Source organism: Ursus arctos, unplaced genomic scaffold, assembly GCF_023065955.2.
Source record: "Ursus arctos isolate Adak ecotype North America unplaced genomic scaffold, UrsArc2.0 scaffold_14, whole genome shotgun sequence".
In the NCBI taxonomy this organism is placed as follows: Eukaryota; Metazoa; Chordata; class Mammalia; order Carnivora; family Ursidae; genus Ursus; species Ursus arctos.
In genome coordinates this window covers 7,492,227-7,633,044 of record NW_026622808.1, presented here as the reverse complement: position 1 = coordinate 7,633,044, position 140,818 = coordinate 7,492,227, and the positions used below count along the sequence as shown (strand labels likewise).

General features: G+C 46.9%; 4 protein-coding genes and 2 long non-coding RNA genes across 12 annotated transcripts; 3 read left to right on the top strand and 3 right to left on the bottom strand.

Annotated features, from left to right (window-relative positions):
- Nucleotides 1-29,502: 29,502 nt before the first annotated feature.
- LOC123002212 (uncharacterized) lies at nucleotides 29,503-92,803 on the top strand. The gene is made up of 4 exons (XR_006411892.3): nucleotides 29,503-29,538; nucleotides 30,634-30,737; nucleotides 87,776-87,977; nucleotides 92,643-92,803. It is a non-coding gene; the product is annotated as an uncharacterized LOC123002212 (long non-coding RNA).
- On the bottom strand, nucleotides 47,405-68,295 carry LOC113271211 (myosin-3). Its single transcript, XM_048227114.2, has 41 exons — nucleotides 68,272-68,295; nucleotides 67,430-67,487; nucleotides 66,593-66,803; nucleotides 65,347-65,490; nucleotides 64,803-64,959; nucleotides 64,306-64,333; nucleotides 63,640-63,748; nucleotides 62,975-63,067; nucleotides 62,206-62,269; nucleotides 62,029-62,127; nucleotides 61,184-61,287; nucleotides 60,960-61,098; nucleotides 60,470-60,588; nucleotides 60,237-60,386; nucleotides 59,339-59,509; nucleotides 58,933-59,239; nucleotides 58,752-58,822; nucleotides 58,071-58,158; nucleotides 57,865-57,982; nucleotides 57,340-57,463; nucleotides 57,114-57,250; nucleotides 56,774-57,029; nucleotides 56,347-56,589; nucleotides 56,080-56,256; nucleotides 55,824-55,969; nucleotides 55,653-55,743; nucleotides 54,833-55,222; nucleotides 54,604-54,730; nucleotides 53,422-53,540; nucleotides 53,053-53,249; nucleotides 52,486-52,669; nucleotides 51,644-51,809; nucleotides 51,236-51,360; nucleotides 50,374-50,682; nucleotides 50,050-50,253; nucleotides 49,842-49,967; nucleotides 48,786-48,956; nucleotides 48,589-48,693; nucleotides 48,330-48,425; nucleotides 48,084-48,221; nucleotides 47,405-47,552 (listed from the first exon to the last, which is right to left on the bottom strand). The coding sequence occupies exons 3-41, from the start codon at nucleotides 66,794-66,796 to the stop codon at nucleotides 47,526-47,528; spliced, it is 5,823 nt and encodes a 1,940-aa protein (XP_048083071.1). The 5' UTR covers nucleotides 66,797-66,803; nucleotides 67,430-67,487; nucleotides 68,272-68,295; the 3' UTR covers nucleotides 47,405-47,525.
- Nucleotides 48,906-53,372, top strand: LOC123002211 (uncharacterized). Its single transcript, XR_008959025.1, has 2 exons — nucleotides 48,906-49,094; nucleotides 50,464-53,372. It is a non-coding gene; the product is annotated as an uncharacterized LOC123002211 (long non-coding RNA).
- On the bottom strand, nucleotides 86,655-100,998 carry LOC113271216 (protein SCO1 homolog, mitochondrial). The gene is made up of 6 exons (XM_026521012.4): nucleotides 100,654-100,998; nucleotides 99,522-99,612; nucleotides 96,538-96,735; nucleotides 95,680-95,772; nucleotides 91,688-91,803; nucleotides 86,655-87,580 (listed from the first exon to the last, which is right to left on the bottom strand). Exons 1-6 carry the CDS (start codon nucleotides 100,936-100,938, stop codon nucleotides 87,446-87,448), a joined length of 918 nt encoding a protein of 305 aa, XP_026376797.1. The 5' UTR covers nucleotides 100,939-100,998; the 3' UTR covers nucleotides 86,655-87,445.
- Nucleotides 100,999-101,019: 21 nt separating this feature from the next.
- On the top strand, nucleotides 101,020-113,472 carry ADPRM (ADP-ribose/CDP-alcohol diphosphatase, manganese dependent). Of its 6 annotated transcripts, XM_057311316.1 has the most exons (6): nucleotides 101,020-101,098; nucleotides 101,822-102,011; nucleotides 107,824-108,441; nucleotides 109,328-109,444; nucleotides 110,041-110,200; nucleotides 112,770-112,857. In XM_057311316.1, exons 3-5 carry the CDS (start codon nucleotides 107,841-107,843, stop codon nucleotides 110,169-110,171), a joined length of 849 nt encoding a protein of 282 aa, XP_057167299.1. In that variant the 5' UTR covers nucleotides 101,020-101,098; nucleotides 101,822-102,011; nucleotides 107,824-107,840; the 3' UTR covers nucleotides 110,172-110,200; nucleotides 112,770-112,857. The 6 variants fall into 6 exon arrangements, with proteins under 6 accessions (XP_057167299.1, XP_057167298.1, XP_048083067.1 ...); XM_057311315.1 differs by lacking the exon at nucleotides 110,041-110,200 and having other exon boundaries at nucleotides 101,822-101,912; nucleotides 112,770-113,472; XM_048227110.2 differs by lacking the exon at nucleotides 110,041-110,200 and having other exon boundaries at nucleotides 109,328-109,440; nucleotides 112,770-113,472.
- Nucleotides 113,473-115,858: 2,386 nt separating this feature from the next.
- TMEM220 (transmembrane protein 220) lies at nucleotides 115,859-128,066 on the bottom strand. Of its 2 annotated transcripts, XM_026521013.4 has the most exons (6): nucleotides 127,897-128,066; nucleotides 127,227-127,256; nucleotides 123,206-123,266; nucleotides 121,128-121,251; nucleotides 119,755-119,814; nucleotides 115,859-117,245 (listed from the first exon to the last, which is right to left on the bottom strand). In XM_026521013.4, exons 1-6 carry the CDS (start codon nucleotides 127,987-127,989, stop codon nucleotides 117,110-117,112), a joined length of 504 nt encoding a protein of 167 aa, XP_026376798.1. In that variant the 5' UTR covers nucleotides 127,990-128,066; the 3' UTR covers nucleotides 115,859-117,109. The 2 variants fall into 2 exon arrangements, with proteins under 2 accessions (XP_026376798.1, XP_026376800.1); XM_026521015.3 differs by lacking the exons at nucleotides 115,859-117,245; nucleotides 119,755-119,814; nucleotides 121,128-121,251; nucleotides 123,206-123,266 and adding an exon at nucleotides 124,410-125,257 and having other exon boundaries at nucleotides 127,897-128,029.
- Nucleotides 128,067-140,818: the final 12,752 nt, after the last annotated feature.

Below are 140,818 nucleotides of genomic sequence, written 5' to 3'. Positions count from 1 at the left end.
GAAACCATGCAAAAGGTCAATAAAGTCAAGATAATATTTTCCTCCCCCTCCCCCTCCTCCCCCTCCTCCTCCTCCTCCTCCTCCTTCTTCTTCAATATGGTGTTTATGTGCTTGCTCGAAGGCAGAAAGGAGGAACCACTGGTGATGGGGTCTACAGGTCCAGTGCAGAGATCCTGGGGGAGGAGGGGAAGAAAAGGGATTGAGGCAGACAGTGGGTGTGTGGCTTTGTAAATAGGTTGTGGCAACTGGATCTGACATCCTTGAACTTGAACTGCCTGACAGACAGGCACAGCTGTTTGCTGCTGAGTGGAGTCTCGTGGGGTTGCTGTGGTCACAGAGCAGTTTTTTCTGTGGAGTCTAGCCACAGCTTTACCCCAAGCTACCTGAGCACAAGACCCATCTGTTTAATCATTTTTAAAAGGATATTGTTTAAAGGGTACAAACTTGCAGTTTTAGGAGCAATCAGTTCTGGGGATCTCGTAGAGTACAGCATGGTGATTGTAGCTAATACTGAATTATTTACTTGGAAGTTGCTAAGAGAACAGATCTTCCGTGTTGTCACCACAAAGAAGAAATGGTAATTGGGGGACGTGATGGAAGTGTTGGTTCATGCTATGGTGGGTAATCATAGTGTAGTACATAAGTGTGTCAAATCAACACATTGCGTGCTTTAAACTTACACAGTGTTATGTACTAATTGTATCTCAGTAAAGCTGGAGGGGGAAAAAAAAGAGAGAATTGTTGGACATGCCGCCACAAATAAAAAATGCAGTTTCAGGGCATAAGATTGGGTCCCTGAATTTACCCATCTTGGCTTCAAGCACCAACTGTTACAGTAGTGTTTTTTGTTTTTTAAGATTTTATTTATTTACAAGCAGGGGTTAGTGGCAGAGGGACAGGGAGAAGCAGCAGGGAGCCCGTCACAGAACTCAAGCCCAGGACTCTGGGATCATGACCTGAGCCAAAGGCAAGACGCTTAACCAATTGAGCCACCCAGGCGCCCCCCCACCCTGTTAGAGTAGTTTAAACAGAGAGACTGTTGGTAAATCCATGGAGATGTCCACTATGATAGCATGTTTATTTTTTTAACTATTTATTGAATCATAATAATAAATACAAAAACAAGTTGTTGAAAAACAAAATTCAACTGAGTCAATTTAAAGATCTAATTGGCTTCATTCAAAAATTTATGAGCATTCCATGGAGCAAGTTGTGAGGAGTGCTGAGGAGCTCTACAAAGTGGAAGGCTTTCGTAGATAGAAGGGGTGGGGACAAGGACATCATAAATAAAAGACGAGATGATTTCAGGCAGGGTCACCTCACTTAGGGGGAGAGGCAGGGCTCTATCAACAGATCACCCCCCTAGTGATGACCAGGAAATTCCAGACTGATTGGTTTAAAGCTCTGCTCCTGGGAGAGACTGAAATTGCAGTTCAGTTAGCTATGAAGTCCTGGTTTGCCGACCTGCGGCTTAGCACAAGTGACTCCATTTTGGGCCTGTTATTTCTTTCTTTCTTTCTTTCTTTCTTTCTTTCTTTCTTTCTTTCTTTCTTTCTTTCTTTCTTTCTTTCTTTCTTTCTTTCTTTCTTTCTTTCTTTCTTTCTTTCTTCCTTCCTTCCTTCCTTCCTTCCTTCCTTCCTTCCTTCCTTCCTTCCTTTCTTTCTTTCTTTCTTTCTTTCTTTCCTTTTTCTTTTAACAATTCCCCATTTTTGATCAGACTCTCAGCCAAGAAATGGTATCAAAATTTAAGAAATTAGCACTGCTCTCAGCTACTCTTTTATTCTCACAGCTTTTACTGATTCTCTGGGTGACATTCATGATTTGTGTTGTTTTCTTTTTGTGTTTTTATTTTGTTTTGCTTTTGCTGAATCTTTGTGGTATTCCCAGGTCATACTCAACAAGTTTTTGGTTGGCCATCTTCTTCTTCTTCTTTTTTTTTTTTTTTCTTTCCGATGTTCTAGCCTTAGGGAGATCATTTGCCTAGTGGTTAGAAGTTGCTGATACACATTTAAAAGCTCTGAGAGAATACAATGCACCAGGGAGATTACTATGACCATTATAAACAGGATAATCCCTGATATCTGTAGTATACTTTGGAGCCAAGACCCAAACCAAAATCAAATAAGTAAGAGACCCAGTTGAAGGAGTCACCTCTTAAAGCCAAGTGACTTGCTCAGTGATTTTGTGTCCTTGAGTTTCAACTTCCCCAGAAGTGTTAATCTAGGTGCAGAATGTGATGTGGGCCACAGCACCTCCCTACTCAGCTAAAAGATAATCAGGGGCTATCCTATTGTTAAGAACAACTTTGGCCAGAGAGTCTGAGGATTTTTGTTGGGGCACTATGACTTTAGCAACAGATTCGGCAATATTTTCAAGAGTTAAGGAGAGGTTCCTGAGTATAAACTCATTTACATTTATTCTGAACTGAGGAAGCAGGGCCGTGCCAAAAGAAGCAAAGCCTGAATCGTGAATGCTTCCTGGTAATTCCCGTTTAAATCTGTGGCTCTGGACTAGAAAGGTGACAGCCATGGAGGCCAGTAAAATTGTAAAGGTCTGTAAAGCACAATGCAGTTTTATTATTAACCCTTGTCTTGTGCCCCCTTCTTTGCATAGAGCCTGGGTGCAAAATCCCCCACTTTGGGGGTTGCTAACTGGAGACAGGAAATTGGACCAGGGGGTCTCTAGCATCATGGACAGATGAGAGTTTGATGACAAATCCAGCCGTCTGAAAGGTTACCTAGCAGTAGCCTAGGAGATACGGATGATGGTGTTATCTTTCCACACCAATGTCAGGGTAAAGGAAAGAAAGAAAAGAAGAAAGGGTTTCGTGTTCAGTTAGAGTATAAAGTCTTGATGTGGCATCTTGGGTGGAAACAGTCTATATCAATGTCTGCTACTTCTCCTCTGAGTCAGTTGGATATGGAGGTTTCCAGAGTTTGTGTAGGACCAGATGCCAAGTGGAGCCCTTTTCAGTTGTGAGATGTGTATCCAAGGTTCAGGTCTCTGAGGTTGGGCTGTCATATGGGTAGTGAGAGGACCCGGTGCAGTCCCTTCTGAGGAGATTTAAGGTCAGTCTTTGTTCTTAGTGATTCCAAACCAGGAGGGTGGGAGACAATTGGAAACATTAGTTTGTTGATTCATAGTCAGATATTTGCAGAAGCCAGAATTCAGGATCCAGCCCAATTGACAGATATGTCATAAAGATTATAACGATCCTCATCGCTTCACTCAGTCCCATGTTACAAATTCTTGTTCTGCTTAAAGCCAGTTTTTCCATTAGTTCTGGAAATTCTTACCCAGTTCAGTTTTATGATCTTAAAGTTATCAGAAACCTGTATTCTAGAGTACTTTCCATGAGCCTCCTTGAAGATGAAGCACTTTTGCAGAAACAGTTTTGTAAAAGCATCAAAGTAAAATAATTACTCGCTGTAAATGACAGACTTGAAAATGTCCATTGTTAAAGATCTGATGAGAGTTTACTATAATTATAATAGAACTGACAAGGAAATTTGGTTATTTCTGTAAGGCACAATATTTTAAAATAATAACTGGAATTATGATGATAACATAATACCAGGAAAATCAGACTTTAAGAATTTCATGCAGTTCCTGGAACACTTATAACATGTACCTATACAAATACAACATAAAGAAGCCTTAATATTACTTCTTGATAATGCCTCCAATGTAATTTACATACCAAATTAGCATAAAAGTATAAATTCTTTCTTTTTATAAGGAGAGACAACAAATAGATGTTCCAGGGACCCCCTGAAAAATCCCAAATATGTTTGATGTCAGAAAGACTTTATTTAGAATTTGATTTTGGGAAGTTTGTTAAAAATATCAAGAGGTGTTAAAGCACTTGGTCAACTAGGATCTCAGATCACTGTGAAACAGTAGTTATCTGTTTAACCAAAGTGACAAAGAGCATAGGCAATTATGGAAGGTTATAGAAGAAAAACTTAACTCTTGTAATATTGAGAGTACTAGATCTGAGTAATCAAAGACCAGCTGAAGTCAGTGAACACAGAAAATTATTTTGATGAAAAGATCATTTAAAAGATAGAGAAATACTTATTTCTTATTAAGAGTGGACCAACACGGCACCCGGGTGGTCAGTCGGTTGTGTCCAACTCTTGGTTTTGGCTCAGGTCATGATCTCAAGGTCGTGGGATTGAACCCCATGGAGTCTGCTTCAGATTCTCTCTCCCTCTCCTTCCCACTTGTGCTCTCTCTCTCTCAAATAAATAATCTTAAAAAAAAAAGAAAAAGAAAAAGAGTGGACCAACCAACCCAAGAAAACGTGTCCATTCAGCAGATGAAAGCACATTAAGGTTTAGTTTTACATAAGTACACAATAGATATCAAAGCTCATTAAAATATTTTTTAAAGATTTTGTTTATTTATTTGACATGGAGAGACAGCCAGCAAGAGACGGAACACAAGCAGGGGGAGTGGGAGAGGAAGAAGCAGGCTCCCAGCGGAGGAGCCTGATGTGGGGCTCGATCCCAGAACGCAGGGATCACGCCCTGAGCCCAAGGCAGATGCTTAACGACTGCGCCACCCAGGCGACCCTAAAATATTTTTTAATTCACATAGCTTGATCATATGTAAAATTCCTTTCCCAAGATAACCTTTCCACAAACCTTCTACAACTTTCTTTTTTACATTTAGATATTGTCCTATGTTTTTCCTCTTTAAACAACACAACTTACTTTAGGACAAAGTTACATTCTTTTTTCTCAACCAAAAATGCATCTCTGTTCCTCCTCATTCCTTCTCTTGCTGAAAACACGCATCCCACTTTCCTTGCCTACAGAGATATTTCCCTTATTATTTCTAGTAGTTTACATATATATTGAATTTTCAGGCTTTAACAACTGTAATTCCTAATGAAAATAAAGAAGCAAGCTATTGTGAACCATTATCCTAGTGTTCTATAGATTGGCAAATTTATGAATACATTTAGACATCAGACAAAGTCGGCCACTACTACAGCTGTTTTCCTGCTGACATATTTTGTAAGAGAAAACATGAAGTTTTTGGCCTTTGGTAAACCCAGGTAGAATGAAAAGTATTACATTGAATGCTCGTAACTCTGAAGTCATGTCTTTTTAATTATACTGATGAACTTAAACTAGCTTTAATACCAAATATTTTTCTAGATCACATGAATCTGCAATTTAGTTGGATTAAATCTCTATTACATTTCTGAGAATTTAATTTATATAAGCACTCAATTTTTTCTTAGCCAGTCAAATAGAGCTCTTTCACAAATTGATTTTGCCAGTATCATCCCGGGGTAGTGAATACCACACATCTACAACACCTGTATGTAGACACATTTGAATATAGACACAGAGGCCTCCTAGCTTCCATTCTAAAATTTTAGCCATGAGATGGGTTTTAGTGGAGGAGACACTCGAGGTTTTTTTTTTTTTCCACTTAAGTTTCAAATAACTTTTTCACCCTTTGTTTTTCTTCTGACAAGAATTACCTCCCTGAAGTAGGTATTTTAAAGAGATGACCTAGGTAAGAATTCCTGAAGACCAGATAGAACATTTACATCTCAAGGCACAGGGGCAGACTTTTGAGATAAATAGGGGAAATTTTAGGATTGGTAAAAAAGATTGGTGGGCTTTGAGTTACCTCTGGAGCCATACCTTTGGTCCTATAAAGACTAAATTTGTAAAACAAGAACAGCTGTTTTTAATTCCTCAAAGAATTGGCTGATCCCTAAAGGGTACTAAAGGACTGACACATCCATTCACTTATGTTGGAATGCTTTTCTTTCTCCCTGGGTACATTTAGCTGAGGGGAGAAAGCCTAAAACAAAGTTCTTATCAAGCTCTAAATGTCATCCTCCAGCCTAGCCCACCTCCACCATAGAGCTAATTCTTTCAAATATCTTGTCCATTTTCACCTGGAACATGCAATAAATATTTCTGACGGTATTAAAGCACCCCGTGGATCCAAGAGGTGTCCTCAAGGAGGGTACAGAAGGCATTATCTTCATAAGATGTAGAGTCACTCCCAAAGATCAGTGACCCATGGCCTGGACTTGGAAAGCAAGGGACACAGTGACCAAGGCCCTTAGATTTGGCTTTGACCTGAGAGTGAAAGACACCTGTAGCCTTGGGTGGTGTTATTTCAAAGTTTGTTTATTTTTAAGTAATCTCTACACCCAAAGTGTGGCTTAAACTCACAACCCTGAGATCAAGAGTCACATGCTGCACCAACCGAGCCAGTCAGGTGCCCTGAGTGGTCTTAATTCAAAGGTAACTGTTTAATACTCTCTTCAGAGTGGAAAGGCAGCTCAGACACAGGAATTCTAGAATGAGTGCTCAAATCAAGGAGGGGAGAAGGGGCACAGTAGGCATTAAGTCATTCTTAAAGTCTTTTGTTTTAGGTTTTATTATATATTATTTTTCATCAGCCTTTTGCAATGAATCTTTCAATGAAGCTGTTTTGGAACTTTGAAACTTCTGGTGGGCTTCTGCATGCCAATTAAAGTAGGTATCCCATTCTGTTTGTTTAATTTGGGGACCCTTACTTTCAACTGCGCTTCTTAAATGAATGGTCTCATCTAATCAAAACGTTCCCCGTAACAGCCATTGTGATTCTAGCTTGTCGTTAGTAAGATTTTGCCATTTTTGTAGATATCTACAAGGACCACAGTTCTTAGATATTAAGTAAGCACCTGTGCTGGAAGGTGGCACACTCAACTCTTTGTAATTAGAGAATCCCATTTATAATTCTTTTACCTTATTATTATTATTATTATTATTATTATTATTTAGCTTAGACTTTGAGTCTCTCAGAGTTGAACAAATACGTAAAAGGGACATGTGCTGGGTTGGAAATTGTGTGATGTTTTACGATATACCTCACTGCACAGAAATTTTCTTGAAGTTGGTAGGTGATCTGTGGGGTGTCCTGATTGGATAGGGGGGCCACCAAATGTGGGTGTGCTCTGATCGGGTGGAGGATGGTGGTGAGAGCGGTGAAAGAATTCACCCAAGACAGAACAGAAGAGATAGAAGTTTACTGACTACACTTCAAGGGAGCAGCAGGCAGGACAGCAAAGGAGAGACTGTCTGTCATGAGGTGGTGGAGGGGTCACAGTTATAGGGAGGAGTGAGGGAACATGGGAACAGATGGAATTTTCCCTTTTTTGGTAATCTTAGGAACTGTACCTGATTGTAATTGGTCAGTTAGGGCCTATGGTTGTTTCAAGGTGAGTCACTTAATGAGCCTGTCTGCATCAGCTCTGGGGTCACCGTGGGCCTTTTTGCTTATTCAGGGTTCCAGTGCTCAACCTTTTGCCTAAAAGCGGCGTCTACATGACCTAGTGTCAGTCTAACCTGTTCTGTGACCAATTTGTCCCTACTTGGGAGTCTTTGGGTTAGGTGGTGAGCATTCTAGCAGCTTTTAAATGCTTGATCCATGCCCACAAATTATTGCGGCTTTGCTTGTTTCTGAGATTCCCATTAGCAATTAGCCTTTATCTACACAAAAGGCAAACATGTGCACCTTAAAATACTAGCAGTAATCAAGAGGTATTACTGTGTCCTGGCCAGGAGAATGGCCTGCATGCATCAACACCCGTTCCTGTGGAACCTTGGGTAGGGATAGTGTTGAACCAGCAGCCAACAATGGGGGACTGCGGACTCTGTGCTCCACGTGGATGGGGAACTGCATATGGCCATTAACAGTTCCCAGGTGGATCTTGAGGCAGAATTATGGGCTGGGGGCTTTCCGCTCAAAAACCTGGTCATTGCCGTCTGAAAGGCACTTGGCTCCAGGCAAAACTGTCTCCAAGCTCACCTGGGCTCCGAGGAGACTCTGCCAGCTCAAGCTGACCTGCCCTGTGTTGGAAAGCCAGTTAGATCGGGAGCTCGATACAGAGAGCAGAATTCACAGCTGATCTTATCCACAGCCCTTAGAAAGTGGGGAGGAGAACTCAAAAAGGAGTTCACACGTTCCATGCCTGTGTTTCTCATTGCCCCTGAACACCATTAGAAGTTTGCTTTGGATACCATTGCTGCCACCAAATCTGTTAAAAAACAAAAACAAAAACAAAAACAATTCGTTTGAAGATCTAAATTTGAAGTTTATTTGAAGATCTAATTGGCTTAATTCAATGATTCTTTTATTCGGTGGCATCCCGTCTAGCAAGTAGAAAGGAGCCATGGGAAGTGGAAGGCTTTATAGACAGAAGGGGGTGGGGAAGGACGTCATAAACAAAAGACGGGATTTCTTCAGGCAGGGTCACCTCACTTTGTGGCAGGGGCAGGGCTCTATCAACAGATCACCCCCCTAGTGCTGACCAGGAAATTCCAGACTGATTGGTTTAAGATTCCGCTCCTGGGAGAGGCTGACACTGCAGTTAGGTTAGGTATGAAGTCCTGGTTTGCTGAGGAGGGGCTTAGCACAAGTGACTCCATTTTTGGGCCTATTATTTCTTCTTTTTTTTTTTTTACCCCCAAAGTAAACATATCATAAGATTACAGCTTGAAGAATCTTTAGAACTGAACACACCAGATGGTCAAGCATCCAGGTCAAAACCTGAACGTCAACAGTACTCCCAGCAGCCCCCTTCTAGATGTTAATCTGATAATGTTCACATTTAGTCCAATTTAGGCCTGAGGCTACCAAAAAAATATAGTCTGCCTTTGAAATATGATGGCAGTTTTAGAGTAAACTGTTAACTTGGTTATGTGAGTATTTCACTACTGGAAAACTGATTTCAGAAATATTTTGCTCTTAAAAACCACATCTTTAAGCAAAAATCTGAATTGCTCACAGCAATAATTTTCATCTTTTGGTGCATCAGCAGAATCTGTCAAACGAAATGGTAAATTGGTGAGAAATAGAAGATGAATAGAATAGAAGCAGTGATGAATGAGCAAAGAGCAAAATATTAGGAAACAAAACAGGGGTGACTGTACCTTAGTAGTTTGATTCAGGGTACTGCTCTAGAATCACATTCTGTGAGTGTTATGAACCTAATAATGGGTCTTGAAGGTGTTTTGCTTTGTAAAAGTGGTTATTATTGGAGAAAAAACTGGTTTTTAACTTCCTTTTATGCTAGTAATAATGTCAGTATCTTGTTTTATTATTTATTTATTTATTTATTTATTTATTTATTTATTTATTTGAAAAAGAGAGAGAGAGAGCACAAGTGGGAGAGAGGGAGAAGGAGAGAATCTCGAGTAGACTCCTCACCAAGTGTGGAGCCCACTGTGGGGCTCCATCTCACAACCCTGAGATCATGACCTGAGCCAAAATCAAGAGTCGGCCGCTTAACCGACTGAGCCACCCGGGCGCCCATCTTGTTTTATATTTTTATAGAGCATTGATATATTCATTTTAATTATTCAAATCCTTCCCTTTTAAATTTGTATATTGATGCAAATCTGACATCTGTCTTCATCCAATCCACACAGGTCTGTTTATGTAAACGGAGTGTTGAACGTGGCACCTGTGTTCCAGAACACGAGTGGTTAGCTACAGTTTTATAGTTGTTTTTTTTTCCTGGGGTAAGGTAGCAGAAGCGGTTGAGGATTGGAAGGGGAAAGACAGGAGGCCAAGAGGTCATGGGGGTTACTCTGCTGAAGTGGATCGTAAAACCAGGGGACCATACGGCCAAGCTGAGGTGTAGGGGACACTCCTCCAGTGTCCCTGGCTCCCTTAACCTTGCGTCGTCTCTGCTGGGACTGCGGTCTGGGAGGGTGGTTGCCATCGGCTTGCTTACTCCCGGGTGATTCACTGCTTCCCTTTCCCTGCCTCCAGCAATGCTGTGGTTCCTGGGGCCAGGCCGCGTGTGTGTGTGTGTGTGTGTGTGCGCGCGCGCGTATCATCATCCTGTCACACACTGTTTACTGGAAAAACAGGAAACACTGACATTTGTTAGGCTGAATATCAACAGTAGCCGAAGAAATCTGGTGAATGTCAGTTCTTTAAAAAAAAATTGTAAGAACATTTAACATGAGATCTACCCTCTTAATAACAAATTTTCAGCGTACAGTGCAGTATTACAATTAAAGGCATGATAGTGTACAGAAGCTCTCTAGAACTTACGCATTTTCCAAAATGGAAACTTAATATCTGTCAAGTAGCAGCTCCCTATTTCCCCCTCTCCGCAGCCCCTGGCCACCACCATTTTACTCCCTGCTTCTCTGAGTTTGACTATTTTAGATCTTTTCTGTAAGTGCAATCAGGCGGTATTTGTCCTTTTGTGATGGGCTTATTTCACTTAGCGTGATGTCCCGGAGGCTCATCTGTGTTGTTGCATGGGGCAGGGTTTCCTTCCTTTTAAAGGTTGAATGATATTCCATTGTCTGTATAAAGCACATTTTCTTGATCTAGCCATCCGTCAATGGACATTTAGGTTGTTTCCACATCTTGGCTGTTGTGAATAATGGTGTAACGAACATGGAAGTGCAGATACCTCATTGAGAGGTATTTTGGTTCTTTTGGATAGATACCCAGAAGTGGGCTTGCTGGATCATATGGTAGTTCTATTTTTAATTTCTTGAGGAACCACCAGACTGTTTTCCATAGTGGCTGCACCATTTGTGAGTATGTGATATGTTTACTTAAGTTTTTTAGGTAACACTCTCACTGCAATATGGTCGTGGGTAGAATTTCTACTTCTCAAGACATATCCACACCAGTAGTTGTGACATTTTAAGTGTTTAGCTTTTGATAAGAAAGGAACTGGACTATAGGAAAGGAACTTGAATATTGGGAGGAGCATACTCTTTGATTCTCAAAAAAGGATTTCTTTTTCTATCAGAGATACTTTAAATCTACCTTTTTTCTTTTTCCTTCCTTCCCGTGTGTTTTAAATTCAACACTTTAGGCTTATTACTTTTTGCTTTCATTTAAATTTTCATTCAAGGTAATTAAAATGTAATGGATGGTCCTTAACAGTCTGCCACCCTTTATCAAAATGGACTGTTGGATATACAGTCTTTCAAGGGGAAGAGTTTATGCCCACCGTTTTAAGGGTGGGATTGGGCTAGCACTGGGCAAAATGGAAATGGTGATTTGGAAACTCAGAATTGTAGGTTCCTGACATGTAGACATCAAGAAAGTTACACATGTGTTTCTGTCCATGGAAAACTGTGAGGGTGACTGATGATTGGAGACCAAGTCAAATACGGAGGGAGGAGTTAAAGGCAGCAGAGTGGAGAAAGTAGAAGGAAGGGGCCAGAGTGGATTTGAGGAGAGAGGACACTGTGGTGGGAGCGCAAGGCTTGGAGATTGCAAGGGGGGAAGAGGAGGCAGGCAGGAAGAAAACAGAGAGAGAGAGAGAAATAGGATGAGAGGTTGCTCTCTGGAATATGAGGGGGGAGGACCTCATGATCCTGGAGTATGCAGGATGGAAGGGGGAGCTGAGGCCAAGGTGGCAGGGCAGGTGGAAGAGGGGCAGGGGGCAGAGACTTTAGTTTCCAGAAAGCCCACCAGCATTCTACCTGCCTGTAGGATTATGGCCTTGAAATAGCTCCCATGGAAAGCTAGCACGTCTAGAAAAGTAATTGGATACAGAGCATCTGTCAGTTTACTGAGACTCCGAAAGGCAAGAGCTTGATTTCCTGACTTGTGAATAAACATTTACTCTACTAAGAAAAATTAAGGGACTCCACCTCATCCACTTAAGTCTAAGTCAGAGAACTGAAGGCATGGTTCTGCTCCAAAGCAAAGTGAGTCCATTTTTTGATCAGCTTAAAGGAATATTTTAATGTGTCAAGCGTTCCAGAAGTAGTACATGAGAATATTGGTACTGTGTATCTTGCTAACAGCTAGTAATACTTAGAGTAGACAACCATCTTAACAGAATAACATGTCTCGTGCCGGGATTTCTTCTTTATTAATCAATTCATCAAAATACAAGGGTCTTAGCCAAAGCCTTAAAATATCCTAGCTGAAATGTCCCCACTGTTAACCTTCCCGAAAGAGTGAAATAGATTCATATGAAGGAGAAATGCCTCAGTTTAAGAAACGAAATGTATCTGCTACTAATGAAAGGAAAATGGCCTTATTTCTTCTGGGGCTCCAGAGCGCCCAGGAATGTCCTGAGCAGAGAAGTGTTAAGTACAGTGTTGCCCTTGGGAGTCTCACTATCGACCTGCTGAAAGACGGCTTGTGTTGAAAGACAGTCGCCTTCATCTGGAACTTGTAAATCTGAGCTGGGGACACATTTGTCACATAGCAACCTTGAGATAAACAAGGTGGCTGCTCCCCCAGAAATAGGATTTTTATTTGCCGAGGGGGTTGGATAGATACTCCCTCTGGTGTGGTGCGGCTCCAGGGCTCTGCGGCCCTTTCTCTGCCTTTTCCATATGCTTGTGATGAGGGATTCTCAACTCGTCTTGGTGGTAGTGTAAACCAAAGCAGTATCTTTCAGGGGGGCAATCGGGGGGTATGTATCAACAACTGACACGGGTAAATCGTTTGGCCAAGCAGTTCTACTTCTAGAAATTTAACTTGTCCACTTAGTTGCACAGGTGCCCCAATATACACACACAAGATTCATCGTAGCGATGTTTGTAAGAAAAAAAAAAAGCAGGAAAAAACTTACATACCCATCCGTGGTAGACAAAAGAATACATTATGATTACTTATTCAATGGAATACTGATCGATATTTTCAAATATTAGCCAATTCTGTATGTGTTCATATATTTGTATTCTTATCTCCGTGAGAGCTTATATTTTTTGTCTTTCTTCCCTCCAGCACTTAAAACAGTACCTGGCACATAATAGGGGCTAATAAATTTAAAAAATGAGTTTAAAGATGTCTATCTCAATGCCCAAAAAGCACTCTGTCTTTCCCAGGGCACTTCATAATTGGATCCTCGGTCGTTCCCAGTTGCAACTGTAGGAGATATGAATATTTTATGCCACGCTGCCCTTGAAAAGTAGATGGTTTTGTTGAGAAGCAGTAAGGCTTACTCCCCAGTCCAGATGACATCCCTGGGTTGCAGGGGTGCAGGTGGGAAAAGCCAGCACAAGCACTGTTCCCCATTCAGAGCACTGCACGAACCGTGTTCATGGCTGCAGGCAGCTTCGACCGGGCTTGAAAACTGAATAGGAAAGAAATTGCCAGCTGCTCCATCTGAAAACACTTTAGATTCCTTCTTCGTTTTACCACAAACTCTTTAGCTCAGCAAAGTTTACCCCTTAAATGAGACAAAATATTTCAAAAGAACGTGTGTTTGCAATGAGCGTGATGGAGTTACACTTTTTCATATCAAGGAGTTTGAAGATATATACTTGGTGAAATGAGAGTAACTTTGAAAATGTTCTTTTCCTGAACTGATAACGTAAGAGACAAAATCTGAACATTAACCTAATGGTTACTTGTATTTTGATCGGTTAGAAAGCATGGATTTTACTTCCCCTTTGCTATTTTATTTCTTTGCCTCATGGTTTTTTGTTTTTTTATTTTTTTTAATTTCCACTCTGTCCATTTCATTCAAACACCTGGGGATGTGCTCTTAAAGAACACGTCCTAGTCCTCACACCCTCTAGTCCTTTATGGAAGAAATCAGAAAGCCTAATAAATATAAACACACCTGTTGGTTAAAGATATACGTTACAGAAAGTAAAACTGCCACTCCTTTTCTTTTCCGTGTTCACAAGAGTATTCAAGGATTTGTTTTCAAAAGAACTGCTGAAAATACGGAAACCTGACATCATCATAAAACTGGCTGAGGTGCTAGGTGCTGGATTTACAAGCACACCCCCTCAGCACCGGCGTTGCCGTGGATAAGACAGGTCTTGACAGCCCGTGTGTAGCCACTGAAATGCGTACGACTCTCGTGTTGTCAGAAACTCAGTATAGCTTCTGACGGACAGCCATACGGCTTTCAGAACCACGGGATGATGCCGCACAGCTTTCTTATTTGGGGCCTAGGATTGAAGACCGGCCACTTCGTTGCATATCATTAGCAAGATCCTGCTTCTGTCTCGATACTGTCTTAATAGATTCCAGAAAGAACATGAAGAAACGTATTGAAAATTTGGGCTTTCTCACATAAATGGAGCCAAAGGGCCTATTTGTCAGTTCATTCTAGGCAACAGTTCTTCTCTCTCTCTCTTTTTGGCTTTCAATCTGACACATTTTATTCTTTCATTTTTTAAACGTTTTATTCTTTTTAAATTTCATTTTTTAAAAGCTTTACATCTACAGAAAAACTGAGAAGAGAGAGTTCCCATATACCCACGCCCAGTTTCTCTGTTATTAACATCTTATGTAGTATAAAACATTTGTCACAATTAGGGGCGCCTGGGTGGCACAGCGGTTAAGCGTCTGCCTTCGGCTCAGGGCGTGATCCTGGAGTTCTGGGATCGAGCCCCACGTCGGGCTCTTCCTCTGGGAGCCTGCTTCTTCCTCTCCCATTCCCCCTGCTTGTGCTCCCTCTCTCGCTGGCTGTCTCTCTGTGTCAAATAAATAAATAAAATCTTAAAAAAAACCACAAAAAAACATTTGTCACAATTAATAAAGCAATATGGATACGTTATTATTCAGTAAAGCCCATCGGTTTTTCAGATTTCCTGTTTTTACCTAATATTCATTTTCTGTGCCAGGATCCCATCCAGGACACCCCCCACATGACACTGAGTTGCCATTTCTCCTTACGCTCCTTTTGGCTGTGGCAGTTTATCAGGTGTCCTTTGCTTTTGATGACCTTGACAGTTTTCTTTTTAAGATTTTATTTATTTATTTGTCACACACAGAGAGAGAGGGAGACAGCGAGCATGAGCACGGGGAGCGGCAGGCAGAGGGAGAAGCAGGCTTCCCCATTGAGCAAGAATCCCGATGTAGGACTCAATCCCAGGACCCTGGGATCATGACCTGAGCCAAAGGCAGACGCTTAACTGACTGAGCCCCCCAGGCGGCCCAGCCTTGACAGTTTTGAGGAGTACTGCTCTGGTACCTACTAGGATGCCCCTCTATGGTCTGATGTTTTCCTTATGATTGGACTGGGGTTACTGGTTTGGGGGATTGAGATCACAGAGGTAAAACGCAACTTCCTGTTAATGTTGAGTTTGATCACCTGGCGGAGGTTGTATTTGTCAGGGTCTCTAGTTACTCTTTTCTCCCCCTTCCCACCTTGTATTTTTAAGGAAGTTATTAAGGCAGCCCACGCTCAAGGAGTGGGGAGTTACGTTCCCCCTTCTCAAGGGCCCAGTATCTACATCAGTTACTTGGAATTCTTCTGCATGAGAAATTTACCTTTTCTCCCCACATATTAATTTCACCAAGTATTTATGTCAGTAGGGGGTTTATTTTATACTTTGTTTTGTACTTTGAGTTATAATACTGCTTTATTTATTTTGTGGCTCAAATCATTCTAATTATGGCCATTGGGAACTATTTTAGTTGGCTCCTATGTCCCTTTGACATACTCCTGTTACTGTGTGTGCAGGTATTTTGTTTGTTTTGTGTTAACACTGCCTTACTTTCTGACACTACAAGATTCTCCAGGCTCATCTTCTATATTTCTCTCCCTTATTCTTCATTCAGCTCTTGCTTCAAGGAACCCTACTTCCTTTTATTGGGGAATGGTATTAGAAACCAGTATCTGGGCTTGAAGTGTGCTTGTTGCTTGTGGGGTGTCATTACTTTAAGGCCTTTTCAGCAGACAAAGAAATACATGTGTGAATCTTCACCTGTGTATATATACATGTCAGTATATAACCATCTGTCTATTAAGCTAAACAGGAGTTAATCATGGTGAACTTTCATCTATTACCACAATGATCATTCTAGCTTCCTTCCTTTGCTTAGCTGTAAACTCCCACTCTAGGAGTGAGAAACCTGGAACCCAACATTGGCCATTCACTTAATTGTCCAATTTCAGTGTATATGTACAGCAGTATCGGACCTATTACCCTGTTCCCCCATGGGAAACAACTTCATCAACTAGGCTACAGAATGTATGTGTAGCCCTTTAGCTTTTAATCTTTTAGATTCTATTCATTCCTAAAGTTACTTAGGTCGCCACCTCTTCTCCCCTGCCCCCTTCAGGGTGATTGTTTCATACATTTGCAATATGGTTATATTCCCTTATTATAGTCTGTATTCCTTACTGGATCCTCTGGCCTCCTAAAAGATTTTTTTCAATTTGCATACCTTAAGGTTCACTCTTTTTGCTGTAAGTTCTCTGGGTTTTGACAAAGCCATATGTCATTTATCTACCATTGGAATATCACACAAAATAGTTTCACTGGCCTCAAAATCCCCTGTGCTTTACCCATTCATGCTGCCCCTTCTCTGTAAATAAGTTAACCTAGAAATAGAATATCTATCTCTAACTTCCTGGCGAGGACACCAGTTAACTTCTTAAATAATTGTTAGTATTATGAAATAGACTTACAATAGAGCATATCCAAGATGTACATGTGGTTTAACTGATAGTAATAAAAGTTTTCCCCACCTTACAGTCGTGGTCTTTCAGAATGTAAAGGGACCTCATTCCCTTTCACATCGGGGCTATGGAAGCGGAAGCTTCCTGGCTCTCTAAGGTGACCCCTTGGCAGGATTGGTACCTGGTTCTACTGATTCTCGATCCAGTGGGCTTTACGTTGTTCAGCTGTGAAATGCTGCTATGTCTTTAAAAGCCAATATTTGACATTCATTTTGAACAAGGACCATCTTTCAAGTAAAAATAGATACCTAATGATTATTACATCCATCCATTCTCTATTACTTTCTGGTTGATACAAATACTCCTTTTTTCTAGCCTCAGTGGAGCAAAGGCCCAAAGATTTCTATTAAAGATTTCTATTTCATTACATAATGAAGGAAGTGAGGGAATAGAAATGATTTCTAAGTACTGGCTATTATGGCCTGTGGCTTTTAAATAGCAGCAGATCATAACAAAGGGCCACCTCATATCCTCTACATCCTGGTGCTCCTTGAAATGGTCCACAGGCCAGCAGCCTAAGCATCACCTGGGAGCTTGTTAGAAATCCAGAATCTCTGGCTCTGCTACAAGATGCTGGATCAGAACCTGCATTTGACGAGATTCTCTGGTGATTCATGTGCGTCCTTCATAGTCCGGTGTCCAGGATGCATGATTAGATGTCCACCTAGCTCACATTTAGGGCACACAAGATCATTTTCCAAATTCTAGAGTTTCATAAAGGAAGAAAAATAGAGTTTCCTAGAATGCTTTTTTAATCTCTTAAAATACTGTTTCTTGTATACACACAATTAATGTGTCTCTTAAAGGGATCAGTCAAGATATATGTCTGTATATCTTTGTCACCCTTTTGCTTACCACTGGAAGCTGACCCGAGGTGAATGCCCCAGAACGGGAGCCGGTCCTGTCTCTCACCCCGGCAGGATCTGGAGGAATCAACAGCCTATGAAATTGCAGATTACACCAAATGAGCTCGAGTCGACTTCATTCGGTGTCGTTGTTAAATGACAGTTTTGAGACACAGTGAATAAAATAAGGAAATCTATTGAGTCAGCAGTGCCAGTCTCAAAAATGAAATGCTGTAGGGTAACCAAAAGTATGGATCTCAAATTAATTCCTGTGTCTGGGTTTTTGATTGCCAATTATATGTCAACTCCTACAAGCTGTAAATTCTGAATTTGATGGATAATGGCCTGTCAGCAGATGGACTTGAAGTAACAATTGAAATACATTTCAATCTATTTTAAATACATTTTGAACAAGATGCTACAGCAGGATAAAATCCCTGTTCTGGGGTTTCTCACCTTCCACACTGACAAGGTGATTCTTCGTTGTGGGGGTAGACCTCTGCATTGTGGGGTGTTCAGCCTTTTCCCACTAGATACCAGGAGCATGTATGTCCCCTCCCCTGAGATGTGATTGTCATCAAAAATCTCCCTAGACATCTCCAAATGTCACCGCGAGGGGCAAAAATAGCCCCCAGCTGAGAACCACTGCCCTATGCCAATGTAAATATTCACATCCCCAAAAATGTCTGTTCCTTGACAGTAAGCTGAGATCATAGCCACAATGTGTCAGACAATGAGCTTCTCCACGCTGGCTGGAACTATCTAGAAGGTTGAATTTTGAGGATGAGGTCACTCAGTTAATAGGCTTGGTGTCTGATAACATCAGCAGTCACGGGTGTTCTACCTCTGACATGCGGTTATGGTTTATAGAACAGTTTCTTGCAGAAGGCCTGTGGTAGCGTCTACTGCCCTTGGAATTAGGAGATCCTGGGAAAGATGGTCATGAGCCAAGCCAGAGCACTGTTGGGATACGCTGAGCAACCAGTTCTCAAGAACAAAATGGTGACTTTTTCAGAGCTTCACAAGCCTGGTGACTCTTGGTCTTGGTCTCCTTGACCTGAACTCCTGGGACCCTCATAGGGAGTGTCTTAGTCAGTTCTCTCTGCTGTAACAAAACACCATAGACAGGTAGAAAACAGAAATTTATTTCTCCAGTTCTGGCAGCTGGGATATCCAAGATCAAGGCATCAGCAGAGTCAGGGTGTGATGAAAGCCTACTTCCTGTTCTATAGACAACCATCTTTTTCTGTGTCCTCACATGGTGGAAGGGCATGGAAGCCCTCTGGGGGCTCTTCTATAAGGGCACTAATCTCGTTCATGAGGACCCCACCCTCATGACCTCCTTACCTTTCAAAGCCTCCGCCTCCAAATGCCATTACATTGGGGATAGGTTTCAACATAAGAATTTGGGGGAAACATAAACATTTTGTGTATAGCAGGGAGGTAGAGTCAGAAAGCTAACTCCTTCCCAGCTGTGTTTAAACAAAGCCCTCCTAGCAGGTGCTCCAAGAAGAGGACAGTGTTCGATTAGAATCAAATCCAATCATTATTCTAAAATCCTCCAGACTCTAAGATTTTACCTCTAACCCAGGTGCCCTCCCTTTCTCAGAGCTAGGTTGACTGAAAATAGCAGCACCCCTAAAATGGCCTCTGGGAATTTTGCCCTTCTTAAACGAGGGCTGCCGTGGCCCCTGGCATTCATGTAAGCCTCAGCTCGGACAGGGTTCCTCCTGTCCTCTCATCAGCCCAGGCTTTGAATGTTTTTGCATGACAGATGTCTAAACTTCAAGTTTTTTTTTTTTTTTTTTACAGACATTAGTTAGATCATGAAGGCCATCCCTTTCTAATCCCTCTGCTCCACCATGGACCCCTCCAGTTCTTCCGAGTTCATAGCTACGCCTTCCTTCATTTCCCTGCCTGCTGCTTCTGCCCAAGACCAGTCCTGGTCTTTGTTTGCCAGACTGCTCTCCCTTTGACATCTAAGGCCCACTCCTTCCCAAGCTACTGGGAGGACGGAGACACTAGGACCACCACTGCCCCATCCTCCCATCCTGACAGTGTAGCCGAGCTTCCTGGTGGTCCACCTGTGAACACTGATGTCCTCTCCCTGGAACTCTGTGCCTCAGGGTGGGGACTGCTCCTCACTGCATCTCTTCCCCCTCACGCCACTTATCCACCTTACCATGGCTCCCATCATTAGTGTGAAAATCGGGGAAAATTGTATCTTCTAATGTCTGATCTATGCAGTCAATCCTCATTACTCAGTGGTTCCATATTTGCTAACTTGCCTTGTTGCTAAAATGTATTTGTAACCCCCAAATCAGTCCTCATGAACTTTTGTGGTCACTGTGGACATGCTCAGCATGGTGAAAAATCTGTGTTCCTAGCTGAGGGAGAACAAGGTGACACTCTGCTTTCAGCTCTCATACAGTAAGCAATGCCCTTTTCCTGGTCTATTAGGTGTCCCATTTTTTGCATTTCTGTGCTTTTTCTTGGTGAAATCATTGTTTCACGCCCAAGAGTAATGATAACCTTCTGTTTAGTGTCCCAGACTGCAAGAAGGCCACGATGTGCCCTATGGAGAAGATGTTCATATTCACTAAGTTTCGTTCAGGCAAGAGTTGTGCTGTTGGCCATGAGTTCAATGCTAATGAGTCAACCAAATTTATTAAATAAGGTATTTTTAAACAAAATGACACATAAAACAAGATTATATATTGATCAATTAATGCGAATGTCGTGACCTGAGGCTCCCAGGAACTGAACCCTGTGTTTCCCCTAGTTGCAATCATTCACTATGCGCTCATTTATTTATAATTATGTGTAATTATATATATATAGGTGCTCCCTTGAAGATATACTGAAAACTGGTAACACTGATTCCTCCAGAGGGCACAACTAGGTGGCTGAGCAACAGGTGTGGGAGGGGACTTTTTACTGTAATACCTTCTGTGTTTTGTGCCATACAATCATACCCCATCAAAAAATTAAATTTAATTATTTAAAAGCAAATAACAAAATGAAAAAAAATACAGTTAAATCATATCCCTCTTCAGTTTCAGCAAAACAAAGCAACTGCTGGTAAAGATCCAGTCTCTCAGGTGACACCCAAACTTGCCCCCTGGTCTTTAACTTCCTGCGCCAGCTCCCCCAGGCTCTGCCTCCTCAGGCCTGCTTCTCAGCATCCCTTCGTGAAGGAGTCCGGTCTACTCATTGCTCCTGCAAGTGCCTTCAGTGATTTTGCTGTCACTTACTCCACATTCCTTATGAGAAACACTCCTCTCCTCTCTACCTGCAGTCTGCTTTTCCTTCCAAGTCCTTGAAGATTTCCCTGACCGCTTTCGCCGTTCTCTGTTGGAACTACTTAGAAGAGTTCACTGTCGCTCAGCAGCCCCACCTAATTTCGTCAGTTGCCTTTAAGTTTCAGTTCTCCCCAAACCCGTTACCAGTTCTTGAGGATGGGACTGGGATCTTACTAACCTTTGAACTCCTTCAGTGCCTGACATGTAACAGACAATAATATTGATGGATTGATTGTCCTTTATCATTCAGTACCAAAGACATTTTTTGAAGCCTTTATTTCTAAGTAAATTGATACCCGATTGCATAAAATTGAAGCAGGCTTTGGGAGTAGCATGAGGATTTTGTTTGGAGCCCTGGGAATGACTTGGGATTGCTCTATGAAGTGCATGGAAGCAGGATTGTTCCATCTGTAAGGAGGGAATCTGGAAACCAGATTTTTATCTCAAACAAGTCACAAAGTGGGAAGGAATCTGAGTGTGGTTTTGTTGAGTTCTTACTGTGCTGGGCACCGTCCTGGCACCTAACATACCTCATTTTATTTATGTAAGCCTATCAGGCAGCTATTATGAAGCCTGTTTCATCAGTGAGTGAACAGAAGCTTAGTACTAATCTAAGTATTATGTAGCTGGTGAACTGCAGAACTGAGATAAGAGCTCGGGTCTGAATGTCTACCACCTTGGGTTGCCCCCAAACAGAGCAAGCAAGCAATAGTTTGAACAAATATGAGTGAAAGTGTAATTGTTGCTGTAAATTCACAATATGGTGCCTTTGGGTAAAACACAGGGTGAGAGCATCTGAGATGGTCCCAAGCAAAGCACTGAATAACTATGCTATATGCTCTAAAGGGATGAGGGAGAGCCAGGATGAAGGATTTTGCCCTCCTTCAAAGTACTGGTATCAGCTGACAAAAGTTGTCAATCCTGGCTGAACATCAGACTCACCTGGTGACTTAAAAAAAATACAAATAAGAAATAAAAAAAAATACAGACAGGGAGGGCATTCTGTCCTAATTAATCTGGGTGGGACTCAGGCACCTGTACTTTTATAAGGCTCTCCAGATGATTCCATTGTGCAACCAGGGGTAAGAACCACTGAGATGGAACAATAGAGAGGAACAGGAACCAGGAGATTTCTCTAGTGTAGTGGCTTTAAAATCTGGTCCCCTAGAGCCACTTGGGTGGCTCAGTTGGTTAAGCGTCTGCCTTCAGCTCAGGTCATGATCCCAGGGTCCTGGGATCGAGCCCCACATCGGGCTCCCTGCTCAGTGGGGAGCCTGCTTCTCCCTCTCCCCCTGCTTCTCCCCCTGCTCCTGCTCTCTCTCACTCTCTCAAATAAATAAATAAATAAAATCTTTAGAAAAATAAAAATAAAATACAGTCTGGTCCCCAGCTCAGCAGCATTAACATCCCCCTGGGACAATGTCAGACATGCATATTCACATTCACTCGCTGAATCAGAAACCCTGGGGATGGGACCCCACAATCGGATTTGAAGTCTTCAGGATGGTTCTGATGTGTGGTAAAGTGTAAGAAGCCCTTCTCTTCAAACACGCAATTCACTGGAAAGGGAATACAGAAAGTCAACAAACATATGGAAAGATATTCAACCTCACAACTAGGGAAATACACATGAAAATACCAAGGAGGAATACTTTTTAATCTTTCAGACTGTTAACAATTTAAAGGATGGATAGTATCTAGTGTGGCAGTTGGATACAAGAAACAGATAGTCTCAGATATGACTAGTGGAAGGTAAACCAATGGAACACCTTCTACTAGAGCAGAGTTTGTCAGATTAATTTAAAATTAAAAGTAAGCCTATCTCATGACCAAACAATTTCCCCCTCTTAGCCTCTCTGCTAGAGAAGCACGTGCACCAGGGCATAAACAGACACATACGAAGATATTCATAGTGCTGTCGTTGGCGATGAAGGGAAACTGGAAACAACCTAAATGTTCATCAGTAGAGAAATGGCTAAGCAGACTGAGTAGCCTTCCTGTGGAATACTATGCAGCAGGTGAAAAGGAAGAGGCAGCTCCAAATGTATACATGTGGAGCTCTTCCCGAGACATTGTGGAATGCAGAGGCAAGTTGCAGAAATACATATAAAACATGGTACCGTTGAAGTTTGGTAAATCACACCCAAATGCTCTAGATTTTCTCTGTGACTGCAAAATTATGAAAACTCGTAGAAGGACCATCATCTCTGTAGGGGGCAACAGTAAGGGGAACAGATAGAAGGCAGGTGTGGAAGAGGCTTCAGACTTATCTATAATTTCTGAATTTCTTGTAAGATTTATGTAATCAAGTAATTCTTGTGCAGTGAAAAACAATTTTTGAGAGTGCACAAAATACCCATGGAAATGTTGTCCTAGCCTGATGGTTCTTAGTCACGTTCTGGTCATGACTTCTGGGAATTTGATGAAAATTCCGCCCCCCCCAGCCCCCAATCCCACAAAGACATGAAAGTTTTTGTTCAATTTCAGGGAATTTCTAGATACCCTAATGCCTCTTAGGGCTTTTGGACCCTGGGTCAAGAGTTTCTGGCCTGCCTGATCTTTGAGGATCCCAAATAGCTTTGCTTTTCCACCCTGGGCTCCGTGACCCCTTCTTCACCATACGTGTCCCCAAGGAGTCATAATGTCTGACAGCTATTTTTATGAGCGTCAGCAGCTCTTCTCCAGCAGATTAAATTTCCCCAGAAGGTAGATTTTCGCTGACATCTTAATACTTGGAAAGGAGCGGATGATCCTTGAGGAGTGAGTGAGTATAGCATATGGTTTGCTGAGCTACAAACAGAAGCTGATCTGTGTCAAGGAAGCTTCAAGTGTTATGCATTTGCTTTTAGACATCATCAGGTTCTTTTTTTAAGTTTTGCAGTGTCATTCTCCCTTCACATGCACACAGACCCTTTATCAGACCCCTTCGGCTGTAAGAAGAGATTTTTTTCCTTTTATGTTTTTAAAGAAGAAAGGGGCAAGGAAACGGTATCTTTTCACTCGTGAAATTTTAATCAAATTCCCTTCTGCCATCCCAAAATGGTTTTGCAAGAAAGAAGGCTTTTAATGGTCCTTTTTAGGTCTACTTTAAACTGTCTTAAATGGCAAAGTCAGTCCTCGCAAATGTGAAACTCCTTGGTAACCTACTTCTTATTAAGTCCCTGTGCTGCCAATAGATTTATGGTCCTTGTGCACTGAGTCTCATCTTCAATGTGCTGTGTGTGCCTTTGCCGTGAGTGCCTTCCACACTGTCTCCTGGGGGTGGGGGGAGCACTTTGGACCCTCCCGCTGTACCTACCTCAGTTTCCCAGCACTTTTCACACCATGTCAGGTTTGGGAGAGCCCTGAAGAGGTTGGCTATGAATGGATTTATTTATCCTTCCTCTAGCTTCTCATTGACTTACTTACATTCTAAGTAGGAGATGAGAGGTCTGAGTATTGGATGGCATTGAACTGGTGCAGCCAATGTGGAGAAGAGTATGGAGGTTCCTCAAAAATGTAAAAATAGAACTACCTTATGACCAGCAATCGCACTACTCGGTATTTGCCCAAAGGATACAGGAACACTAATTCAAAGAGATACATGCACCCCAATGTTTATAGCAGTGTTATTTATAATAGCCAAGATACAGAAGCAGCCCAAGTGTCCATCAACTGATGAATGAATAAAGAAGATGTTGTATATCGATACAATGGACTATTATTCAGTCCTATAAAAGGATAAAATCTTGCCATTTGCAATGACAGGGATGGAGTTAGTATAATGCTAAGTGAATTAAGCCAGAGAAAGACAAACACCATGTGGCTTCACTCTTGTGGAATTTAAGAAACAAAAGGAAGAAGTAAAGGGGAAAATAAGAAGGAGAGGCATGGACAAAGCAAGAAACAGACTCTTAATTATAGAGAACAAACTGATGGTTACCAGAGAGGAGGGGAGTTGGGGGGTTGGGAATTAAGGAATGCACTTGTGGAGATGAGCACAGGATGGTGTATGGAAATGTCGAATCACTCTATTGTACACCTGAAACCAACATAACACTGTGTGTTAACTAACTGGAATTAAAAATGAAAACTTGAAAAGAACTACTGTATGGCATTTTCTAAGGAACATCAGTGATCATTCTTTCAAAACAATAACAAACTATGGGCTTTATTCGTAGGGATGCAACCGAATATTCTTGAGTCCTTTCTCCTCTTGGAGACTACTTTCTGAGGCTGGCATTGGAGCCTGTCCGCGGGCTGGTCCAGCCTGTCTTTTCAGGCTCACTGCTTGCTTCCATGAACCCTTGGGTTCAGCCACTGTAACGACCCCTTCCTGCTTCCGGGTCCTTTGCTCATGCCCTTCTGGCCCACCCTCCCATGGCCCCAGCCACATTCATATTTTCTTTTTTCATCACGATCTAGATTCTGATCTAAATTTTGCAGATAGCATTTGCTGATCAACCCAGTTGACCATACTCATTGCTCTTACATTGTACACAACTTTGTCTCTTCTACTCATAAGGTACTTCCCTGTGGAAAACCGTACTGACCCTGCCCTCAACAAATGTGTGTTGAGTGCTCACTACATTCCAGGTGGTCTGTAGGTTCTGCGGATGCAAATGAGATCCTGTTGCCATGGAGCTATGTTCAAGCATGTGAAATGGAATCAAGAGGCATACAGATGAATGCAGTTATTTAAAGGGTGAAGAAAATGAAGCAATGATATAATAAAGTGAATAAGAGAGAGGGATACCACTAGATGAGAGGCTTCGGGAAGGTTTCTGTGAGGAGAAAGGATTTGAGTTGAAATCTGTCTGGTCAGAAAAAGCATTAGGCAGAAGGATCAGTACATGCAAAGGCCTTGAGGCAGGAAGGAGCTTGGCATGTGGGCGATCATGGGTTTCTATTTATTTATTTATTTATTTATTTATTTATTTATTTATTTTTAAAGATTTTATTAATTTATTCGACAGAGAGAGAGACAGCCAGCCAGAGAGGGAACACAAGCAGGGGGAGTGGGAGAGGAAGAAGCAGGCTCCTAGCGGAGGAGCCTGATGTGGGGCTCGATCCCATAACGCCGGGATCACGCCCTGAGCCGAAGGCAGACGCTTAACCGCTGTGCCACCCAGGCGCCCCCATGGGTTTCCTTTTAAAAAGGGATTTTATAAGATGACTGTGTCTCCCCTGCAGCATCTATTCCATAATAAGGCAATCAGACACTAGACTGTACTCTCCATAAGGGTCAATTCCATGCCCATCTCGCTTTCCGTGGCTACTAGCACAGTGATTGGCAGATACTAGACACTCAAATTGATGAACGAATGCTCATCGAGTAACTGAATGACTCCTGTCCGGTCCGAGAGCAATTTTGCAGCAGAGCCAGAATGGACAAAAGAGTTCCTTCATTTCCTAAATATTAGTTCTTGCCGAAGCCAGCTTCAAATCTCTGTTACTATTCATGCAATGAAGTAAGAACAGAGCAGCACTCAACTTCCTTTTTGGAGGAACACTGTACTCATGACAGATCTTCTATATAAAATGTTTGGAACTTTTGGAAGCTGCTCAATAAATTCAGGCAATTCCTGCAGCATGGCTCAGCAGGTGGGAAGCCGGAAGTCATTGTATATTGAATTTTCCCCGAGCAGCCGTAGTAGGAATGCAGTGTGACCAGTCCTTGCCCTTACTGCTGTAGGATTCCAAAGCTGGCACCTCTTTTAAGCTTTTGGAATGTGGATAAAGCATTCCATCATGTTAGCAAGACACTATTTTACCTTCCCTGCTGCTGAGTTTATTGTTGTAGTAATCCCAGGGCACCCGTCTGGCCCTTCTCGTGCATTCTCTCATGGAGAAGGCTGTGCTACAATCATTCAGAGTAATCCCTACTGGACTGGTGGTGTTTTTAGCGTATCAAGGAGCCTGTCCATTCATAAAAGCAATAATGTAGTAAGATCAGCTTTCAGGAGCATCAAGTCTAATAAAGAATATAATGAAGATCTTTATTAAAATCGTGAACCTCCATGAAGCCTCCCCCCTCCAAACAACAGTAGTTGAATCTAGGCCTGCTTCAGCTTTCAGTGGAAGTATAAGAAACATAAACTGCTTTGAACATCTTTGAAATGCCTAAGGATAATTTACTCTTTCGGTGTGACGCTTCTTTATAGCATTACTATTTAGGATTATAAAATGGTAGAGAAGAGCGCCTGGGTGGCTCAGTCAGTTGAGTGGCTGACTCTTGATTTTGGCTCAGGTCATGATCTCAGGGTCCTGGGTGGGATCAAGTCCCACATCAGGCCCCCTGCTCAGTGGGGAGTTTGCTTAAGGATTCTTTCTCTCCTTCTCCCTCTGCCCCTCCCGCCCCCGCTCATGCACTTGCTCTCTCTCAAATAAATGAATAAGTCTTAAATAAAATAAAATAAAATAAAATAAAATAAAATAAAATAAAATAAAACAAAATAATAGACATAGTGGCTATTAGGTCAAATAGGGAAGTGAATGAAGCACTCCGGGGCTCTTCCTCCAGTGAAACCAAGACACATCCTAGGTCACTCTACCAAGGGGTCAAATTTTTTCTAAACAATAAAAAGCAAGTACTTTAGGAGTGATATTTCCTAGAAAGAATTGTCAGCCCACACCTATTTCCAAACCCACTCCGCTGCTAAGCATGACTGCTGCTGATAGCCGTCCACACCTGAGCACAGGTGCAGAGAACACCTGTATGCTAACCACCTGTCATGTGACTCAAGAGTCAAGCCGAGCTTATAGCTAAGCTTTATTTTTGCACAGCAACAGAGAACCTGGGCTGAGTATTTCTTAGCACACGACCTAGTTGTTCTCACCGCTCAACTTGAAATGTCAAGTCTGACAGTGACTTGTTGTAGTGGCCAGAGTTCACTATCGTGTGTGTAATAATAATGTGTGACAGACGAGGGTGGGAAGAGGAGAGAGAGGATGAAACCATAGAGTCCATCCTCTTAGCCCCTTTTTACCACTTCACAGTTCCTCTTGGAGAGGGCAGTGCCTGGGCTACAGCGTGAGCTTACACGCAGACACGTTAGGACCGGTCCTAATCATTTGATTGATTGACTGATGGGTTGAATTGAGTTGGGGGCCAGTTTGGCAGCTGAGTTCCCTAAGTATTCTCTGCTGTACCAGTTACATCTCCAAAGCACGGTCCAGCCTCTAACATAAGAGGGCCTCTCACCTCCCAGGACCCATAGTCCAGGTGGATTCTAGGCCAGGCCACCAAGGCGTCCTGGTGTAAGCACACTCTGGTCTCTCTGATTGATGTTGATGCCAGTTTGGAATGAACTCAAAAGTCCCCCTAACAGCATGGAGGCACATCATGAAGGATTATTATTTGGCACACAGTTGCAATAAAACTTTTTTCTAGTTGGTGTCTACTTATTTCCAGAAGAAGTAATTTCCCCTCTTTTCCAGAGGTCTCAGGAAGGAGGTTTGACCCTTAGAAGTCAATAGATGAGGAAGATCTCCTTGAATCTTTCTGAATAAAAAATCTTCCCATTAGAACCTTATGCGTCATCAAATAAGTCCAGTTTTCAGAACATACTTTCCATCTTGGACTACTTTTCATAAAAACAAAATGTACAACTAGCAGGTTACCAGCTAAGACGGAGGGTTTGCTCAGTGGACTGACACTGGTTCTGATTTAGCTCTTGGCTTTAATTCTTTTGTAATTTGGGTAATATGACTTTGACCCAATCATTGTGAGCCCCAGTGTCTGCACACACAAATGCAAAACAGTGACCTCTAAAGTCCTAATTATGTTTTCTAATTAAACTTGCTTTTTTTTTTCCAATTTAACTCGCTTTATGCATTCACTTGTACTACAAATATTTTAAGTACCCAGCATGCACTTGGTACCATAGCACTAGTGTTTACTATAAAGGCCACCCAGCGTGCCTTGGGTACAATAATACTAATACGGACTCACTATGAAGATGACTAAGATAAGGCGAGAGATGAACGACTTTGCCTGCACAGAGTCTAGTGGAAAAGACAGGCGTGCACACAAATCATGAAGAGCCATGTGCTAGAGGCTGGATTTGAGGGTGACACAATGTGGAGAACACAGTGAGGGGAGGAAAAGTAACCTCTCAAGGCTAGGAAAGGTTTCACTGAGGAGGGGACAACATTGGCATTTATTCTTTTCAAAAAGATTTTAAATTATATTTAATTTAATTTTTAAGTAAGCTCCATACCCAGCATGGGGCTTGAACTCATGACCCTGAGATTAAGATTAAGTCCTCTCCATGGACTGAGCCAGCCCAGGCACCCCAACATTGGCATTTAATTCTTAAATTATTAACCCTCTCCAAACCTCAGTTGTATCACCAGTAAAATAGCTCCAAGAGTAGTACTTTCTTCGTAACTAGGAACATAAGGAACAAGTGAGAGAATGGACGTGACACACTCAACATATGTTGACTGGTCCACGGGAAGTACTCAGCAAATGTTGAGCTCATAATAGTACACGATTCCTACTAATATCTGATGAATAACATATGATTGATACTAAGGTATCCTTGGTCAGGGTCAGTAGAGAAGCCCAGGGTCCAGTAGATCAGTTGAGGTCAGATAATCCCATCACTTGGTTTCTGAGAACAGTCCTGGTGGGATTTACAGCTTGGGCCCCATCTCTCAGCCAGATTTGCAGTGTTGGGAGGACATGCCCAGCAGGCTCATTCTGTCCTCAGATTTCTTTACCCCTAGGGATCAAGGAGGGGGAGCCCAAGCCTTGGATTATGAAGACTTGCATCTCCCTGTGTAAAATGATAATGCCAAAGGTTCTTGGCACCAAGCAGGGGAATGTGTCCCCCATCCAAGGCTCCTTGTCCCCACATGGTTACTAGGTGCCTGCTGATATTAGGCCCTAGGGACTATCTGTAAAGTTCTTGTTTCTTTCCCCTTTTGTCTTTGTGTCATCAACAGTTGCCTTATACAGGTGAGTACCGAGTGTGTCTCTACTTCCTGGCAGTGTTTGTTGCCTTTTTTTTTTTTTGAAGATTTTATTTATTTATTTATTTGACAGAGAGAGAGAGAGACAGCCAGCGAGAGAGGGAACACGAGCAGGGGGAGTGGGAGAGGAAGAAGCAGGCTCCCAGCGGAGGAGCCTGATGTGGGGCTCGATCCCACAACGCCGGGATCACGCCCTGAGCCGAAGGCAGACGCTTAACCACTGTGCCACCCAGGCGCCCCTGTTTGTTGCCTTTAAAAGAGATTCTCTACAGATTTTATTTTTTAAGACCAATATCAGGTTCACTGTAGAACTGAACAGAAAATCATAGAGTTTCCATACTCCCTACCTCTCTGCCGTGCCACACACAGCCTCCCCAACTAACAGCGTCCCCCAGCAGAATGGTATATTAGTTACACTCCGACAAACCTACATTGATGCATTATCTCACCCAAATTCCATAATTCCACATGAGGGTTCACTCTTGGTGGTGTACCTTCTATGGGAGTTGTTAACTTTTTAGACCAGCAACTGTTTCAGGAAGGCCTATCCAAATAATTTGGGGTAATGTTGGTGATGCTATTTTCCAGTAACCTGTTTTGGAGAAGGACATTTAAGATTGAGTTGAAGTACAAAAGAAAGGGGGAAAGGCATGAAGGAAGGAAGGAAAGAGAGAGAGAGAGGAGACAAAGGACCATCCACTCAACCAGACAAGTCCCACCCTCAATCTCAGAAGCTCTTAGGAAATGTTAGTGATAGTTCTTGCCTAAAATGTCCCTACTCTTCTTCTGTTTCCTAAATCTGCTTCAACCGTCCTGCACCTGCCTCTGGGCCTTCCTCTTCCTGGAGAGATAACTCTGCATTTGAGGTTTTTCCTTGCAGCTTTTTTCCCCACATAGTTTCCAGGGCTACCTGATGGGGTCTCCAAACCGTGATAGGGGCACATTTTTTGAACCAGAAGTCTCAGAAAGGGACAATGGGAGCAACTCTGGAGAGATTTCTCTCAGCACCTAAGATAACTTATTTTAACTGCTCTTGCAAAGTTCTTATAAGGAAACCTAAGTCAGCCTCTTGCTCTGACAGATGAAGCCTTGTGGGAAGTTGGCTGCTTCAGGAGCCCTAGGCAATGCTGAGATGTCCTTCCAAACAGGGACCCAAGCAGCTGAAGGGCTCCAGTTACCCAAGAGGTGAGTGACATGGACACTTTGCCAGTTGGAGAAAGGGAAGAAGTGGGGTGAGGGAGGTGGTGGAGAGTAAGACAGAGGAGAAAGGAAGGACAAGGTGGCAGGGAGTGAAGCAGGACGCCATGAGCCACAGCCAGCAGGCAGCCTGGGGAAGGGAGTGGGGTGTCCCGTCCCCACCATACTTCTCACTGCACTTTCGGGGGACAGAGGTGGTGCCCCGCCTTGAACCTCAGGTGTGATCAGTGATTTACCAACCCAAATTACACCCTGCCTCAAGTGGAAACCATTCTGGGTGACTCACCCGGGGTCGTTAATGTCCTCTCATGGCAAGTGACGTTTGCAAATCACAAAGCCAGCCATCTGCGAGCTGGCTAGCGGAGTGCATCCTGAATTTTGGATTCAGGATTTAAATGTGTATTAGGCTTTTTTGAAACAGCAAATTAAAATGCCCACTCATTTAAATGCTTTTAGTTTACCTTGTTTTGACTCATGGGCATATTTGATATTTCTCTACCATGAGTATGGGTTGTGTTAAGCAATGATAAAAATAAATTATCTTCAATTGTAAAAATCAAATTGGTTTGAAAAGATTTGAAAACAGTTTTGTAAAATTTTGTAAATTTTGTAAAGTTTTACAGGGAATAGAGTAAAGGGATACATCTCAAATCGTTGGCCTTGTTTAACTTGTGAGATGGAGGTAGAACTGGAAGAAGAGATAGGAGTTTGCCAAATTTTTAACTCTCTCTATATTGCTTAGATCATTCAAATGAGTATATGTTACTTTTGTCATTTTTTAAGGAAATTCAAGAAAGAAAGAAAAATAAAAAAAGATTTTTTTTTGCCATGTGTTTTTCAAAAGCAAATCTGTCTCATTAAGTGCAGCTCTTAATTCACTTTTTTAAATTGTATAAAATGTTGTGAATTAAATGTTATTTTCTTAACTCTTCATCAGATCCTTTCTGCCAATATTACATGTGTCAGCCCACCTGGCAAAAGTTGAGTTTTGCATTCTTCCCTCAATATGGACCGTGCAGGCCTTTCTGCCGCAAGCAAATGTTTCCGCCAAATGGATTCAATATGTGCATTTAATTCAGAGCTTCAATAGCTCAAGGGATGTTTTTTTGACTATGAAGTTTCAAGCTGACAAAAAAGTCTGGGAAATCATTTAACAAATATCCATGACTCACCACCTTGGTTTAACAACTGTCACTTTCCCATATTTGCTTTAGAGCTTTAAAAATCATTGCAATTAATAATAACAATAGTAATAGTAAGAGTAGTTATTTATCTCCTGCATTTATTGCAGTGGCAACTGTGTCCCTGAAAGTGATGGGTATCTTACTGTCCAGTGTTCTAGACTTTCGTTTTATGTGTGTATCCATGAACAATACACACCGTTATTTTATATTTTACCCAAACTATACCAAAATAGTATGGCTCTGTATATGATTACTTTTTGTTGTTTTTCATCAACTTTTTTTTAGAGAGGTGTGGGGAGGAACAGAGGGAGAGAGAGAATCTCTAGCAGACTCCCCGCTGAGCGTGGAGCCCAATGTGGGGCTTGATCTCACGACCCTGAGATCATGACCTGAGCCAAAATTAAGAGTCAGATGCTTAACTGACTGAGCCACTCAGGTGCCCCATCAACTTTCTTTTCTTTTGAGGCTTATCTATGTTGATATCTGTAGCTCTGGTTCGTTGTTTTCAGTGTGTATACATCTCACTGTATAGCTCTCTGTGGTTTATTTATCCATTCTTTTTCTCATGGACACCCAAGACATGTCTGGTTTTCTCTATTATAACAACTGCTGCACTGAACATCCTTGTCTGTGTGGTCTAATGCACTTGAACCACAGCCCATCCCAGGGGTTGTCCTCTCGGGGGAACCACTGGGCCATTGAAAGCTCTGCTGAATTTTAAGAGAAAGGGAGACGCGCACACAAACTCTTGGTCGTCTTCGGGAAGCAGGGTTAGTTAGGACCCTAGGTCATTTCATTCTGTGCAAGAGTGTGCTCCCCACTTCGTGTCACTACATTTTTCTCAAATTTGAGAACTCAGATTGTGAAGAATTTGTTGGTCAGAACTCAGAGAACTGACTCTTCCTGAAGCCGAGCTTTCTTTACTTTCTCTTGGAATATTGCATATTGATTTAGAACATGTTAAACTAAGATATCAAGCTCAATGAGCTTATTCAAGAAAGAAAATATCTTGCTAAGAGGAATGATAAATTCAAGATCCTGAATCGTTATGAGCCAGACTGAAGGATGTCCCTGGGCTGTTACTTGGTGAGCATGCTGTGATGGTAATTTTCCCTCCTTCTAGATCAATTTCAGCATGTTTCCATCAGCAGATTCCAGGTGATGGATAGGCAGCTTCATTTTAAGATTCTGTTGGTTATAGGAATGAACTGTGGCCTTTCCAGAAGAGGTAAAATAAATCCTCCTGACATTGCCCCCTCCTGCCTCACTCCAACCTTGTGGTCAGTCAGTCCTCCCAACCTGAGGACTTCCCAGACCTGACAGACCCCATGAGGATCAGTTGCTGCCTAGTACCTGGGGTCACCTGAAGTTTCTTCAGCCCCACATGTGGGCACCTGCTGCAAAGGGGTGCAACACCTGTCCCAGACCTTCCCAAGCTTCCCACTGCTGTCAGGTCCCAGGCCCTGCGGCTGCAAAGTGTGCCACATGCACCAGGCGTGATAGGCAGCATGAACTAAGGTGGCTTCCTGCTAAATCTGTTGCATTTTAACTGTTGTTAAGTTTTAAGTGTATTTCACACACGTTATTGCAGAGGGCAAGGCTAAGATAAGCATTGAAATTCAATCATTAAGTCATTAGTTTTAAAGGAAAAATATTAAATACATAAAGATGCATGTGTCTATGGCAAATATTATGAAGGTATTATACAAATGACTACATTTAGGAGACATTGCCTCAACCAGAGCGTAGTCTGGGTCAGTGTATGGTAAGTCGCTGAGCTCACTGAGCATTACACCTAGTGAGTGTTGCTTTGGGCACACCTCTTCAGTTCAGTTCAGAGTCTCAGCTTACCTACCTGGAAAATACAGAGGTTGGACTAGGTCAGTGATTCTTGGCCCCGCCTTCATCTTTGAGTCACTTGGGCAAATTTTAAAATTACTGAGGCCTGGCATTCTGCAGACCAACTCAGTGAATGTCTCTGGGGGTTGGGCCAGACATCAGAATTTTTAAAAATCTGCTTCAGGTGATTATGTGCAGGCAGGATTGAGAACCAGCAGGTATAATGATGTCTGAACTTCCTTGCAGATCTAGGATGAATTGATTTTCTGATCCCATGGGTAGAGTATCAAGTACTGATTCAGTGATGGCGGAGAAGGCTCATTGTGCACTCCGGGCTCAGCCATAACGAATGTGTTGTTTAACCACTGTGCAGGCCTGGTCAGCACTGGTGTCTGGAAGCTCCCGGAGGAGCTTTATGTGGGTCTTACCTGTTCCTATCATGGTGCGTGGTATACAGAAGGTGCTTAATAAATGTTGGATGAAATAATGTTAGATTGAAGTTCAAGCACATGTTTTCTGAAGACATCTAGGATTAATTAGGTCATCAGAAATTAGTAACCAAACTCACAAGAGACTGTTTGCATGCCTGAATTCCAGTTTATTTGTTTCTAAAAGGAGCTCTCAGGGTCCAAGGAGTGAAACCAGTCTTTGTCCTGGTGTAGTCTCTTCCTGGCAAATGAGATCAAAGGTTAGTCGGTGAGCACCAAACAGATGTCGGATCTTCTTATGTGCCACTGTTACCAAGTTCTGGTGAGCTGATGGCCTGGTCTCCATTTTTTTAAGGCTCTTTCAATGTAAAGGGTGAGAATCAACCATCCAAAACCAGAGTGCCTTTCAGACCTCCCAGTGACGCACCGACAGATGCTCATTGTGCCATTTTCCCTTTTCTGATATTCATGCAGACCCCCCCCCCACCCCGTGCCCTTCACACTTGTTACAACTGTCTCCCAAGTGTTGGACTGGCTCACGTTGAGTTTGGCTGCCGGCTAACGACATACTCAGGCCAGGCACTTTAATCTCCTCGGTAAGGTCACTCCAAGTCACTCTGCAAGATGGGTTACTTCTGGAAAGCTGTCCTGTAAACAGCTAATCCCATCCTTCTTGCAGCTTGACTTACAGAGATGGCATCTGCTGACCTTTCGTTCTGGGAGCCGTCTTATTTTGAGGGCAGCAGCGCTTTGTCCACCGTCTACAATTACCTCAACTAAAAATACTTTGGAGGGTGAACAGTCCTCAAGGGGACTTTGCAGCCTGGGCTCTATTGCTCATCGTTTGCTACCATATTGCAAGGCAGGAGCCTTTTTACCGTAACAAGCCGCACGCGACCTGCGAGACCGGTATTTCATGTTGCAGTTGTTTAGAAGGCAGTCTTTATGCTGAGCCTTGCGTTGACGTTGCCTTTCCCCCGTGAATACACCCAATAATCATGTTGCCTCTGATTTCCCTGATAACACCATCACCACTTAGCCTCAACATACAGACGTAGCCCCCTTCCACGGGCGCCACGCCACTGCTTCACTTTCCTCCTGCCAATGGAAGTTTCCATCCTTCTGCGTCAGCCATAATCCTCCTACGTGCCACCACCACCCCCCGACCCATTTGTCTGGCTGGTGAGCTGCCACATACACCTACGGTCAGAGGAACAGAGATGTGCTTGCGTGGTGCAGCTGCTGGTGTTCGTCTGAAGAAAAACGTGGAACGTGAGGCTGAGGGTCCAAACTGAGCGGTGGATATAGTTCTACAGCTTTATACATTTTTGACTCAATGAGCTGCATGAGTGTCACTCAGATTCAGTCCTGATTTGGGGGATGAATTTTGTAGACTCCAGCACTTGCTGCCCCATTTCTCAGCGTGCTTAGATAATGCAGGACAGTGCTTCCTCCACGTGGAAATGCTAGAGTAACGCTGAGGACTTGCTCTTATGTTAAGGAAACCGTTCCTTAAAACGAATGTGCATTTTTCCTCCTTTTAGTCTAGTTGGACAAGGGGAGGTGTGTGTATGTCCTCACACACCAATAGAACATTTACGGAAGGATATTCAAGAAACTGGAAACGGTGATTACTTTAGGGAAGGTGACTTGATGAACTGAGGTGGGAAAGAGACATTTTTTATTTTAGAACCTTTTGTGCTGTTTTGGACTGCTTCTTCTTCCATCAAATAAGGGATTATATCTGAAGGATCATATGGTCTTCTGAGACCCTTTTCTGAGAGTCTATAATTCTCTTGAATTGAAGGTATATGTTGTATTTCCTTCTCTAATCTTTTTAACAGAATTCAGCTCTGCTGCCTATATTAGAAACACCTCCTTTTTTCCAGCATTGCCCGAGAATGGTATTTTCCGCACTGTGAGTTCTCTAGGTAAAGGAGTCTAGCTGAAGCTTGGAATAACTTCTAATGGAATATTTATAAGCTATTTATATTTATCACACGCCTTCCTCTCTCCCTTGTTTCTTCACAGCTTTATTGAGCTATAGTTCCCATATCACAACATTCACCTATCCAAAGTTCAGAAGCAGCTAATATATTCGCCGAGATGTGCAAACATCACCACAGCCTAATATTAGGACATTTCAACACCCCAGAAGGAGCTCCATCCCATGAAGCAGTCACTCACTAACCTATTTCTGCCTCTACGGATTTGCCTATTCTGGATATTTCACACAAACGGAGTCGTGTAACATGTGGTCTTTTGTTTCTGTCCTCTCACACAGAGTAAACAGTATTTTACCATTTCCTGAGAGTTCAGGCTTCTTATCACTGACAGTGTGCTCACGAGAACCTCAAGACTGCTGAGGCAGGGAGACCGTCGGCCTCTAGATTCCGTGGTCCACTGCATGAATGGGACTTTGTCAACGCTCTGCAACCCAGGCTGTCAGGTGACCTCTCAAACATGTTGTCGTATGACCTTTGACTCTTATTTTAACAATCATGTCCTTTCTGATCCTCGCACTTGTGCAAATTAGTCCTCCATTAGTGCATAAACTGGATGAGACCCCAGGTCCCCATGGCTTCTCTTGCCCCAGGCTCCATGGAGCTCAACTGTGAACCTCTTTGGTGCATTTCTGTCCTTCTCCTGGAATGACTAAAAGGCCTGAAATCTTCCCTTCTTTTATTGCTGTCTTGAGTATCTCGTATCATTCCGTCAGCTAAATTCCATCTTAGAGATAAATCCCCCACAAGTATTTTATGATCTCTCTGGTTTAAGTGGCACTAAACCCTTTGATTCCTTGTATCCTTCCTCTCCCCTTTCTTAAAATAGTCTGCAGTTCTCAAGTCAAGGATTCTACTGACTCCCCTTTTCCTGAAGTCGTATAATTGTGAAAGAACACTTTCTCTTATTTCCCTCGAAGAGCAGTGAATAATCAAAGCATTCCCTAATGCAAACCTCCAGGCAGGGTGGGGCAGGGCAGCCCCTAAGTCAACAGGGCAGATGTCTGCCAAGTCCAAGAGCATTTGAATGTCTGGCTCAGAGAGAGGCTATTTGACATCTGAACTGTCCTGGAAAGTAGAGTCTCTGTAAGTGTTTCCTTTACCTTTTGGTAGGAATGGAGTGAAGGGGGAAGAGCCTCACGTCTGGGTGAGACTCTCATAAGGTTGTTTGAGGTTTGAGTCTGTTTGCAGGGAGGGAATGGTCGCCATTCTGAATTTAGCTAGAGGAACATGGCAGGGTCTGACCAGGAGTGTGTCCTGCAATTTAAGATTTTGGAGCTTGTCTTATGCTCAGTGTCAGGATAAGCCCAGAAGTTTGGGGCACCCTTGCCATGAGCAGCTCTGAGACGTTGTGGATCTGGAGACCCAAGAAAATTCATTCCATGTCAGGCAAACCACCCCTTCTTGGCCTGCCTTGGGGAGGGAAAGGTGGCAGGGAGGAGGGTGCCTGACACAGAGCAGATGGTAAATATCTGCTGAGTGACCAGATCTCTGGTGTGGAGCCTGAGCCGTTGGTAGCGACTCTTCCACGAGTTGCTGAGAAAGAGCTTCAGCGTAGGCTCGGCAGGAAATGCTGTAACTTAGGATTGATGGCCGCAGGTGCAGGTGAGCGAGTGGAGAGGAACAAAATGGACAAACAGAAGGGCAAGTCCTGCTAGGAGTGAGAACAGAGTCTGAACTCGAAGGCATTGAAGATGGCCCCAAATTGCCATTGGGCACCAGAGAAGAGCTTGGGTGCACCCTGTTCTGGATGCCCTGGTACCAGGGGGCTCGGCTGAGCGCAGATCTGGGCAGACTAGCAGACGGGGTACCCCAGCCTCACCTGGAGGCGGCCAGAATTGAGGCGGCCTCCCCAGCTGCTCTGCTCTGGGGTCAGCCTCTGACTGACCAGGAGCAAGCCCTCCATACATGGCCCGGCATTGCCCTCTGGTGGTCAAGTCGGTCAAATGCTGGCTGGCTTAGACGGAGCCTCCTTTGCTTACAACTTAGCAGATGCCCTGGGCATTTGGGCTTTGGGACTAATTTAACTAATCTACACGAGCCCAATCCTGCTGTGATGTGAGCATAATAAGCAGGGAAAAAACATACTTGGTGCATCTGTCTGGTTCCAGACAGTTCAGTTAGCCTTTCGGAACTACCGCACTAACACAGCGTGTGACAGGCGTTGTGCGAGGCCCTGTATTCGTGTCTTACTACTGATCTCTAGGCCAGGTGCTGTATTACTCAGGTTACAGATGAAGACTCTGGCTCAGAGAGGAAGTTGCCCTCTTGCTGCAAGAATATGACATTCGGTTCTAGGTGCAACTAACCTGTTAAAAATGGTGTCGCCTCCCCCAGACCCCTGCCTCAGACCAGGGGAGTCAGAAGGGAGTGGAGGGAGCAGGGGCACTTCTGTTTTATTTTATGTTTTACAAATATATTTTAATAATGAATATGTATTATTGAGAGAGACAGAGAGACTGCCAGCAGGGAGGGGCAGAGGGAGAGGAAGAGAGAGAATCCCAAGCAGACTCCCCACTGAGCACAGAGCCTGACCTGGGGTCCCATCTCACGACCCGGACCTGGACCCGGCTCATGACTCCAGCCAAAATCAAGAGTCAGACGCCCACCCAACTGAGTCACCCTGGCACTCCCCCCCTTTTAAATTTAGACTAAGTTCTGGATGATGCAGGTGATGAAGGGATATCACCAGTCAAGCATATTTGGAAGAGGGTAACCGGGAAGGAAGGGCAGGGAACAGGAACTGGGGCTCTTCTCCCTCGGTAGACATGGTGTTATAGGAAAATGGTAGCTGCTTTATGACCCCCACAGAACCAGGGGAGCAGGGTTATGCTGCCTGTTTCTCCAGCGTGCAGACCCAGAGCCAGGGGAGCGGGTTTCTCGAGGTGGATTTCAGCTCCACGTCAAAGCATATTGCTAGCCACTGGGGGCTGCCCCACCCCTGAAAATGGTGACTTGGCGGTGCAGCTTCTGGAAGGGCTTAGGCTGGAGGTCACTGGGAAGTTTGTACGGGGGAACCACTGCTGGGTAGAAGATGGGCTCTAAGTCCTTAAAGCCTCTGATGTCCGCTGCTCCCCCACCCTGTCATCTGACTCTCGCCTACAGGTGGCAGCCCTCGCTCAGTTGGGTCCCAGCCTGGTTGGGGCCTGGGTTCCCACCCTTGGCCAGCTGTCTTTGCACCTGAGGGGACTTAGGAGCTACTGAGGACTGAGGGGAGGGGGCAGGAGTGCTCCCCCAGCCGTTTGTTCTCGGGTGTCATTGGTCGTGGGTGTGGCCCGGGCCTGGGGAGGTTTGAGCTCCCAGTGCTTCTGGAGGGAGTGGCTGGCAAGTGGGCAGCTTGTTTCATGTTTTTTTTTTCTCTGAACCCTGCAGGGGGAGCTTGGGGACGGGGGTTGCCCCCAGATGCTGTAAAGAACACTGGCTTACCTGAGGGAGGGGAATGAAAAGGTTGCTCCCAAAACAAAAGGGAGAGAAGGCACAAGAGCCCAGCCAGCGCCCAGGAGTGGTAGGCCCTGATTCCCTCAGGAAACAAATTAAATCAAGCCATGCAGGGGGCAGGGGAATATTCTAGAAGGCAGGGTGATACCCAGGGTTGCTGTTCCATAAGGGCAGAAATGGCTATTTCCATAGGCCTAGGACACTGGGGCACAAACCACGTTGCTGTGGCCTCGGGCGAAGTGAGCCCAGAATTTGAGGGAACAACAAAATACTTGGTAATGAATAAAATTAGCGATATTTCAACGCAATATATTTTCAACCCAAATGAAGGCACAAGAATCCATGATGAACAGAATATCAACATTTTAAATTAAGACTGGATTGGTATTGGCGTGTTCTCCTTTTGCCTCGGCTTCCATATGCAGCACGGGGCCCTGCTCTGGACTCCTCGAGCAAAGTTCAGGCAAAGGACAGAGGGGGGTCCTCTCCCCCTCCCCCCAGCGCTCCGCCCGAGCCACCCAGGGTCTCCGGGGCACCTCGAGAGCGGTGGTCCCTTCCTCCCGCCAGGGCCTGAGGCGTCTGGTGGAGCAGTGGTGCCACCTAGTGGAGACTCTGGCACTAACGGGTGAAGGGTGAAGCCGGCCGCCGTGCAGGGGAGATCTGGGGCTTTGCATGGGCGGCGGTTGAGGCGGGGCAGCCAGGGACCGTGTGAACAGATGGGCCAGGAGATAGGGAAGTGTGAGGTAGTGTCACTGGGAGGGACCGGTACCCCCAGGGCAGAAAGTTCCCATGACACAGTCAGCCTGTGGGGGGGCCTCGAAGCACTCACATGCCCTGCCATTGTTCACGATTATGAAGGAAACGGAGCAAAGCTCACACCAGAACTCAGATTTCGTCACTGCTGGTCTGGCGTTCCTGCAATGACCAGGCTCTGCGTGTGCGTGTGCGTGCGTGTGTAAGTTAGAAAACGCAGGGTATTGGGGTAGGAACTGAGGTACGAAGGTAAGCAAGGCAGTTAACTCACAACTCCTACTTAGAGGGGGTCAAAGGAATAAGAACATGTCCCCAGAGATGTGTACAAGGGTCAGGGGGTGACCAGTGGTGGGTGTGGAGGACCAGCTCAGGCGTGTGGGGTGTCGGGTGGTTATCAGTCTGGGGCCTGTGGGCTCAGCCCAGGGGCAGAGGGGGCCATGGGTGGTGTCTGGGCAGAGCAGGGACAGATCGGAGTCGTGTTTCACATTGGCCTAAGGAGGACTAAGTTGTACGACCCAATTTGAATGGACTTGGCTGTGACGTTCATTGCCTCGAACCCTATACTCCTGGCCGAATGGCTTATGACCTGCGTGTACCCCAGATCACCACGTCCTCAAATCAGTAACCTTAAATGTCCAAAAAGGTCAAACCACACAAGGCAGGAAGAGCCTGGCAAATTCGCTTCTTCCTTTTGCTGTGGAGCAGTGAGGGACATCCACACTGTCTTTATCTCAGGAGCTCAGAATGATTGAAAACACGGAACTATCGCTATTTCCTGACAGAGATGGCTAGAGCCGCACACAGACACAGAGCCCGTGTTCATCTTCAGCCCCAAATTTCAGGCAAGGAATCAAAGGCAGTAGATCACTCAGGATTACAAGGCAAAATGGAGCTTCAGGGAAGAAGGGTGGGCGGGAGCCAGGCCAAGGGAGCCCTGACTGTGTGCCCAGCACCAGGTCCCTCGGGCAGCAGAAATGCTCCCGGACCATAGTCAGGAATTCGAATCCCAGCCTGTGGAGCTGTCTGGGGTTCCGAAGTTTGGGGGCCCCTCATCGCTGACAGGACTGAGGGCAGCCCTGCTGGCGCTGCCGCTCTGATTCCTCCCTAAGTGGGCAGAGAGGAAGGGGGAAGAAGGAGGTGGCAGGAGACACTCTATTTAAGGCTCCCCCTGAGTACAGAGGACCTGCTGAGGTCACAGCTGACACTCTGCTCTTCCCGGAGGGGATGGCCTTCTTCTGCCATGTCCCACAGAACCCATTTCTCAGAAGGTGAGAATGAGCCTCATGGGGCTGCACACTTCTGGCCGTGGGAGATTATTGGTGGCCACAGATCTTATCAGGTGCATTTATTGATCATCCGTTACACTACACGTAAGACCCTGTTACAGTCTGTATTTACTGTGGGACTGAAAGCAAGTCACTTATTAGGTAAAAACTCGTGTCATTTTAACTTTCCAACAGCGATCATCCTGTATGCCTGCAGGCTGATGGTCTTTGCTGCCTCCTGGGGCAGCGGTGGAAACGATCTGGGTAGTGTATGTCATCGGGAACAGCGCCTCACACAGTGCCTGGCAGTTCTCCTGTCAGTCCTTCATCAACCTGGTCAGGCACCAGGTGCCAAGTCTCAGCGTGGGGGACGAGCGGGGCGCCCACTTCTGTCTGCCTCCTGACTTGACTCTGCTTGGTGGGCTTCCCCTGGAGCTGCTTGTCACTGTGAGCAGAGCGTGTACCCCACCCTCCACAGCCCAGAGAGGGGCGCACATCCCAAACCTACCCCCCTCCCAGAAACCTGCAGGCCCTCCGGGCAAGGTCACAACCTGGCGGGCCCACGAGGAAACAAAAAAGGAGGAAATCTGAAGTTCCTAGCTGAGGGTGATTATTTGACAAGCTGGCATTTGCCCCGCGAATGGTGCCAGGATGCCCTCAAAATGGGCGCTCACGTGGCATGCCTTGCTCTTCAGGCCTCAACACCTGTTGCCCACGGGACAGAGACCCCAGGCCCAAAATAGACACAGCTGCTGCGGAGGCTAATGGCATCCAGAGCTGAGGCTGAGCCATATTTGGAAATGTATGCCCCTGCCCCCCGCCCCCGCGCTCCCCTGTCCTCCCCACTCTGAGCCTTGAGGCCTTAGAGGAGTTCTCCCTCCTGGTCCTGGTCTAGCCTTCTTGGGAACTGCTGCTTCTCCCTTTCCCGGTCCCTGGGCCCCCTGGAAGAAACTTCTAGCAGCAAAGTGTGGGGCTGATGGAGGCTCTGGCCCTAGGGCTCAGGAGCTGCCAGTCTCCAGCCTTCACACGGCAACACCTCACCCTCAAGGGCGTCCTCTTGGATACTTGATTCTCTCTGTAGGCTTAGGAGCTAGTGTGAACAGCAAACACCCATTGTTTCCGAAGGCCGAGAAAATCAGGTTCATGGTTAGGATGGCTCACAGATTTGTAAAGAGCCCCCCGCTGGGGAATCACCCTTTATTCCTGGTACTGGGAGGCAGAGAGTCAGTACAGAAGGAACGCTTTCCCCAAGGGCACACAGATTCCCAGCACTTTATTTTTCCTGCTGGGAACTCAGTTCAGCAGAGGCACTGAGCTCCTGCTGCGTACAGAGCTCTGCGCTCACGGCTAATGGGGTGGACTTTCTTACGATCCGTAAAAGCATGTCACTGCCTCATCTTCCTCCGTGTCCCATTACCCTGGGTTTTGTGTTGTTTCTCATCATTATTGCTTGAGTACTTCTACTTGCTTTCCTGTCCTCGGTCCGAGGTTCTGTCTTACTTTTATCTTTCTGTGCGAAGCTCACTGGGTAACCCGTGTTGGTGACAACTGTCCACTTTCTGTAAGCTGCCCCTACTCTCGGCAAGCTAGTGTCAGGTTTCTGGATGAAGGTGGTCTACGGGTGTCTGTCTCCTGCTCCCCTGACTCTCCTTAGGGCTCCTGAGCAAGGGCCATGTCTAATTTGGTAAAATACCGAGAAGGCCCACAAATGCCCGGGTGGTGGGGCTTCTTGCTCCTCGCTGCCATGGAAAGCCTGAAACATCTTAACTAAAAATAATCCATGCCACCCTGGGCCCCTGGCTGCTAGAGGCCTGCCTCCAGGGGCAGGAGAGCCTCCGGAATGTCTCAGCATTGCTCAGGGTAACTGGATCCCGGCTGGGCACCAGCAGGCAGCCTTAGACGCTCTCGGCCTCAGCTGTCTTAACAGTGGGATTATTGGTAGGGGCAGAAATAGACTGCCGTGTTCTGGTGGCTTCCTCACCCCACATTCCTAGGCGCACCTTGCTTTATTAAGGCTCTCAGCTGTCGCGGTGATCCAGGCGTGGAGAAAGGAAAAGCAGCCCTCACCAGCTGCCAGCAGGCTGCAAAGCAACCAGTGTGCCCCCATAAGGACATGTTACTCTTATTAGAAGCTGTGTCCCTCGCATGTCCTTAAGAAGGGGGCCACCTGCCAATCATAAATCAAGAGCTCATCTGTTCCAAATAAAGAAGGAGTCTACCGTCTTAGCCGGCAGTCCCTTTAGAGTTGACGGAGATTTATTTTTTAGTCCTGTGCTCAAGCATGTATTTCTTGTGTAATTAAAAATTATAAAAGGTAACGAGAAAGAGAAATCTGCTAAGAGATTTGAGGCTCAGTAAAGAATCCAGAGAGTCCGAGGTTTCTGGATAGTGTAAGGATTACAGGGCTGGGGGACATAAATAAATTCTAAGCCCAGAGCCCAGAAGAAAAATAATGAAAGCGTGAGGCCATTTAGCAAAAGGAAAAGTAATTTGCAATGGCCTTTAATTTGGAGGTGGCAGGGTTCCTCCTAAAGAACTGAGCCAGAAGCGGAGGGACCCGTGCACCCTCTGTGGTCGTCTGGGTAGGGGGCTCCTGTGCAGAAGAACCAGGAGATATCGCGAACGACTGAAGATCACCCGGGTTCCTGCTGGACGGTCGCATGGCCCGAGGGAAGGCTATCTGAGGACGGGGCGGGCTGAGTTGGTGGGCAAGAGAAGGGTTGTGGGGCAACGCCCCCACACGGTCAACAGTCAGGAACACAAAAAAATGCACCCTTTGGGTTTTATCTGCCCAGTCCTAACACCCCTCTGCCCCGAGCCCCATCCCCCCAGTGTTTCTCAAGTGTGTTTTGCCAGATAGGTAGGCAGTGCTTTGTGGTCTAAGAGTCTTGGGATCTAGAGAGCTTCCCAGCCCTGCCATTTTGACCTCGAGCAAGTCACTCTGCTTGGGTGTCTTCATCTGTCAAGCAGGGGGCATGGCCTGGCTTGTCCTCACTGCGCTGTTCCGCTGAGGATGACATGGGGTGGTGCGTGCTGAGAGCCCATGGTGAGATTCAGTAAATAGCGCCTGAGATCATCTTCCTCCTCTCCATCCCCGGGCAAGGCTTCCCCTCTCCTGCGGGTGCGGCGGTCAGGTCCTTACTCGGAATTTGGAAGGAGCTCGTGTTTCATTTTCTAGAGTAACAAGGCTTATGTTTTCTATGGTCATGACTGTCCCTCGCTTCATGGGGCAGATAACATGAACTCTTAGAAAATGGTTTTTCCATTTTATCCTTCACAAAATGGGAGCCTGCTAGAGACAGTCATGGATAGCTTCCAGAACCAACCGCTCACCTTCCCCTTTGTGAGAAACACCACGCTTTGCTGGTAGGAGGACATTATCGGGTCCCACAGCCCCAGAAGTTTTCATGTGTGTAGCCCCTGGTCTGCGTAAAATACATCAGGGCCTCGTCTATCAATTCTTTAAGTCTGGAGTTCTATAGAATAAGTTTACCTCAAAGACGGCCCTTCCTTCCTGTCTTCTCCCTTTATCTGTATTTGAGTATGTATTTTATAAGGACTATTTCAGACAACATAATCATAATATCACACAATGACTTGAAAATGAACAAGAACCCTATAGTGCTATCAAATATTGAGTCAGTATTCAAATTTCACCAGCTGGGTGTGTGTGTGTGTGTGTGTGTGTGTGTGTGTGTGTGAGCGCACCTGTGCCCTCGTAAGGCCCATGTAGAGCAGTTGTGGGCAGGTCTGTTAAATATCTTTTAATCTATAGTTCCTCCTTCCATTTCTTTTGTATATTTTTCCTTGCAATTTATTTATTGAGAAAACTGGATTCTTTCTTTCTTTCTTTCTTTCTTTCTTTCTTTCTTTCTTTCTTTCTTTTCTTTCTTTCTTTTTTTTACTTCCCCACATCCTGGAGTTTATTGGTTGACTCTTGGGCCCCTGTCCCCTGCCTTTCCTCTAAGTGGTCACCAGATCACGAGGTCAGGCTGAGGCAGGAATTCTTTGCGGACAACAGTGCATACTTCCGTCAGGAGGCATATGATGTCCAGTGGTCTATATTTTTGTGATCCTAGGAGCCAGAATTCATCAGGGGCTTGTAATTCATACCCCAATTGTGATGTTCCAGTTTCTTTCATTTCTTTATTTACCAGCTTGAGGACCCCTGTAACAAGAAACCGTTTGCTTTCTGTGTCTCCCACTTCCCACGGAAGGCAGCCCGTAGCAGTCCTTGTCATTCTGAGCGGCACTGAGCCACCGCCGCCCTTTTGGTCCAGCCTCAGGCCTGGGTCCTGGTCAGAATGTTCTCACCATGACTCGTCTCAGCAGCAGCTGCCCCAGAGAGACATGCCACTGTTTAGTCCCGTGTGGCCAGGAAGTACTGAGAGCAGGTCAAAGAGACGTGGTCTTGGAAACAGAATTCTCTGAAACCATTGACAGGCCAAATCTGACATTGATGTTGGCCTCCTTTCTAGTGACAGATCCCAGGAGGTGCTAAACTCCACACTGGGTGCTGAGGAGAACTCCCCCTCCCCGGGTCCTGGATGCCCACTGAGTGTCTCCTCATCTCCTAAAATCGGACAAAGAAGGGAACCTGGCAACTATTTCTGATAAGTTTAATTATGACAAGAAAGGGATGATTCCAGATTAGCAGATGCTCTTTCCAATAGCCCATCGGCCAGAGAGTTACTGTGACTTCCTGCTATTTTTTTCTCTCCTAAGGTAAAGACAGGTTTACCCTGAGTGAAGGGTAAGGTTTTCTGTTGTGGGGCTTGGAAATAGTGCAGACTGAGCCCGGGACTCACTAGTAGATTTTTTTTTTAAAAGATTTTATTTATTTATTTGTCAGAGATAGAGACAGCCAGCGCGAGAGGGAACACAAGCAGGGGGAGTGGGAGAGGAAGAAGCAGGCTCCTAGCGGAGGAGCCTGATGTGGGGCTCGATCCCGTAACGCCGGGATCACGCCCTGAGCCGAAGGCAGATGCTTTAACCGCTGTGCCACCCAGGCACCCCTCACTAGTAGATTTTGACACACTCTTGGAGGTACCTGATGCTACCTCATTTATTTGGGTATTTTTAATAGTTACCATGGCACTTGCATGGAGAGCTGCCCGACAAACATTTGCTGGACCCCAGGGGTCCTTCCTGATAGAGTGTGGAGGAGGGGAACCTGTCCCTTGCCCTATCACCCTGTTCAACTTGACGCACAGTTTTCCCGACCTGAGCCTTTGTGTTCCTTCACATCACACTGAGAGGCAACTCTTCCGACAAACTCCCCTACCCTCCTCCCCCTGCCAAAGCAGTGGTTCATCTAAAAGTATTTTTCCTTTATGATCTAATCCCACATTTAAAAGCCATCCCTCGGGGTGCCTGGGTGGCACAGTCGGTTAAGCGTTCAACTCTTGCTTTTGGCTCAGGTCATGATCTCAGGATCATGAGATCGAGCCCCGCATTGGGCTCTGCGCTGAATGTGGCACCCGCTTAAGATTCTTTCTCTCCCTTTCCCTCTGCTCCTTCCTGCTTGTGCTCTCTCTCTAACAACAACAACAACAACAACAACAACAACAAATTTTTAAAACTAAATACAATAAAAGCAATCTCTCCCTGTCCTCAAATACACTCATCAGAGGAATTTATCAAGCCATCTGCCGACGGAGATTTCAACATTAGGCACAAAAATCACCAAGCAGTGAACCATTTCCACACAGGGAAGAGAAAACAAATGCAGCAACACAGCCTCAAGTTGAAAACAAAGCAAAGTTTAATGCATGTGAAGGAGTCACATGGAAATTCACGGTAATGGCCAGGAACCATGAAAATATACATTTTGCATATTTTCTGTCCTGCTCCAGAAGAGAATCACTCACTCTTCACTCTCATGGACCACCATCTGGAAAGAAAGTGGGCGTTTTTCATTACAGCAGATGGCAGAGACCCATTTCCTCCTGTCCCCTCTCCCTGCAAGCATCGGGGAGTTGCTCGCCTGTGTTTTTCAGTAGGACCCAGGATATTTTCTGGACCTCAGGAAGATACACGATTGCATACGTGGAGGGAGTCACCCCAAAACCTGAGGAACTGGCCCCCAGAGAGCAAGCCCCATCCTCAGGGACTTCCTACCTCCGGTTATCTACCGACACGCACAGTGACTGAAGACTAGCACCAGCAGAGGGCGTCGGAGAGATCGCGGCGGGAAAATGCTCCTTCCTTTTCAGGATGGTGTTCGCTTTACTGCAGCTTGCGTAAGCAAACCCCTTCCTTTCCCGAGCCTGAGACTGACCGAGTCCTAAAGTACGGGGTTCTCCAAGGTTCTTTCCAGCTCAGAAGGGTCTGCGCCACTGTGGGCTCTTCCCAGCTGGCCCGGGAGCCACAACCCCGGCACGCACCTGCTTTTCTGCATCTAGGGCCCACGGGAGCCACCTACCCTGCTGGTGGTGAAGTCACGGGTCTTAGCGCGCAGTTTATTGACTTGAGATTCTGCGATATCAGCACGCTCTTCTGCCTCCTCGAGCTCATGCTGAGCTTTGCGGAATTTGGTGAGGTGAGCGTTGGCCTGTTCGTCCTAAAACCAAAGAGGCCGGGCAGGTCAGGCGAGCGTGCGCCTGTCTCAGAGCTCCCAGTGAGGGCCAGGCCAGGCCGCTGTTCCAGAACCACAACGAGTCTGACTTACGGCCTCCTCAGCCTGCCTCTTGTAAGACTTGACTTTCACTTGGAGCTTATCCACCAGGTCCTGCAACCTCAGCACGTTCTTCCTGTCCTCTTCGCTCTAAAAGCAAGAACACAGCCTGTAGCTAGAGGAGGGGGCAGAGTTGCACGAGGTCGGGCCACCTTTCTGGGGCAATGGCTTTCTCCCCATGTTCTGGAGAGAGAACCCAGGGCGGGGTTTGCGCTTTGCATAGAACAGGCTTGTCGGGCTTTCTTTCTCTTACCTGGTAGGTTAGCTCCTTGACCCGCCGCTCATATTTCCTCAGGCCCTTGACAGACTCCGTGTTCTTCTTCTGCTCCCCTTCAAGCTCAAACTCCAGCTCCCGGATCTGGGGAAACAGTTGGGAAGTCGGTCCAGGGCTGGAGACGAGCGGCTGCGGCCGGAGGCCCTGCCTATGCCGGGGCTTCATCCCGCCAGTACCCGCGTCTCCAGTTTCTGGATCTGCTTCTTGCCGCCCTTCAGGGCCAGCTGCTCAGCCTCGTCCAGACGGTGCTGCAGGTCCTTCACCGTCTGCTCCATGTTCTTCTTCATGCGCTCTAGGTGGGCGCTGGTGTCCTGCTCCTTCTTCAACTCCTCGGCCATCATGGCTGCCTGGAAATGCAGACAAAGATCAGGTGCCGCTACTGTCAAACCTGGGCACCCAGAGGGCCAGAGCCACGCTAGAGAAGGACAGCGGGTAAGGCAGTGACTGAGCCCACCTTTCCACAGTGGAACATAGAGCTACGCCGGGTACGTAACAGAACCTAAGAAGTGCAGCGTCCAGGGACTGGAGGGAAAATGGTTTCTTCCCTTTCTTAAACTGGCCTCTTTGGGACCTTATCTCCCCCCTCCTCCCGCCCCCAGAAATTCTTTACTTCATTGTCCCCAATATGTTTTCAAAAGAACCTGAGACCTGGAGAAGACCGGTTGGTACCCCGCAGGGCAGGTTTGGGGGTAGTGAGTGAAGGGAAGGCCGGTAGGGCATTGAGGCCTACAGACGCGCGAGAGCAGAAAAGCTGCAGTGGTCCCCATCAGGCAGCAGGTGGCGCTGTGGGAGCTGTGGCCGGCGGGGACCAGGCTGCTCAAGCCCAGGAGAGTCAGGTGCAGGTGGGAGGGAAGCCAGCTCTACACCAGGTGACATTGGGTGTGACGTCGACATCTAAGGGTCTTGTTTCCACGTTTGCAATAAGTCAGATGTTGAAGGACAGAGGGCCATACCTCTCAGTGGGCCTTAGAAACGGATTATAATCCTTTCCCTTCTTTTTTTTCCCTATGTTCCCTTATTTATTATATTGGCCTTTTAAATGTGCTGGAGGGGACGTGCTGAGTCCGATGCAGGGGAGGTGGGTTGCAGTTCGGGAGCAGAATGTACCCCAGTGTGCCCCCTGGGGAGGCCCCCACCCGACTAGTGGAAACAATCTCAGGGTCCGGAGGAGGAGGGGCTTCAATGCAGTAGGAATTTGGCCAGCGCACAGGCACAGCAGGGGAGAGCCTTACATCTGTGATGGCCTTCTTTGCCTTCTCCTCTGCATTCCTTGCGTCCCTGCTGGCGTCTTCCACCTCGCTCTGGAGCTGCGTCAGGTCGGTCTCCAGCTTCTTCTTGGTGTGGATGAGGCTGGTGTTCTAGGGCAGGAGGAGCGGTGTTCCTGGGCGTGCGTCGGGCCGGGTCTCGCCCCCCACCCCACCCCACCTACCCGCCCCTCACCTGGGTGTGCAGCAGCTGCACTCTCTCGTTGGCGTCCAGGAGCTCCTGCTCTGCGAGCTTTCGAGCCCTCTCCGTCTGCTCCAGAGACGCCCGCAGCTCCTCGACCTCGGCCTGCAGCAGGTTAGCTCTGCGCTCCACCATGGCCAGCTGCTCCTTCAGGTCCTCCTGGCCACGGAGGGCGTCATCCAGGTGGAGCTGGGTGTCCTAGCCAGACAAGCGAGGAGAAGTCGGGTTGGCGTGGGGGCGGGAGGGCCGCGAGTCTAGCCCGCGTCTCTGAGTGTTTGCGGGCGGGAGAGGTGTCCCCGCCCAGGAGCCGTCCCAGACCTTCAGCTGCCCCTGGACGCTGCGGAGGTGCTTGACGGTCTCTGCGGCCTGGCGGTTGGCGTGGCTCAGCTGGATCTCAATCTCGTTCAGGTCGCCCTCCATCTTCTTCTTGATCCTGATGGCCTCGTTCCGGCTGCGCACTTCGGCGTCCAGGGCGCTCTGCATGGTCTCTACTGTTCGCTGGTAGTTCCTCTTCAGCTGCTCGATCTCTTCGTCCTTCTCTGCGATCTTTCTGTCGATTTCTGATTTCACCTGCGTCAGTTCAAGCTGGATTCGGAGGATCTTGGCCTCTTCATGCTCAAGCGCGGCCTTTAGAGAACAAAGCAAAACAGAAATGGTGCCAATGAAGGGACAGAGCCTGCTACACCACCACCCTTTGTGGGGATAAAGCTTCAGTGGGCTATTCATACCTCTAACTCTACAATATTCAAAACGATCTTAAAAAATCCCTGATTTACCTTAAGGGCAAAAATAACATCTCTTGCATTGCTGTTTGTTTTTTATTTTACTATCGCATAATAATCACATTTAAATCATCCTATTTCTTAGGAGCATAAAGCACCTTATGGATACTTTAAATTCATCCACGGTTTTGTAAAATCTCATTTCTAGACCTCTTTTAATGGAATGCTTTTTCTTCAGTTAAGTCCAAGATACCCCACAGGTGTGATTTCATGCCATTGGATAGGAAAGGAGCTGGCCGCCTCCGGAGTGTGGCTTGACAGAGACAGAAGGCAGGAAAGTTGACACAGAGGGAGGCCAGCTAGCACCTCTCCCCGCCTTGCGCTGGGCTGCAGCTCCGTCTGGGTGGGGAGGCTGCGCCCAACCCCCTCCCGCGGCAGCCTGCTCGCATTCTGCTCACCTCTGCTTCCTCAAGAGCCAGCTGGATATCTGCCTTTTCCAGTTCGATCTGCTTTCTTGATTTCTCCAGTTCGTGGATGGTTTTACCATTCTCCGCAATTTGTTCGGTGAGGTCGGCGATCTCCTCTGCGAAGACACAAGTTCGGGTTGCATTTGAAGGCCTCTGCCCAGGCTTCCAACATGCTAAACACTTACTGAGTGCTTTGTAACTAGTTCACCGCCCTTCTAAGGTGGCTGTTTCTGAGAGATAACATTGTGTCCAGGCAGAGGCTCCGTAGTCCCCCCCCTCGTCTGCCGGGCACTGTCCGCGCATGCATGCCCGAGCCGCGTGCAGGGATTTGCGTCCCGAAGCCATGCCCGCTCCGGCAACAGTGCCAAGGGGGAGGTCAGGCTGCCTCAAACTGCTTACGCTCCAGATTCTTATTTTCTCGTTTCACAGTTTCGAGTTGATCTAAGGCTTCCTCGTAGGCATTTTTCAGCTTGAAGAGCTCGGTGCTCAAGGAGCGGGACTCCTTCAGAGATGCCTCCAGCTCTGCCTGGCTCTCCTCACACTTGGTCTTCCATTCGGCCAGCACCTGGAACACGGGCAGGGGAGGTATGCCCTTGATTAGCTCTGCTCCAAGCTCCTAACTGAGCATAAGCATTAAGAGAAATACTCCCAGAACTGGGGCAACCCTCGGCAGCGTCTCTTGCCTGGTGCCGTGATCTTGATGATTTCAGGAGCCCAGATTTCGTTCCATAAATTTACTCAAGATCAGTAACATATCAGCAACAGTTGCCATCTCTCAAAAGCACGTGGATCCTCTGAGAAGGCAGTCTCTGGGCCTGACTGCCCTTTTCTTAATATGAGAATGAATGGCCCTGCCTTTCTAAATTTTTCCTTAAAACGTTGGTTCAAATCAACCTTAATGTCATACTGAAAGGGAGGCTTTCAGAGAGTCTCTCAATGGGACCCAAGTTAGATTCCCACATGTCAGCCACCCAGACAGACCAGCAGTGCAGGGAAACAAAAATATTTGGAACTGAACACATGCTAGCAATTGGTTTGTCTCTGCTAACAGTGCTTGAAAGGGACCTCCACCCCCATCCCATGCCCGTTTCATTTTACACACAAGGAAACAACCGCCCCGTGAAGCTCAGGACTTGCCCAAGGCCACACGGCTGGTGGGGCAGAGGCAGGACTGGGACCCAGTCTCCTCCTTCCATGACTACTGGGAGCGCCGTTCAGCTTGCATGGAGCTGACCCCGCACCTTGTCAAAGTTCCTCTGCTTCTTGTCCAGAGCGGCGGCCAGAGAGTTGGCTCTTTCAACATCAACCATCAGATCCTCGACCTCCCCTTGCAGCCTCTGTTTGGTCTTCTCCAGGGAAGCACACTTAGCATTCACAGCCTCAACCTGTTCCTCTGAATCTTGGAGGCGCTGAGCGAGTTTTTTCCTTAAGGAATATGAAAGAGAAGCAGACGCTATTCAAATCTCAGTCCTCTTGAACATCACTGTTCATCAAGTTGGAGTCACTCATCTGTGTGACTCAAATACTCATTTACTTTCTTAAGCCCGGGAGAACTTCCTGTCTGCCAAAAACCAGTGATCGATAACCTGCCTTGTCTCTAACTGAGATCAAAGTTGTTTGTCTTAATGAAGTGTGTTAATGCCAGGTCCCTCTCACCGCGCACGCACAGCACTGCATTAAGAGATGAGGAGGTGGGGAAACACCTCGTAATGTAACAAAACCATTCCCAAGTAGCTCTAACCCACTGCCCTCTATCATCTCATCATCTGAGTCCTCTTGTTCTTCTACAGGCAAGTGGACTTGCATACTTGGCCTCCTCCAGCTCCTCCGTGCGCTGGATGGCGTCTGTCTCGTATTTGGTCCTCCACTGGGCCACCTCGCTGTTGGCCTTGGACAGCGCCCTCTGAAGCTCGGCCTTGGACTCCTGCTCCTCCTCATACTGTTCCCGCAGCAGGTCACAGTCGTGGCGGGAGGACTGCAGGGCGTGGGCCAGGGCGTTCTTGGCCTGTGGGAGTCAAGAAAGAGGAGAACCCCAATGAATGAGAGTTTCGGTGACATGTGCATGATATAGTCCAAGCATGTTCCTGCTATCATCACCTACTGAATAAAGTTGCCTTGTTCTACTGCAGGTGGTAATTGAAGGTTAGACCAAGAAAGCAGTCCCTCAAATGACCTACCTTGCTTTCTTCCTCTAACTGCCTCTTGAGCTCTTCTATTTGCTGGGTAAATGCTTGTTTGCTCCTGGAAAGTTGGGACACTATGCTTTCCTTTTCTTCCAGTTGACGACTCAGCTCCCCTGTGTCCAGAAGGAAATATTTTCATTTTATTCATGCACTTACCCATTCATCAAGTTCCTACTGTGTGTAAGGCACCGTCCTAAGATCCAGGGAGAGATTAAATGACAGGGTTGGTCCTTTCTTGGGGGAGAAGGGAGGTGTCCATGAAAAAGAAACCAAAGACACAACTGATAGGGTATTGTTATAAACTATTAGAAGCTTGGAGTGACTTTTGTCGGTAAAACCCATCAGGAACAGCTGTAAATTTAAACATTACCATCTAAAAACACCCATCAGACCTTCCAGGGGCTGGTGTGTCCAGCTGCTTGTTGATTTGTCATTAAGAGAAACAGTGCCTTCCTTAGGACTTTCAGCTCATAATTTGAAGTTAGACTCTTGGGTAAATGTGGTGGGTTCATGTTTATATGCAAGAGGAAAAAGGTGGAGGGAGAGACCTTATGACTCCAGAGATGAATCCCCAAGATGATTATAGAGGGGGCAACTAAGCCACTTTTCTTCGCTATCTTGGTTGTGGCTGCCAGCAAGGGATTGATTGATTCACTGGGATGATGGGTTGGCAGACCAGGGCTGGGCGGGGCCACGTTTTCTAGGTGAAAGCCCCAGATAATGTTCCCTTATGTTTCTCCTACACACCAGGAGCCTATCCAAATTGGCTGTGTTTCTTTATCTATTATCTAAAACACTTGATTGCAGACCACGAATCTGAATTTTTGTGCAGCAAGAAATAGAAAAGCCTTGGGAATTCGTTTCTAGTATCGTTTCTGCCATTTAGATTCTTTTCAATGCAAAGTATTATCGATGTTAAAGAGCTTGAACCAAGTGATATTCTGACTCCCCTCTTGTTCCGATCTGCTTTACTCGCTCATGTTTTTACTGAACTCTCAAGTTCCCTCCTTCACGATATTTTGAATGACTCTTTCTTGAGTTATTCTGATTGCTTCTCTCCGAAAATATGCTTTCCTAGAGATTCTCCCCCACACAGGGCTGCCCTTTGAGGTTGACCAGTTGTCCCCCCCACTGGAGGTGACCACGAGGTGTGGCCCCTCTCATCCCATCGCTCACCAGCCTCCGTCTGCAGACGGGACTTCTGTGTTGCCAGCTCACTCATGCTCCTCTGAATCTCCTCATTCTTGCCCCTGGCCTCGCTCAACTGATCCTCCAGAGTTCGGCATATTTTCTCCAGATTGGCCTAAAGGATTGAGAAGGGGGAGAACATTAAGTCCGTATTCAGACTGGAACGACCCAGAGGTATCTCTCCTCAAAAGCACTGGGCCACATCCTGCCCGAGCACCTTGGATTTCGACACGCTCTCCACGTTGCTGGACAGATCGTCAATCTCCAGCTTGAACTCGCTCTTCTCCTTCTCCAGCTTCTGCTTGACCCTCTGCAGGTTGTCGATCTGCTCCCCGAGCTCAGCCATGCTGTCTGCATGCTTCTTCCTCAAGGTGGCCAGCATGGCTTCATGCTGTAAGGTGGCCTCCTCCAGGTCCCGGCGCATTTTCTGGAACTCAGACTCCCGCTTCTTGTTCAGCTCGATCTGGGTGGAGGTGACACCTCCCGCCTCTTCTAGCCTCTCACTCAGCTCCTCCAGTTCCCGGGCATAGTCGCTGCGCTGTTTCTCTGTCTTTGCACGGGTCGCCCGCTCTGCCTCAATCTCCTCTTCCAGTTCCTCAATCCGAGCCTGTGGAGGGCGACCATTCACCATGGGCAGTAGGTCCCCGGGGTGACTCACTCTGAACATCAAGTACAAGCTAGTTTCCATTCTCTTTAAACAAACCAATGGTTGGGATTCTCCCAGGGGAATAGGACTGTTGTTAATTTTCTTTACAATGAATGTGTCCTGCCCCAACATGGTCGTTACCCCTGCAGTGACCAACCTAGGACATTGTCCATTCAACTAAATGTTGACCCCCCCCAATACCTTCATTACGTATTTTATTTTAAGTTATGGAAAAATTGTTCATCTCTGCTATGTCAGCCTAGCAGAAAGTAAAGTGATGAGGCAGGCAGACCCATGGTCCTGCCCACTTGCTTGAAATGGCTTACAGCAAATGGCACCCAGCCCACATTCAAGACCTTCATGCGAAAGAAAAATGTGGGACACCTCCTACCTGTAGCTCTTTGATCTTCTTCTGAAACTGGAGGCCCAGAGTCTGCTCATCTTCCACTTTGCTTTGCAGCTGACTGTATTCAAAATCCTTCCTGTGAAGGGAAATGCAGAATGTGTGAAGACAGAATAGCCAGAGACTCGGAAGATTGAAATCAGTGGCTTTAGGACATACTTCTTGAGTCTTTCATCCAGCTGCTGCTTGTCGTTCTCCAGATCTAATATGGACTCTTGGGCAAGCTTCAAGTCTCCCTCGAGCTTCCTTTTGTTCCTTTCCAGATCAACACGGAGCTTCTTTTCTTGTTCTAGGGAGCTTTCCAGCTGAAAAGGGCACCGTATCCTTTTGAGAACAAATGCTTTGCACCCAAGGGTTCCTGAGGGTCTCTTCCCACCCTGAAGTTCTAGAACTCCCGTTAGCATTATTTACTTACATCATCGACTTGCTGTTCCAGTTTGCACTTGATTTTGCTCAAAGAATTGACTTTGTCTTCTTCAGCTTGGAGGTCATCCAGGGCCTGCTGGTGGGCCTCTTGGAGGGCCTTCTTCTCCCTGGTCAGCTTTGCAATGGTTTCGTCCAACCCTGCGAGTTCCTCAGTAAGGTTTTTAACCTAAGAAGAGGTCACAAGCAAATTATAAGAAGAAATAAAGTCTGGTTCGCAATGACTACATGAAACTGGAGAGACCCGCGGAGAGAGTACCTTATTCTCCGTGGCATGCTTCTCCTTTTCAACCTTGGCCAGGGTCAGCTCAAGGTCGTCAATGTCTTTCTTAAGCTCTGAACACTCGTCCTCCAGTTTCCTCTTCTTGGCCGTCAGCTCAGCATTGATCTCCTCCTCATCCTCTGCTCTCTCAGTCACCTCCTTGATCTTGGCCTCCAGCTGGAATTTGGCTTTGATCAGCTGGTCACACCTCTCCTCTGCATCCAACAAGTTTTCACTTTCCTTTAAAAAACAAAAAAGAATCACTATTTCCTTTAATGAGATAAGGTTTGTTACATTCCATCACCTTGGTATAAATGAAGTCCTTTAGAAAGAATTCCAACTGCAAAGCAAAAACCCCACCCCAAATCCAGTCTTTCTAAATAATCAAATCTATAAGCAAAGGTAAACAATCCTAAACACATACGGCTTGCACTTGGAGCTGCAGGTCATTCTTCTCTTGTACTAGAGTCACCAGTTTTTCCTCCAGTTCCTTCCTTTTCGCCTCTGACTTGGCGAGCTCATCTTTGGTCTTCTGAAACTCTTCCTTCATGGTGGCCATCTCCTTCTCGGTCTCCGCGCTCTTGAGGAGTGGCTTGATCTTGAAGAAGAGTTTCATCCAGGGCCAGTGCTTGACATTCATGAAGGCGCGGATGTTGTACTGGATGCAGAAGATGGACTCCCTGAAAACAAAATATGGGTTATTTCCAGGAGAGACCCTCCACTCCCCCCAGAGAGCTCATATTTGAATAGAGACCCTGCTCGACCTTCTCTGCACCATCTTCTGGAATTCCACACGCATGAGGAACCCTCTGCACACCGCTTGCGTCCGGGTGATCAGTTTGGCCAGGCGGTCATCCCGCATTTCCTCCAGGGTTCCCAGCAAGCCAGCCTTAAAGAACACCTTCCAGGGGAGAAGGATGATATGAGTCCCCGTGATGAAGAAGTCCAGAAGGGACTGCAGGCCAGCATCTATCAGAACTGAGGCATTACCTTGGTATGTCCAAATTTGTACTGAGTATGGTCAATGTCAATGGAAGCCAGTAGCTTCTCACAAGCTTTCTTGCTGTCAATGAACTGTCCCTCAGGGATGGCACTGGCATTCAGCACTCGGTATCTGCCATTGTAGACACAGAAACAATCACAGACTATTAGCAAAGACATTAACCTTAGAGACCAACTAGTTTAGGCTCTCTTCTATCTAACAGGCAAGAAGGCCAGGGTCCAGAGAGGGAAAGAAACTTGTCCATCATCACACTGCTAGGTGGTGGCATGGAATCTAAGCCTCCTGACGCTTAGGAATGGTCTTTTCCTCCGTACCATATATCAGACATGCTCTTGAGAAAACATGGGAGAAAGAAATATGTATACCTTGGCCGGGAGGTAGGTCAATCATTTTACATGAGAGTCCACAACTGCTCTGTTGAAGTGGGCCTTTTCATACCAGTATTTTTCCTTCTCAAATTCCAGCATCTATACACCGCAGCAAGCAGCATATAAAACGTTTTTATCACACACCTTTGTTTAAAATCCCCATAGAGAATCCTGTTTGGGAACCCCTTCCTGCAGATGCGGATGCCCTCCAGCACCCCGTTACACCGCAGCTGGTGCAGGACAAGGCTGTGTTCCATAGCCCCTGAGAAGAGAAGCAAGAGACACCAGCTTCATGCGGGATTTCCCAGAAACTGAGCACCGCCTACGGCAAGCATCAGCAGGGCTCTTACCTGGGGTTTTGGTCTCATTGGGAATTATACAGCGCACAAAGTGAGGATGAGTCGTTCTTAAATTTGACATCAGCTTGTTCAGGTTTTCCTAAAAGATGAAATTTGACAGTCTGCTGTAGGCTTACAAAGACGGAGATATACTGTGATGAAAAATAAGATCTATATTTCAACATATCATGAATTCTAACGAATGAAATTATTTAACTCTTTAATAGCTCAATGACCAGAGGTACACGCAAATAATGATATAATGGTCTTTTGCCTCATGGTGAGCCAGAGACTAACCACGTACAAAATGCTCTCTGAAACCAATTCCAGAAATGTGTCTGGCTCTGCTGGGAGCTTGAGATGCTATTGGCTGTGTCCCTCAGGCAAGTGGGAAAGTTTGTGCCGAGGACTCATCCCCCAGGCCAGCCAACCCTACTACCTGCAACACAAAATAACTGAATTCTGGACCAACGTTTGTTAAACCTCATTTATATATTACATATATTTATATAGTTATTATATATTATATATTCATATATGTAAATTTTATTATACTGCTGTTCAGCCTCACTAAGTAACAGCAGATTAAGACCACATTACTATTCTTGAATAAACCAAGGTCAGAATCTCTACATTGCTCATTCTGAGATCTCTTAAACCAATTACAAGCAAATAAACCTGTATTTTTCTTACCCTGAAAAGGGCAGAGACAGTCTGGAAAGAAGAACCCTTCTTCTTGGCAACTTTCTTCTTTCCGCTGTCAGCTGAAAGATAAAGATGGCCTGCGCTGTTATCGGATCCCCAGGGGTTTTTCAGCCCTGTGAACTGAGTGGCAGGAGAAAGCATGAATACAAGGCAGTCTGTGGAGTCTTACCATCCGCTGTCGCGAAGGTGGCGTAGAGGTGCGCCAGGAGCCTGTTGGAGGACTTCTGGTACAGCCCCACCACGGTCTCGTTCAGCGGGTCCTTGTTCTTCTCCAGCCAGCCCGAGACACTGTAGTCCACGGTGCCCGCGTAGTGGATCAGCGAGAAGTGCGCTTCGGCCCTGCCTTTGACCACCTTAGGCTTCTGGAAGTTGCTGGACTTGCCCAGGTGCTGATCGTACAGCTTGTTCTTGAAGGAGGTGTCTGTGGCCTTGGGGAACATGCACTCCTCTTCCAGGATGGAGAAGATGCCCATGGGCTGGATGAAAGCAAAGCAAAATGCATACAGGGTAAATACGAGCTGCAGGATGAGCCAGAGTTTACGAGAAGAGGTTACTGAGTGGACAGATCAGGAGACCTTCTCGATGAGCTCGATGCAGGCGGCCAGGTCCATCCCGAAGTCAATGAATGTCCACTCGATGCCCTCCTTCTTGTACTCCTCCTGCTCCAGCACGAACATGTGGTGGTTGAAGAACTGTTGCAGCTTCTCGTTGGTGAAGTTGATGCACAGCTGCTCCAGGCTGTTATACTAATACCGAAACACAGTGTTCACACGCCAAGTCAGACTTCCTTCAAAATCAAAGACCCATCAACCTTCCTCCTCTTTGCCTCAGGCTCTGCCAGCTCATTTATTCCTTCAGATATGGGCACGTTCTTCAAGGTCTAGCCCAGATCTCGTCTCCTCCTTGGAGACTTCTCTGAACTTCCAGCTAGAAGGTGTTTCTCTGTCTCCTGCGTCCCTGTGGTCGGGGACTCCCCTATGCATCGACCACGGTCTGCCTTATTTTATAGTTACTCTTCCGTGTACCGTATATACCTTCCGTTTTCCTCTATAAACTACAAACTCATCTTTCGTTCGCCGGCATGTCCTGTGTCTGGCACACATAAAATATATGCTCTTAAGAATGGCCATATGCTTCTAACCCAGAACCAGCAGGGTATTTATGTAAAGATGGAGTGATTGGCTGATCAGATTCTCAATATGCCTGCCTCTTCCTATGTCAATGATTGCATTTGAGTTCTTTCTTTTATCCAATTAACAATGTCCTTTATAAAATGCCACTTGTGCCATGTCTTCTGCTCTCTTGAAATTATACAACCCCCCTCCCTGAAAGGTGCTTCTCTTCTGCCTGATCAGCCCTACGATTTCCTACACGATATGATGCTCTGACATGTTGCTTACCTTGACATCTTCCTATGGGATCATGATGACCAATCCCTCCCCACAAGAAAACACGGAACTAGGGAACCCAGACCTCAAAGATCTCAAATCCTGCGATGTCCAAAACACCGATGAAGTGTTGTCTTGGCAGCTTTGTATCCAGTTGTTGGTTGATGCGAGTGACCATCCACAAGAACAGCTTTTCATAAACTGATTTGGAAAGGGCATTCACGGCATGGTGAACCTGTTGGGGGAAAGATCACTGGAGTCAGAAGGCAGTGGCCATCGGGAGCCTGTGTCTCTTGCAGCCTCGAAGCAGTCGCTCACCTGATCCACGGTTTGACCTTTGGTAACGTACTCATTCCCGACTTTCACCCTGGGGAAGCACAAAGCTTTCAGGAGGTCCGACGAGTTCAGGCCCATCAGATAGGCCGTTTTGTCGGCCACTGCCAAGAGAAGAAAGACGATCACAAAGGGGTACCCCTGATATTTCATGCAGATATTTCAAAGCTTGGCGAAGCTTGTCTTGGCTGTTTTTACATCCCTTATCTTTAAACTGCTTGTATGTGGCCAGTGGAAGCTAAGTCACTCCGAGAACATGATAGGTTTTATGGGAAAGCAGGACTGGGTTCGGAAAGCCCTGGTCATGTCTCATTGCCTTTGAAACAGGTCCATCCCAGTGATTCAGCAAATGGGGCTGGTAATGCTAGAAATCGGAGCCTGGGAGAGGATTCATTGCTTTCAAAAGAGGCACCAAATGGTCTCTACTGACCACCCACCCAGCTCTGGTGAATAGCCCGTTGTGGTTATTTCGTACCTTCGGTGCCGTCCGGCTCTGCCTGCTCCTCCCGCTGCTTCTGCTTGAACTTCATGTTCCCATAATGCATCACTGCCCCCGTGAGCTTGTAGAGCCCAGACTTCTCTTCTGGGGTGAAGCCCAGGATGTCAATGGCGCTCTGACATTCGAAGAGCAGCATGTTAGTCGGTTGACCCTAGCGATGGAGGGGAAGCACCCCGCACCTTCCTCTTCGTTCTACTTACATCTGTAGCCAATAGCTCCTCCGCATCGTCAATGCTGGCCACCAGGATTTCACCCTGGCTGATGAACGGGTAGTCGTAAGGGTTGGTTGTAATAAGCAGCAGCTCTGAAGCGAGAAATTTCAAATAAAGAGGTCACATGGATACAAAGGAAACACCCAGCCAGTGAATCTGAGCTCCTAGATTCTGGGCTGAGACTTTCACCGCTGGAGCCCAAATTGAATTTAGAGTCAGAGATTGCTTTCCTGCAGCCTGCCCATGCCACGTGGATTAAGAGCCCCAGAGAGAACATTTAGGTTCTCTTGCTTTGCACGTGAATGGCGCATATCAGTGTAGGTTGGGGAAATTTAATATGGAAAGCTGGCTGAGTGAGTGTGGGTCAGAAGAGGAGCCCACACTGAGGGAAAGCACAGGTGCTCTGGTATCATCACAGCCTTTTCCAAAACCTGTTGAAGGGCTGCAGCCTGTTTCCAGGCTTTGGGACCAGAAGGTGGAGCAAGCCCCACCAGAGAGCAAAGCAGACCGCGTGCACATAGGCCTGTGTTGGGTGGGGGACTGGGGACTGTTGGTCTGGTGGGAGGCTGCTTCCTGCTTCAGAACACTAGGGGGCGCTGAAGGACAATTAAATGCTTGGCTGTTCAGGTTTTCATGAACCCTTACTGAATTCAGTCGTGGTTTAATCTTGCTCCTGCCCAGGGGATTCAGTTTCTTCCAAATTGGCACATCGCTGTCAAAAATAGACCCCTCCCACTTCTAAAACAAACTTCCGCCGTGGGCTGCCGAGTCACCTATGTGCAGGCAGGTGCAACTCTCCTTGGTCCAGTGACGTCAGGGCCCAAATGCCTCACCTATGAGCTCAGGCTTCTTGTTGGAAAGGATCTGGTAGAAGATGTGGTAGCTTCTCTCAGCCTTCAGCTGGAAGGTCACTCTTGATTTTTCCAGCAGATCTATGGACACAAACACGGCACTGTTTTCCAAACTGCCCCACCCACCCTGAGATGCCATCTGCTCTGTAGCCGACTTACAAGTTTCAATATCCGCAGAGGCCAGCTTCCCAGTGGTTCCAAAGTGGATTCGGATGAACTTGCCCTGTGGGGGGAAAGGAACACCAGTGTCTACGTGGCTCCAAGTGCTCTTGCTAGTCTGCTGGGCAATGTGAACAGGAGCTTTCTTCCCCTACCTAAAATTCAGTGTGTCTTCCTTCTTCTCCCTTCTCTGCCCAGTGCGACGTGTCCCTTGCTTCCATGCCCTTCGCTCCACCATTCCTCCAATTCCCCAACCCCATCCCCTCGTAAAGTAACAGAGTGACTTTTTTCAAGATGCAAATCAAACCATATCACTTCTCGGCTTGCAGAATCCTTCAGGAGCTTCCTGAATAGAATCCACCCCCCTTCTCATGGCCTCCACGCTCCTACATGACCAGACCTCCGTCTACCCGCCTCCTGCCCGCCTTACTGCCGCCATGCAAACTCTCCCAGATCCCTTGACTACACGTGGCCCTTCCCCACCTCAGAGAGTGTGTGCTTGTTCTTCCCTTTGTCCCTCCTCGTCCTGCAGATCTTGGGGTTCATAGGCCACCCTAGACGCCTTTTCTGCCAACTGTGTCTAAAGGAGACCCAGCCTGCAGTTACTCCCTGTTTATTGAGCTTTTCATGAAGTTGTCTCGCTGCTGTGTTGTGTTTCATTCCGTCACTGGCTAACCCCCCGCCCCGGCCTGCAGCCTCCGTGAGGACAGGAAACTCGCCAGTCTTTAGGGCCCCAGAGAAACCCCAGCGGAACTGAACTCAGACTCACAAAGCGGGAGGAGTTGTCGTTCCTCACGGTCTTGGCGTTCCCGAAGGCCTCCAGCAAGGGGTTGGCACTGATGATTTGATCTTCCAGTGTCCCCTAAGGCAAGACATCAGGGGAGGAGGCAGCCACGAATGACACTGGGAAATGCTCCCCAGCTCTGCCGCCTGCCCGCCCTTGCTGCCTGGCAGTCCATGGCAGAGCCCGTCCCCGTCCCCCTGGCTTTCCGGGACAAGTCCCAGTCAAATCCTCCGCAAGGCTCAGCTGAAACGCTTCCGTCCTTTTGTGACATTTGGGCGTCCGTGGGTGTCTTGCTGTAAAATCCCCTTAATGCTTCAGTGAGTTGGGTGTCTGCGTTCACTTCCTACCGGTTGTAACCTCTCTGTTTGAAAAGCAGGTACTGCTACAGTTCTCTTAAGTGGGTACATGTGATTCTGCCACAAAAGAACAAGCTCTCTGAGCTGCTCCCAAAATGACCTTCCTTAGTTAACCCTCAGAGCCTTGCTTTTTAGGAAATCAGAGGATCTGGTCCTGGAAGATCTACCACACCCTGGGTTGTCGGCAGTAACTGGCGCCCTCAGGACTTCAAGTCCTGACCTGCCCTCGCCCCTCGCTGTGAAGATAACACCAAGGTCGGAGATGGAAACAGCACTCTTTTCCCTTCCCTATACCTTCATTTTGGAGTCCTTCTTCTTGGCGAGGTCTCCAGTGGCTGCAATTGTTGCAAAGTACTGGATGACCCGTTTGGTGTTCACAGTCTTCCCTGCCCCGGATTCTCCGCTATTCGGAGTGATCAAAAGAGAGAGGGAGAGAGAAACGTGTCCCATTAGTATCAACACCCTCCCCGAGATGTCCCACAGAGGCCTGGACGTACTGCAAGCCACATCAGACACACACCTACCAAACAAATGTGAGAAACTACTTGGAGAGGCAGAGGCCCAAGGGAGACCCCCTCAGAGCTGAGCTGCCCTGGCAGTGGGTGATTCCAGGTTTCAAGCCTTATATACCCTCCTGTGTGTGCATCCCCATCTCCGTCTTTTCATCACAGACTCTGCTCTAAGTACTTTTTTTTTTTAAAGAGGGAGGAGGGGCAGAGGGAGAGAGAGAACCTCAAGCAGACTCCCTGCTGAGTGCGGAGCCCCACGAAGGCCTCGATCTCACGACCCTGAGATCATGCCCTGAGCCGCAATTAAGAGTCTGACGCTTCACCGAGTCACCCAGGCGCCCCTGCTCTAAGTACTTTCTAATCGACAGAATTGAGCAAACAGCGTCTTTGCCTCCTGCCTTGGAGACAGAGAGCCACAGCTTCGAAGCTGCTCGAGGTCTTGGATACTCACGTGATCAGAATGGACTGGTTCTCACGATCTGCCAAAGGAAGAACGAAGCAGAGGTGACAGCAGTATGAAGAGCTTCCCCAGCCCTCCGCCCTTTGTCAAGTAGTCACGGTTCCCTACACTGGGCCTTCCTCCCAACAGCATTTTGTGTGGCCCTGGGGCAGCTGGAAGAGCCTCCTTCTTGACAGTGACACTCCGAGGTGAAGCTTCTGCTTCAAACCAACCAGTCAGTGGCTTTGCATCCCACTGGGTTGAACCATGTGAAATTATCAATCTTCATCTTCACCCCCCCACCACCAAAATGTCGGTTTCATATGGTTTAACCAATGCTTACATTCAATCCAGATTTCCTAGCAGAGCCTGCAAGGCCCTAGAAGATCTGGCCTCTTCCAGCCTCTTTAACTACCCCTACCCTCCACCCCTTGTGCGGAGGGCACATGCCAGCCAGCAGCCCCAGCGCCGGCCCTCCACGGCAGGCCCCCCCCCCCCCAGAGACTCACCCGTCAGCATGAACTGGTAGGCGTTGTCGGAGATGGAGAAGATGTGGGGCGGGGCCTCCTGGCGCTTCTTGCCTCGGTAGCCTTCCACCACCTCGGGGTTGTACACCGGCAGCCACTTGTAGGGGTTCACGGTGACGCAGAAGAGACCCGAGTAGGTCTGTGGGAGTGGAAAAAACGCATGCACGCGTGTGCATGTGTAAAACCCTTTGTCTCTGTTATTCTGTCTCTTTACGCTGAACTTGTAAAGGAGGGATGGATTTCTCTTTAGAGTTGAGGCACGGAGATGCAGAGGGGACCGGCCGGCCCTCCTGCGACTAGCAGGTGACCCTGCCCAGCCCCAGACCTCAGCTGGCTCTCCTGCCCCACTCCCTGATCCCCACTTCCGGCCTCTCTTCTTCCTAATCCCCCCTTCCGCCCTCATCCCCTGCCTTTCCCCTTCCCCTCCTTCTTCTTTTCCTCCTGTCTCCCCTCTTTTGTTCGACAGCTTCGTCACCCCCTGGTCACCCCCACTGCACCGACCGCCCCGGGGACCCTGGGCACTGACGTAGATCATCCAGGACGTGTAGCGGTCCTTGAGGTTGTACAGCACGGCCGGCTCGTTCAGGTGCGTCAGCATGGCCATGTCCTCGATCCGGTCGAACTTGGGGGGGTTCATCGCATACACGTCCTCTGGTTTGACCACCAGGGTCTGTGTGGGAAGAGGTACGGTGACTACCTAGTGTCCTCTGTGTGTCTTGCCCCATTTTCATTTTTTGTCTGTTTCCCACGAAGAGCCTGAATCCCGAGGAGCAAGCCCTGGGAAAAAAGCCCTCGGACAGCGGGAGAAGACAGGGCTGGGGGGCGGCTCACGGGGGTGCCGAGAGTGTGTGATTGTCTCTGTCACTCAGGGATTTTGCCGTTTTTCTCTAAACAGCGCTCCCATCTCTGGGCAAGTTGGGTGGGAAACCTGCCTTCTCCTACCTTCAAGCAGGATTCATTTAAACCACCCCATGCAACTAGCCCCCCTTGTGATGGGTCTGGACCGTCTGGCTTCCACCTCCCCTACTGCTTTGCAAACCCACTCTCAGCCCTGACATCTGATGGGTACAGAGAGCCCTCCTCTAGGAGCCTCAGGGGCTGGTGGCCTCGAAGGGTGATTCTCACAGCCTGCTTTCTTCACACCCAACCCAATGACTATGTCTTCCTCCAGATTTTCTTTTTCTTCTTTTAAGCTTTTTTTTAAAAACTTTTCTCGGAACATTTCCAGATTCTTCTAGTCTCGATTCCAGAAAATAGTGAAGTCCAGAATTTCACTACCGTGTTCTGGGCCTGAATGTAGTAGGCTGCGTGGCTCATGGCCTTGATGAAATAGGAGGTTGCCATTTCACATGGAGCCTGTGGTCCACTAGGATCCCTTACCCACTTTTCCTTACTTCCTAAGCTAGACGGCTACTGCTAGAAGAGATAGGGAAACCCAGGCTACCAAAGGAGAGTGTTTTACTGAAGGGGGTCTTCTCGCTGTTGGACTCCCAGCCCCACACCCTTGCGATGCCCCTAAAGTGACGTGAACATTGGCAAAGGCTCCTTCCTGAACACGGAGTGCTTTGAGTGGCCACGACTGGGTTCTTCTTCTACCCTGCAACCCGAGGCCAGCGTTCACTCTGCCATCTCCGAGGCCACCTGGGAAGCCAAGGCAGGGAAGCCATGCGAGGCATCCAGGTGGCAGAGCCGCATCTGGAAGTGGCAGGAGTGGGAAGGTGCACAGGCTCGGGGACCCTGCGGGGCAGCCAGAGGGTATGCGCGAGGCTTACCCGGTTGTCTTCAGTTTCCACCGTGACCTTCCCATCGTGGCTACTCTTAATTCTCCCCTTGGCGTATTCCTCCTTTGAGTCGACCACAAAGCAGTAGGTCTTGGCATCAAAGGGCTGGTTCTGAGCCTCGATCCTCTCCTTTTCCGACTTCCGGAGGAAAGGAGCGGCAATGCCGAACACTTCCATTTCGGTGTCGCTACTCATGGTGCCGCTGGAAGGCAGACGGGCAGGTGAGCCCCGTAGCCACAGCACCGGCTCCAGGCCCGTGTCCCCGCCTGCTCTGCCTGCCTGCAGCGGCCCCATGAGGCCCAGGGGCCGGCCGCCCTCCATCCCCTGGGGCTCCACCCACGGGACCCAAGTGCTACAAAAATCACATGTGCACATATTTGCCCTGTGGCTTTTCTGTGCAAAGGGCATGGAACACAGGTGATCCAAGGTTTGGATCTGATGGTGAAGCTCCTGGGACCTCACTCTCCTGTTCTGCAAAATCCCGCGGTTGCCGAGGAAAGCTTTACAAGGAAACACCATAAAAAAAATAACTGTTCTTCAAAGAGAGTGTGCAAAGTGGCAAACAGCTAAGGAATTTTTGGACTATTCTGATTCAGGGTGGCTACCTCCTCACACAAGGAAACCAGCTTTGGCTTCCTTTAGCGGCTCAGACTAGAAGCAGCATTGGATGCCAGCATCTGTCTGGAAGGTTCCTCTCCTGCCTAAGTTGTGCTTGTCTGAGCTCTCTTAGACTCCGAGCCTTCAAGGCCATTGGGAGGTGGGAGGAACGGGGACCCTCGGATTACCTGGAGACTTCCAACAGCCCAGGGACCTGCTCTGCTTTCTCACCTGAATGGTCACACCCGCAGGATGGCAGCACAAAGCAGCAGCCGTGGAAAAACCAGACCTGCAATAAATATGCAAAAGGCAGAGTCAGGATACAGGGGAGTGTCCGGTGCAGCTTGGAGACCCCCTTTGATGGGATAACTACATTACATAAGGACCAAGGCTGATAACTGAAGGAGAGCCTTGCCCCAGAGGCAATCTGGAGGAGCAGATGGGACACGACCCACAGGTAAGCCACTAAGGCAGGAAAAACCCCAGCTGCCCCCAAATCTGGCCCCGACCGGCAGTGCCTCCCATGTAGAACCAGGCAGTAAGGTCAGAATCCCCGGTAAGAAGCTTGTGGTTCCAGCCAGGGTGAGGTCTCCTAGTCTTTGGTGGACAGAAGTCTCTGACAGTGGGTCATTGCTGCACAGCCAGAGTGGTCTTGAGGGGATGGGGCACTGGACAGGCACACAGCCCAGGGGGGCCAGGAGAGGGCAGGGGAAGGCACGGAGTCCCTCCAGCCCTCTGCTCAGATCGGAGCAGCCAAGGGAGAATAGCAGTTCACTGTGGATAGGCCGCGGTCCATGGCGCACGCAGACAGATCTTACCCAAGAGGGGACCCAAAGATGAGGTCACGGGGAGAGTGGGGTGGGGGCAGGAGGGCCTGAAGGACCCTTGCTTCGGTGGGGTGCTGGAGGCAGAGAGGGGGGATGGCCATTTGGGCCAGAGAGATCCAGCCCCACATCTAAGTGATTCTTACTTACCAAAGCCAGGCAGGGCCATGCACTGCATGCCTGGCCCCACCAAGCCAGCGTCCTCCGAGGCACAGAGACAGAAAACACGAGAGGGGCGCTGTGACTTACCTCCGCCCAGGAGAGAGGAGCTACGGAGGGGCTGCGGCCGCCTGGGCTTTTATAGGCCCCCCGGCAACCCCACTGGCTCATTCCTTCTCTATATTTGGAAAGAGAGTGACCGACACCACAAGCTGAGAAGGAGCTCCTTCCTCACGTTTTTGGTCGTTGCCAAGGGAAAGGTATATATAGAAATGAGCAGGATCCATAACCATTTTCCAGCTGCAGAAGTGGGAAGTTTGAGATGCCTTTCTCTGGACTTGGGGCTGGCACCGCCTCGCTCGCTGTGCTGGGAGCAGCCTTCTGGCTGCTGAGGGCCTGATCCTGCAGGCGGCTGGGGCTTCACAGCCAGTGTGAGCTGGGCCGCGGGTACAGGGCATGGTCCGTCCCAGCACACGGCACAGTGAATGCAACCCAGGAGGAAAAGTTAAAATCCCTGGGGGGGGGTGAGCAAGACTGTTGTCCTAACACAGGGTTACGACAGGGCTGTGTGAGCGTGCAACGGTGCCAGGAACAATAGCAACAACAACACTGATAATAATAATGCCGCCTCCTCCTCCCCGTTTACCATGTAACTTTCTGTCTTATTTGTGTCATGATTAATTTAATCCGTTTTGAACCCCCAGTAGGACCGACAAGTACATGAGTGCCAGGGAGTTATTCCGGCAGCCAGTGTTCTCAGCAACAGCTGCTTGAGAGCCGGCTGTATTAAGATATATTACCAACCAGGGAGGACCAGCTGCCGGCCTGGGTGGGGGGCAAGGGGGAGCGGTGGGGCCCATAGGGAGAGGGAGGGTCAGGGTGCTGTCTGACCCATGTGGTTGTTTCCAAATCGAGACTGGAAAAATAAAACCCCAAAACAAGAGTAAGAGTAGATTTGAAGCTTTTGCCCATTCTCGTTCTACCTTTTTGTTTGTTTCTTTTCCCTCCCCCTGTTTTTTTTCCCTGGCCACATCCTTGGGAGGGTGGCCGGGTGGGCATCCTGTGGTTAACTGTGGCCAGACCTGTGGGTCAGCGTTCCCACTGGAGACCCTGGGGCCGCAGTCCCCGGATGGAGGGACACTAAGGAAACACCCACTGGATGCTGGTCCGTGCGTGGGGCACTTCAAGAAGGTACAAAGAAAATGAAATGTAGCCTTACTCGGAATAGTTTATACTCTAAATGATGAGTCCGTTGTTTTCAAAATTCAGGCAATTTCAGATGGATAGTAACGTATTTGTGAGTGGTTGCCAGGGCAGAAAGTTGCTACCCTGCCTGCCTGCCCCTCCAGCCTGCTGGGATGGCTGTGTTTCCCCGCTCTCCTCCTCCTCCTCCTTCTTCCTCTTTCTCTTAAAGATTCTATTTATTTAGTTATTTGAGAGAGAGAGAGATAGTGAGAGAGAGCCAAGCCTGGGGGCAGGGAAGGGGGAAGGCAGAGGGAGAAGCAGACTCTCCGCTGAGCCAGGAGCTGGATGTGGGACTCAGTCCTAGGACTCTGGGATCATGCCCTGAGCTGAGGACAGACGCTTAACTGATGGAGCCACCCAGGCACCCTTTTCCCTGCTCCTTCTCTTCCAGTTTGGACTAGGACTCCCTCCTCATGCAGGGAGGGAGAACTGGTACTCCTGGTCTCCGTCCATGCTCCAAAATACAGTGGTCTCGCTGGAGCCTGTCCTGCCTGCTCGGTGACACGTCAGTCCAAATCCCTATGCTGTCAGCTGGCCATCTCCTCGGGAGGCCTGGTTAGGACCGTGTCCCCTGGGAGCAGGGGTGTTAGCAAGCACAAGGGGCCGAGCACCAGTGAGAGGGGCCCCGGCTGCCTCTGGTCGTGGGTAGGGAGGGCAGGCCGTGCTGGGGTGGTCCTTGCCGTTCCTTCTCAAGCACTGAGAGTGGTTGGGAGGGACTTTGTGGAACCCGTGTGCCCATCTCTCTGTCCAACCATATCCACACCCAGGAAATGGAGGGCACATATTCGGTACAGAATTCCTTTGAGTGCCTTGTAAAAGAGCACTTGTCACATGGCCACGCTCGACACCAGCTCTGAAATGTCAATGGCGTCCGACCCCCGTTTCTCCAGAATCACCAGCCTCTCTCCCTTCTCTCCATCACATTCGTGATTATAGGGTCTGGAGTGTCACCTGAACGGCTGGACAGGCCATTTGCTAACCAAGCCCCGTCTGCATGTGAGGACATGGAAGGAGGGGCCAGGGGCTCACCCAAGGCCCGAAGGGAGAGGATCCCAGGTGGGGATGGATTCTGCTCTCCAAAAGAAACCCCCAGGAAGACAGAAGAAAGGACAAGAACAACCTTCAAAGCGAAATACAGCTTAAAAACTAGACATCAGGAATCAAAAGATCCGGTTCTCTGAAAATGTGTCTTCAGGAGAGGGAAGAATCCCTTGTAAATTGCTTGGGGGGGTGGGCTTGGGCCTTACTTCCCGGAGCCTCTGTGTTCCCACCTGTAAAATGGGGACAAGGTAGCTGCCTCCCAGACTACGTGTGTGCATTCAGCGGGATCTGAAACTGTCAGACACACCGAGCCAGGCGTGTATAGGGCACATCGTAGACGTTTAAATCGTCTCATCTGAAGACTTCCTTGTGTCGCAGGACAGAGCGACTGGTTTCCTTGATGACCCGGAGTAAATTATAGCGACTGTTTATTGAGATGAAGAGGGGGAAAAGGACATATATAATATGAATATTTTAAAAAGATGTCCGAAGAGAGAGGAACCTTAAAGGAGACAACCTGTCACCGCATGAAGGGGCGGCTGGCTTTCGGGGGCTAAGCTAATGCTCTGCTGGTGTGGAATCTGCCCTCCAATCGGGAGGGACAGATGACTTATCAGTATATTATTAGCCACCTTTTTGGGAACAGGAGGCACCCTTGTTCCTTCAGCCGTCACCCGGCTAGAGTTAATCCCCACAGCCAGGGCAGAGAGCTGCCTTTATTCCTGATTCCTCCAACTGTCTCGCAGTTGGAGACAAAACTGTATGGTGTCTCAAGAATGCTGTCTGGCTGGGGAGGCAGTAAAGGAGAGCTGCCGGACTCCCCTCTGCAGAGCCCGGCCGCTTCCTCCAGAGCTGGCCCCCTCTGCTTCTGTTTGATGTCCCCCTGTGCGAGGGGACACGGGGCTCCAGCTTCTCCAGCTTCATAGTGACGCTGGCAGGCCCGCTCTCTGCCAGAGCATGAGAGCAGATGCCTCCTAGATCAAGGATCTTCTCCATGTCCCGCTGTGAGGGGTATTAGGTGTCACTGCAATCAAGGCACTTGCGTATGCTAAGCCAAGACCGCTCCTGGCACTGGGGTGAGGGGTGGGGGTCTGCGCCAGTGCCCGGAGCCCCAGGCAGAAATTCCAGCAGAGAGGGCCCATAGCTGTCTTTTAATCCAATTCAACAAACATCCACTCTTCCCAACTTTCCGTTATGAAAAACAGCAAATGTACAGCTAAGTTCAAAGCCGAGTAAAGGAACACACAGGACCACGATGCTGCTGGGTTTGAGGTCAAAGCTGTGCTGTGTATGAGCCACCTCACGGTGCGTGGCAGGAGCTCAGGGAATGGATGGGTCAGGAATGAGGACGTGAGCCAGGAGTCTGTGAAGTCGACCAGAGCAAACTGCTTGAAATGTCAACCCTGAATCCCTAAGGGAAAGCGGGAGCAGGTGCTCAAAGGTGAGGTGAGGAGCGGCCCCCACACTGCAAGCGTAAGGAGAGAACCTACAGAGATGAGCGAGAGAGGGGGTGAGTCCCGTACCTGCAGCGGGGCCGCCCTGCTCATGTCCCAAGCCTGCTTTAGATGCAGGTGATTGATGGGTCCGTGTGGTTGGGAGCGCGGAGCATGACTGAAGCAGGGAAGAATGCCTCGAGCTCGAGCTGGTTAGGAGAAGATGGGCATTCCAAGGGAAGGCACAGGCATGGCCCGGGGCCTTGCCAGGGGATTTGGGGACAGGAATGAGCAGTAACGCACGGGTCAGAACAACGCCATAGAGAAGGAAGCAAGTAAACCGGTCCCCAGGCCGCATGCGGGGCATGGAGGCAAAGGTCAGAGACCCCCCAGGAGCTTACCACCAGGAAGACAAGGAGGACGAGTGGCAGACAACAGAGAACCTGGAAGAAAGGTGGCCAGTTTGGGCGGTGGCAGTTGGTTAAAATTTAAAGCATAACCTTTTTTTTTGTTTTAAATACTGCTTTCTTTCTCTCTCTCTTTCTTTCTAGCATGGGGGGAGGGGCAGAGAGAGAATCTCAAGCAGACACTACCGAGCGCAGAGCCCAATGTGGGGCTTGATCTCACAACCCTGAGATCATGATCTGAGCCGAAATCAAGAGACAGAGGCTGAACTTACTGAGCCAAGCAGGCGTCCCAAAGGCATAACCTTTGAATAGAAGGGTAACAGTGAATTTTCATTTTAAGATTGTGGTTTTCAAATTTAGCTATACCTTGGAGTTACCCGAGGAGCTGTTAAAAAAAAAAACAAACCCCAAAACTCTGCATAACCAATTGGAAGACATGACGTCGTATTGCAGGAGAGAGCCCATGGCAACAAAGACAAGATGCTGGAGCGTAAACTTAGCGAGATATGTGCCAAAGCCTTGCCGTACTAGTGAAAGATGCAAAAGTGGATTTTCCTTGCTACTGGATAGGATGAGTCAACATCACAAAGATGCCGATTATGCCCACATTAATGTATAAATCCAGGGCAGTCCCAATACAAATACCAACAATTTTTTTTTTTTCTGGAGCTACATAGTTAATGCTAGATTCCATGTATGCACAACTCTGAGAAGAGACGTCACAGGCAGGACATTCTACCAGATACTAAAACATACACGGTAAAGTCTACTTGTCGAAGACCGTCATCTTGGTGCCTGAAGAGGCAGACGGACCAAAGGAACATCGTAGAAAAGTCAGAGAAAGGCCCAGATTTATATGAAAATGTGCTTTAGGATGAAGGCGGCATCTCGAGTCAGTGGAGGAAAGATGGGGTCTCTAATAATAGAGTTGGAGGCCATTTGGAAAAAGATCCACACCTCATCGCACCCACCAGATGAAGTAACAGGTATATGAGGTCCAAACGTAAAGATGAAGCAGGCACCACAAACTCATGAGCAAACATCCTTCCCAGTCCGGGAATGGGGAAGGCCTACCATGCCTCAGGATCCAGAGCGGTAAAATAAAAACATACAGAGCTTCAGCCTCATAGCAGTTAAAGCTTGGTGAGTCAAAAGACAAAAAATTATTCACTGGAGGAAATGTAATAAATGCCTATCGAGGGCCCCAGGTTTATACAATGAAAAAAAAAAAGAAAAAAAATTAGCAGAGTCAAAGACAAATGACAAATAAATAATAATTTAAAAAAGACAAATGACAAACTGGGAGAAAATATTTGCAATTCAAATCGCACAGGGCCCATCTCCTTAATATATGAATTCTTAAAAGTTGGGAAGAAAAGAAATTAGAAAAAAAAACCTTCAGGGGCGCCTGGGTGGCACAGCGGTTGGGCGTCTGCCTTCGGCTCAGGGCGTGATCCCGGCGATCTGGGATCGAGCCCCACATCAGGCTCCTCCGCTGGGAGCCTGATTCTTCCTCTCCCACTCCCCCTGCTTGTGTTCCCTCTCTCACTGGCTGTCTCTATCTCTGTCAAATAAATAAATAAAATCTTTAAAAAAAAAAAACCCTTCAGAAACAAATGGCAAACAAACAAGCAGGCAATTCACAGGAAAAGTACGCAGGTGGTATTTAAAGATAGGATAAAACGTCTGTCTGTAGTTTATATGAAAATCGCACTTTCTTACCAGTGAGAGTGGAGAAAATCCAATGGGGGGCAACAGATTCCCTTGATGAGCTGCGATGGAACAGGCACTCCCGGGCTTTTCTGGTGGGTGGAAAAGTGGGCACCTGCCATGGAGGAGAATTTTCAAAGATTCACAACATTAAATATGCAGGTTCCCTTTGGCCCAGCAGAACCATGTCTAGGAATCCACCCTGAAGATAGAGTCCACAAATAGTAAAACGTTGTAAACGCCAGATTATTTATTGTGGCACCATATGTAACAGTAAAAGACTGAAAGTAGCCCAAGGATTTATCGGTAGGATGCTTACTGATTAAATTATGCTAAACCCACATGAGAGACTCTGGATCCCTGGCTCTGCAGCCATAAAGAAAATTAGAAAGATCTCTATGAACTGATAGGGAGTAATTTCCAGGATACACTGTAAGTGAAAAAGGAAAGGTCCAGAACAATGTGTATAGAAAGGAGATAGAAGAATATCTATATGTATTTGCTCATTTTTGCAAAAGGGAACAGAAGAAGGAGACAACGAGACGCTAATAAAAATGGCTACTATTGAGGGGGATAGGAATCATGACACCCGTGCCTCTTTATATGATTTCGACTCTTGAGCCATGACAGGGGTTTATATATTCAAAAATCAATCTAAATTAAAAAGGAAGGAAAAAAGCAATTCCCAAAATTGAATAGAAACAAAACAAATAAACCTAATGTATATGAATTCATAGCAACCCACACATGGAAAAATCTTAATTCCTGCCAATTCTGAAAAATACTCTGTACGTTCTTAGAGAGATGTATTCAAAGCATGAAAAGAACTGCAAAGAAATTGGGAATTCTCAGTAGGCTTATTATTAATTGTAATACTGGATTACAATTCAAAACAATTTATACATTTTTGGATAATGCAAATAACTAGATTATAAAATATTCATAAAATACTTTATGAGAAACCAAGATTTCACTCTAAGAGAAAAAGACACAAGTATAAGAGAAGGTGAGAAAAATCTAGTGATGTTAATTTGAATTGGACCTATTAGTGTGAATCGATTGGAGTATCTGGAAGAATGATGACTTTATTTGAATATCAACAGATTGAACAGGAAATAATCCGTGAGTCCTAAGGTAGGACGGGGGAGGGTTGGGCATTCACAGAAGAATGCCACTAACAGACCAGACGGAATGAGAAAATGAGAAATAGCATCATTTTGCCACCACCATTATAATTGGTCCAAGAAAGGATCATTAGTGCTACTAAAAGCACTGGGTGAAGGCGTCAGGGAGAAGGATAGTGGCCACCCTAACCAGGCGATGGAACATAGCACCAGGAATCACATCCTGCCAGGACAACTTGGCGTCCCAACAAGGGGATCCAGGATGCACTATAAATACCGTCTACCAACCCGAATCTAATCAAGCCTCTGGCACTGCGTCACGCCTTCAGAAAGTAGAGAGAGGAACAGATGAGTGATGCCATGGAGAAGAAGCCGTCAGTCAGATGCAGAATGCGAGACATTCCACAAGAAAAAAAAAATTGGCCAAGATAGTTCAAAATGAGCCATTGTTATTGTCTTTTAAATCAGGGTTAGCTTAAAAGAGACCACGGAGATAGAACCAGATGCAGCTCGTGAACCTTGGTGAGATCCTAGATTGAAGAAAAGAAACAAAGGTTGGGAGAGAGGGAAGAAAGAACAATCTGGAACCGTCTGGAAAGGCATTTTGGGGACAAACTGAGGAAATCTGAGCATAAGTTGGATATTAGATATGAGATACAAAATTATTGTGAATTTTCTTAGGTGTGAAGATGTGACTGTCGTGATGCGGGAGGCTCCAGCCAGAAGCATGAGTCCTCCAGGCCAGGGACCATCTCTCTAGCAGAATAATTTGTTCTACGAAGGCAGGTTCTGGGGTCCTCAGGAAACTGGGAGTGACAGTGAGTGAAGAGTTCATTTAGAAACGAGGTAGCAACCAGACCTTGTGGGAAAAGGTTCCCTTTGCCAAGGTGGTTTTCTGATAATAAAGTCAACGTTCATATGCATGTTTAAACTTTTATAGGAAAATATAAGACAATGACGGTAGATCGTAGTTTCCCCACTGAGACTAACAACCATTAGTATTATATATTACTTCCAAATATTTTTATGTGCATATCCATATTTGTCCTTTCAAAATAAACAGGGAGATGTGTACCTATTTTTTTTTTATTAAAGCAGCATATGCTCCCTGTAAAATTCAGATGATATCATGCAAAAATGTATTACAATCAACTTCATTTTTACACGATGTTGTTGTGGACATCCTTCCGTGTCAGGAACTCCGGGTTTGTGTCATCATTTGTAATGGTGCCATACAATTCCATTATGTAGGTGTACCGTAATTTATTTAATAAATCCCACTTATAAAAATACCATAGTGACGAACATCCTTGATCCCGAAGGGTCACATCTACTTACTGTCCACCCCCCGCCATGTAAAGGTTATTTCCCCACCTATTTGCCAACTCTGGGCATCATTGCTCTATTCTGTGCCAGTTTTATAGGCAAAAAGTGTAACTTCCTGATGTCTTGGTGTGTTTTTCTTCTATTATGAGCAAGGTTGGACCTCATATGCTTTTGGTCATTTGTAGTTCTTCTTCTTCTTCTTTTTTTTTTTTTTAAAGATTTTATTTATTTGACAGAGAGCGAGAGATAGGCAGCGAGAGAGGGAACACAAGCAGGGCGAGTGGGAGAGGAAGACGCAGGCTCCCAGTGGAGAAGCCTGATGCGGGGCTCAATCCCATAACGCCGGGATCATGCCCTGAGCCGAAGGCAGACGCTTAACGACTGAGCCACCCAGGCGCCCCATTCGTAGTTCTTCTATAAATAGTCTTCATGTCTTTTGTCTTTTTCTTCTTGAGAGGTTAATATTCTTCTATTTTAAGAACTTTCATATGTCAAAGATTTTGGTAATCTCTTGTGTATATTGCAAATGTTTCTCTCATTTGTTCCTTATCTCATCTGAGCCTCACAGCAATCCCTGGGTTGGGGGGGGAGGGTAGACAGAGCAGGTGGAATTATCCCCACTTAATTGATGTGGAAACTATGACTCAGTGAGGAATATTTGGGTTTCCTTGCTTGGAGCCTGCCATGCCAAGCTATCCTACTGCTCCAACAAGGTCCTGATGGCACCCTTCAGGATTCTGGGAGGAATAACTTTTCTCCTATACAAATCAAAATGTCTAAACTATTTGCTCCTGGGTTTCCTCTTCTGTGAAAAGAAAAAGTATGGAGTCGAAGCAAATGATCCCTTACATTCTCTTTAGCCCTGCTATCTTTTGCTTCTGTGATTTGAAGCACCAGAGAGATCCACTTGGTTGAGGGCGTTGTCTGTATCCTCAAAGCACGTACGTGGCTTGCGGGAGGCAGCTGGGTTGTCTTTCTCCACGTACCAAGTGTCCATGATGGTGAGTTACCAAGAGCGTTTCCTTCCTAGACCTCCCTGGGCTGGAACTGGGAACGTGACTCTGGCCATGTCTCTCCCCAGTCAAAAGCAAGCCAAAACCCAAGGCCACATCGCTAAACTCCAGCGTTTCTGTGTCATGGCTGGAGGGTACTAGGTCGAGGAAGCTACTTCCTCTTCCCACAATCCCTGCAGACATCATTAGTGGATCACAGCACGCACCATCTGAGCCCGGCCACAGCTTCATAATCCTTGGAATTGTCTTCGAGGAAGCAATGACTATTTGACTAAAATTGACACGGGGATAAACTATTTATCTTCCTGAGACTAGGATATTTTTCCTAAAGATCACTTTCTTATTACGAAATTAAAATACGTTTGTTTAGGGGGGTTTAGGAAATAGATCCTGAAAAAAAAAAGAAAATAAAAATAATCCCTAATATCATCATTGTTAATATCACTTTGGTATGTATGTTTTGGGTTTATACAAAAAATGAGATCAAGCTTTTGGAGCTTACTTAGTCACTTAAAGTATATATTGGATGTCTTTCCGTTTCATTAAACATTAATCAGCTGCTCCCTTTCAATGGTTCATGGTGCTTCCCTTCAGAATGGACCATGGTTTATTTATCCCCTGTGGCTGGGCACCTTAAGATCCCCTAGAGCTGGTCTCCTAGGTTACTTTCTGTTATTTACACGTTCCATTGTCTGCCGTTACAAAAATGTTGCAGTGACCAAATCTTTGTGCGTTATCTACGGTTCTTTCCGTGGATAAATGCATATAGATGGACTAGCAGTCTTGCTATACAAAGAAAAATTGCCATCCAGAGAGCCTGCCACACGTTATATTCCCCCGGTTCCACGGAAGGGTCCATTTCTCCATACCTTCACTCTCAGCGAGTAACGTTCTTCTTAGCATTTTGTCATCCCGAGAGACAGAAATTCCACTCCTTAAATTTACATTGTTTGATCACTAGTAATGCTTTTTTTTTGGGGGGGGGTATGGCTATTAACTATTTGGTATTCTCCTTTCCTGAGCTGCCTGTTTATGTCCCTTGCTCAGCTTTCCCTTGGGATGTTATCTTCTATTTCCTTAGGGATCCGTAAATATTCCTTATATATTAGTGATGGTCACTCTTTGTTACATCTATTTCTGATCAAGCCCAACAGTGACTTACTCTGTGCTTTCTGCTTAGAGTCATATTTACAAAAGCTTTCTCTACTATCTTAGTTGGCCTTTGTATGCTTGCAAAAAACAGGGACTCATTCAGAACCTCCAGAGAAAGGAGGTAGGATGGGGAGGGCGGGCATTGTAAGAACAGGTGGAGATCGACCTAAAATGGGAAGCCCCAGGCATTCCAAAGCGCGGGTCTCCAGAGTCAGGAGCACACGAAGCAGTGAAGCAGTGGAATGTGGGAAGAAGATATTAGCCCCTCTACTTAGATGTCTATATGTGCTAAATTTTTATAGGAAAATAGAGCAAACATATCTGAGATATACAAACATGGACATGTGCAGTTTATAGAATAATAAAACAATTACCCATGTATATATCACACAGGCTAAAAATATTATTTATTTGCTATTTCAGCCTTTCATTTTTCTTTTTTTGTTGTTTTTTTTTTGTTTTGTTTTCGTTAATGTGCTACACCTGGCAACCACTTGCGTATTCATGCAGTGGTATGCGTAGATAATTTATAAATAATACATGCGTGTATGTTGGAGGGTGCTTGTCACATTTTTTGTTTAAAAAAATTGTGAATCAAAAAGGTTGGAGGAAATCTCTCCGTTGGGGTCCCTGCTTGTCTCCGTCTGCCTGCTCCTTGCTCTGCCCGGACTCTGCTCACCGCTGTGCATGATGCGTGTGCACGTGGCTCAGTGGCTCAGGGCATCTCCCTGTGGCCTGGCTGGGTCTGTCTTCACCACAGCCTTGTGGCAGCTCCCATTGCCGACCAGCTCAGCCTTCCTCTGTTCATGTTCCTGAGGGAGGAGCGGAGCGGTCCAGCCTGTGAACCGCCGACTCTGGGCTGCGGTGGCTGTGACCACGTGGTACAGGAGACGGGCCACTGCTGCCATTAGGCGTGTGTGGGCAGGACGTGCGCCATGACCCCTGGGGCAAACCTACCCCCAGTAGGGTAACTATTCACACGTATTTCCTGCTAGTGCTTTTATTATTTTTTTATACCTAAATCCTTAATCTACCCACGTCCATTTGAATGGAGGGTATAGAATAACTATCTCCCTTTTCTCATTTCATTAAGTTCACTGAGTCCCGATACTAATTGTTAGTAATCTTCACCAATCCAATATACCATCTTTGTTAGGGAGTTTTGCAAAACGTGTCTCTGTTTCCATACTTCCATTTGCGATTCGATCTGGTAAATGCCGTGTACATAGTATAGTTTTTAAAAACTTGGGGCACAGCAATATATTTTAATAGTGGTAAGGCAAGTCCTTTCTCCTTGCTCTTATTTTTACTCCCTTCTTGTATTTTCTTGTATCTTTCCTATAATTATTCTTCACATTTTTTTTCCGGATTGATTTCTGAATCTTTTTGTTGAGCTCCCCAAAAATGCCATTGCAATTTTTTAAAGTAAGGTTTATTGCGATACAGAGGTGAGATGTATGTCGTGTGTATATACCCAAATGATACACTAAACGCCGCCCCCTGTGGAGAAGGAAGGGTGATCCTTGCAGGCCCCGTGGCTCCACTGTCTTCTCTAACTAAGAGTCTTACCAGAGCCTGAGCTGACCAGGAGACAGACAGTTTCAGCCTCTCCCAGTCCCACCTAATTACATCAGCTACGCTCGTCAGCCTCGGGCCGACCGGAGGGCAAACGGTCCTCGGTCTTGTTTCAGCCCAATGCTCCAAAAGGCCCCAGTGGAAATATTGCATTTTGCCCTGATAAGGCCTCCCCGGTTAACCAAACAGCATCTCTCTCTGCTTTTTGCTGTAATTCTATCAACCGCGAAACCCTTGGCATCCTGCACTGAGGAGAAGTTCTGACAGGGAGTGATCTATGTCTTTGATTAAAATTTGAAAAATGGAGCGATCAAACCATCACCAGAAAATGGAATTTGTTTACTTGAGAGATACTTTCAAGTGATGTGTTCCACCGAAGCCAAATTAATTAAAGAAAGAGCTTCCTGGCAGGGGGAAGATGAATTACTTTATTATTTTTTACTTTCTCTCTTCCCCGCTGGGGAGAAGTTAGTAGGCTCCGAAGTCAACGTGCCACGGAGCGCTGTTCTCAGACCTTCACGTGTGTAGGAATCACTCGGGGATCTTGTTAAAATGCAGATTCTGGTTCAGAGTCTGGGATGGAGCCAAGACCCTGCGTTTCTAGAAAGCCCCCAGGTGGTGCGACGCTGCTGGCCCCTGGGGCCACGCGTGGGCAGAAGGCTGGACAGGCGGTTCTAGCATTGGTTTTGCTGCAGACTTGCCGACGAGTTCCTTTCTCCCCTCCACGATGAGGACGTGCCGGACGGTCCGTGCCACAGCCAACAGCATGACAGCAGAGCAGCCTCAAGGCCACCACCGGGACCTGTCCGCCCAGCTGATGCAGAGCCCAAGGCTCTTGGTGCCACTTCTTGAGACCGGGGGCCCTCCCACGTCTGCAGAGCTCAGCTTGGCCCCTCGCCCTGGCACCATCTTCAGTGGAAAACGGATAACGGGCTGCCAACTGCAGACCCGCCCAAGAATACTTGAGATGGCTCAAGTATAAGGGCAGTGTCCCTGGGTTAGTCCCTAAAAAGGGACTTGACCGGCACGGGAATCATCAGAGCGGCTCCCGGCTTGACTGACACGGCCAGCCGCTGCTCAGGGTGGCAGCCAGCAAGGAACATGCCTGCTCCCTCCTTCCGCTTGCTCCTGCTGTGTCCTGGGCCCAGAGAGCCTCCAGAAGCCTCTGGGCAAGTTTCTCTGCCTCTCTGCTAGCTCGGGGTGGGTGGGTGGAGTCACTGAGCTCCTTCTCGTACCGTTGGTGGCAGGAGGGCAATGACACTGTGTGTACGTGCACAGCGCGGTGGCCCTGCCTGCCTGCCCACGGGGTCCTGGCCCTGCTCTGACATTGCTCCTCTGGGTTTGCTGAAGCTCGCGGGGGGCTTCACCTTCCACGTGGTCTCTGTTCAGTCCACCGCCCCCTGGCCGCCTGGCGCTAGCCGTCAGCTTGTGTCACCGTCCCTGTGACAGGGAGCCACTTCTCTGCATCACGGTTTTCTCTTGAGCCTACCTTCACGGGAACTCTCCCTCCCTCCCTCCCTCCCTCCCTCCCTCCACGTTTTAAACTGTAGATTGCGTGCAGCTAAATGCCTACAACTTAAGTTTATAGCTTAGTACATTTTAGATATGGGATCGAGCTGTCCCCTTGCACTTTGCAATCAATAACCGCCCAGCTCCCGGCGATGACTGTCTGCTAGTCTTCCCTGTTCTCACAGCACCTCACTTCGTGCTCACAGTTATTCCCGTCGTACAAACAAAACAACTAAGATGGGGGTGGAGGTCTTTCTTATCTGGTCCAGCCCAAATACCGCCACTCCTGAGTGGGAACGGCGGAGAGGCTTGCAGGGGCTTGCGGGGCTCGTCTGAGGCTGAATGCAGACATGGACACAGAGTCCCATGTGCCACACGGACAGAACACGCCTCCAGGATGAACGGTGTCGTGGCTCCTTTCAGCAAAGGATCCAGTGGTAAACCTGATTGGGTATTTGCTAGTATTAAGTGAAAAACAAAACACACAGCTTGTTTGAGGTCATGATGGGATTGTGACTTTGTTTTGAGAAGAGAGAGCTGGTATCTTTCAGGGAGGAGTACACTTGTGGGATTGGGGTGGGTGGGAGTGGGTGCAGGTTTAGATGAAACAAGATCGGCCACACGGAGATGGGCATACCAAGGTCACTAAACTATTCTGTGCTTTGATTATGTTTTAAAATTTCCACGATAAAAAGAAAAAAGAAAATTCATTTTTTTTGTTTTTGTTTTTTTTTTGTTAAATGGCCAGGGATTTCTCCTGAAATAGTACACAGGCTGTGTGACTTTTACGACCCCCCCCCCCCCATGAGGGGAGACATTAGCACCCTGCCTCCTCCATGAACCAAAGCAGCAATCACTGCGGGCCCTGCAGGAGTGGGTCAGGCCAGGCTCTTGCTCTCGGTCCTTCCAGGGCTCCCCCCGGCCCCCAGGCTCACAGTAGAGCCAGAGTCCTGGCCGTGCACAGGATGTGACCCCCGGCCCCTTCTCCAGCCTCTACCTCCCATTCTCCCCAACTCAGGGAGCTCCTGTGGCTCTGGGCTCCTTGCTGCTCGTGCTTGCCAAGCACACTCTGGGGTCAGAGTCCTGGTCCTGGAAGATCCCCCCACCCCCCAAGATACTCACGGGACTCACTCACACGGTTTCAGATGGTCACTCCCGAAGGACACTCCCTTGACCAATTAATGCCCATCGTCCCCATCACTCTCCAAACCTTTGTTTCTTCACAACAGTCTGATGCCATTGAACATATCTGTTTATAGTCTGTCTGCCGCACTAAAGATAAGGGGGCTTCATGGGGCCTCTGCGCCTACTGGCCCTAGAGAAGGAACCCCATAGGGCTGCTGGCTCTTCCCATACGATCGTGCCCTGGTGTTCCTGTGTCAAGACCAAATGCCCCAGGTTTCTGGTTCGAACCCTACGGTGTCTTTCAAGAAACTTGTCTCTAAATTCGAATGCCATTTAAGCAAGCAGGTGTGAACGTTTCATGAAGGCAACAGGACCACAGTTCCAGGCTTAGGTGTGTGTCGGGATGGGGGTGTGGGGGGCAGAACGGGCAGGAGCCTGTCAGAAGTCAGCATCCCCCAGGCAGGCTGAAGCGGAGCAGTGACCGAGGGAGGGCAGGAAGCACTTATAACCAAACCCACCTGTCGACACCATCTGTCAAGCAAGCCCCAAATTGGCACCTGCCCCGGGACCAGAATAACGGCAGCCCTCACCTGCTAGGCATGTGCTGGTGTCTGCACGGCTTCTCGGGGGGACCCTCCCATTGGCCCTGCACCGGCCGTGCTGGTAGTGTTCCCAGGTACTTGCAGGGTTCACCTAGCCCGCATGGTTTTTTCTTTTTTTAAAGATTTTATTTCTTTATTTGACAGAGAGAGAGAGAGCACTAGCAAGGGGAGGGGCAGAGGCAGAGGGAGAAGCACGCTCCTGTTGAGCGGAGAGCCCGGCACGGGGCTCGATCCCAGGACCCGGGGATCATGACCTGAGCCGAAGGCAGATACTTAACTGACTGAGCCACGCAGGCGCCCCCGCATTGTCAGTACTGAAACCAGGGTTGGTTTTAGTGCAATGTGTGCCTGAGGGGCAACGGTGCCACGCTTATGTTTGAGTACCCAGGCTGTGTGCACACCGCACACCTACCTGTGCGTGTGTGCGTCGGCGGGGGGGTGTCGGGAGCTCTGAGAGTGAAGATCGCCCTGAAAACTATTTTTTCCCTAGCTAATCCACCACCTCACCTTGGCGGAAATACTGGGCCAATTTCAATATTTACCAAACTCAGTAATAAAACAAATAAGAACTTGAGCCCGACTGGACCCTGGGGGCTCTGGGAAGACGACCACTCAACACTAAGCAGCAGGTGCCCATGGGGTGGGGGGGGAGAGGGGGCAATGGGCAAGAGGGGCTGGAGCTGGCTGTGTCCTGCCTCACTTTATAAAGGGATACACTTGGGAGTTTCTGGCGTAAGGAGAGATTTTAAATGATGATTCAAGGGAAATGCATCCGAATATTGTTACTTCCTTCAACTTCTCTGTATATTCCAAATTTTCTTTACCGAGAATATAGTGTAATTGTGGAAGAACCAATCACCTTTAAAATACATTTTAAAAATGAATAGCAAATGATGACCTAAGTTCTAGAGGTGTTAAGGAATAAAAATGGGTGGTGACTGCTCTTTTAAAGGTAGCTCTCACACAAGATTTAAATTGTACTGTATGAAAAAAGAAGACGTTATTTGAGGGATCATGGATGATTTGAGAAGTTTCATTTTTTACTCACACATTTAAAAGCAGTAAGAAATATTTTAAAATATTTTAATTAATTAAATTAATCAAAATTATTAATATTTTATATATTTTATATTTATATTTATTTTATATAAATTTATATATAAAATATATTTATATAAAACATTTATATTATATTAACAATTATTAACTTATTGATTAATAAAATTAAATATTTTAAATATGTCAGTGCATTTGCAACTTCAAATCACCTTACTGGGTTCAGATTAGCCTCCCAACTCATGGGTGTTTTACTGCGGACGGACCCAGCGGGTGGTTCAGCGAATCTCGGCGCCTAGACCTCAGGTGATTGGCCACCTCGTGGACAGCCGGATGCATTAAATACTTCCGTGCTTCCCGCACGCGCACGACTCTTAAGAATTTTCAAATAAACAATGGACATTTCTAAAAATTTAACTCCGTGGAAAGTCCAGCGCAAGCACCCTAAGTCACCCAAGTGATAGCTTTGTTGAGAGGCAGCCTCGATTTTGATTTCCCCAAATTCATGATTGAAAGGCTGCCCGCCCAGCACATGACACCCCCACGTTTGGTTGGATTCCCAGGGTCACTGTGAGCCCCCCCATGGCAGGGGAACACGCTGGGGCTTGACTGGACACGGGTGCCCAAGTTCTAATGTAGGTTCAGAAGGGCTGGGACTGTCCCCTCACGAGTAAAAAGAGACTTGGACGTCATCTCTGAGGCCCCTTTCCCTGCTTCTAACATCCTGATTCTAAGCCTTTGAACTTGACACTGGAATGAGGAGCAAAGACGTTTCTTCAAAAGCTGCTGTTCCCTTTCTGGATCATGACACCAGTTCTAACCTGGAACAGCTGAGAATGAGGACTGTGTTTTATCGGGAGCAAGCCTTCGGCAAAGTGATCCACAGAAATGTTCTGGGGCTTAAAACAGACCCTCTTTTCTGATGTCTGGCATTTTAGGTATTTAGTTTTTGTTTTTTTTTTTCCTTTTAAAGTAAGCTCCACACCCAGGGTGGAGCCCGACAGCGGGGCCTGAACTCACAACCCTGAGATCAAGACGTGAGCTGAGATCAAGTCAGAGACACTCCACCTACGAGCCCCCCAGGCGCCCCTATTTAGTATCTTTTTTGTCACACGAGACTAGTCCTTTGGTGAAGTCCCTCGCCTTCTTGACAAGGTTCCTAGCAAAGGCATTCCAGCCTGGAGTTTCCATAAACTCAGTCTTGTGGCTGCTTCTCAGGGAGCCTGCCCCGAGGAGGGAGAATGGCCACTGGAGTGAAGCCCCGCACACCGGGGCTTAAACAGACGCCCCTCTTGCCAAGGCTCGAGCCTCCAAGCCCAAGAGCAAGGTGTCGGCAGAGGGGGCTTCTCGTGGACTTGGTGTCTCCTCTTCTTCAGGGACGCCAGTCAGACGGGGCGAGGGCCCAGCTGCACGGCCTCATTTTCAGTCTGAAAAGACCCTCTGTCCCAATACCGTGACACCCTGAGGTACTGGGGGTCAGCACTTCACCATTCGAATCCTGGGGGGGGACACAATACAGCCCACAGAGCCATTGCAGAGTTTACGGTTTTTCTTTTTCACATACTTTGACGTATTTTTAGTAGGTTTAATGTTAAGTATTGAGAGTTTAAAAACCAAGAGAGGCCTGTATCATGTGCGTGTGAAACCCAAGTGCTGTGTAAGGACCTATCGTCTGGCTAGAAACGATACTCGTTGCATTAGGATTTACTGAAAACCTTGCGGAGCTGCCCTGGGGAGCAGCTTCGACTGGAAAAAGGGGATGGTCAAGCCCAGACACCCAGGGAAGCTGAATTCACAAACAGAAGATTCGACAATCAACACCACTCAACAGTCATTTTCCTGGATGGCTGTGTGCAGAGCACTTTCAAGGGTCACACCAAAAGGTGGTCAAATTGTCACCTGCTCAGATCAAAACCTTGCTTCCCCAGAGTCCCTCCAGGCACGGTCCCCAGGCCGCCAGCACCCGAGGCACCTACAGGTTACTGGCGAGCGCAGGAGTCTGCGTCCCACCCTGGACCCCGAGAATTCAGCTCTGGCAGGGAACCTGGGCTTTAACAAGCACTCAAGAGGCCCCCGAATCCTTGGGTCTCTGCTCTGAGGGCTGTGTGCTGCTGTGCGTGCACCCACGATTCACCCACAAGAAAGGTCATGACTGCAAAACTGAACACACCTTTATTTCACACTTGTTGCAACCCAGTCTAGGCAGACAAGTACCCTGTGTCACAGTCATGATCAAGATCCCCTTCTGTCCACTTGGTAGGTCACTGAAAACCCAGCGATTTAAATAAAAATCACATAAAAGATCTGTAGAGAAACTGATCTAGCGGTTTTCCCCCAAACAACAGATTTCCTCTTCATTAGTAACCGCAGCAGGCGCTGACGGGAACACAGTGCAAACCTGACCGTGAGATGTGTTAACACGCAGCACTATACATACGTGCGCTTTCAAGTCCAAAGATTAACTACGAATGTCCAAGAGCCTGATTTGACTGTTACCAGCCACCAAGAACCCGAAGAGGAAAAGCAAGGGCACTATGGAAATTTCACTCTTCCTGGAAATTCAGCCTCACACACTGGACAAGGGTCCAGGGCACTGGAGAGGCAGCAACGCTGATCCAAGGGCCCTGCTGACGCGGGGAAATGCACCTGCCGTGCCTTTCCTGCTTCCCGGGGTCCGCTCCACCAGCTTCACACTAACTTGGTCCTCTGGGCTCAAGTGACTATTCGGTTGGAATCTTTATAGTTCCAAGAACTATCCTGGCTGAACCCAAGGGTAACACGCCCTGTCCAAAATACAGATGTTCTCGTGCAAAGGCCATTCTGTAGGTTGCATATGTGTGTGTGTGTGTGTGTGTGTGTGTGTGTGTATGTATCTTGGCTCCTATGGGAGACAAAGCTTTTCTCCTCTTTCACAAGAGAATACTGCGGCCGGGACGGCGGCTCTGGCTAGCTCTTCTTCCTGTGTTCCCTCATGTGCGCGGCAATGGAACCAGCAATTTCTGCATTCTTCTTGTTCTGGCCAAAATAATCTAGGAATTGACCATCTGGTCCAATCAAGTACATGATTATTGTATGATCCACCTGCAGGGAAGGGGGGAGAGAGAAAGGACACACAGATTACCAAAATACGCCGCTTAATTCACTGAGTAAATGCCGCAGAAGAGAATTTCACATTAATGCTTAAATAGCCTTTGTAATCTCTGTCATTTACAGAATGGGTCTAAGCCTATTATAACAAATTCACGGTGACAAGTACCTAAATCTTCTGTGTTCCAGGACTCCACACTGACTACTGCTTTAAACAGCAGCTAGAATTTGGAATTCTTGTTCCACCTGTAACGTGCGCATCCACACGATGTCTGAGAATCTACTTCCAAGAACCGGCTGCTGCTTTACGAAGAGCCAGGTAGCTCATGATGCCTAAATGCTGCCTACGTTTTAGAAGAATCCAGAAAACTCACCACTGGAGGAAGTAAAAGTAAGTATATAATTTATAAATTCCAGCACAGTAGTTGGTCCTGATATTAGTGATGCAAATGGAAATGTGAAAACAAGGGTTGTCTCCCTTAGGAAATTTGTATCTACTATGTTGAATGATCCTACGAGAAGCAGATGACCTGGAAACACTCAGGAGCCGTAAATGCTACACCTCCAAGGACTCCTCTTCAGTTTATTATCTGTTTTCCAGGCAAAGCTCTGAAAACATTCCTAGCTCTAACTTAGGCTTACCTTAGTCATCCATTTTTTTATTTATATGCTTCCACCAAATCCAGTTTAAATGAGAAGACCTGGCGCCTAGAGTCCTTGGAATCTACTGCAGGCTTGACTGCTATTTGGCAAGACAAAAAGACAGACAGGCATGTGCTCACACATACCGAACGGGAGCCGCCCCCCGAATGTGCCCGTCGCACAGTATAGGTCTGTGAGGTCATTACTCCTTATAGACACACATTCGTACAGGGAGCGTGAACGGAAAGAGCCACTTGCCTGCGCACACAAGGAAGGAATGTACGCCAAGAGCTCCGACAGCTGGTGGTTTCATGTGTCTTGGAAGAGCCTAACGCGGGAGCAGGACGCGGAGCTGCACTTCCCCGCACATCTGACAGTCACGGAGGCGTCTCCGGCTCGCTCTTCGAGCCTGACTGTGGCCTGCATCGTTCTCCCTACTTCTTCCTTTTTCCCACTCCGTTCTCTCTCTCCCTTAAAAGACTAGAATTCCAGTGGATTTCTTCAACGAGTGTTCTTACTATAAGTTACTTTCTAGCACACAGTGAAGATACTGTTCTATCCGCATCCACCAAACTTGTCACTGGTCACGTCTCCACGTGCGGCTGGCTTGCGGGCAAGCGAATCGCTGTCTGTCTCTAACACAGGGTGCTTTAAAGTGCTAGCAGTTTCTAGGATAGAAATAGGAAGTTGGTGTTGACGGACGTGCTCTTTCTCACTAGGTATCCTTCTCCTCTACAAACGACCCAAAGGGCTCGAGAGTAAGTTGAATCACTAAGTGCCAGACCGAAGCTTAAACCCGGGTCTGTCCACTTTCACAGTGCACTCCTTCCACCAGCTCATGGCCACGATCCCCGCTGGTGTTCTACTGCGGACCCCCAACGCGGCTTTTCGAACGTGTGAGTTTTCTAGACACATGTATATGTTCCTTATGTTTTGAAAAGGTAACACGTGCACAGAAAAATGAGCACAAGAACATAAACTTATGCAGTGGAACTGTGTCACTCGTTCCAGACGCCCAGCGTCCCTCTGTTGTGCTCAGAGGGAACCACTGCCGCCGTTCCTTCTGGATTCTTCCAGAGAACTGCTTGCACTTACTAGTGTGTCTGTACCTGCCTACCTCCTTCACCACCAGCACTGCTTCCTTCTGTGTGGAAGCAACAAAACACTCTAGCTGCTTTCTCATTTTACAAGGGACTGGACACCGTTCTCTGACTACACACACAGTAGCTTTTAAAAATCGGTTGCCTGGTTTTCAGTCTTCTCCAAGAACGCTGCTATAGGGCACAGGTGTAGAAACAGTCCCCAAAGCAGAATCTCTGAAGTAAAAGGTATTCACTTTAAATGTGACACACTGCCCCCCGAAGAGGGTGTATCACTTAAACTCCTATCATCCACGCAGGGTGGTGCCTGTTCCTCCTAATTCAAGTGTATTCCCTCTTTTCCCAAACTAGATTTCGACAGTATTTCAAACTTTCAACCTCTGCGGATCTAACAGGTAGAAAGCAGCATCACATTGCATAATTCCCATTCTTTCATTCGGAGTGGAACCGAACATCTTTTCTTGGCTTTGAAAGCCAGTTATTTTTTTCTATTTTTTTTTTTTTTTTTAAGAGAGACAGAGAGAGACAGCATGGTGGGGGGCAGAGGGAGAGAACCTCAAGCAGACTCCCCGCTGAGCGCAGAGCCTGACGCAGGGCTCGATCCTGAGATCGTGACCTGAGCCAAAATCAAGAGTCGGATGCTTAATGGACTGAGCCACCCAGGCGCCCCAAGTTGTGGGGTTTTCAAAAACACTTCCCGCGTAACACAGACTAAGGTGGTAACACATATATAACGCAGTGAAGTCCACGCTTAGCTTCTGACGGAATCCCACGTGTCTGGTGTGCCCACTTTACACGTACTAACTGTCTGAAGACTCCACGGGCACTCGAAAGCCAGAGGCTTCCACTCTGCGGCTCCTGAGATTAAGAAAACCTCGCTCGGTTACATCTCAGCCTTTAAGACACTCCCTCACTCCCTGCAGGCCCGTAAGTCTTGCCAGAAGCTTCCCATACCATTTTGTGGATGAAGGTCTGTGGCCTCAAGGCACCGAAGGCGTACCAGTGAAAAACCCAGCCAGCTGGAGAGCACCTCCCCCTACTGGCTGATGTAGCAAACGTATAGCAACCACCTCATTGGTTCCTTTTTGTTGTTACTTTGATTCCAGGGCAGTTAATAGCACCCAGTGTTCATTAGCTTCAGGCGTACAGCTCACTGGTTCCGAACAAAAGGTCAAATTCTTAGGGCAGCAGACCAGTGTGTCGCAAGCATGAATTCCAGAGGGTCCAACTCTCTACGAGACTTAAATAGCCGCATTCTAATTTTTAAAATGGAAAGTCACCATTCCCATTCTGGATTCTGTGCAGGACTGCCTTATGACACAAATCTCGGCGCCCAAAGGCACCTTCATGTTTATGACCTGCAGGGCACGGAGCTGTCGCTACTGGTTACAGGCAGGCTCCATGAAAATGATGTGTTCTTGTGAGTCAAGACCAACCCGTCAACGGAGACCACACAGGCGATGTTCCCAAGTGTTTTACGAAACACACGAAGGCCGGCGGATGGTAGAGTCGGGCATCTGTCTGACAGCGGTCCGACCCAAACCAGGGTCTGCAGACAGACTCTTATGACTAATCGCTTTGCTCAACCAATGTTACAGAGAAACCAGAGCATGAGGGGAAAAAACGTAACTACTACTACAAGGTTGACTAGTAACTGACAGGAAGAAATGTCCAGTTTGGGAAGAAAGCTGGGTGGGCGGGGCGGATGCCCTTTGTGGGTGCTTCGCTGTGAGAGCACAGGTAAGAGAAGGAGCAAGGCTCGTGGGGCGGCGTGGCTGAGTGCCAAGGCAGAGCTGTACAAACACCACCTCCTGTCTGTCCTTTATCAGCAGAAAGCAAATATAAACACAGAACTTTCTACAGTTCCTAGAACCATACCCCTCACAGACAGTCTACCTTCTCACGGCTTTCAGTCTTGTCTCTTGCTTTTCAGAACTCTTACGCATTCCAAAAATGCGGTTCCCAGGGCCTCACACTACTTCCTATGCCTCTTCCTGGGGACACAGGGAGAACCTACACAATGTTTTCAACTCAAAAAAGCGCTGTCCCCAAGTGATGGCTTTTTATTTCCAACGTGATATCCACTGAATCTAAAATACCACTCCCTGTGTATTTTCCCGTAATTTTATGGGCCACTAAAAAGGAAAACAGACAATGAAGTTATGAGAACAGTGAATATACATTAAACCAGCATCCTTAAAAAAATCGATGCTTCTATTGCCCTTTCAAATATCCCCTACTCCTGAGGAATTCCTGCTGATCTCAGCCTTTCTTTCATTTCTGAAGCCAGTTGTCCGAGCTGTACGACTGTGTGGGGCCTGAGAGCCGGCCCGTGGGCGACACCCGAGCATTTACTCACTATGTAGTCCTCATCCTCGTCCTTGGGGCCAGGGCTGTAATACACCCTGTATGCTCGGGCCACTTGATCAATCTCTTCTTTGCTGCCAGTCAGGCCAACCAGTTTGGGAGAAAATTCTGAATAAAAAATGAGAAACACAGTGAAAAAACAGAAGCAAGCGAATCCCCCGCCCCCCGCCCCATCGACTTTAAAAACCAGTCTCAGTTATAAAGCAGCTCTACTGCCACTTTCTTCTGTGGGTCCCTGAACACTCCCTCATGATTCGCAGGAAAAGATGCCCACAGAACAAATGCAAATTCTCCTTGGTAATAAAAAAGTCACATTCGCCAAGACAGGCCACGTCCTGGGCCATCAAATGCACCCTAACAGATTTAAAAGAACAGAAACTGTATGACGTGTGCTCAGACCACAGCTGGGTAAGTGGAAAATCCCGAAACACGCGGAGATGAAAGTTCTGAATAATTCATGGGTCAAAGAAATCTCGAGAGACTGAAAAGTACTTTGAACCAAGTGAAAATGAAAACACAACTTCTTGCCATTTGTGGCGTGCAGCCAAAGCAGTGCTTCAAGGCACATGTGTGGCACTGAATTTGTACACTGGAGAAGAGACTAAAATCAGGACTCTAAATACCCCCTTAGGAAGCTAGAAAAAGAAGAGCCAATTAAATCCAAAGTGAACAGAAGGAAAGAATGAGAGCAGAATCAATGAGACTGAAAACAGGAAATCAGTAGAGATAAAGCAACGAAACCCAAAGCTGTTTCTTTGTAACATGTAAATCAGATCCTTTCAAAACGATCTTGTAAAGATCTAGAGAGAATGGATTCTTATTATTTAAATCACATTTTTTTTATTAGTTGTTTTTAAATACTTTGATTACTTCTGAGACTTGTGATGTTTACAGATATTGTCATGAATTAAGCAGTGCAGTTTTTCATTGTATCGGTTTGCTTCCAGACTCAGTCATCCCACGCCAACAGCTGTACCTCATTTTCCAGCAAACAATCTCACGGCATGCATCCGCTGTTTGGTTTCTGGGATTCATGGAAATGAGCTGGCGGAGGTCACTAAAACACCTGGATTCATCAGACTACAGAGATGACAGTCCAACAGCTAACAGCAGGACCTTCTTCCAAAGGTGGAGGAAAAAAGCCTACTGTCATTTCTAATTCATCCTGAATTAAAAAACTGTTCAGATACTGAAAAAGCAGATGGCTTGTTTTTCTTCTCCACTCTGAGTAGAGAGAAAAAGTGAATGAGGTCTAAATTAGTTGCACGTCCAAACCTTTTTAAAAAAATTGTTGCAATCGCAATAAATTTTCTACACGTGAACTTAAATATTTTTAAATTTCCTCTGGCTCCAACTAGTAAAGATTATATTGTCACTCAGTGTATGTATGTACTGGTGAAGCATACTACTGTGAGGTTTTTGCATTTCAGTTACGAGAACTCAGATCTCTCATTTGGGGACATTTAGGATTTGGTTAACCTGCGCCAATAACCGCCAACATCACACCTCCAATAAACCTCACTGTCGCCCAGTGAGTCACACCGCTTCTCACTGCTTTAGGAAATACTATGTCGTTGTTCAAATTCCTGCTAAACCTGCACCCTTGTGAACATAAATTCGCCTTAAATATCTAATAAAAACTCTAAAACTTCAAGAAAACATAAACCTTTCTCACCTTTGGCTGGGCAAAGATGTCTTAAAAATGAAACCAAAAGAATTATCTATAAAAGAACACACTAATAAACTGGATGTCATCAAAACTGAAAACTGCTCTTCAAACCACATTAAAAGACTGAGACGACAAGCCACAGACTGGGAGAAAAATGTCTGCGATCGTACAACTGATAAAAGACTCGTATCGGGAATATATGTAATGAACAAATACAAGTAAAACGAACAGCCCCCCCAAATGAGCAAAAGCTGTGAAAAGACACCAGAAAAGAAGACTTACAGATGGTAAATAAGAACATGAAAAGATGCTTAATATTTTTTTTCTGAAGATTTGAGAGAGCGAGAGAGAGAATGAGCGAGTAGGAGGAGGGGCAGTGGGAGATGGAAAGAGAAACCCAGGCAGACTCCCACTGAGCGCAGAGCCTGACACAGGGCTCGATCTCATGACCCCAAGACCAGGCCTGGAGCGAAACCAAGAGTCGGACACTTTAACCAACTGTGCAACGTGCCACCCAGGCGCCCCGATGCTTACCACCAAGGGTCATCAGGGCAAAGCACGTCAGATCCACGATGAGCTACCACCGAACACCTAGTGAAGTGGCTAAAATTAAAGGCTGACCACATCGAGTGTGGTGAGGCCGGGCAGGAGCTGGAGCTCTCACGCACGGCTGGTGGGAAGGTGAAAATGTACGACTGCTTTGGAAAACTGTTTATCAGTTTCTTGAAAAGAGGAAAACGCACCAACCACATGATCCCACAGCCTCCTCGTACGCATTTACTCAAGAGAAATGGAAAGTCCGTGTCTGTACGAAGACTTGGACGTGAACGCTCTGTAGCGGCCCCGAACTGAGGTAGCGCAGTGTCCGTCAACAGAACACTGCTCAGCAACAGCAGAGTGGCCTACTGACACAGGCGCAAACATGGATGAGTCTCCAAAGAATTCTGCTCAACGAAGCCATTAAAAGAAAAAAGTACACAGTGTAGAATTCTGTTTACGTAAACTTCTAGAAAATGCAAACTAACCTACGCTGACAGAAAGCACATCAGTGGGTGCCCGGAGACAGGAGTGGGGGCAGGGGGGAGGGAGGAGCAAGGGCGCAAGGAAACCGCTGGGGGTGATGGGAACGTCCAGTTTTCGACTGTGGTGATGGTGTCACAAGTGCAGACATACGATGAAAGATGATAAACTACAGACTTCATATCCCTACGTGTTAGTTTATGTTCATTATATCTCAATAAATACATCAAATAAAGGAAGATACAGCAGGTGCCCCACGAAACACACTTTAAAATAACCTCAAAGCTTTAGACGATACGTGTTTCAATGGGTCATACGTAAAATTAAATGTAAAACTATTCATTAGTCCCTTTGACCACGAGCCTAAACCAATTTCACTATAATCAAAATTAAAATTCCTGATTTTTCAGTACCCACGTGCCCATCATTCCTATAACAAAACAGATTTTTATTGTCATCATTTTTCAGCTGAGGAAACTTGAATCCCAAGAAATTATGCAATGTGCCCAAGCTCATGAGAACCTAAGCATTCATCCTTAATTCTACCATTACTTAGTCTGTAAAAGTGCATTCTCATAGGTTTTAACCGGCACGAGGAGATGCTTCCACTTTCCATGCAAAGTTATATATGTGTCTCTGTCATAATAAATGTTCTGGATTTATAAAAAATGTGTTAGGACCTCACACTGTAAAGAAAGTCTCTAATCTCCCAGTCTACACACTCCCAGGATGTACGTTTGTCCTAATTTTACAGAGAGAATGAGGTACAGAGCTGGAATTAGAAGCAATGTGTCCTCACTCTCTACTCAACGTTCTGTCAGCTTTGTTGATACATGAAGGCCAAGTCCAGTCCTTCCTGTGACAAAATAAACAGAGCTGTGCATTATTATTGGTGGTTATTTGCTTATCAGCCAAAGTCACAACTGAGCCTCGCCTTTTTATTTGCCTCTAAACCTAAGGATAGTATCATTTTTTGTCCTCCCTATTTCATGAGGCGTGTAAGGTCAAATGAGTTGATCTTTCAAAAACTCTAAGAGCTCAAACAGATGTAAAGTATTATTATCGTTTTAGTATTTTTATTTTATTTATTTACTTGAGAGAGACAGAAAGCATGTGTGTGAGCTGGCGAGGGAGGGGTGGCAGAGGGAAAGAGAATCCTTGAGCAGATTCCCCACCGAGCACAGAACCCGACCAGGACCCTGAGATCACGACCTGAGCTGAAGTCAAGGCTTGGATGCTTAACTGACTGCCCCACCCAGGCGCTCCGAGATGTAAATATTATTAATAAGACATACCTTTCACATAATTTGCGATGGCTTCTTTTGTGTCCCTTTCTGGGTCAATTGTGATGAAAAGCGGAGTTAAATTTGGCAGAGTCGGAATATTATCTGGAAGAAAGTTCTCACTGGTCAGTATTTGCACTCTAGGGGAAAAGAGGAACACCAGCAGTGACAGTGGACAGCAGTAAGTGCTACAGCAAGGCGTTCAGGAACAGAGGGACACCGAACATTCTAGCAGAGAGGACGGGCAGGGGATGGGACAGCCTGCAGGAGGAGCAGATGTCCACAGTATCTGTGGTGGAACCAGATAATTATCCTACCCAACACCTGCACCAGTGCATGCACGTTACCCAGATCACATCATGTGGTTATCTCGTGTCCTGATCCAACCCGATGTTTGCAGTTTGCCTCCCGCGCTGTATCTCAAGGGCAAGGTAGCTATCATTAAGGGCTGGATCCCCCGAAACAATCTATTTTAAGGATGTACCCTGCCTCCTCATTGGTAATAAATGCTGCTAATTGTACATCACAGACCGTACCAGTGATTTTCCAGTCTGTCTGTCATGGGGACGATGGCAGGGTCAGTGATGGGCGTCTACAATCAAGGAAGGGACACAACGCAGAGCTATGGGAAACCAGACCTCACGGCATTTTTAAGCAATCTGACTTTCAGCATCAGAACAAGCTCCCTCTGGTAAAGAATACAGTCACAGGAATCCAAGCAGGGAACAAATGCGATGCTGAGATTTTATGTTCTCACAATGAGCCCAAATGATCACGACACCCAACCTGACAGTAATACGAGAACGTGAAAAGCGTGGTCACATTAAGGACATTAAGTAAACGTACTTTTTATAGTCGGTGATGGCTTACCTATCTCATCCACGACTTGAATCATTTTTTCGAGTTCTTCTGGACAGACATCAGGGCAATGAGTGAAACCAAAATAAATCAATACCCACTGACCCACGTAGTCCTTGTCGGTTTTGGGTTCTCCTGTATGCGTTGTGAGGGAAAACGGGCCCCCGAGCAAAGGCTTTCCCAGGCTCCGCTGCCGTTCCTTCTCCAGCTCTTGAAGAGATACAAACACACACATTACAAAGATCAATCTAACCACAGGCACCAAAATGCCTGATGTACGGTCAGTTCTATACTCACGACTGTGGGGGCACAGACTGGAAAACAGTCTGTTTCCAAGCAGCTTAAAAAATCTTTTAAGAAAAATAAGAATACGACAAGGAACAAGATCAAATCAAATGCTATGGTATTTAGTAAGTACTCTAAGAAAGCAAAATGGTAAAGAGATTGCTTCCTCTTCTGAACAATTCAGTCCGATCGCGAGGCGCAACCACGGCGGGGGTGAGGCAGGGGTTGCCACGGCCCAAAGCGGACTGTCCAGGCCTAAGTGCGGCAGGCTGCGCGGCCTGGAGTCTGGAATCTTAGCCTGAGTGTCCCGGGGAGGGCATCTGAATAGGGTGGGGACAGCGGCCATGGGACCTTAGTTACACATAAGGGATTGATCACAAATAAGTGTATTAAAGATAAGAGTCACACAAGGCAGGGGCGCCTGGGTGGTGCAGTCGTTAAGCGTCTGCCTTTGGCTCAGGGCGTGATCCCAGCGTTCTGGGATTGAGCCCCACATCAGGCTCCTCCGCTGGGAGCCTGCTTCTTCCTCTCCCACTCCCCCTGCTTGTGTTCCCTCTCTCGCTGGCTGTCTCTCTCTCTCTCTTAAATGAATAAATAAAATCTTTAAAAAAAAAAAGAGTCACACAAGGCAGAAGAGGTGGAAAGAGGGACTGAGAGAATCAGAACACACCCTGTAACATCGTTGTAGAGACTGCAGGTGCTGGTGTGAACTTGCGGCTGAGACATACAGATACAGACGTAAGCGGACATGTAAGGACATACGTCTAGTTTCTAGCTCCGTCCACGCAGAGCATCGAGGAGCAGACACAACCCAGCAGCGACGAGCCCATGTCCTGACTTCTAAATATCATCCTCCACTACAAGGAAATGGCTTTTTGGAGAAGTGGCTGGTTTCGGGGCCACGGCAGAGGAAGGACAAGATGAGCCAGATTTAAGGAAGAACTCAAAGAATGCTGGAGGCAGGTCAAAAGGAATGGGAAGTTGCTCAGACTCCCAGGGACCAACATGGAACAATTTGAGCATCAAAATAAAGAGAATATGGATTACAATTCTCAGAATACATAGGAAAGCACAAGTCAGTATGGACATACGTAAACGGAGAGTTTGGTGGAGACGGGAATATTTACGTTTGTAAATACACACCACAAAATACACGTTAACTACGTTTTCAGTAGAGAAGCCTGACAGACGCATGATGGACCTGAACATTATCAGTATGTTTAACAAAACGCAGTCACGTGGTACCAGACTAGAAGCAGCGAGAAAACAGCATCACTTTGGTGACATTCCTGCCGAAAAGACATGACCTGAATCTGAGGTCAAGGAGGAAATCAGACAAACCCAAACTAGGAGACATTTTACAAAATAACAAGGTTTTCAAGGTCATGAAAGTCACATGAAGACTGAGAAACTGCTACAGACGGATGGAGACTAAAGAGAGGGGTGGGTACAGGAATGGTTCTAACCCGGATCCTTCTGCAACACTTGAACGAGGTCTGAAGGCTGAATGACAGTTAACACGTTGATGTTAATTTTCTGATTTGATGGCTGCACTATGATTATGTTGGGAGAACGTACTTGTTTGTAAAAAGTACACAGTGATATATTTGATGAGGGCATCATGTCGGAAAATACTCTCAGATAATTTAGAAATACTTTTAATAGTTTCATAATAATTTTTTAAAGTAAAACAAATACTATTGCAGGCAAAATTCCAAACTAAAGTCAAAAGACTGCATATCCTAGAACTGTCTCTGCCACTACTTTCCTAGCTTCTCAGATCTGTTTCTTTGTGAAACTAAAAGAACTTCTCATGACAGCATGAAAATCACAGCAATAAAACACCAATAGTTGTTACACAAAAGAAACACGTCTATATATCGATACGGATCTGACACTGTGAAGATTCTAAAGCCTAGGAATTCTTACACACTTACACACATCCTTTGTGTCATGGCATCAAAAGAGACTCTAAAGAACCAAAACAGATTTAAATGATATTTTAAAGGTTTACTGGAAACTTCTAAACCAAGTTTAAAAGCCCGGAATATTCACTAAAATATAAAGTTCTTGCAAACAATTTCTAAACACTTTCCATGCTAATCCAGAGCCGTTCCTGGTACCTCCTGACCAGGTTCTCCCAATCTCTGTCCATCATCCATGGTCAGCCTCTGGCCTCTCCTCTGCTGATACTCAGCGGTTTGCAGTGCGGGCTGGCCCTTCTCTGGCCCTCCGCGCACCCTGGGCTTCCCCCTGGCTTGGCAGAGCCTCGTCTAGTGAAATCCTTTACTTCTGTGTCTGCTTCCCTGCCATGTGCACCTCAATGGCTGGACCGCATCTTAGTCGCCTTCGTACCCTCTGGGCTTCACCACCCACCTCCAAACCTGTCCACATAAGTCTTTTCATATTGTTAGACAATGGTATCTTGGACTGGATCCTGGACTAGATAAAAGACAATTTAAAAAACTGGTGAATTCCAAAACATTTAGTGAATAGTATTGCACCAATTTTAATGTTAGTTTTGATAAATAAGCCATGGTTATATAATTTGCTAACATAGGGGAAGCCAGGTGAAAAGTACATAGGAACTCTCCCTGCCATCTTTATAACTATTCTGTTCATCTAAAATTATTTCAAGATAAGTTTAAAAACAAAATAAAAGATGTTACAAAAGGATTTTATTCTGAGCCGGCCAGAGGATATCTACTTACTCTGTGTCTTTTCTTTCTTGAAGTACTTCATTCCAGCCAATAAAGCCCCACCAATTGCAAATGTGAATGCCAGAGACTTCCAGGAAACCGGCTACTGGGGCAGAGATTTCAAATAAAAATACTAGTAAGATGCAAACATTTAACCATATTCAATTTACTGTCATGGCTTTTAATATACACAAATACAGGTCTTGATCCTGTCTAGTATGTTGAATGTTTCCGGTTACTCTGGGGTGAGAAAGTACTGACAGCGTCTGGGAGCAGTTACATCTGGGATGTGATCCAATTACAGAAGCAATCATTTCCAAAGGGAAAGTCCTTAAGTGCATTTCATGTGAAAAACGACCCAAAGCTCAGGTCCCATAACCGTTACTAAGTGTGACCCTGACTCCAACTGCTGATTTCAAAACCGGTTAATTATGTGATTGTGTTGATACCGGGAACAAAAATAAATCAAATAAAATTCGGGAGGTTGACCTAATTCTGGCTTCCGGAAGTAACAAAGCCAAAGTAGAAATGGAGCTTCTTGCAAATTATTTCTTTGCACTCTTTTCCAAATCCCAAGGTAAGTAAGATGTCGACTACCTCGACCTCATTCATTAACCTTCCTCCCCCAGCTCCTAACGCCCACTTCTCTTACCCATCACTAGTGGGTAGCGGCTTTCAAGTTCTCCCGGTGTCAGAACTAGAACCTGAGAGAACCCAAAGAAAAAAGGCATACCCTGCACGCAACTACGACCCACATCTTGCTCAATTTCAACATATACACCGAACCTCTTAAGGGGGTTCAAGTGACAGAAATAAGCAGGCTCTGACTCTTCAATCCTGGTCAACTTAAGGCTGAGACCTCCAGGTAAACCCGAACCCTATTCTGGGGTATTATGGGGCGAGGAGGCGTAAAGTGCACTAAAACCCAAGCCCGAGAACCCAGCCTCATGGAGAAGGCGTCGGTTCTCACGTTCTCCCTTTCGGGCTGGACTACCAGCAAAGCAAGAAAAAGGCAGGAGGAGAGTCTGAGCGGGTAAGGCTGAGCTGGGGACCATTTCCGAGATCACCACCAAGTGGGCCGGGGAGGCCGCAGGGCGGTATGCAGGCGCGACGAGCAAAGGGAGGGCTGCATGTGTGCACTCACCCCGGGTTTGGAGGGGCGGGTGGGGTCCCTACGGCCCTTCGGCTCGGGGCCGGACGACCCCGGCGGGGGTGGCATCGCCGTGCTCAAGGGCCGGCTTCCCCGGCCGCTGCAAGCGAGCTCGGAGGTCCACCACGCCTCCTCTCGCCGCGCGCCGAGTTGCCTCAGCCAGACTCTGGCGGCCCCCTCCGCCGGGGCGCAGACCCCGAGCCCGTGAGGCACGAGCCACCAAAGTCGGCCCCCCGGAAGCCGCATGCTGAGGCGGGGGACCAGCCAGAGCCCCGCCATGCACTCGGGGGACCGCACCTTCTTTGACCCGCCCCCCGACTTCCGGCGCCGTTTCCACTTCCTCCGGAAGTCGCGGGGGCCGCTCTTTCCGCTCCACTCGTTGGTGGCGAGGTCACCCAGCCGGTAGCCAGGGAGCCCTTGGCTGTGGAGCCGACGCGCGGTAGGTGGTTCCTCGCGGCTGGAGGCGGGCCCGGTCGGGGCTGGGCGGAGGCTTCGCGGCGCGGGCTGGCTGTGCGGGCCGGCGGCAGGGCGGGCGCGGGAGTCTGCGGCGGGGGCCCGGCTGCGCGGCGGTCACCGTCGGGAGAGCCCCCCTCCCCCGTCCCCCCCCGCGTCCCCCCGTCGTCCGCCTGAGGCCGGCCCGGAGCCGCAGGGCGCGAACCCCGCTGCCTCCCTCCTGGGGTGCAGGCGGGCCCATTGCACTTGACGTAGTCTCGGACCGTTCGGGACTTGCTCACAGGGCTCATTGGAGTGGCTGGGGCGGTGAGCGTCGCGCTGTCACCTCGCTGGGAGCAGCGCCTCACGAAGTAGCCGGTTCTGCGCCGTGTCCCCTCCCTAAGTCAGTCGTTGGGCCCCCGCGTCCTAGGACGCTCTAGCGGGCTCTCTTCCGCGCTGGGGTTTCCAGGGTTCATATGTGGATGAGGTCCTCACCTGGGCCCGCGTCCCTCGTCCCTCGTCCGGGGACAGCCCCGTATTCGTGGGCCCAGAGCATCCGTGGGCTGCTTTTCCTGGCTGGCGAAGGTGCAGCCTGCACGCACATCCTCTTTGCTTGTGTTTTTCTCTCAGCACCCTTAACGCCTCCCCTCCCCTGCCCACGTCCGCGCCCGATTGGCAAAACACAGAAGGCGGGGGAGGAAAAAAGCCTAATTCTCTTCCCTAAACTCAGATTCCGGAGCTTCCCCGAGCAGAAGCAGCTTGAGCCCCAGTGCTTGTGGGACTGGAGCCGACTGTGTCTGCGAGCCGGCATAACTGGCCAAGTAGGTGTGCTCCTCCCTAACAGTCGAGCTGGACTCTGCTGATACCCACATTTCTTCATTCCCGAGTTGAACTGGAATTTTCTGGAAGTTCTGCTCCAAGTACGTGGTGCGCTTCACATTGCTCTCAGTCAAACTATTTTTTCTGTCCCAAGGTTACCCGTGGGTGAGATTTTTTTTTTACCCACTTATATCTGTGTATTTCTTTGGCCTGGGAGAAGTTTTTCCTCAAATCGCCAGAAAGACTCAAAAATACTTTCCTCGTTCAGGCAATGAGCATATAAATTTTTTCTTCCATCTTTCTTTTTTTTTTTTAAAGATTTTATTTATCCATTCGACAGACATAGAGACAGCCAGCGAGAGGGAACACAAGCAGGGGGAGTGGGAGAGGAAGAAGCAGGCTCATAGCGGAGGAGCCTGATGTGGGGCTCGATCCTATCACGCTGGGATCACGCCCTGAGCCGAAGGCAGACGCCCAACCGCTGTGCCACCCAGGCGCCCCTGTTCCATCTTTCTGATTGCTCCGCTGCATGTTAATGATGTCAGTTATATAAATTAAAATTCAGTGTTGTTTTTAGCTGGTCTGTTAAATTTCATTTGCCAAAGTGATTCTTTTACCAGCTTTATCCTTAAATTTATTTACCCCAAAGGATTTTTATACAACATCTTCATATTAAGTTTATAATATTAGATACAATACTAGCTTCTAAAACTGTTCTTGACTCAAATTAGGTGTTTTGTAATGACACGTGAGATGAGTTGCTGGTAACACCTCTGAGCCTGATTTCCGGGACCAGTGAAATCTCGTGTTAAAAGATACCTAAAACATTGTCTAGCTTAAACCTATCACTTTTTTATTTTTTTTAAGATTTTATTTATTTATTTGACACAGGGAGGGAGGGAGAGAGAGAGAGAGAGAGAGAGAGAGAGAGAACACAAACAGGGACGAGGGAGAGGGAGAAGCAGGCTCCCTGCCAAGCAGGACCCTGGGATCATGACCTGGGCTGAAGGCAGGCACTTAACCAACTGAGCCACCCCGGGGCCCCATAAACCTATCATTTTTATTACTACTTTTAAACCATCGGGATCAGCAGATGAGTTTTTTCCCCTTCAATTTAGATACCTTTTTCGAAAGAGACAGGACATACATAGTATCATCTGATGTTTGTTCTACCTGTATTGACGAGGCCGGTCAGATTTTGTGCTGGAGGTAGATTCAGGCTATCTTGACTGGGACAGCTAGGCCCTAACTTTGTGAGACCTTCCCAGTCCTGTAACTTGTCTGCTCCTGCCCCCTGTCCCTCGCCACAACCATTTCCAGCCTCAGCTTTTCTGTCATTGCAGTACTCAGCACAACTAAATGTCCACAGACTACTCCCACTTCCCCCACCTCCTTTTCTGTCCACGGCCATCTGTCCCATGGGCTCTGCATAGAAAGACTTTTCTTACCTGACCTGCCCTCTTCCCTGAGAGCTTTGTGGAGAGCGTCTCTGTTGCAATAGTTCTCCTTGACGGTCTCTCCTTACTAATGTCCTGACGTGCCCCCCCCCCCTTCGTTTTCCTTTGACAATAGTGTAGGACTGTCTTTATTCACTAGTTGATCATAGAGGCTTGAGAGGTTTCTACAAGGAGCTTCGGCCTTCTGCCATCTTATTACAAAAGTTTTATTAGTATCATCTTGTAGGAAGTTTCCAGTAAATAAGCATCCCTGAATGTTTCTTCCTATTGTTAAACATTGTTGATGCCTAGAGAGGTTTTCACACCCTGCTGCCTGCTCAGCCTGCACCACAACCTTTTGTTGGAATTTTTGGAAATCTTTGTAAATTTCCGTAGGAGTTCATTAATAGCATTTTTGAAACTCTGGTAAAGTTTTCTACACTATTCTGTTCTATAAAATGCTGCAGGAGCCCCGGTTATCTGGGGGTTCGCTAGGCCGATAGATTTTCAGATATATAGTTAAAAGATTACCGTACAAGTATATGCTAGTTGAATCTCACAAGTGCCAATGAGTTATTTCCTTGTAGGTAAAACTGGGACTACAGTTCCCTTCCACGTCTTTAATTTCAAAGCTTTCAACAGCCGTCCCACTGCCTCTTAACTACAATTTAGGTAACTCCACGTTAAAATGGTGCACTCCAAACTTTCAGAACAAAGTTTGCTTAAAACTTGGGATTTTTCTTTCTTTTCAAAAACACATTATTTACTTAGGTCTTCTGACTTGTCCAGACTTTATCTTCTCTAAAAATACTTTTAAAAAACCTTGTATTATAGACATTTTGAAACCCACATAAAAGCAGAGAGAGTGAACCTTGTACCCATTCCTGGCTTCAACAGTTCTCTACTCACCCACTTCTGTGTGTATGTCTGGTGGAGGATGGAGGGTATTTTGAAAAGTTCATAGCATTGGCATGTTTATTAATTCTGTTTCCCCTCTGGAGGTGTCTGAGTTTTTTATCTCTGTCCACCAGGACCAGTCTTTTGGAGCTCCCTGGCATCTGCCAGAACCATAAAATAAAAAACTAGTTGGGAGAATCTGTTCCCTACTGACTTGGGTTTTTTTGGACCCGCGTAACTCACTTCTGATCCTAACGGTCTTTCCTTGCATGTGGCCTTGTCCCTCCTCCTTGCTTCATATCTTTCTCTTAACAGATGGCAGTATCGGTTTGCATTTGTTTTAAAAAACAATTTCTTTATTTCATAAAACTGTATATTCCCTGCCCTTAGCCTTATTTTTAAAAGCTGTATGTCTTCAACATTACAGATCTCTTTCCTACTCCAAAACACATTACTGTTTTGAAGTGTGTGGCCGTTGCTGCTTCTCTGCACATAGCTTAATTATCTTATAAAAAGTTGGCAAATCTTAGTTTACCCTTGAGTTTCTCTGAACTGTATTCCAGTGAAAGGTGTATCTGATGGCATTTTTTGTACAACACAACAGGAATCTTAGAGCCAGTTCAGTTTGGCTTGACTCAGAGGAGAGTTTGTTTATTTATTTGTTTATTTATTTATTTTTGATTTTATTTATTTGAGAGAGAGAGAACATGCAGGAGCACGAGGGGGAGGGGTGGGGCAGAGAGAGAGGGAGAGAGAATTCCAAGCAGACTCTGTGCTGAGCACTGAGCCTGGTGCAGGTCTTGATCTCACGACCCTGAGATCATGAGCTGAGCCAAAACCAAGAGTCGGATGCTTAACCGACTGAGCCACCCAGACGCCCCAGAGGAGAATTTAATGGCCCATGGAACTGAATGACCAAGAGGAGTTCTAGCAGAGACAGGTGGATCCAGGTGTCCAACTCATGTTTCTAGGATTTGACTTCTTTACATCATTCAAGTGTGCTTCCTTCCAGGTTGGGTTTCTCAGGTAATCTTCCCCAGCAGCTCCAGCCTTTGTCGTCAGCTTCGCACGAGTATTTGCAACAAAAGGCCCTGTGCTGATGTTCGCTGTCTCCGTGTGGGTTATATGCTTACCCCAAAATGACCAGAGGGAACTGGGCGCATATACGCCAGGCCGGGGTCACGTGTATGCCCATTGGGACACTTGCACAGCCAGGGGGGAAAGGTCATAGCACATGCACTGAGAGCGATGATTGTGTAGATGCCTACAGAGACCAGGGGGTGCTCTTACCAGAAGAACAGGAAATGAATACTGGCTAGGCAGGCACAAATAATAGCTTCTCCTAGAAGACCAAATTAATCGGGACTAAAAGCTCCCCCTCAGAGATCCGCAGTACAGATTATCACCTTAAAGCCTCTGAGTTTAAAGACAAAAACAAACAAGCTCATTTGGCAAAGGATAAAAGCCTCCCAGAAACTTGTTTTCTCTTAAGCTTTGGTAATAATGTTCCAGTGATATGTGTACCCAGTTATCTTCTGGCTGGTTCTCCTATTAATCTGTACTCTGAATCACAAACATTTGAAACGTAATAAGACTACAGATTTTCATCTAACTTAGATGAATCTTATGTTTATTTTGTCTGACTTCTTCACCTTTCAAATCAGATGATCTCACCCATCCTGCAGATGTTTTAGCTGGCTTGATATCTACCAGGGTTTTCAGGTGGGGACTGCAGGACAAAATGAGCAAATGAAAAAAAAAAAAACTGTCAGAACACGAAGCCATTTTTTCAAGATTTCCAGTCTTCCTGGTGCTGCTTTATACCTGTGTCCGAGCTAGTTATACCCAACCCGATTAAGGAAGAAAGGAAAGTCACTGAAGCTCATAATTGGGTGGATCCCAGAAAATGTGTGTCGTTAGTGACAACAGTTTCAGGATGAAAAGAGGCCTCTAATCCTCAAGGAAGTCAGATTGCTGACCGGCCTTCTGGCCGCCTGTGGAGTTGTCACCCCCGCCTGGGACAGCAGTGCTCTGTCCACTAGGACTTCACATATCTGTGGATGATTGAAGAGAACTCAGTAGCTGTAGTGGGCTACTGGAGACCAGCAGTCGGAAAGTAGTTTTAGAAATTCCACATGAAGTTGTTTTAGAAACAGCGAGTCTTTAATAAGCTTCGATCCCGCAACACAGTGTAGTACTGTAGACTTTATAATAAGAATAGTTCATCATTTAGGATCAGAGCCTTTGGTTTTTATTTCTAAAGATTTTATTTATTTGAGAGCAAGAGAGGGAGCATGAGCCGGGGGAGGGGTAGAGGCAGAGGGAGAAGCAGACTCCCTACTGAGCAGGGAACCCGAGGTGGGACTCAATCCCAGGACCCAGAGATCATGACCTGGGCCAAACGCAGATGCTTCACCAACTGAGCCACTCAGGTGCCCCTGGTTTTGTTTTTTTTTTTTTTTTTTTTTTTTTAAAGATTTTATTTATTTATTCGACAGAGATAGAGACAGCCAGCGAGAGAGGGAACACAAGCAGGGGGAGTGGGAGAGGAAGAAGCAGGCTCATAGTGGAGGAGCCTGATGTGGGGCTCGATCCCGTAACGCTGGGATCACGCCCTGAGCCGAAGGCAGACGCTTAACCGCTGTGCCACCCTGGCGCCCCGCCCCTGGTTTTTTTTTGAAATCTTTAGTGTTCTTGGCTCTTTTGAGGCAGTAGAAATGATTATAAATTTAGATTGTAAACAATCTAGTAAAATAATAGCTTTTCAGGTCTAAATCCCTTGTTCTTGGCTAGTGTAGCAGGGTGCAGATCATGTGTGAGAAGAAAAGATGATGTATTTTCCATTTTGGCTTTGGGGACAGGGTACTTAATATTCAGGTTAGAAAAAGCTGGTTCGGATGTGAATCCAACCACTGAAGAACCAGGAACCATGTGTCAGAAATGAAGATAGTCACATCAATATTCTAGTTAGTTTTTGTTTGTTTGTTTAAAACGATTCCGCTCCTTTCTTCATTTCTTCCCCCCATTATCCCAGATATAAAATATGAGGAAGTTCTTTCAAGTGACCTACCCACCAAAGAAGCCGAAAGATCCAGCCTGACACAAAATAATCCGTAGTGGGAAACTAATGTATAAAGAACAATGAATGAGTGTGATATGTTATTTTCTGTAAAAAGAATCCTAAAGTTTTGATAGAATTATTTTGGTGTTTGTGGAAGAAAGTACTATGTGTGTGTGTGTGTGTGTGTATAAAAAACTAGTGTATGTTTCTTAAAAATTAAAAGTTCTACCAGATGTGAATTTGACTTTCCTGGATTTAGAATGCCTATTCATTAATAGGATAATAACCTTTTGTAAATTACTCTTCTGAAGAATAGAGGTAATTTTACAGCTAAGAAAACTGAACTGTTCCTGGGACTTGGTGCTTTGGCCGTAGGACATTGGACTTCCAGGCCCATGTGCTTTTCTCTCTATCACGCTACCTGGCGAATTAACTATTAATACTTTACCATCCTCTTCAGCCCATTTGGAAAAGTAAGATGTTTATAGTGTAGTTATGTTCTTTATTTTGTCTATTTAGAAACCCGTTTGGAGGTTATGGATGATAAGCCCGACCCTGGAACGCCGACTGAGAATTCGGAAGTTCTCTTCTCCTTTGGGGTGATAGCGGATGTCCAGTACGCTGATTTAGAAGATGGCTATAACTTCCAAGGAAACAGACGGAGGTACTACAGGCACAGTCTGCTTCACTTGCGGGGCGCTATCGAACACTGGAATACGGAGAGCAGCCTGCCCCGCTGCGTGCTTCAGCTTGGAGATATCATTGACGGATATAATGCGCAGTACAAAGCATCCGAAAAGTCGCTCGAGCTTGTTATGAACACTTTCCAGATGCTTAAAGTCCCCGTTCATCACACGTGGGGGAACCACGAGTTCTATAACTTCAGCAGAAACTACCTAACAAATTCTAAACTTAACACAAAGTTTCTGGAAGACCACATTGTGCAGCATCCCGAGACTGTGCCTTCGGAGGATTACTATGCTTATCACTTTGTCCCATTCCCTCAATTCCGGTTCATTTTACTGGATGCTTACGACTTGAGCGTCTTAGGTGTGGACCAGTCCTCTCCAAAATACCAGCAGTGTCTGAAGATACTGAGGGAGCACAATCCAAATTCGGAGTTGAATAGTCCGCAAGGTGAATTATTCCTTTGAGCTGAGAGTCTAATACATTGTCTTTCCATTCTTCAGCTCCCTTTTATTCAACAGGAAGATGGATGATGAAGGTAAAAGTATATTGTCGCTGTTGTTCAGGGGCAGGATTGCTCACAGGCCTCACGGCGTGTGGATTGGTTGCAGTCGGTTCAAGATTCATTTATTTAGTTGGCATCTGACTGCCTGTTCTGGGCCGGGGCCCTTTGTCGAGGGCTAGCTCTTCAGCGCTGGAAGCAATGCTGACTGCATCACGTTTATTTATTTATTTATTTATTTTTTAAGGGACAGAGTGGAAGAAGCAAGAGAAGTAGGCGGGCAAGACAGACCATAAATGAAACAAATAGAATTACATCCATAGCAATAAATGTTACCGGGAAAATTATGTGTAATGTTAAAGAAAAGGACTCAGGGTAGGGTTTTAGCTTAGCTGGTCGGAGGTGGCCTCTCCAGGGAGAAAAACATTTAAATAGAAACCTAAATGATTGGGAGGAGTCGTTCTTGGGAAGCGCGGGGTGGGGGGGGCGCGGAGTGTTCAGGACGGAGAGGGGGGCAGATGGAAAGGTGCTGAGCAGGGGGGCACATTATCATCATTAAAGGACTCAGGAAAAGGCCAGTGGGGTGCCTTAGTATGGCCCCATGGACACGGTCAGGAGCCCGTGTTTTGTTTTCAGTGTAACACAGAGTTAGTGAGGTAAGCAGATGAGTGGGATACGGGCCGTTTGTCTGTTGCTCTAAATTCTTGTGGTTTCTTATTTGAAGTCAACTGCTACCACATATTTCTACAGAAAAGTACAGGTGTCCCCACATTAGCCAAGCACGCGTGCCCAAGGAGAAAAAAGCTGACATCTGATGTACTGCATTCATTTCAGGACTTTCTGAGCCCCAGTTTGTCCAGTTTAATGGAGGATTCAGCCAAGAGCAGCTGAACTGGTTGAATGAAGTTCTTACGTTCTCTGACACAAACCAGGAAAAGGTGGTGATTGTGAGTAAGTATTTAAATTACTTGGTTATGCCAGCCTTTTAGAGAATGGGAAAGTGAGGTTCGAAAGTGTAGTAATAGTATTTATGTCGTGATGTCCTCTTGCTGTCAAATGAATGTTTACCTTTCTTTATTGAGAACCTGAGTATAAGACTGACATTTACAGCTGAGTCAAGAAAGAGCCGTAAAATAGAAAAAACATCTTGGCACTTGTTAGTGCCTGTGAGTTTGGCCTTTTAGGTTTCCGAATAGAATTTCAGCACATGGGATCCTTTTACGTAGTATAGTTGACCCTTGAACAGTGTGGGGGTCAGGGGCGCTGCTCCCCCCCCCCCCGCACAGTCGAAAAATCCACGTACAGCTTTTGACTCTCTAGAAACTTAACTACAGATGGCCTACTGTTGCCTAGAAGCCTTAGTGGTAACAGTTGATTGACGCATATTTTGTATGTTGTATGTATTATATGCTGTCTTCTTATAAAAGGTAAGCTTGAGAAAAGAAAATGTTATTAAGAAAATCATAAGGAAGAGAAAATACATTCGCTGCATTATTGTAAAAATGTGTGGATAAGTGGACCCACACAGTCCAAACCTTTGTTCACAGGTCAACTGTGGTATCTGATTGAGAAGTTCAGGCCAGGCCCCATGCCCAGCCTCGGGACAGGAGACCTGCTGGTCGGTGCGGTGGCCGCCAGCCAGGGGCCTCTGCTGTCTAGTTGGAAGCGCAGCTGGTAACGGGACGCGTGTTAGAGACTCACCTGGCAGTGAGTACTTCCGTTCTAGACTCTGCCACGTGTTCGCAAGGAAATAAGTTTGCTGTTACTTCCACCTAGAATCGTGTTTTACAGACACGCTGTCATCCCAGGTTGTAGGAATCTGGAGGTGCTTAATATACACTCAACTGCAGGTGTGTGCACACGTGTGCGCGTGTGCACGCGGGGGACTGAATTTGGATTCGCAGCGTGGCTGGTGTACTTGGTTTGGGCACTGAGTCTAGATCCTCGCTTTAGGACCGATGTGGTGTAATGGCTGAGAAGGCCGTGCCCGGGGTCGCACGGACGAGAGGCCGCTCTGCGCACATTTGTTTCCGTCAGCCGTGTGAGTCGGGGTAAACGTTGAACCTGCAAACTGTGGGGTTTCTTTGGATTTTACCAAATGGAATTAAGAACGTGAAAACCCCTTGAAAATGCAAGCTTTTCTGATAGTTGACGATCTAAACCATGAGTACTTGTGAATCCTTCCCCGACGTGGGAAAACGTGTAGATGGAGTCGGAGAGTGTGTGCTGCCGTGGGAATACTGTCATCCCAGGCTTGGAGAGCGCAGGGTGCCCGGGAGCTATCGGTGCGATGTGACCCTCTTTGGCTCTGCCGTAGGTGGCCTCAGACCCGGGACACTTCTCGACGACGTGTCTCTGCTGTTTGGCTTCCCGCTGCCAGGCTGTGCCTGTCACTTCAGAGACTACTGGAGCTGAAAGGGACTACAGGCCTTATTGTCAACCCATTCAGTTCAAAGATCAGGAGACTGAGAGATTAAACAACCTAGTTGTGTCAGTAGTGCATGATTTTGGCTGAGACTCAGGTCCCTCCCATCTCCTTTCCCACCCTGTCCTGGATTCCCGTTACCTGTTCCGTCAGGGCCCCTGTCTACATTAGCCACCTCTTGGATTCCTCCCTTTCACTGTGAGCTCAGAACCCGCGTGAACAAATCTTTGACAACGGAGTGCGTCAGGTTTTCTATAGCGAAGTTTTAAATGGCTAATAGCAATTTCCCTTTGTTTTAGTTTGCTCTTTGCCTTTGCATTTTGGGTACTGAGAGGTCGTTTCGCTTCCACCTCTGGGGTTTGGGCCATGCAGTTGGAAGACTAGCACGCTGTTTGCTGACGTTCGGGGCACTGCCGCAGGAGGGGGTGCGGGGTGGGGAGTTCAGGAGTTCGGCTGCGGAAAGCTGAAGTTTCAGACGCCTGTCAGGCATCCGTGGAGATGTTGAGTAAGCAGTTCGGATGTTTGAGTCTGAAATTCAGAGCGGAAGTCTGGACTGGGTATAAGCATGTGGGAGTGGAAGAATGCCGGGGACATTTGAGATTTTACTAGATCACCAGTCACTTTATTAGATTCGAGAAATTACTGGATCACCAAGCCATTAGGTATCAATAGGGAAGCCCAAGGACCAAGCATTCAGACGCTCCCAGTAGGAAGTGGGGAGATGAGGAGCCCGCGGAGGGGAGTGAGAATTCGTGGCCCTCGAGGTTGGAGGAAAACGAGGGGGACTAGTGGTGTCCTGGCAGCCCAGTGTTTCAAGGAGGAGAGCAGGTCACTGTGTCAGAGGAGTCCAGTGTGGCCTCTCGATCTGGAGAGTGACTGGCCTGTTTGGACTCTCAGCTGTCATCACAGCTACAAGAGTAGTCGTGTGTTTGCATGCACGTGTGTGTGTGTGTGTGTGTGTGTGTGTGTGTGTGCGCGCATACACGCACACTCGTAAGTTCTTCTGACTCCTTTGACTCTTTAGGGATCTCTTAACACCTCCCTTTTTAACTTGTATTACAAACTGATAGATATTAAACAATAAAAATCTTCATTAAGAAAATTCAGAATAAATTTCAGTAACAAGTAAATAGTAACAAAATAGGAAAGTGATTTAAGGGCAAGAAGCAAAGCTGAGGGAGCTTTTGTGTCTGCGCTCCAGAGTGAGATATGATGTGACCTCATGTGTCTTGGAGTCAGGAATTCGAAATCCTCCTGGCTCTACTTCCTGTGGGCCTGAATGTAAATACTCCCTGCTTTCCCTCACTTTTCTCATCTGTAAAATGGCTCCGACTGCCCGGATCTCATGGAGGTGTTTAAAGTGGCATGAATCAGTTTTTAAAGCACCGAGTGTCTATATAAATGACCTATAACCCATGATCCATCCCTAAACTGTTCTTAAATTTAGGGGTACCTCTTTCTGTGTACCTAGCGCTCGTGTTCAAGAGACTGGACCCCAGCAGGCATCTGCCTGGCTTCTGGCCGCCCTCGCCGACCGTTCTGCACAGGATGCCCTCGTATTTTCTCGACGTTTGCGCCTCTTCAGATGTTGTAGGCTGTAGGGGTCTCAGGGGTTCTGCCTGGACCGTGGCCGCTCCCCGTGTGTGGTGCCTCCCCCTTCTGTGTGCTGCAGAGATGTGGCTGTAGATGGTGTAATTCTTCCTGGACGCGGATTCTCTCTGGTCTTGGTCTATTTGAAATAAGTAACAATATCTTTTTTTTTACCCCCTGAGTACTAGTTTTTAGCCACTTATTTTGATGAAAGAGACATTTCCTAATTGGCTCATAACTCTTCTTCTCTTTAACTAACAGGCCATCTTCCCATTTACCCAGAGGCCTCTGACAGTGTGTGCCTGGCCTGGAATTACAGAGATGCCCTGGCAGTCATTTGGTCTCACAAGTGTGTGGTGTGTTTCTTCGCCGGTCACACTCACGATGGTGGCTACTCTGAGGATCCTTTCGGTGTGCACCACGTCAACCTAGAAGGGGTTATTGAAACGGCTCCGGACAGCCAGGCTTTTGGCACCGTCTATGTCTGTCCTGACAAAATGATGTTGAAAGGGAGAGGCAGAGTTCCAGACAGAATTATGAATTATAAGAAGGAAAACGCTTTCCAGTTTTAGTCTGATTTATCTCGTTTACCGTTACAGAAAGAGAGTGGTGGTTGAGCGTTGTGTTTGTGTCTATCTACCCCCCCAAATCCTCAGGCTCATTGTGTAGTATTCTATTTGCATAACAAAATGTATTTATGGCCTCAGTGTGCGTTAGCTCATGAGATACTCTGAAATGTCCTTTTTGGATAATCGATCCAGTGCTGAGGATTAGAAACAAAATGAATGAAAGCAGCCTCAATCAGCCAGGGAGGAGACTGAGGGGGGTGGTATAGTTCTCAAAACTGACTTCATTTAGCCTTACCTGACATTTTTTTACTTTTTACAAGGAGGATGTATTCATGTATTAACTGTGTAACTTAAAATTCGTAATAAAAAAATAAAATCAGCTCAGGTAAACTTTCTGTGTGTCTCCTCCCGTGTGAATGAACCTTGGACATTTTTTGCTCAGAATACCCGTCATGTTTGTACATTTATAGGCTTGTATCCCTATTCTGTAAACAACAAATAAGTTATTTCACAGGTGAATGTGTGGTCTCTCCTGCGTGAGGCCGTGAGAAGGGCGTCCCGAGAAGTCTCGTGGTGGCCTTGTGATTCTAAGCAAAGCAGGATCAAGGGCCAGTGCAGCTGTGTGCCTGCTGGGGTGGTGTCTCCGGGCAGCAGCTCGTCTCCAGCAGCTAGAGACCACGGGGCGGGGGTGGGGGTGGGTCAATGAATTTACTCTTGACTCCCTTCCTAGACAAATGGGGCACGTTAACTCGGTTGTCCTATGTGCTAAGGCTTATTTGTGGCAACATTGACTCGATAGCAAAGGGACGGTTGAAATGTAGAGAAAGTTTGATTCAGGGCCTAAAAATATCAAGAGAGAAAAAAGCAGTACTAGTCGGCGTCAGTGTGCCTGCCGGGTGCCCAGGCTCTGGGGTGCAGGGGTGTGTTCGCGTTCTGTGGCTGCGGTGGCAAATTCCCACCACGTTTGTGGCTTCCAACAGCACGTACGTGCTCTTACAGTGCGGGAGGCCAGAAGTCGGCACCACTTTACCTGAGCTCAGCTCAAGGCGCCTGACGAACCCCCCCCCCCCCCCCCACCGCTGGCAGAATCTGCTTCCTTGCCCTTCCAGGCTTCCAGAGCCTGCTTCCTGCATTCCATTCCTGGCTCAAGGGGGCCTCTTCAAACCTCCCTCTGCCTGCCTTTTATCAGGACAGTTGTGATAGTTGTGATCAGCTCCAGCCTTATCTCCCCATCTCAAGATCTTTAACTTTATCGTATCTGCAAAGTCTGTTTTGTGATGCAAGGTAACGGTCCTAGGTTCTGGGGACCAGGACCTGGATATCCTTGAGGGCCATGATTCAGCCCAGCAGAGAGGCGACTGTCCCGTGTTCCCTGCATTCACTGACCTTACCATCCATAGATCCCAAATGCTTGAAGAAAGGCCTGGGAATGTGGAGGGGGAGTTTAATTTTGTTTAACGGGATGAGTGATGACTTGAAGGAGGGGGGAAATGGTTTTCGACAGTGGGCAGAATAGCCTCCGCAGAGGTTAAAGGGCACGCTGAGTTTAGGAGTGACAACGCTGGGAAGATTCACCGAAAGGCGCCTGGGGGTATGTCAAGAAGTAGTGCAGGAAGCGGACAGGGCTGCGTCATGAAGAGCCTTGAATGATGAGCCCACAGTTAGAACTGGGCTTGTCAGACAGCAAGGAGCCCTCGTTTCCGCGGGGAAGCTGTGATTAGATCTGTGTCTCAGTCCTGGCAGCGGATAATGAGAGGCTGACGGAGAGGAGTGCCAGAGGGAAGAAAAAAGACTGGTGGGAAGGCAGAGGCTTGGATAATAGAGACATCGAGCTTACGAAATTCAATTGAGAACTGGAGTTTACAACAATCTCAGTAACAGAGGCTCCTTTTAGGAGGTGGCGCCCATAGATACATAAAAGGAACTGCGTATAATCACAGTATTCATAGTGTGATGCCAGAGGTGCAGATAGCATGAAAGTATATTTTGACCATCACTTCTTTTTTGGTCGGAACATTTCTGTCTTTTAAGCACAGAATCAAGCATTACTTGGAGGATAGGTAGATCCCAGATAGAATTTGCAAATGAAACCGTTTTTTCCTGTGTGGTTTTAGTAGTTATATTAGGAAAGATGTAAAAACCATAAGCATCATGCAAGCTAAATGCACATTGGAGCAACGGAATCCTTTATCTGTATTTTATTCACCCTTAAAATAAGTTTCACGTTATTTGCTTTAATATCGACTGGATTTTTTCCCCTCATCTAAATCTTTTTTTTTTTTTTTAAAAGATTTTATTTATTTATGTGACAGAGAGACAGCCAGTGAGAGAGGGAACACAGGAGGGGAGAGAGAGAGGAAGAAGCAGGCTCCCAGCGGAGGAGCTTGATGTGGGACTCGATCTCGGAACGCCAGGATCACTCCCTGAGCCAAAGGCAGACGCTTAACGACTGCGCTACCCAGGCGCCCCCCCTCATCTAAATCTTAACAGAGAATTTTGCCTGTCCACCGGCCATTGTGTAAAACAAAAACCATACATACCTCCTTTAACAAATATTTATAGAATACTTAATATTGTGTTAAAGGCTGTAAAAACAGACAAATGGCCATACTTATTTCCACTCTCCCGATACATGGTTGTCTCCCAATATATGGTTGGTAGTAATATTTTTTGAGTGAAGTATTTCCTAAATCTCATGAAATGGAATCTTAACTCCAGAGTTTCGTGCTAGCAGATGCAAAAAAATCACCATCCAACAAAATACGACGTGAGCCACAGAAGTAATTTAAAAGCAGTCCTATTTTACAAAGTAAATAGAAACAGATAACAATTAATTTTAATGATAATATTTTATATTAACTCACATAGTATCTAAAATATCATTTCAACATGTAATCAGTATAAGAATATTTTACATTCTTTTTGTACTGTGTCTTTAAAATCCAGTATGTATTTTATACTTAATAACCCACGCATGGGACATTACATTTTCACTGGAAATACTTGATCTGTATTTAGATCTAAAACTTGCAGTTAAAGAAGTAGATTCACACATCCAGTCGTTCCAGACACATAAGTTTTCTAATGATTGAACTGACACGTTTTAAAATTAAAACAAAAAAAGTAGGATTGTACTTCCTCAATCTGGCCACATTTCAGGTGCTCAATGCAACATGTTATGGTTGTGTTATCATGTCACATAGTATGCACCGTCGTGATGTTCCCATGTTGTGTGTGTGTGTAGGCATCAAGGTTATGGAACTGTAGGCTATGACTTTGGAGAGTACAGCTCCAAAATGGTCTTCTCCCCCGGGTTACCTTTGACACTCATTTTTAAAAAGTGTACAGATTTTGGTCTTATTTTAAATTTACAGTGTAGTTGATATTCCCTCTTTTCTTTTGGTCCCAAATTCCTTTATCCTACCTAACCCTCCTTTCTTTCTAAGACACACGCATTCACTTGGCGTCCTCATTTAGTTAATGGCACTGCGCTGGTCCCATATAGTGAGTTCGGTGCAGGGGCACAGCCGTTTCTTGAGCGCTTTCTGTATCTGCCCTATCACCAAACCCTGCTTTCCTCTGTTTTAATCATGTGTAGCCCCTTATAAGCACCTGGTATTTTTGGAGTGCTTGCATATCCTCCAGCCTAATCCTTGCAACCGCACAAGTAGGAGATCCGGCATTAATCCTATTTTACAGATGAAGACATCCACCAGGAGGTTCACATATTTGCCCAAGTCATATAGGTAGTGAGAAGCTGAGTTAGAATTCATATTTCCGAACTTTCATTCTGGGCCTTTTCTACTACACTGTGACACAACTGAATGCCAGGCCCCCATCTCTTACCAGTCCCGTGCAAACCCATGCTGTGTCATAGGCATCCTCAGAAAGTCCTTAGGATTTTTTTTTTAATCACCACTAATATTAGCTCAAATTAGCAAAATAAACTCCTAGGAAATTGGCTTGTTACAACCACGTGTATAAACAATTGAATGACAATACTCATGTGAAGAAGAGGATTCTTGACTTCATTTAAATTACTGTCTTGCAGTGAGTTGGCCAGGAGGACCTCATCTCCTTGTTTATGTAGATGTAGACCCAAGAGATAAACGGGAGGAGAGCAATTATAATGGCAATAGCCAACTGAATTCTTCCACCAACTGGATTCCTATAAAGACATACAGGAACTATTATCAATAAAAATCCAATAAAAATTTTGGGTTGCTTTGGAAATAAGTACAAAGGTTGAATTTGGTGAACACATTTTTTTTTTCTTTTAGTAGGCTCCACGCCCAGCATGGAGCCCAAGGTGGGGCTCAACCCCCCGCCCCCCGAGATTGACACCTGAGCTGAAATCAAGAGCCTCAGACACTCAAGTGACTGAGCCACCCAGGTGCCCCCAGGATTTCTTCATTCTTAATGCAAATCTTTGTTGTTTCGATGTGTTGCAGATAGCTTTTCCCACTCACATAATGATGTCGTTTGAGGGACTGAAGTCACTGATTAATTAGGCAGTGTTAAAATTGATCTTTTCCTAATGATTTCTGTGTCGTGTTTAAGAAAGCTTTTCCTCCCCAAGGTGTTGGAGATTTGGGGTTATCTTCTCTAAAAGTCTTACTGTTGCTTCTCACGTTAGAGCTGTAATCCACCTGCAACTGATAGATATGGAAGTCGGCTAGGGAAGGTTTGTCCATATGGGCTTCCGTTGATCCAGCACTGTGTGTTGAGAAGTCGGCCTTTCTTTGCTGCACCTGCACTGCTACGTCTGTCGTAAGTCAAGGGTCTGCTTGTGTGTGGACCTGTTTCTAGATTCCACTCTTTCATTTGTTTATCCGTTTACCAGTACGGGTTTATCCCTCCACTTATTTAGATCTTCATTAATTTCTCCCACAGTGTTTTATGGTTTTATTTATAGAGATTTTGCCCATCTCTTTAGATTTACTCCTAGGGAGTTGATTTCTGGATGTTATTATTTATGATTAACCTCTTGTTTTTATCATTTTCTGTTACTTGTTGATAAAAATGTGGCTGGTTTCAGTACATTCACCTAGTGCCCAGCAGTCATGCTGAACTCACTCACTCTAGTAACTCTTTAGATTCTGTTTGCTTTTCTTTTTTTTGTATATGCAATCACGTCAGCCACGATAATGAACATTTTTCTTTTCCAATTGTTGCGCTTCTTATTTCTTTTTCTTGCCTTATTGGACTGGCTATGATCCTAGCTAGAGCAGTGTTGAGCAGAAGTGGAAGTGGTGGCTAACCCCTTCTGGATCCTGATCTCAGAAGGAAAGTTTTCAGTGGCTCTCCACTGAGCCTCAAGCTTTGGTGCTGATAACACTTATCAGCTTCTACACCTGTTTTCCAACAGCTCTTGTGAACAGATGATGAATCTTACCAAACACTCTTTCTGAATAGATTGAGGAGATGGTTTACTTTTTTCTTTTATTCTGTTAATGTGATAGAAAACATTGGTTGGCTTTTGAATGTTAAATTGTGTTGTGTTAACTTGGTGGTTGGGTTAAATATTGCAGGATTTGATTCCCTATTGCTTTGTTTAGAATTTTTCAATCTGCAGCCATGAGTGAGACTGCCCGGTAATTTCTTTGCTACCCCCACCCCCGCCCTTTTAAAAATGTTCTTGTCAAGTCTTGATATCAAGATTATTCTGTCCTTATAACATGAATTGTAAAGTGTTTCTTCTTTTTTTCTGTTCTCTGTGTTTGTTAAAGGTTGGCATTCTTTTTCCCTTAAATATTAGGTATAATTCTCCAGTTAGGCCATCTGGTCTAGAGTTTTTTTTTTTTTAGCAAAAACTTAAATTGAGGACTTAATTTCTTTAATAGCTATGGGACTATTCTGGAGAATTTCTTCTTGTGTCAGTTTTGCTAATTTGTATTTTTAAAGTAATTTATGCATTTTGTCTATATTTTCAAATTTATTGCCAAGGAGTTGTTCATGATATCCTATTGTGATTTTTGCAAGGTCTACTCCATATGTAGTAACATTTTCTTTTTCATTCCTGATATTCTCTATTTTTGCTTCCTCTTCCCTGCTCTCACTTTTATTGTTTTTTCCTTTTTAGTCTTGGCAGGGCTTATCGATGTTATGAATCATTTTATAAAGCCAGTATTTGGCCTTCTCAGTCCTCCATTTTTTATGTTGAGTTTTCATTTCATTGGTTTCTGCTTTTATGAGTATTTTCTTGTTTCTTTGGGTTTAATTTGCTGTTTCAAGGTTCTTAGAACACTTTCACTCTGTTTATCTCCTTCTGTGCTGCTATTGTCACGTATTTTTATTCTTTATATGTTTAAGCCCCATGAAACATTATTACTACTATTTTATAAAGTTAATATTCATCTGTATGTACCCACACTTTTATATTTTCTTTGCTCTTCATGCTTTCGTAAATCTCCAAGCTTCTCTGTGAGATCATATTCCCTCTCCCTAAAGAACACCCTTTTGGCTGACAGTTCCCTGTTACACTGGCCACGTCAGAAGCTGGCATTTATAAAAGTGTGCGTGATCGTGAACCTCTGATTCAACTACCATGGGCCTTCCTTAGGGAAAGGAAAGATTTCTTTCAAAGATTCTGGTTTGTATATGTATGTCAATACTTGCACTTGCCTATCTGACCTGACCCACCTTGAAGACATTTTAGCTATGAGTTGAGAACTTACTTTGATGAACTGTGACATAGGCCCATCCATACTGTGATAATCACCAGACCAAACAGCTCCCTATAAAATAGCACACATTTCAGATTTTTGAAGCAGCTACGAGTGAGATGCATATCATCCCATTCTCTCCATGACCACTAGCTTCTGCTGATTACTGGATGAACTTCCCCCAAGATACACAGCATCTACAGAATATTTTCAGGTCTAGCCAAGATTAAAAAGTTACTTTTTTTCAGATAGTTTAATGCCTTATATGAAAATAAGTTTCATCTTACGAGACAGATGTGAGCTCCATCCCTGTTCCCCAACTTCTAAGTGACCAAAAAACCCCAGCAAAACGAAAACACAAATAGATCACTTATTTCAGGTCACTGGGAGGAATATAATACAAGCAAGAAAACTATCGCAGATTTATCAGGCATCAATTTTGCATTGTTTTAGCGTGTTCAGTGTTAGGCGGGATGAACTCAGATCCGTAAATAATGGAGCACCTGCTGCAGGAGATTGGGTCACATCTTAGGGGAGAGGAATGATTTGTAGTATGAGTCAGACGAATGATTTTGGGGTGGGTCTATGCTTCTAGAAATATGTGTTAAAAGCACACATCTTTTACATAGAGTAGAAAAGTCATAGCTGGCCATGGTACCACTGGAAGCTCACCATAACTCATGGGCCTCAAGTTGGTAGAGGTGATTCAACCCATTGGGTTGACGATCCCACGGGCAGACCCAACCTGATTTGCTCTCCAGTTTCCCAAGGATTAGGGCCTATAACAAAGTAGCACCTCACCAGGGCTGGTTACCTTCTATGTCTCTAAATCTTAGTGTTAGCAGTAGGATGGACAGGAAGGAAAAGGGGCTATGCATGAGGCCAGGGAGTCAAGGGTGGGAGGAAGCAAAGGAAGAGGTGATGAAACAAGAACAAATGGCCTTTACAAAGGGAGGAGATGGGACGTAGCGGGGCAAGGCTGACAGAGGGTGACTTAACATACTGACCTCTTGTAGGGATGATTTTGGCCAGAACCACAACTAAATCAGAATGCCGATGGAGCTTTCACCTCGTGAGACTGGACTGAGTGTTACTGTATGGCGTCCTTGCTCGTTCATTGTAAGGGAGCCAAGGTCACCTGCCTGACGGTAACGTAATGCAGGTGTTGACTGCCTTTGGCCGTGGTTGCGGAACATAGTGCACGGTGCTAGGTGTGAATCCTGGCTCATTTCCTGCTTCTTCAGCTTATCAAGGAGATAATGCGTCCCCTGCTCCTCAGGGTGTAGTTGGGGAGCTGAGTCATCATGGTGCAGATAAGGGGTTACAGAGGAACAGATTTCTCAGTTCTACCCCACCCCTTCCGAGGAGCAAAAGTCACGGCTCACCTGCCTTCTTCCTCATGTAGGATGTTCTGTTGGGAGTGAAGCCAGAGGTGGCCCGCCAAGCTGCCAGCCCACGCCATACAAAGCAATATGTGTATTGCAGAGACACTCTTCCAGATGAAGTTGCCTAAAAATAGAGGTTCTGGTGCTGTTAATCATGGAATCACACCCCAGGGGAAACGACCTGTTCGTATCTGCGCTGCCATAGTATCTGCTTTCAGGTAAACCTTCCGAAAAAGCTGGGGTGGCGTCTGACTGGCTCAGTCAGTACAGCATGTGACTCTTGATCGTGGGTCCTAAGTTCAAGCCCCACGTGGGGTGTGGAACCTACTTTAAAAAAAAATAGAGCTGGGGCTTCTGCAAGTTTCGTTTTGTTTTGAGGGACATCACAGAGGTAAAAGCAGCAGCAATAAACTTAGGTGGACGTTTAGTGTCTTGGCTGTCCACTGTGTCCCCTTTCTACGACAACTACCGTTTGTTTTCTTTGGGGATCCGCCCTTCCCACATACCCAGGCCATGTGTCCCAGGCTACTGGACCTTAGCGTGATTAGTCAACACATTTCATCCCTTTAGCAGCCATGATCTGGTTCTGAACAGATGACAAATCAGGGCCTACAACTCAATTCTGAGGCTTCTGCGGAGCTATCTGGGAAGCAGATTGTATCTTCTGTCGGACAGAGCATCACGAAGAAGTGGTTACCACGAGGGGCCCAGGACTGAAGTCAGAGCAGTATATGGTGGGACTGTGAGGTGCAGAGAAGTTCAAGTTCTGAGCCACCAGCAGCACGTGAAGTCAGCACCATCCCTGATTTTCTCAGTCAAGTATCCCAGTACGTCTCCTTTTTAGTTCACAGCCCATTTGAGTTGAGTTTTTTTCCCTGCCTGCAACTAAAGGAGCACAAATAATACACCTTCCAGGTCCTGTACAAGGAGCCCGTGCATCCAGCGGACAAGAGTCTTCTCCACCCAGCTGGGAACCACTGGTCCTTATTCTAAGGCCCTGAGAACTCTGAAGGCCCCCTGGCCAAGAAGCTGTTTTCATGACAGTGAAGAACACCCCATCAGGACTGACAGTCCCTATTAATAAGAAAATGTTAGTACAGTAATCAGTAATGTAAAATATACTTTTTTTTTGGTTATAAGACACTGTTTTATATATAAAAACAGTTTTATGTGAATAAAACTGTCCAACTTAATGTTTGTTGAGAGTTTTTAGTGTCATTAAAAAGCAAAGCAACTATGTTTTGCCCAGGTAGGCAGCCTGTGGGTAAAACAAACCAGCTATATTAAGTGATTTTTTTTTTTTACCTGTATACCCACCTGGAGTGGATGGATATGTGTATATTCCTAGGAGCAGGTTACAAAATATATGGTAAAGCCTGTGTCTTAGAGCCATCCATTCACATTCAACAAGCATTAAGTACCTACCATCTTCCTGGCCGTATTTTAGCAAGGCTTGGGCAAAAATGGGCTAGAATGGTCCTACTTTTGAGAAGGGCTTACAGCCTAGCAGGGGAAAACATATAAAAGCACACAGTAAATCGCTGTTGGTACTATGACGGTACAGTGGGAGGTTAGGGAGAGCAAGATATATGAATGAAAAACCTAGACATTTGTATGGACATTATACACCATTTCCCTAAATAAGGAGCAGGCCGTATACACACGTGTTGAATGGATTCAAAATAAGAAAGTGGTTACTGGGAGTGGTACTGGACACTGACGGCCACTGACTACAGAGGCACGAGGTTTGCGCTCTGTTGCTGATTTTCCATTAGCGTGGTGGCGTAAGAAATCAGCGTGGTGACCAAAGCCCTTCTCTCTCGTGGGCTACACTGCAGAACCCCTGTTCCACACCAGCATTCGCAATCTCGGGTTCTGAGCTGATAAAAAGGCTGTCTTGGTGTGCCAGGTCCTTGTGAAGTTTGCCTGAAGATGGGTGAGGGGACCTGGATTAGAATTAGCCCCTCTTGTTCTCAGAAACGAGGAGACCTGGAGAGCCCCGTTTTCCTCCCGGGAGTCTGTCCTTACTGTCAGAAATCTGATTTGCTACATGTCTGTGCAGAATCTGGGGTCCATACCCGTGACGAGAGGGTTAAGTCCCACAAGCAGGCTCAGCACCGCAGGCATCAGGTACACCACCTGTTCACGAAGAGGGAGGAGATGACAGGGGTGAGGAAGTATGCCCCATTTAGATGTTCAGAGGGGTCTAGAAAGCACAGAAAGATGGTGAGACCATAGAAAGTTGACTGACAGTGTCTGCATCCACTAAGATCAGGCTCTTTATTCTGGAAACTGCTGACAAGCTCTTTTGGAGTTTGGAGGATGGGCCCCGAGGAGGCCCTGTCTTCAAGCCTCATGCTCAGCAGGTGACTCTAGCCAGACCCGCTCAGGCGTGTGTGTTGTGGGCAGAGGGCGAGTAGAACAGGCCTGCTTAGGCGTACGGGAGGCATGGTGGGTGTCCAAGAAACGTAGCTGCTTAACCGTCTCAACTGTGGTGTTCACGTCAGAAATCTTCCCTTATCAGAAGCTGTCAGAGCCGCACACGGGTAGTCATTTGTTTCCACCACAGAAACATGTCTGTCTTGATCCCGGGGCGAGAGGGCATCTGGATTACAGACCCCGTGTTCATCTTTCCTACTGCATCCCTAATGATGGCCAAGACTGACATTTGCACGTGTGGTTGTCTCTCCCAGGGAAGCATTCTTGCTACCGGGGGGAAGACCAGGGCTTCCCTAAGTTCCGTGTGTATACAAATCGCCTGGAAAACTTGTTAAAATGCAGATCTGATTCTAGAGGTCTGGGCTATGGCCCAAATTCTGCTTTTCTAACCAGCTCCCAGGGGATGCTGCCGCTGCGCTAAGGTCCACGCTTGGAGCAGTAAGGGGGTAGTTTTCTCCTAATGAAAACCTGCATGACTTAGCCACTGAGAAAGAGAGGAAGAAAGAGAAGTTACACACACACCATACAACATTTAACTGTGCCCTCTGTAAGAAATGTTCAGCAGAGAGTTTTTAATAAATGTACACTCAAATGTATCAGATACCTGTCATTAACAGATTAAGGGGTCTGAGACCTTCTTATTTCTTTATATTATAAACATATGAACAAAACCAGCCTTTGAACTAAACAGTGGTTTCTCATGGCAGTTGTGCCGTGTTAATCCTTAAGTGCTTTTCTCTATCTTGAATAAGATAAAAAAATTCTTTTTGAGGACCAAGAGACTGAAAATAATGGTTTCTAGTACACAAGGTAAAATAATACAGCATACTCAATAATGAACTCAGTAGAACCCATTGATAATGGTCTTTTATTTTTATGTTGGTGTATTTTTTTTAAACCCAGAGCATCATTTATTTACAATATTTAATTTACTATATAGTTCTTGAGTACAATGGCATTTGATTTTTTAAAGATTTTATTTTATTATTTTTTTAAAGATTGTATTTATTTGTCAGATAGAGAGTGCGAGCGAGAGTGTGCGCACAAGCAGGGGGAGCAGCAGGCAGAGGGAGAGGGAGAAGCAGGCTCCCTCCTGAGCAAGGAGCCTGATGGGGGACTCGATTCCAAGACCCTGGGATCATGACCTGAGCCTAAGGTAGATGCTTAACTGAGCCATTCAGGCATCCCAAGATTTTATTTTTTAACTAATCTCCACACCCAACATGGCGCTCAGACTCACAACCCTGAGATCAAGAGTCACAGGCTATACCAGCTGAGCCAGCCAGGTGCCCCCCGCCTCCCCACCGGCATTCATTCTTAACGTCTCTCTCCCTTGTCCAGCTGCCATTATAAAAGCTGAAAAAGCCAATTTGTTTTCCCAGCATCTTCAGCTAGGGGTGATCATGCTCCAGCCACGAAATGTAAGAAGTCTTGTAGGGGCAAAGCTGATACTCAGAGCATTTCAACAACCAGTATGCAGACACTGACCAAGCAGGATGGGTCCCAGACCATAAACCATATTGGTATGCACGCACTGAACAGCAGCCTGTCTGAAGGGCTTTTTGGGTAACATTTCCTGCCTGATCAAAGGGAAGAAAGCACAGGAGGAAAAATCGTTTTGCTGCTGTCTTGTTTCTTCCTACTTGGGATGCTCCTGTCTGGGCATGATGTTTGGAGCTGCAGCAGCCATTCTGTGGACATGAGAGGATATTGCAAGTGGCAGAGAAAAGACCCACAAAGCCCAGGTCTTTGATGACATTGTTGGTCATCAAGCAGCTGCCTCTGGACTTCTAAAGTGAGATACTCTATTGTTCTAACCTGATGCTAGTCAGATTTTCTATTTGCTCCTGTATGCATCCTGATACACACATCCTTCATGAGCAAGATGAAGTAGGGGACATGGAAATGAGTCAGGCACCGTACAAGCCCCCAAGGCCCAATTACCTAGTATTGGCTCATCTGTGCTGCTTTTATTCAAGAGTCAATACAGAAGGGTGGCCATAGGAAGGCTCTGTGTTAGGTTGCCTGAGGACTACCAAGAAGAAGGAAGAACTGGTTGCTGTTCTCCCAGGAGCTGGCATGTACAGAACCAACTCGAATGTAAAGCAGAATGTGTCATTAATTAAAGGTCCAAAGGAAGGACGGTTGGAACCTATGGGAATGAGGCAGAGGGATTTTTTTTGAGGGACACAGCACTTGAGATAGACTCTGAAGTTTGGGTATGACATACAGGAATTCTAGGGGCAAGACACAGTAAGTATTATAGGTAGATCGGACTTCCAAGACATGCTTGGAAGGTGGATTGGACCCACACTGTGGGTGGCCTTGAGCGCCAACCTGGGGAGTTGTAACTCAGGGATCTTGGGAAATGAGGGACGTTTTTGAAGCAGGAAGTGATAATGTGGAAATTGTTCAAGGAGAGCAAGAGGTTAGAGGCAGCTCCAAGAATCAGGAAGCTATTGAAGGAGTCCACGTGGAAGGTGATGGAGGGTGAAACTGGCGAGGAGGGAGGATGTCTGTGGGGACTTGGTGTCTATTATTCTTCATGCTATGTCACCCAAGCAGGAAGTGGGAGGTGAAGTATACACATACCGGACAGACAAGCAGTTAGACCTAGATTGAGTTTTGCTGGATGCTTTGTTCTTCATTTTATTTTTTGAAAGATCTCAAAGGCAGTGGTAAGGAACCGAGAGATGTTAGAGATGCCTGTGGTTTGGAGCAAGGATGAGCCCGAGGATGATTCTGCCGTTGACAGAAATGAGTGAGTCAGGAGAGGAGGGGGGTTAGGAGGGAAAGATGCTGTAGGACTTTGGGGTGTTGGAGGAGTCAGTGTTGGAAATTCTACATTAAGCTGTGTATTGGAGACTTGTCTGCAGGGAAATAATATTTGGAACTCAGGATATGGGCCAGAGTGCTGAGGAAGAGGCAGCGTGATTCGATGCAAGGGTGCGTGAAACTGGACAATAAGCAGTGTCAGAATGAGTTCTGCACTCAAAACACTGACCAGAATTTTGCACGACAGAGCCAAATGCTTTCATTTGTTGCTGATCTGTACACAGTCAATATTATTCCAAAGCCCAAATCATCTCATTGGTGATACTGCAAAGTCTTATGTACCTGTTTTGAAAGAAACTGGGCAAAATCCAGATATTTCAGAAAATGTATGGAATGATTTCTCCACCTCCTCCAAATAGTTCAACCAGAGCATTGGTTAAATGTATTCTGTAGATTTTATGAGCTTTAATTATTTTTTATAAACATAACTCACTGAATTAGAAGACTGGCAAACCCTAGGCCTGCCATTTTCTGGTGAAATGTTTGTTGGAGTTTCTGGGTAGAAACGCATGAGGAATGGCTGTTGACCTTGGGAAGTCTACTGTGTGTCTTCAGAAAAGTGTCCTCAGTTGGCCCATTTTTATTCAAAGGGAATATTGCTGAAAGGCCCCTAATGTCTCTGGAAAATTCTGAATTCTTACACACACACACACACACATTACATTACCACTCTGATCCCTCTTCCCTGATATTTTAGGAAAAAGGGCTTACAAATGATCTAAGTTTTCATGTACTTAAGGCAGGGAGGCACAGGACAAAGACAGAAAACCGTGTGCTGTGCCGTTCCGCGGTTCCTGGAAACGGAGGAAAGCAGCTCATACTCACCATCCATATTTCCGCATCCGGATCATTTACCTGGAATGCCAAAACATCAGGCATTAGCAGACACTCTGTGGCGCTCAGCCCTGCATTTGGTCTGCTCCGGGATCCATCGCAGTGGTGTGTTTCGTGCCAGACGCTGCACTAGGCAGCGAGGCTACAAAACGGGAATAAGACCTAGTCTAGCGGATCATGGTGGTCGTGGCAGCTGCTGGCTGAGCACAGCCACACGACTGCGTACAGGACCGCACAGACGTCTGACCGAGGTATTGTGAGGGCCTCCGGTCTTAAGATAAGGGCAACTCTTTGGAACGGGGTCCCAAAGCAGACTTGAGAGGGTACCCGCGCCACATCGGGTTCTGTCTGTCTCCTCGCCTCGGCCGTGAACCAGGCTGGGTCCCCATCACAGGCTGCGTCTGCTAGTCCGCTCCTCCCAGCACGTGGCACGGGAGAGGGGTCCGGCGGTCACGTGGACACACCTACCTCTCGGCCGGGGAATGGGGTGGGGGTCCCGGGGCGTAACCCCCAATCTCCGTCCTCCGCGTACACGGCCCGCCCGCCCCGTTAGTCTACCGTGCGCCAGGCCAGGGACGAAGCTCGAAGCTCAGCGCCCTGCAGAGCCCGAGGGCCCCTCGCCCGCCTCCCGCGTCCCGTGTCCCGGGGCAGGGGCGCTGACCTGCACCAAGGCCGCCAGCGCGAAGAACGCGGCCATGAGCCAGTTGCACGCCCGCCACAGGCCGGGGGCCCAGCGCCCCGCCGCAGGCGCCATGGACTCCGACAGCTCGGGGCGGGGCTTGGCACTGGGCGTGGCGTCGGGACGGAGCTGGCAGTCACACCGGGGCGTGGCTTGGCGTGGGGGCGAGGGCATGGGGCGTGGCAATGGCTTGGAGGCGGGGCGGGGGTGGTGTTGGGCGGTGCTTGGCGTGGGGGCGGGCGCCTGAGCGGGGCCCACCGGCTGAGCCCCTTGCTTCCCCTGGGACGTGATCTGTCCCGCGCCAGTTTCTCTAGTCCCCTGGTGTTGCCTGGCCACTGGCCGCCGCTCGCCGGGTAAGGAGGTGGCACTACTTGAGCCTTACTACTTCTCCCATTAGATTCTCCCCAAAACGTGGGGAAGGAAGGTGTGGTGTCCCCATGTCACAGGTGAGGAAAGCGGGTCCCAGAGCGACGGGATGACTTGGCCAAGATAGCAGTGTAGCAGGGCGCAGAGCACCTGGCTCCGGGGCCCCCAAACAGAGGAGATTTGGTCACTACTCCGCTGACAAACTCCAAAGGCAGGGAGCGGATTGGTGGGGAAACAAGAAAGGAATTTATTTCAGGGAGGCCGACACCGGGAAGACCACAGACGGCTGGCCGCTCAAAAACTGCCTCCAAAGTGCTGAAAGTACTTCCAGGTTTACATAAGGAAAACGAGGGGCAGGGACGCGTGTGTGCGCTGCTGACTGTGCAGGTGGGCGTGCAGGTCAGGTGGATCGAAGTTTTGGGGTCAGTCACGGGCGGGGTCTTGCTGGCCCAGGGCAGTCCTTACTGCCTTGAAGGGTGGTTCGGTTCCCATCACGGGGTGCTTTGCCCCAGTAGAGAGAGAAACTGGAAAGGAGAACACAATCAGTTGGGAAGTTTGAGGTCAGCCTGGAGGTGGTGAGTCCACTTTCAGCGCAGGTCTTGGGTGGTGGAAGGAGGTCCTATTTGAACCCTATAGGTCCATCTCTGCTGCCTGGTCACCAAGGCTGCCTTCCTCACATGAAAAAAAAGAGATCGGGGAGTGAGGGGGGTGGGGGGTGGTGGAGAAAGAAAGAGGCGCTGGGTCTGTGTGCATTTTCTGATTAGTATTTAGGCATTTCTTTCCAGAGCAGGAGGAACTTTCAGTGCCCCGTAAGCATTATGGTAATTTCTTTGTGGGGACAGTTAATTCTGGCATCTTACACAGCTCACAGCTTTTCTGCAGACACGCTCATTTATCTTTATGGGCTTTTATTATAAAAGGTATTTACATATTATACATATTTACAATTCTTTCCCACCACCAAAACCAACAAAATTTCCACACGCGTTGCTCATGAATTTCTTATGAACTAAAAGACACTGAAATATTCACTGTTCTCCCCTCTCACTTGTTTTAGGGTCTTTTTTTTTGTTTTGTAATTTACCCTCTGATTAGTCTTCCCCAGGCTCATTTACACATCCATAGGCCTCATCATTTTTGCTGTTCTAAGGAGTCTTTATCACTTCAAATCATGAGCACGTGCTCCTGTCCTGCTCTCCTTTTAGCTAAATCTCCTAAAATGCTTTAGGGATTTTTTTTTTTTTTCTGTTTCATTCCTTTTAAGGAATGCTTATTTCAAGAACGTCACCTGCTGGGTGCCTGGCCCTGTGCTGAGCGCAGGGCCCAGGAGGGTGGATTTGCTGAGTGCTTTTCCGTCAGGGAGTGTGCAGGCTGGCCAAGGGCTAGCTACATGTTGGGGATAAAGGCCAGGCAGAGGACTTGGCTCCTTGGTGAGTTCCACCGCTGAATCAGCCCTGGGACTGGGGACAAGTCATGACCACCCTCACTGTCCTGTTCCTTACCTGAAGGAAAAAAAAAATGAAGGAAAGGATAGTGTTGTAGGCTGAATCACATCCCCATGCCAGTTCATATGTTGAAGTCATGACCCTAATTACAATTTGGGGGGCACAGTTTCGGGTAGCAGCCCAAATTGTGTCCCACGAGAGAACACAAGTCGATTTTCTAAAGACAAAAGGGTATGCTTGCATATGTCGTTTACAAAGAATTTTGATTGATGTTGGTGGCAGAAAGCAAATGTTGGCTAGACATAGTTGGTTGCCAAGGCTATCATAAGCAAAAGTCCCTCACTGTAGCAAGCTGCAGGTGTTCATGCAGAGTCCTTGGCATATTTGTGGTTTGGCCCAGTGCAGAAGTTCTACCCAGTGAGGATATGCTTGAGGCCCCCCTCCTTAACGGTCTTCTGGCTCCCTTTGTAAAACCCCTTGACAGGAGTGACTCCATTTTATTTCACCCTTCACTGGAGTGAGGGTCTTAAACGAGGTAATTAAGTTAAAATGAGGTCATTAGGGTGGGTCGTAATCCAATATGACCAGTGTCCTTCTAAGAAGAGGAGATTGGGACACAGACACAACGCACACAGCGGGAAGACCACGTGAAGACACAGCGAGAAGATGGCCATCCGCAAGCCTAAGAGAGAGAGGCCTTGAGGAAACCAGCCCTGTCCACACCTTGACCTTGGACTGCCAGCCTCCAGAATTATAGTCCTAACATAGCTGTCTGTTGCTGCAGCTCCCAGGCCGCGGTGCATTGTCATGGCGGCCGTAGCAGACTCATACAGGGAGGGATTCTCGTACCTGCTCTGCCAACCAGACAGGAGTGTGCGTGGCAGGGCAGGGACCGTGTGGAAAATGGTGTGCCGTAAAGCCACCGTGGAGTCTTATGCTTTTCCCTACTGTCTGCGACCTTCCAGATCACTGTGTGGACGTGGGTGGTTTTCACGTGTGCAGGCTTCATTCCCCTTCTTCTAGGGTTAGCATCCCAGTTATTCGGGAAGGGACCTGTCTCCCGCTATTGGGGCGTGGATACCCAGAGGGCTGACCGTGCTGCCCCCTTTCCAAAGATAGGGAGGTGACCCTGGCCTGCCGGTTGACATAACCCATCCTCCTGACCACAGCAACTGGGTCTGGGGTGGTATGTGCCTCAGACTGGCCAGCTTCTGTCCTGGGACCTGTGCTGCCCTGAGATTGCAGATAAAATACAGAATTTGCACTTCAGATCAACAAGGAATAATCTTTTTAGTATAAGTGTGTCCCCAGTATTTACGGAGACTAGTAACCCTAGCTGGGCTATTAGAGAGGGGCTTTCTTTTATTGCTGATTATGTTGGGCTGATGGCACGTTTGCTGAGAAAGCCTTCCTGAGGGCGGATTCACATAGAAGTGTTTGAGCTCGGAGATAAAGAGGGCGGGCACCTGATGCCATCACTTCCAGAACCATCCACATCTGTCGCCGGGAACTGCCTCTCCACCCTTCAGTTTTGTCAGCCAATGAAGTCCCGCTTTTACATATAAGCCTGTGTGGGTTGGATTTTTGTTCCCGTGACACCGAATGGTGACTTGTAAAATCATGATTCAGTAATTAAGGTGATGCTTGAAATCCTGTTTGTCCAGATTTTGCAAAGATAGGAAAGAGAAGGCCTAGTCCGAAAAGTAATGAGAAACAAGTTTAAATGAATCCAGCCTCCCAGAGAGCTCTTCATGAAGAGTCACTTCATCTTCCTTTTTAATTGCAATGTCACAGGGCTGCAGGGATGAGGCCATGTGGAAGAGAGCAGGGGCCCGTCCTGCTGGCTTCTGCCGAAGGGGCTCCAAAGGCCTTCATCCTGCTGGGCTGGCCCCCAGCTGCCAGGTCAGTGAGAGCATCATGAGAGCAGTGAGAGTCACTGGTGTCGAGTGAGGGGGACCGGCCAGCACGCGGAGATCTGTCCTCTGACAATTTGCAAATAGAGGTGCTTGCTTGTTCTCTGCCAGCGAGATTATGAATTCAGTGCTAAGAGTCGGAGCAGAGACTGGCAAACTCGCAGACACAGCCGGCCTCCCGGGGCCATGGGATTGAGGGAGAGCTGATGAGTGCTCGAACAGGTCTCAAAGAAGAGCGTCAGCAGAGGGGGGTTGGCGCCCGTGGAAACCCGCAGAGTCAAGTCCATCCAGGAGGCTAGGGCAGGCCCAGGCCATCCTGGCACAGGCTGGAGAGGTGCTTTGCTCCCCTGGCCACGCACACTCACATTTCCTTGCCAGGGCTCCTTGTGGAGGCTGATGTGGACCGAGAGGCAGTTCATAAGCTCCGTTCCTCTTCTTGCTGTGACTCCAGAGCTCCAGGTCCGGGGAGCACGGCCTCGCACCATGGCCCCGCTCTCCAGAGTGGAGAATGAGCTAATGCGTCAACACCCACTCTCGGCTCCGTTTCTAAGTGCGCTGTAATCCTGAGAGTGCTGTTCTCTTGCACAGCCTCGTTGACCTTGTAGCCGTCCCCATCATCAGCCCTGCCAGCGGTGGCCAGCCACTCTGGGGTGGGGTGGAGCAGGAGAGACAGAGTCTGCGGCGGGATCCTCATCAGACCCAACGATAACCACACAGGCAGGTGATCCCAGCAGGGAATTGTGGGAAAGCGCGGCCCGCTGTGGGGACGTGTGCAACAAGGGCTTCGAGAAACTTCCTGCAGGTGGAATTTGAACAGTACCCTGAAAGATGAAGGGTGAGTGCCAGTGGAGAAATCGTGGGGGCAGTGCCTCACACAGACAGAGGAACGTGTCGGAAGGCCTGGAATCCAGAAGCTCAGCAGGGCCCCGTGTGAGTGCAGGGGTGAAGCTGGAAGGGTGCAGGTTAAGGAGGTCGGTTTTCTCTCAAGTGCAGTGAAGAGCCCCCGGAATACTGAGCCAGGGGTGGCACGGTGGGAGGTGTGCTTGGGCAGAGGCTGGGAGAGCCCATAGCAGGCACAGCGATTGGCTAGGACCCACTTGCCATAGACCAGGACAGACGTGACGCTGGCTGGGCTGGGAGGGTAGGCAGTGGCCACAGGGAGAAAGAAGCTCATGTGAGTGACACTGAGGACATACAGCCAATGGGGCTACATGGAATAAAACATGAGAACCCACTCTCTGGGCTGCAGCCAGATTCCCTTGAGGGTCAGCAACTGGGAGTAGTTTATGTGGCGTCCTCACGCGGGGCCAAACGTCCTTTTCTCTTGCTTCTCCGTACACTTTGCTCTTGTTGCTTTTAAAAGCACGGCTTAGTTTTGACCTTGCAGCCATCGTTCTGAGTGCGTGGGCACCGTTCTTGCCCCCGGACTATCCCATGCATTGTAGGAGGTAAGGACCATACCTCACTCATTTGCATTTCTCTCCCGCGGTACCTGGCTTACTTGGATGCTGGTGGTATCCAGCCATGAGTGGGGATACATCAAAGTGCTGTAAGAAAGTTGCTGAAAGCTTGGGTTTGTTAGAGTGTGTGTGTGTGTGTGTGTGTGTGTGTGTGTGTGCGTGTGTGTGGATTGTGATAGTTAACATTCACTGAGCCTTTGGGGTTAGGCAGTATTCTAAGCACTGTGTGCAGAGGAACTCATTTCACGCCAACAAAAGATCAATCAGGTAAGTACTGCTATTATCCCCATTGAATGGATGAAGACACGGAGGCACGTACTAGCGCTTAAATACAGTCCTTGAGAAAGACCCCAGCTTGTCTCACCTGTGCCTCAGAATGGGACTTCTCCAGGGGCATAGAGAGGCCTGTAGGCTTATGAAAGCAGAAAGGGAAGTAGGCCCAATGCTCTCTCTCCCACCAAGGAGCGGCTCCCGCCCCATTAACTGGAGGGGGGGGCGGGGGCTTGAAGGATGGCCTGCGGACCCACCAGACGCTGAAGGGGCGATCCTTCCTGGCCTGCTTCGACGCCATTGTGCTTGCCTCTTCGTTCTTTTAAAGGCCAGAAAGATCGTTCCACCCAAACCCTTGACCTTTGGAGCCTGATTACGCGAAGCTGTACTTGGAGGCGGGAAAAGTGAAGGGACTTTGGGGCCCTCTTCTCGCTCATCCAGACCGATTTCGGACCAGGCTGTTAGGACAGTGGGTGTCCACAAGATGGCGGACTTCTGCCACCAATGGCCGCTCTGTGGGAGGAAGGAGGGAGGGAGGCCCGGGAGGGCTGACAGTTTCCATTGGCTCCGCCGGCCTGGTTGTGACTTTCTGGGTGGGTGCGGAGCTGGGCTCAGCCCAGGTGAAGAGGTGCAAACAGAACTTTGTACCAGGAAATACTGGCGTCCGAAGGGGAGTGTTGCAGGGGAAGAGTCGAGCCCCGCTGAGTGGTGGTGGAATTTCAGATTGTTTGCCACCCCGAGATTCCGGGCACATCAGATATGTTCAAGGGGAGCGATCACTTCTTCCAACGCCAGCGCACTCTGAAAGTAAATAATAATGATAGTAGCCATCAGGGATTGTGTATTCACGGGGAGCCGGGCTGCTGCCCTTGGAGGCCCTTCACACCCTACAGTCACCACCCAGTCTGCATTTCCAGATCTAAACTCTCCCTCCCATCCTACAAGCCCTGGCCCTCCCAGCTCGGCCCCCCTCCCAGGTGACACCTTCACCCTGGATTCAGTCACTCTTTGGATTAGCTGCCTGGGGTTGCCTTAGCTAGTTATCACCAAACCGGTGACTTAAAACAACAGAAATGTGCTTTTTCAACATTCTGGAGACCGGGAGTCCAAAATCAAGGTGTGGGCAGGGACACAGTACCTGCTGAAGGCTCTGGGGAGACTCCTTTCTTGCCTCTTTCTTGCCTCTTTCAGCTTTGGGAGGCGGGGGGGGGGACTCCCTGTGGTCACATGATTCCCGTCTCTATCTGTCCCTTCACAATGCCTTCTCTGGTCCCTGTCTTCATTCTTCTCTCTCTTATATGGAGACAGATGGACTGGATTATTGGATGTAGGGCCCCCCTGGGTAATCCGGGGTGATCTCACCTAGAGATCTGCAAAGACCCTTTTTCTAAATAAGGTCACATTAACAGGTCCTGGGGGTTAGGACGGGGACAGATCTTTTTGGGGGCCACCATTCAATTCACTAACACCACTGCAGAAACCTACAAGTTCTCCTGGACACCTCCAACTCCTCCCTCCCTATGAAAGTCCACCGCTGATGATGGCAGACTTTTCTGCTCAATGCCAACGCCTAACCCAAGCCATCAGCATTTCTTCCCTCACCTCCTAACCGGTTTCCCTGTGCCTGCCCTGCTGTGGCCTGAACTGTGGCCCTGCTCCCCAACTTATATATCAAAGCTCTAACCCCCAGTGGTGATTGCTCTGGAAGATGGGGACTCTCATGAGATAAAGTTAAATGAGGTCACAAGGGTGGGGCCCTAATCTGATAGGACCGACGTCCTTATAAGAAGAGATACCAGAGAGATCTCTCTTTCATGGCAGGACAGTGGAAAACCACATAATGACACAGTGAAAAGCTGGCCATCTACAAGCCAGGAGGAGAGATCGCTCTGGAAAGCCACCCTGATGGCCCCTTGGTCTTGGACTTCCCATCTACAGAAGTGTGAGAAAATACATTTCTGTGGCTGCAGCCACCGAGCCTGTGCCACTTTGTTAATGGCCACCCAAGCAGATGTGTGCGCATCGTGAGCCTCTTCCCACCCGGTCTCTGCAGTGCAGCCAGCGACCTGTGTCAGACAAATCCCAAACCTTGGCTTCAAATCAAGCCTCCCACTCTTCCTCCCTCCCTTCCCCAAATCGATTTGGGCACTGTTCTGAGCACTGGGGCTGTAACAGTGAACAAAGCAGACAGCTCCCACCTGACAGTCTTGTATGAAGGGTCCAGTCCAGCCTGCCCTCGCTGCCTATGGCTGTGAGCTTGGAACACTGACTACGAAACCCAGTCTGACCAGCCTCCCCTTACCCCTGCTCCTCTGCCTTCTCCTCCACCTCCCATATCTGCCCGTGCTCTCCTCTGACACAGCCTTCCAGTTCTTCCAACATGTGCTGCTCCATCCCTCCAGAGAGCCTGGAGCTCTGTGGCTCCTTCTGCCTGGAAGGTTTCCCCTTTGCTTACTTAGTCCTGGCTTCTCTTTCTGTCCTTGAGAAACCCTGTCACAGGCTCTCAGCAGCTGCCCCTTCTCCTCCTGCGGCGCTGGTAACAATGACAATTAAATCATTAACTGTGCAGCTAGCTGTCTGGTGTCTGTGTAACCCACCCGTCTGAAAGCCCCAAGGAGACCTGCCTCGTTTTATTTCCCAGAGCTTGCAGAGTCAGAGCAGAGCGGGCACCTGTTACTTAATTGTTACATGAAGAAGCAAAGGAATGAACTAGCTACTCTCATTCTGATAAGCATCTCACATCCTTTAGCTGTTTTCATGCCCAGTGTTCAGATGGGAAGAGTAAGGCACAGCGTGGTGGTGAGCTGACTGGCAAGAGGTCACCAGTTAGTAACGGTCGGCACTGAAATAGCAAATCCATAGCTTTGTGATGTCAGAGACACGGCTCCTAAAAGCCATGACTCAGACCCAGTTTGCTTTGAATGATGAGAGAATTCTTAACAGAAATCAGAAGCATCCCAACTAGAAATTCATTAAAGAATCATTTCCTTTATCAAAATAATTATTGCAGTGAACAGGAGAATGAATAAACTGTGATATAGTCACATAATGGAATGCTACTAGGAAAAAAACAAGAAATGAACTGCTAATAACACGCTATTGCATTAGTGAATTGCAAAAGCGTTGTGCTGAGCCAAGGAAGCCAGGCACAGAAGAGCACATGCTGGAGGATTCCATTTACGGGAAATTCTAGAATAGGCAAAATCATCTGTGGTGAAAAACATCAGATCAGCGGTTGCCTCTGGGGTGGGGGGGGGAAGGGCATGAGGGAACTTTCTGGGGTGATGACAACGTTCTGTATCTTGATGGAGGTTTCAGTTACCCGGGTGTGTATGTATTTGTTCAAACTCAGCATACGTAAGTTTGAGATTTGTTAATTTCTCTGTTTGTAAACTTTATCTCAAAAAGGGAAAGCCGTAAGCAAATATTAAACTCTAGTTAATGATACACACACGTAAGTGTTTCCAGGTGAAGGGTCCTAACGTCTGCATCTTACTTAAAAACTCATCAAAAAAGTGACATATTGGGGCGCTTGGGTGGCTCAGTTGGTTAAGTGTCTGCCTTTGGCTCAGGTCCTGATCCCGGGGTCTTGGGATCGAGCCCCAAATTGGGCTCCCTGCTCAGCAGGGAGTCTCCTTTTCCTTGTCCCTCTGACCCTCCACCCTACTCCCGCTCTTGCTCTCGCTTTCTCTCTCTCTCAAATGAATAATTAAAAATCTTAAAAAAACATAAGACGGATTGATGATGGACAGAGGGAGGAATAGATGGAAAGCAGAACAAAATGTTAAATGTAGACTCGAGGTGATGGGATATGGGTGTTCACGGCACAATGCTTTCAACTCTGCTCTCTCTCTTTGAAGTTTTTCATCATAAAATATTGAAAAAATAAAGCATCATAAGCTGAAAAATGCATTTCCAAAGTAGCTACTCTTCACTGTAATCAGTAGGAAGATCTAGAGATGAAGGAATCGAAATGTACTCACTGTTGTTTTGCACTAGTTTCAAGGGCATGAGGGGAAAGGAGGACCCAGAGAAGGCTCTGAGCACGTTGGAAGCAGGTGGGGCTAAGTCTGGGCAGGACCCGGTGGGCTTCTCTCTGGGCTGGAGGGGTTATAGCATTTGGGACTGGGCGGTAGACAGCAGCCACCTCCTCCCCCAGGCTGCAAGGGCAGCAGACTTGGCCCTCAAAACTTGCTCACCTGTGGGTCCAGTGAGAATCAATGACATTTTTCTTAAGAGCTAAGCTGAGAGAAAGCCTAGTAAGTTCCAGGAATACAAACAACGCGAAGGAAACACCAGGCTTATGTTTCGAGCCGGATCAAGCTACCGTCTAGAAGGACCTCATCCTGACCCTGCCCACTTGGCTGAAAATTCAAGGCCACCTTCGGGCACCGAGGTGGCTCAGTCAGTTGGGTGTCTGCCTTTGGCTTGGGTCATGATCTCAGGGTCCTGGGATCGAGTTCCACATCGGGCTGTCTGCTCGGCAGTGAGTCTGCTTCTCCTTCTCCCTCTGTGATTTCTCTCACTTTCGCTCTCTCTCAAATAAATACATAAAAATCTCAAAAAAAAAAAAAAAAGGCCACGTTCTTAGGGGCTGCAGGGGTGAGGCGCCTGGATGGCCAGGATGAGACAACTCTGACAGAGGAGTGACATCAGATGCATGCATCTGCTCCCCTGCCTGTCCCCACTGCTCACTGGTTATGTGGGCCTCACCAGGCCCTTTCTGGCCTCAGCTTCCCTATCTGTAAAATGGAGACAGTAATGTTTAGCTGGCAGCCTGCACGTTAGCTTACAGATCATGACTTTGTCAAGGTCAGCTATCACCTCCATTTATGTCCGTCTTGTCGGTTCCAAGGTGGAGTCTCAGTTTCCCATCGCTCTGTTTACCAGCGGCTCTTGACCTTGTTGATCAGGCCCGCTCCTTGACATACTCGCTTTTCTCAGCCACAGAGCCCAGCCTCCCCGGCCACTCTCCCACAGCCTCTTTTGCTGGCTTCTCCTCATTTTCCCAGCACATGATGATCTGCTCCAGGGCTCGGTCTTCAGCCTCATTTTTTTAAAATAAAAATTGAGATAAAATTGATATATAGCATTTTATTAGTTCCCAGGGTACACCGTAATAATTCCATATTTGTTTATAATACTAGGTGATCACCACGCTAAATCTCATTACCATCTGTCACCATACATTGGACCCCCTTCGCCCTTTTTGCCCACCTCCCAATCCCCTACCGCTCTGATACCCACCAGTCTGTTCTCTGTGTCTGTGAGTTTTGTTTTGTCTGTTCCTTGTTGTTTTTCAGATTCTACGCATAAGTGAAATCATACAGTATTTGTCCTTCTCTCTCTGGCTTATTTCACTTAGCATAATACCCTTGAGAGGAGTTTGTTCAAAGTCTGCCCTCCCTCCCTACCCCCAGCCATGCTTACGGGCAAAACTCACAGGGGTCTGCACTTGGCCCTAACTTTGTTTTTCCAGGTCCTGCTGCCCTATGTTCTCGGAAAGTAGACCCCCAACTACAAGCATCTTCTTCTCTAGCCTGACCACAACCTGCATCCTGGTGGAGAGCCCTGGACAGAGCCCCTTGAAAACCTGCCATACCTCCTGTTCTCCCCTACCAAGAATGGGACCCCCTCCCGGCAAGCCCCTCCCCACAGATGCAGCTGCAACCCTCTCACATCCTTAAAAACCCCTTAAAAGGCCCAGCCTCACAGGAACTCGGGGCCGACATTTCTCCTAATGTCTGGCTCCTCTCCTCCCTTGGAGAGTGAATCAACTGTCCTGTTCGTTGGTCTACTCTCAGTGTAATTCTTTGCCACCTGTGTCTCCAGCCAACCTAACAACCCTCAAGGCCCATCTGTGTTGTTCTAAATGGCAAGGTTGTCTTCTTTTTTATGGCTAAGTAGTATTCCACTGTGTATGTATGTACCGAATCTTCTTTCCCATTCATCCATCAATGGATACTCTAGGTTATTTCCATATGTCGGTTATCGTGAATAATGCTGCAGTGAACATAGGGGTGCAGATATCTCTTTGAATTAGTGTTTGTATTTCCTTTGGATGGATACCCAGAAGTGGAATAGTTGGATCATATGGTAGTTTATTCCTTAATCTTTTGGGAACGTCCATACTGTTTTCCACAGTGGTTGCACCAACTTACGTTCCCACCAACAGTGCACAAGGGCTCCCTTTTCGCCACATCCTCATCAACACTTGTGATTTCTTGTCTTTTTGATGAAACCATTCTAACAGGTGGGAGGCAATACCTCATTGTGGTTTTCACTTGCATTTCCCTGATGATTCGTGATGTTGAACATTTTTTCAGGTACCTGTTGGCCATCTGTATCTGCTTTGGAAAAAATGTCTATTTAGATCCTCTGCCCATTTTTCAATCAGATTGTTTGTGGGGGTTTGTGCTATTGAGCTGTTTGAGGTCTTTATATGTTTTGGATATTAACCCCTTATTGGATGTATGATTGGCAAATAGTTTCTCCTATTCAGTAGGCTGCATTTTTGTTTCGTTGATGGTTCCTTTCGCTGTGCAGAAGCTTTTTGGCTTGTTTATTTCTGCTTTTGTTACCTTTGCTTTTGGAGTCAAACCTAAAAGTTCAACGCCAAGACTGATGCCAGGGAGCTCGCTGCCTGTGTTTTCTTCTAGGAGTTTTACGGTTTCAGGTCTTACATTCAAGTCTTGAATCCATTTTGAGTAAATTTTTGTGTATGACATAAGATAGTGGATTCCTTTCATGTGTTTGCTTGTGGCTGTCCAGTTTTCCCAACACCATGTATTGAAGGGACCACCCTTTCCCTGTTGTATATTCTTGGCTCCTTTGCTGCCAATTAATTGACCATATATGTGTGGGTTTATTCCTGGGCTCTCTTTTCTGTTCCATTGATCTATGTGTCTATTTTCATGCCAGTGCCATACTGTTTTGATTACTTCAGCTTTATAGAATAATTTGAAATCAGGGAGCACGATACCTTGCATGTGGTTCCTCATTCTCAAGGTTGTTTTGGCTCTTCCAGGTCTTTTGTGGTTCCCTACAAATTTTAAAATTATTGGTTCTATTTTTGTTGAAAATGCCCCTGGAATTTTGATAGGGATTGCATTGAATCTGTAGATTGTTTCGGGCAATATGGACATTTAAACAATATTAATTCTTCCAATCTGTGAGCAGGAAATATCTTTCCATTTATTTGTGTCTTTGTTAATTTCTTTCATCGGTGGTTTAGAGTTTTCAGTGTATAGGTCTTTCCTCTCCTTGGCTAAATTTATTCTTAGGTATTTTATTTTTTTTGATGCAATTATAAATGGGCTTGTTTTCTTAATTTCTCTTTTCAATAGCTCATTATTCGTTTATAGAAATGCACCAGATTTCTGTATATTGGTTTTTTTGTATCCTGCAACATCACTAAATACATTTATTCGTTCTAACAGGGTTTTCGTGT

Excerpts from the sequence above, each read along its gene's own strand:
- LOC113271211 (XM_048227114.2), bottom strand. The coding sequence starts at position 66,796 with ATGAGTAGCGACACCGAAATGGAAGTGTTCGGCATTGCCGCTCCTTTC. Across the intron at positions 49,968-50,049 it reads TGCAGCTGCTGCACACCCAG|AACACCAGCCTCATCCACAC; the intron begins GTGAGGGGCGGG and ends CTCCTGCCCTAG. Across the intron at positions 48,222-48,329 it reads AGAGGCAGGCTGAGGAGGCC|GACGAACAGGCCAACGCTCA; the intron begins GTAAGTCAGACT and ends CTTTGGTTTTAG.
- LOC113271216 (XM_026521012.4), bottom strand. The coding sequence starts at position 100,938 with ATGGCGGGGCTCTGGCTGGTCCCCCGCCTCAGCATGCGGCTTCCGGGG. Across the intron at positions 96,736-99,521 it reads CAAGAAAGAAAAGACACAGA|AGCTGGAGAAGGAACGGCAG; the intron begins GTAAGTAGATAT and ends TATCTCTTCAAG. Across the intron at positions 91,804-95,679 it reads CATCGCAAATTATGTGAAAG|AATTTTCTCCCAAACTGGTT; the intron begins GTATGTCTTATT and ends TTTTTTATTCAG.
- ADPRM (XM_057311315.1), top strand. The coding sequence starts at position 107,841 with ATGGATGATAAGCCCGACCCTGGAACGCCGACTGAGAATTCGGAAGTT. Across the intron at positions 108,442-109,327 it reads GGAGTTGAATAGTCCGCAAG|GACTTTCTGAGCCCCAGTTT; the intron begins GTGAATTATTCC and ends CATTCATTTCAG. Across the intron at positions 109,445-112,769 it reads GGAAAAGGTGGTGATTGTGA|GCCATCTTCCCATTTACCCA; the intron begins GTAAGTATTTAA and ends TTTAACTAACAG.
- TMEM220 (XM_026521013.4), bottom strand. The coding sequence starts at position 127,989 with ATGGCGCCTGCGGCGGGGCGCTGGGCCCCCGGCCTGTGGCGGGCGTGC. Across the intron at positions 123,267-127,226 it reads CGGATGCGGAAATATGGATG|GTGGTGTACCTGATGCCTGC; the intron begins GTGAGTATGAGC and ends CTTCGTGAACAG. Across the intron at positions 117,246-119,754 it reads CTATGTCACAGTTCATCAAA|GAATCCAGTTGGTGGAAGAA; the intron begins GTAAGTTCTCAA and ends ATGTCTTTATAG.